This window comes from Lissotriton helveticus, chromosome 8, assembly GCF_964261635.1.
Source record: "Lissotriton helveticus chromosome 8, aLisHel1.1, whole genome shotgun sequence".
NCBI lineage: Eukaryota > Metazoa > Chordata > Amphibia > Caudata > Salamandridae > Lissotriton > Lissotriton helveticus.
In genome coordinates this window covers 1,445,926,249-1,446,070,427 of record NC_136069.1, presented here as the reverse complement: position 1 = coordinate 1,446,070,427, position 144,179 = coordinate 1,445,926,249, and the positions used below count along the sequence as shown (strand labels likewise).

At 44.8% G+C, this 144,179-nt stretch overlaps 1 long non-coding RNA gene and 1 other non-coding gene across 3 annotated transcripts; one reads left to right on the top strand and one right to left on the bottom strand.

Annotated features, from left to right (window-relative positions):
- Window positions 1-19,146: 19,146 nt before the first annotated feature.
- On the bottom strand, window positions 19,147-19,265 carry LOC144774397 (5S ribosomal RNA). The gene has a single exon (XR_013600234.1). It is a non-coding gene; the product is annotated as a 5S ribosomal RNA (ribosomal RNA).
- Window positions 19,266-43,467: 24,202 nt separating this feature from the next.
- Window positions 43,468-86,168, top strand: LOC144772001 (uncharacterized). Of its 2 annotated transcripts, XR_013599588.1 has the most exons (8): window positions 43,468-43,585; window positions 44,043-44,148; window positions 44,239-44,323; window positions 50,176-50,328; window positions 82,805-82,896; window positions 83,359-83,478; window positions 83,575-83,597; window positions 84,055-86,168. It is a non-coding gene; the product is annotated as an uncharacterized LOC144772001 (long non-coding RNA). The 2 variants fall into 2 exon arrangements; XR_013599587.1 differs by lacking the exons at window positions 50,176-50,328; window positions 82,805-82,896; window positions 83,359-83,478; window positions 83,575-83,597; window positions 84,055-86,168 and adding an exon at window positions 44,969-45,236.
- The last annotated feature ends 58,011 nt before the right edge of the window (window positions 86,169-144,179 follow it).

Sequence of the window (144,179 nt, the reverse complement as noted above, 5' to 3'; positions counted from 1 at the left end):
GCAGATCGACAAAGGGATTTTTGTAGAATAAATTGTATTGGCTATACTAGGCCAAAAGGGCCGTCTGTTGGGTTCGAATTTTCGATACCATGCATTATTGGCCTAATATATCCAATATAACCTTGCAATTATATAATCGCATAGTTAGAATACATTATGAACTTTTTAGTGACCATAGATTCACTATTTACTTGTTTATCCCTAATGATATTACCAGAACCATTTTGTTTCGTTTCCCTGTATGCTCGTGTGGTTTCCCTGAAATCACATGATCCCCTTTGCTGATCGAAACCATGACGATAGTCAGGCCGCTTATTATAGTTGTTAGCCGGTAGCTCAAGGAAACCCAAGGTCACATCTGACTTTCTTGTGGGATGTGCACATTCTAGCTGAGCCCGTTCCTGTACTCCCTGGGCTACAGATAGACGCGGAGGGACCTTACTGACCTGCCCCCGGAATAGCTTAGGCCTAGGCTACTAGCAATCAATTGTGCCTTATATGGGTATTCCTCTTGGCTTACTGACAAATTGTATCTTTCCTTGTAGGGTGTCATCTCTAACGCATGAAACGTATATATGCTTTGTATTTTGAACATGTAATCATTCTCCTCTGCGCACCTCTGAGGGTCGTGTAGACTGAGGCTCCCCTGCCAGGGCTTGTATTTTCTGAATAAACGATTGAATCTTCTCCATTGCCGACTGAATTCTTATCACTGATAAATGTATATGGGCTATTGGTAAGTATAGTCCGCTAGAAAAAAATTTGGATCCTTCAACCTGAGGTCCCTGGCTTAGCACAATGGCCGCCGTCCAAAACACCCGAATCCAGAAACAAGATGTCAACCTCCGACATAGTAAATGCTTCATGGTCAACGTGTTGACGCTGTTTGTCTCCCTCATCCTGTCTATCCTTGGTTGGCTGTTACTAATCTACCATCCTGTTGCTTCACCAACTCCTACCCCGACTCCTGCAGAACATCAGTATTACACGTTACCAGCCCACAAGTTACCCCGCCAAGCAGAATTCTTTAACAACACCTTCCTCCAAATGTTGCATCATCGCCAGCTGATCATGAACACTTCCAACTGCTGGGGGTGTGGACTGATGCCGAATTCTATGATACACCCTGTCCCATTCTTTCCCTACCCCTTTTCCATCTCTGGGTCCTATCTTGCATGGTGGATGTTGATACAGGAGGCCTACACTGTCAATGGTACTGCCAATTCTGCCCTTGGACAATGTGTGTCCAGACCATCAAGCCTCCACCCTCTAACATTCACAACACCAATATGATGATGATGCTCCAACAAAAAACGGATGGCCTTATGAACATTGACATTTCTTAAAGTATTTGCCAATCAATGGCAAAAGGAGGGTCTGAGGAAAAGTGTTCTTCTGATCGGCATCATTTGTACCGGGACTCCATTGCTTTCTCATTGCCATTCCGCATGACCCACCTAGTCGTTTCTGCTGATGCCTGAGGAAAATCTAATTAACACGACAACAGCCATCTTGCAGCCTGCATTTCTGCCCAGGAACTGTCACACACCCAAACACCCCTGTTCTATGCAGTTCACCAGAAAGCCACGAGACACTCACACCCTGAGTAAATGATTTATTTTCCATCTCGTGCTCCCAGCCTGGTAAACATCCTTGACACCGTGATCAGGTTATCTGGGCAATGGTCTGACTGCTGGACCTTGATCAGGGTGATTAAACAATGACTTGAAAGACTGGGCTTTGATCAAGCAGAGTGAACAATGACCTGAAAGACTAAGCCTTGATCAAAGCCGAGTTAACAATGATTTGTGTACCACGCCTTGACCAGGTCACCATCTACAAACATCGTCTGGATCTGGTTATCAACTGTAAACACTGCCCTGATTAAACAATGAACTAACAGCCAACAGACTGGGATGAAAAAAGTATAAAAGGCTTGTAAGCTGCAGAGTGAAGCAGCAGCCTCCTCTGTCTTGTCTCTGACTAGCTTGGGACTATGTTCCATAGCCCAGGCTATTAAATAAATCTGGGTTCCTCCTGCAGATGAAGGCTCCCTTGTCTCCTTTTACTAAGTATGGAAGGTATGGAAGACTTGGGCGGTTCCCCCATCGACGAGACCCAGTAAGTGGATTATTCCGGTTCTTCACCCCCACCACCACCAATACCACCAATACCTCCACCACCAATACTGCAACCAATACAACCAATACAACCACCAATATCACCACCACCAATACCACAACCAACACCACCACAAATATCACCACCACCACCTCCACCAATACTACCACCACCATCAATACCACCACCTCCACCACCAACAATGCCACCACCACCAATAATATCTCCACCAATACCACCACCAATGCCAACACCACCAATATCACCTTCAATATGACCACCACCAATACCACCACCATCAAAAATACCACCACCAATACCACCACTATTAATACCACCACAACCAATCCAATACCACTACCACTAATACCAATACAACCGCCAATACCACCACCAATACAACCACCAATACCAACACCACCAATACCACCACGACCAATACCACGAATACCACCACCACTAATACCACCACCAACAATACCACCACCACCATCACCAATAACAATACCACCACCACCAATTTCACCACCACCAATACAATCAATACCACCACTAATGCCAAGACCACCACAAATACCACCACTAATACCACCACCAATACAACCAATGCCACCACTTATACAACCACCAATAACACAATAAGTATGGAAGGTATGGAAGACTTGGGCAGTTCCCCTGTCGCTGAGACCCAGTAAGTGGGTTATTCCGGTTCTTCAAACCCACCACCACCAATGCCACCAATACCACCACCAACACCACCACAAATACCACCACCACCAATAATATCTCCACCAATACCACCACCAATGCCAACACCACCAATACCACCTTCAATATGACCACCACCAATACCACCACCATCAAAAATACCACCACCACCAAAAATACTACCACCAATACCACCACCACCAATACTACCACCAATACCACCACTATTAATACCACCACAACCAATCCAATACCACTACCTACATTACGAGCCTCCTGGACAATTTCCAATCCTTTTGTAATAGCAGGGTCCTCAAGATCAAAACTGATAAAACTAAGTATTTAGTACTGAACCCCCCAGGAAGCTTGGCCGCCCTCCTTCTTTAAACCGTGTGCCCCTGGAAAGGGTGAAAGAATTTGATTATCTGGGCATCCGCCTATCCGATTCAATGCAGTGGGGCCCTTACCTCTAAAAAATGTTGCTGGGTCACAAAAGGGTTGTAGGGACACTGATCAAAGAGCAACGCTCAACCTCATCTAGGCCTATTGCCCCAGTCCTAGACATTTACAAAGCAAGGGGAGTTAGTGCAGCGCTCTATGGGGCTGAACTCTGGGGACTAGGTACTACTGACCATCTTTAAAAATCCGAAAATAAATTTTTAAAGGACCTAATGTCCCTTCCCCACAGCATCCCCATGCTTCCATTGCTGTTGGATATGGGTTGTCGTTCGATAGGCCACCAGGCCAAACTGCGCCCGCTTTTATTGTGGGCACGTTTATGGAGAACTCCCGAACTCGCTAGCTATGCAGAAGGGTTAATGGAAATATTGTCAATGCCCAGCTGGTCAAAAATTGGGTGGCTTACCAATGTTAAAACACTGCTTGACAATTTGGGTCTTGGAGATGCTTGGGCATCCAGGAGTACTCCCCCTAAACAAGTTCTCAAATCCATGTACCGGCAGTGGGTAGCTAACAAACTAAACTCAAGCCCCAAGCTCAGTAGGACATCCACTGAGTCCCTAAGGATCAAGGATGTCCTTCTATGCGAACCCTACATGGACTTGATCTCCAAACCCCTCGGCCGAGAGTTGTATTTTAAATTCAGGGAGGGTTTACTTCCTCTGAGAGAATTGACTGCCCGCTGGAACATTCCTGTTCAATCTTCTTCCTTTTGCATATTTTTTACCCTCAGAGTGGAGTCTGTGGCCCACTTTTTATTTGAATGCCCAGCCTACAAATCTCCTAGGTCTTTGTGGCTAAAACCCGTATGCAGGGAGCTGGGTACCAGACACCATACTGTCGCATTGCGAATTTTGAGGTCGGACACCCGGCCACTGTATGTTTGTGGTATGGCCAAATACCTAGGCTGGGCTTGGTCAATCAGATGCAAAAGGTTAAAAATTATTGTTTAATCGCGGTCATGTACTGGACCTTCTTATATAATTTATTGGAAAGTGTATAGTTTTTATTTGATAGTCATTGGATTTTAAGTAACATGGTTTTACTTTGTTGTTTTTATGTAATGCTTTTATGATACTTTTACTACCGAAATAAAGCTGATTGACTGAATACCACTACCACTAATACCAATACAACCGCCAATACCACCACCAATACCACCACCAATACCAACACCATCAATACCACCATGACCAATACCACGAATACCACCACCACTAATACCACCACCACCAATACCACCATCACCAATACCACCACCACCAATATCACCACCACCAATACAACCAATACCACCACTAATGCCACGACCACCGCAAATACCACCACTAATACCACCACCAATACCTCCACCACCACCAATACCACCAACACCACCACTTCTACCACCACCAATAACAATACCACCACCACCAATACACCCACCACCACCAATACCACCACCACTAATACCGCCACCACCATGCCTCAAGTAGCTCTCCACAGACCTGCATCCATTCAGTCATGTGGGCTGGTGTTGTGTGTATAATACCTTCCAGCCTCTTAGGTTGTATCTCTAAGGCTGCAATATCGTCATTTAATTGGCACTAGACTCCATTTGTAGCTCTCATGCATAACCCTCTAAGGACCACCTTCATGGCCTCCCAATCCATTGATCTATTGGTAGCTGACCCCCAATCGTCCTTGAAATAGTGTTGTAGGGCCTCTGCCACTGTGTGTGCATATGGAGAATCAGTGAGTGCCTCAACTCTAAGTTGCCAGAGTGGAATGGCCAATTGACAAGGTCCGCTCTTCAGAGTTAGTAGCAGGGGTGCATGATCAGAGAGATATTGAGGCAGGTACGATATTCCCTCCATAATAGTGGAGAGACCAGGTGTAAGACAGCAATGATCAATTCGACTGAATGTATTAGCAGCTGGGGTATAACAGGAGAACTCCCACTTCGTAGAGTTCTGAGCCCTCCACTCGTCCCTAAGTTGCATGCACTGCATTATGTTATTGAGTGACCTCAACATGCGAGGCTTGGTGTTATCTCTGGGGGCTCCCTGTCCAATGCCGCATCTAAGATAGGGTTTAAATCCCCAAAAAGGATAAGGTCTAGAAATTGGGGCAGTCTAAGTTAGGAGCATACATGTTAACAATACAAAGCTCTTTATCCTCCCATTTCCCATGCATGATTACATATCTCCCTTCCGATCGAGAACATGGTGCAAATGGTGGAAAGGGACCCCAGGGGCCACCCACACCAGAGCTCCCCGTGCAAAGCCTGAGTACGAGGTGGCATATAACTGCCCTCTCCACCTTTCTTGTATACTTGAGATGGTGCTCCCCCAAATATATGTTTCCTGATGCCCAGCTTTTTTTTTATATCTTTTTAAGAATGCATGCACCCTATGACGTTTTTCTACGCCTGCCAGCCCACGAATATTCCAGTTAAATATTTTCAAGGTTTGTACAGATATGGTTGTTTCATTCCTTTTTGTGCTTCGTCACTACATCCTTTCTCCATGCATATCTGGCTTTTGTCCCGGTTGCCTGTACGACAGAAATGCCACTTTCCCACAACCTTGAGATTTCCCCAACAACTGAAGAACATTTGTAACTGAACAATTCCAACTCCCTACCCCTTGGGCAGATGAGTGAATTCTGATGTTTGCGTTGCCACTAAGTATGGGCGAAATTTGCGAAATATGTTCTCTCAATGTTTCAAACTTTATTACAAATGTCACGAAAAAGTTGTAAATATTTCACTTCTGTTCTTGGATTTTCGTCACAATAAAATACACTGAACATAATCTTCACAAAAGTTATTTACAAAAGTTTAAGCTATTGCCATTATAAATTAAAATCACTTTATTTAAGTATTAATTATTTTAAAAAATTAAAAGTCATTGCAATTTGTAATATCAATACAGCTAAGTCACGTAAATACAAAACATGTTGCATTACAAATGCTATAGGTGTCACATTTGCGAAAGTTATAACTATTGGCATTGTAAATGACAAAGCTATTAATTTAACTATTTTCAAAACCAACACATAAATAAAAAAAATTGTCATTTACAAGACCAATAGCTCAAACTTTCCTAATGTGATACCTATTGCATTGCAAATGCTTGTTTTTATATCTGTCAGAACTTCCTGTTGAGGTTTAATTTTCGAGACAGGCGCCTCATTGCCTACTTGTAAGTATTCTCTGACGCTGCTTCAAGGGTCAGAGCAGGGTCAGAGAATAGTTGCAAGTAGGCAACGAGGCGCCAGGAATCACTTACAGGCTTACAGCAGCAGGTGCCCAAGTTGAAGTTAATTTCTTTGTAACCCTTTTGTTAAAAGGTTACAAAAAATTAGCTTCAACTTTTGCACCTGCTGCTGTAACCCTATAAGTGCTTGGCTGAAAATTCGTCCCCGCTGATTTGCGGATTTTACTGCGATTTCGCGAGATTCGTGGATCACGAAATCGCGGAAAATCCACAAATTCCGCGAGTGGAATGAATTTTTAGCCCATGCTTAATTGCCACCATCACCCCAGATCTTTTGACTGGGGTGAATGTGTGACATTGATCCAAATTCTGTCCATCATTGTTGTGTTTGCAGTTACCGCTCTAAGTGTACTGGGGATGCTCAGACGTGAGTCCCAGACACTCCACACCACTGGAATCAAGCTAGCCGGGCTGATGAGAGGTGTTACCTCGAAACCGGGCCGGTCCTCGGATGCTTGTTTCCGTTCTGGGAAGGACATGGCTTTTGTAGTTCGGACTGGACTGTTCCCATGGGGCACTGGGTCAGCGCTGATTTGCATATCGCCATTGTCTAACCCAGGGTGGTGTGGAGTGGAAAAACAATGGATTTGGGCCCAGGTCTTTTGACTGGGGTGAATGTGTGACATTGATCCACATTCTGTCCATCATTGTTGTGTTTGCAGTTACCGCTCTAAGTGTACTGGGGATGCTCAGACGTGAGTCCCAGACACTCCACACCACTGGAATCAAGCTAGCCGGGCTGATGAGAGGTGTTACCTCGAAACCGGGCCGGTCCTCCGATGCTTGTTTCCGTTCTGGGAAGGACATGGCTTTTGTAGTTCGGACTGGACTGTTCCCATGGGGCACAGGGTCAGCGCTGATTTGCATATCGCCATTGTCTAACCCAGGGTGGTGTGGAGTGGAAAAACAATGGATTTGGGCCCAGATCTTTTGACTGGGGTGAATGTGTGACATTGATCCACATTCTGTCCATCATTGTTGTGTTTGCAGTTACCGCTCTAAGTGTACTGGGGATGCTCAGACGTGAGTCCCAGACACTCCACACCACTGGAATCAAGCTAGCCGGGCTGATGAGAGGGTTTACCTCGAAACCGGGCCGGTCCTCGGATGCTTGTTTCCGTTCTGGGAAGGACATGGCTTTTGTAGTTCGGACTGGACTGTTCCCATGGGGCACAGGGTCAGCGCTGAATTGCATATCGCCATTGTCTAACCCAGGGTGGTGTGGAGTGGAAAAACGATGGATTTGGGCCCAGATCTTTTGACTGGGGTGAATGTGTGACATTGATCCACATTCTGTCCATCATTGTTGTGTTTGCAGTTACCGCTCTAAGTGTACTGGGGATGCTCAAACGTGAGTCCCAGACACTCCACACCACTGGAATCAAGCTAGCCGGGCTGATGAGAGGGTTTACCTCGAAACCGGGCCGGTCCTCCGATGCTTGTTTCCGTTCTGGGAAGGACATGGCTTTTGTAGTTCGGACTGGACTGTTCCCATGGGGCACAGGGTCAGCGCTGATTTGCATATCGCCATTGTCTAACCCAGGGTGGTGTGGAGTGGAAAAACGATAGATTTGGGCCCAGATCTTTTGACTGGGGTGAATGTGTGACATTGATCCACATTCTGTCCATCATTGTTGTGTTTGCAGTTACCGCTCTAAGTGTACTGGGGATGCTCAGACGTGAGTCCCAGACACTCCACACCACTGGAATCAAGCTAGCCGGGCTGATGAGAGGTGTTACCTCGAAACCGGGCCGGTCCTCGGATGCTTGTTTCCGTTCTGGGAAGGACATGGCTTTTGTAGTTCGGACTGGACTGTTCCCATGGGGCACAGGGTCAGCGCTGATTTGCATATCGCCATTGTCTAACCCAGGGTGGTGTGGAGTGGAAAAACGATGGATTTGGGCCCAGATCTTTTGACTGGGGTGAATGTGTGACATTGATCCACATTCTGTCCATCATTGTTGTGTTTGCAGTTACCATTACAAAAAGCAGCACAGTCTGCCCCACTCCTTTCCCCTTCCCACCGATATGCAAGTTTTGAGTCTTTAGCTTAAGTGTCCGAGTTCTAGAAACAAGTTTGACCACGGTTAGTAATGTATCAGGGTTACTGTAGTGTATCGAGTGCTGTGCAAGAGAAGCAACTTCGCCTGGGTGCGAGATTACTCTCTAGCGTCCCAGACGGACCTGAACTCTGGTGAGGGACGTCACTGCCCCCTCGACTGCAGTGCCCCTACTACGATTATTTATCAACTTAATGATCAACATGTGGTAATAATCAGCCCATGTCATCAATAATTACACGTCTATCGGGGTCCACATTGGGACGGGATCAATAACGGGGCACTTATCTGTATAATTGTCTCTCAGGTTCTCGGCTTTCAGTGTTCATTCATGCCCGCTGCCTGGATCAGCAGTGCCCACCTCCGGGTCCGGTGTCATGTCAACCGACTCCGGCACTGTCTCAGTATCAGAGGCTTGCAGCGTGCCATCCCGGAGGACCTTAATGCAGCCGGAGCTCATCGCCCTTCTAGCTTGAGACTGATGATTAGACTGCTGACATCGCTGTGTGATTGGCTTTGCCATTGTCTGCCAGTGGAAGCCAGTACCAGTCATCTCCCCCACGGTCCCTTGGTATCCAGCCAGTCATTTGCTTCACTTGCCGAGAAGAAGAATAGTGTGCGGCCTTCATTTTCCACTCAGAACTCAGCAGGGAACATAAGGCTATATTTTAAGTTCAGGTCTCACAGTCTCCGTTTGACCACCATGAAGGTTTTCCTCTGTTCTTGCACTATTTGAGTATAATCAGGGTACAGCGAGATAGTGTGTCCCTCGTAGAAAAAACGCCTTCCACTACGGAATAGTTGAAGGAGGTGATCTCTGTCTCTAAAATTGAAAAGTTGTTCAATAATGGAAGGGGGGCAGGTCTGTGTGGCGACACCAGGGCCCTGCTCACTATCAATACTGAAGAAATTGGAAAGTCGTGCGGGAGACATCTCCTGTGTTATCCAATCTTCAAGGAACAATAACGCCGAGGGACCCTCCCCTTTTTCAGGAAAGTCAACAAATCATAGGTTGCCTCTCCTCGACCTTCCCTCAGCGTCTTCTGCTCTATCAGCCAGATCTATCACCTGCTGTTTAAATTCCACTATCGTAGCGCTGGGATTTTTCACCTCTGTCTGCAACATGCCTACATCTTTCTCGGTGAAAGTTACTCTATCTGCAACCTTCCGCAAGTCGCACCTCAACAGGTTGACGTCGATGGCCACTGCATCTATTTTTTGGACCATGTCATCTCTAGTCGATTGAATGGCTTGGATGACATCTGTTAATGTTAGAGAGTCCTCAGCATTCCGTTCAGTTGGCACCTTTCCTTCTGCCGCCGCTTCATCTCAAGTCTCAGAGCCGTGGAGTAAAGGCTGAGCATAATTCGAGATTTTGTTAGTCTGTTCTTTAGCCATCTTGTCTTTCTCCATGGTCACTGGTGGGTTCGCTCCACCCTTTTTTTGTTTAGTTACAACCAGGTGTTAGGACTGCTTGTGCCATTGCTCCCAGAGTCTTCAGCCCAGGCCTCCATCCTCTAATCCAAAAGCATCAGGCTAGGCACTAGTCTACTTTTTCCTATGGCCTGTCGTGAGGTCGTTGCCACTGGGTCAGTTGCATTATAGTGTACGTGTTGTTTGTTTAACTTCAGGGCCCCTGCTCCACCCCTGATGCAGTATGTCGCCACTGGCAGGGATCCCCTGGCTCCATCGCACTCAGCCAAGGTACGGTTCAATCTGGAGTCTTGGGATAGTTGTGTTCTCTAAGCAGCTATAGGGTGCAAAAAGCAACCCAAGTTCCTGGTTTCGAATTAGGGTAGTCAGCTCACGGCAACGGTGCGCGTTGCCCTCTAGAATGCCTTCCAAACTCACGGCCGGGGCCTTCTCGCCCTGAGTCGTCTGTGGAGGCAGAGGCAAATTTCTGTCATGCATCAGCCCTAGGCACCTTTCCTCCCCTGCAAGATAGCAAACGGAGTCCCTCACCCATGAAGTGCAGGGAAGGGTGCGATCTCTATTGTCCGCGCCCACCAGAGTTTAGGGCTCACCTCATCAGATGTCAGCACCTGGATATGGCCCTTTCTCATGGCGCCTCCTCTCGGGGCCTATCTCGCAAGATTTTCCGGCTTCGGTATGGGGCTGCTCGTCACATTGCGCCAACTTCCGCGGTCGTGTTTCAGCCTCCGATGTCCGCTTTACCGCAGGTCTCCTGCCGGGACTCCTGTGCGTCCTTTCCCACGTGGAGACTCTCAGATGGGCCGCAAGATTCCTCTGCTGCAATTCGCTTTGGTGCTCTGACTGTCTAAAATTATTCCACACCCTCCGTAAACCGCAATGTGTCCCATCAGTTCTGGGAATCGGCACAGGATTACGATGTCACTGAGTGTTAATGTACGGTCCTGCAACACTTCAGAGGTTGTTTGGGCTTAGGTTGGGCCAGGATGGTGCAGGAATACCCCATAAGTATTGGGCCGCCGCAAGGAGCTCCACTGCAACACGTCTAGGTGGCCATGATGGTAAGCCTACCACCACCACCAATACCACCAATACCACCAACACCACAACTACTACCACCAATACCACCACCAACAATTCCACCAATACCACCACCACCAATACCACCCCCACGGATACCACCAACACTATTACCACCACCACCATTTCCACCAGTACCACAACTAATGCCACCAACACCACCAATACCAAAACCACCACCACTAATAACACAACCACCAATGCCACCTATATCATCATCACCGATACCACCACCACCGATACCACCACCACCAATACCACCACCACCAATAATACCACCACCACCAGTACCGCCACCATCAATACCACCAATACCACCAGCACCAATACCCCCACCCCTTGTACTACCACCAATACCACCACCCCACCAATACCACCAGCACCAACTCTACCAGTACCACCACCCCTAATACCACCACCACCACCAATACCACCACCACTAATACCACCACCACCACCAATAATAACACCACCACCAATACCACCGATACATCATCAGCAATACCACCACCACCAATACCACCACCACCAATAATAAAACCACTGCCAATACCACCAATACCATCATCATCAATACCACCACCACCACCACCAATACCAGCACCACAAACAATACCACACCATCACTAATAACACCACCATCAATACCACCCATACCATCATCACCAAAACCACCACCACCAATACAACCAATACCAACAATACCACCACCACCAACAATACCACCGCAAATACCAATACCACCACCACCACCAATACCACCACCAATACCACCGCAAATACCAATACCACCACCACCACCAATACCACCAGCATCAATACTACCACCACCACTTTACTACTTCCAGTACCACCACCCCACCAATACCACCACCACCAATGCCACCAATACTATTACTACCAATACCATTACCACCAATACCACCACCACCACCAATATCACCACCACCACCAACACCACCACCACCGCCAATACCAATACCACCACCAATACCACCACCACCACCAATCCCACCACCACCAATCCCACCACAACCACCAATACCACCAATACCACTACCACCAATATGACCACTGCCACCAATACCACCACAACCATCAATAACACCAAAACCACCACAATTACCACCACCAATACCAATACGTCCACCAATACCACCACCACCAATACCAGTGCCCCACCATCAAAACCAATACCACCACCACCAATAACAATACCACTACCACCACCACCAATAGTAATACCACCACTGCCACCACCAATACCAGTACCACCACCACCAATACCAATACCACCATCCCCTCCAATATGACCGCCACCACAATACCACCACCAATACAACCAACACCAGCACCACCAATACCACCAATACCGCCAATAAAACCACCACCAATACCAATACCACCACCACCAATACCAATACCACCACCTCAGCGCCTCATTGGTAATAGCAGGGGCACTGTACAAGGCTTGAGCTGCAGCTGATACCATCCCCCCCTTCCTCTATGCCGGCATAAAGAACAGCCCGCCCTGCAACAGGAGGTGAAGCCAGGGCCCTACTACAGCTGGAAGTGTTTTTTATTAGGCCAAAAATCGCAATGACATTACGCAATGCCACACTGCACACTCAAATCACAGAGAGGGCAGGAAATAGCCCCCCCTCTCGCTCTTCCTCTTTAGCCGCAACAGTGTAATCATAGAGCGAAATGTGTTGGTGCGCTTTGTTAGTGTTTATAGCTTGGATCGTACGTAACTCTCATTTCGTACTTTGTGTCTGTGTAAGCTACAACACGAACACTTCTTCTTCACTGCACTATTTATCACTACATTGAAGACGTCACAGGCCGGTCCCTTCCTCTGATATTTACAATCTAACAAACGGTCAAGAAGGCCCTTTATTGCAATGCAATAGGTCTCACATTTGCGAGAGTTTAAGCTATAAGTATTGTAAATGACAATGCCTTGTATTTATGTCTTAAAACCCAAAACATAAATAAAAGGCATTGTCATTTACAATGCCAATAGCTCAAACTGGCATGAATGCGAGACCTATTGCATTGCAAATGCTTGTTTGATTCACCTGCTGCTCCACATTTAGCTAAAATCGATAAATCCACTGTGCAGGGAATCCAGAGACACAGGGTAATTTCTAGCACAAACAATCAAATCATTCTCGAACTGCCCGAAACTGCAAGTGCCACAAACAGGTCATTTCCAGCTTTTTGTGTCCTGCTGTGAAATTTCTGTCTTCAGTTTGCCTTTATGTATTGTCTGCTGTACATGTATGCTGTCAGTGAAATATGCAAAGTCCACCCGTGATTCGAAGCCAGGTACAAAGGGCAAGCAAATAATCTTCAAGCTGTTGTGTCCTATAGACCAGTAATATACAGCCTTATTCATCAACGGGCCGTTTTGCGGGCCCCTAATAGCGATTCATAGCGAATCGCTATTAAGGACTCGCAAAACGGTATTCATGTAGGAATTGCTAAATAAATAGCGATTCCTACACATTCCTTATTTGCGAGTAGCAAATTGCTAATCGCAAATAAGGAATACTCCCCATTCATTCCTATGGGCCAAAAGGCCCATAGGAATGAATGGGGAGTATTCCTTATTTGCGATTAGCAATTAGCTAATCGCAAATAAGACAGCGATTTAAAGGGTGCCAGGGGTGTCCAAAGGACACCCTATAGCACCCCTTAAATGCAAATTGAAACAGGTGTTGCGCACACACATGTCCAAAGGACATGTGTGTGTGCAACATGCAACTTAGAAAAATGCTTTTAAAAGCATTTTTCTAAGTTTTTGCTATTTACCGAGAGGTCTGACCTCTCGGTAAATAGCGGCCCGAAATTGCGAATTAGCAATTTAAAAATGGTTGATGAATTGCATTTAAGGAATCTCAAATAGAGATTCCTTAAATGTAATTCCTCGCAATTTAGCAAATTAGCAATTACCGATTTTTGCATTTGGGATGATGAATCCCAAATGCAAAAATTGCGCTCGCAAAGGGCCAGATTCTCAGATTCTGGCCCTTTGCGAGCGCAATTCGGCTTGATGAATAAGGCTGATAGTGCATTGAGGTGCAACTGCGAGAAATCGATAGCCCATCCAGGGAACAGCATCATGCAGATGAACTGTGATATCTGTAATTTTCAGGAGGTTTTGATCCGCTTGAACTGCAATCTGGTTAAACTAAAGACATGGGGGAGGCAATGACTGGAGAAGTAATTGAATACAGTAGGGTACACATCTGACTTTGCAGTTAATGTGATCTAATGGCATTAGCAGTTTCTCCAGGGAAAACAGTTTCTCCATCACATTGGACCGTTCTCCTAATTCACAGGAAGAAGACTTTGTAATGTACACATCCACATCAGTGTGAAGAACTGTTTGTATCCTCATATGTGTAGCACACAAATTATGCATGTGCAAGTTCTGCCTATGGGTTGATAAAAGTCAAAATGACATATGTCACTGCCCACCTATGTTGCGACTTGAGAACATAAAGTGCACAGAGTGGTATACAGTATGCAGCATATGCACAAAGGTACTTATATGGGAGCCTATTCACAAAGGTAAATTTACACAGGTAAACTTGCTCTCCCATAAACCTACTACTGCACCTAGTCGTAATTATAAACTTAAGTGCAATCTTATGGTCACCTGGCCTTCCCAGGATCCCTAGATGTCTTTTTTTTAACCAAGCCCAAGCCAATGCGTAAAAATCAGTACTGTTTGCTCCTAGAGCCGCCAGGAAATTAAGGCTGAGATAGGAGCTTGGTCTTGAGAGGCCAGCCCTGATTTGCCAGGGGGACCATATAAAGTTATACCTAAGGACCCTGAGTGCCCCAGCTGACTCCTTAAGATATCAACTGAGAACCGTCTTTGAGGAGGTAGGGGCCATCTGGAATATTAAACTGGGCCTCGGTATCAATACTCTGAAGATAGAGGCAGCTAGTCTGTGACTCCGGGAAATTCCGAAACATGCTTTGCACAAGACATCAAAACCCTCTGCTCTAGCCCAAACATAGAGCCATTGAACAAATATTACCTGCCGGGGAAAGCCCAACTCTATCTTAGTGAGGCCCTGACACTGCAAGTCCGGAGTAAAATCCTTTTTATGGGATAATAACGCTATGTTACTGACTTCAATCCAACATGGGCACTTAAGGTGGAAAACATAGACTGCAGACTGTGCTCCTTTAGGAATGCCCCGGTTACTTACCGGTAATCATCATTACTCCGAGTATAGTCTTCCTCGCCACATGACTTACATAGTGAGCTTCAGCTCCACACCAGAACCCTCCAAAGCAAAAAAGTTAGCCTCCCATGCCTCCCATCCCTTCCCAAGATGGCCGACCCATTACCACCTGACCTCTATAAGAGGCGGGCCGGCCCAACCCATCAGCCTGAAACAACCAAGCACAAACATGAAGCCGATAGCCAGACAGGGAGGGAGGGATGGGAAGTCATGTGGCGAGGAAGACTATACTCGGAGTAATGAAGATTACCGGTAAGTAACCGGGGCATTACCTCCTCGTTAGTCTTCCTCGCCACATGACTTACATAGTGAGCACATACCAAAGCCAAGCGGCTTCATGGAAAACTCACAAGAAACCAACAGACCAGGACGAGTGGAAGGACCACCCAGGAGAGAGGCAACCAAGAGTAGGAGAACCAACCCGGGACCGAAGACACCGGAAAGGCCGAAAAACAAACCAAACCCCAGAGACACCAAGTGCCGCCAGGAAAACCGCCCCAACCGAAGGAAGGCAGAGAGAGGCACGGGACTGGACCGCACGGAGCCAAAAAGGGCAACAGCAACCAGGGCCAGAACAGAAAAGTGCAGGCCCGACCAACACACCAGGGCAGCCCAACAGGCAGCACCAAGCGAGAGGGGAGCAAAAGTCCAAAGAGAAGAACCGAACGAACAGAGGACATCCCCACCACAGCGACCCAACCGTCCAACACAGCAATACCACAAGGGCGACCACAACCCGCGAGAGAGCCGAACCAGAAAAACTGGGAAGCGGCACCAGAGCCATCCAACAGACAGGCAAGAGCCGGAAAAATGGAAAAGGGCGCCGAAAAGAAGCAGAAGGGGGACAAACCCCCGTCACACAAAGGACCCCCGGAAGGGACCGCGACTCCAAGGAGAGAACCCAGGCAGGCACCAGGGAAAACGAACCCGGGCAGGAACCGGAAACAACACCGAAGAGACCCGGAGGAGAACCAACCGGGCTGAAGAGGCAGAAATAGCCAACCGGCCAGGTACGGAAACACCCCGCACAGCGACCAAGCAAACCGGCCCAGGAAGAAACACAAGAAGGGAGCGAGCAGCCGAAGAGAGCACCCAGGCGGCCAAACAGACAGCCAGCACACAACCAGGCCCAGCCCAGCGAGACAAGAAGAGCCGACTGGCACAGGAGCGCGGCAGCAACACACCAAAGGCGTGAAGAACAGAAGGGCAGGGCGAAGACGAGTCCGAGCCATGACAAGAAACCCAGGAAGCCACCAGAGCCAACAGGACCCGGGACCCCAAACCAGACACAAAAACCAGCAAGGGAAAGAGAAGGCAGGGGCAGGACACAAAATCCGCGCCCCAAGAGGCAAAACAAGGACCAAGAGCAGCAGTGTCCAAGCCAACCACCGCCGAAGCAGATGGAGACGCACACAGGGGAGCACCGCCAATCGGACAAAAATAATCCAGGCCAGGCCAACAAGCCCAGAAAACCAGGAGACAAAAAAGGGACCCCAGGAAGCGCAAAGCCGGGAGCCCGGACGAGAAGGCCGAAGAGCCAAAACCTGAGACCCAAAGGAAGCAGACAGGAGAAGACGGACCCAGGCGTCTCCCGAACCAGGCACCAAAACTGGCCCGACCCGACGAGAACAAGAGCGTAAAGGGCCAGAAAGGCCGGAGCCAAAAAACGACCCAGACAAGGACAGCACCAAAGCGCCAAAAGTCAACAGGGGCGAACCCCGCACACACCCCGGAGCACGAGGCAGGGGACAAACCTACCAGAAAGGCAACCAACAAGCCCCAGCAAGGCAGGGGAAAACCCCAGAGAAGCCAAGGACCGGCAAACAGAAGCCAGATGTGAAAAACGCCCACCGACCCAGTACAGACCGGGAACCCAAGCATGCCCCCAGGAAGGCAACACCAACACACGGGAAGGAGAAACTCAGCCGTACCAGGAAACAGAGCGGGAAGGGCCGGGGGCAAAAAGAACGAAGGAAGGGCTAGAACAAACCACGACCCGAGGAAGGCCCCACCAAGGCAGTCCGACACAGAAGGTCCAGCGAGACCGTCAAAAAAACCACCCCGCAACAAAACAGGGAAGAATGCACACCCTACCAGAGAGGGGCGCCGAATCCCCGCACCATTCATAAGAACAGGCACCGAGGCGAGAATCAACAGGCCCGTGGGAACTCGAGCCCAAGATCCGCCGAGGCGGGGAATGGAACCCTGGTCCCGGGCTAGACACCTGCATTAGGGTCTGCCGCTCCAAACTTTGAGCCATACCTCACACAGCAGAGCAACTGAAGAACCACAGCCCCATGGACAGGAGCCGGGGAGCCCAAGAACCGACCATCGGAGCAGGCAGGCAGAGGGCAGGAGCAAAGGAACCGAGCCACCCAGGATGAGAGGGGAGGCGAACACAACAAACCCAGACCCCAGGAGGCGAGAAGCATGGGACAGCAGAAAACCAACTGAACAGGGGTGCAGGAGTCGCCCAACCAGCCAGTGAGCCAGCCAGGAGCAAAAGAGCCAGAAAAAAACACACCAGGAGTACCACCGAAGTAGCCCAGAGACGGGCGAACAGGTGCCAACCGCAGCCAGCACCAGACACGTGCCAGCCCACAGCCCCAGGAGCCCCCCACCAGGGAACCTAACAGGACAGCACAACAGCGGGAACAGGAGTCCCGGAGGCCCAAAAACCCAAAGGGGAGGAAGGAGCCAGGGACAAAACAGCAACAAGAAGCCAAGGCCCCGCAACCCAACGCAACATGCGCCAACACGCAAACAGCGCAAACACCGGAGCAGCAACAACCCCAGAAAACACAAACCAAAAAAATAATTTGGGGGGGCCAGACGAGGAAGCGAAATGCGCACGTGCACCACCACGGGCATCCAGGCACAGAACAACAGACGAAAGATGCGACACCACACAAGGGGACCCTACCAACCCAAGACGGAAGAAGGGCAGAGTGAACACGCAGGGAGTAAAACCCACGGCCCAGGCGGACCAAGTCAACAGAGGCCCAAGGCACCCCACTGAGCCACAGCACCATGGAAGCGAACAGCACCAGGCACACCCAGGCAGTCACCATCCAGGCACCAAACAGGTCCAACCACCGAAAAGCACGCAAACACCCCAGCAACGAGGCAACAGGGCCGCTGAAACAACAGACGAAGAACGCAAACCAATGAAATGGAACAAAAGCGTACTGACCCCAAAGGAAGAAAGGCCGAGCGGACCCGCCGGGATTGAACCCCCGTAAGTATCAGGACCCTGGAATAATGAGCCCAAGACCCGCCGAGGCAGGGAATCGAACCCTGGTCCCGGGCAAGACCCCAGCACCAGTGACTGCCGCTCAAACCATTGAGCCACACTGAGAAAATACAACAAATGCACATTACGAACACCCATCACCTCAGGACATTCAGAAAGAATCGGCAGGAATAGACCCCTCAACCCGTGGAAGCAGCAGTCGGAAAAGGACACAGAAACCACCGCGGGAGGAATGCTCAGGGCGCCCGTGTGCGGGCAAAGCAAAACAAAAAGTGAGCATACAAATACCACGGAACACCAGGCAAAGACACCCAACCCAGAGAGCAAGACAGCAAGACCGCAACCTGCCACAGAGTGGCCACACACCGCCCCGGGCCAAAACGGCCCCAAACGCAGAAGCCAAACGGCACCCCATAGGGACAAACAAAAAATGTGTATCAGGAAAGCACACATTACTCAAGGGCCACCAGGCACTGCCTAAAACAGAGCGACCGACCTGCAGACACGTAGCCAACAGCACCTGGTATACCCAGGCGGTCTCCCATCCAGGTACTAACCAGGCCCGACCCTGCTTAACTTCTGAGAGCAGACGAGATCAGGTGCTTTCAGGGTGGTATGGCCGTAGGCTCCAATGAAAGCAAGCACGAAAATGTAACACACAGGATACATTGACAGGATTCCAAACCCTATCGACAGAGAGCCTGTGACACCCCGGGACTCGAACCCGCGACCAAGAGGCCGAACCACAGGAACACACAGTGGACACAATAGCCCACCAACAGAATACATGTAGAAACATGCCTGAACACGCTCACGGGGCACCAGGATTGAACCAAGGGAGAGGGAAACCCGAACAGAACCACCGGAAGAGGAGCGCAGATAAACCAGACCAAAAGACTGGGAGGAAACCGGGATCAGAAATCAAACCGTCGGGCACCCCAGGGCCAGATGAACCACCGAAGTGAAGCCGGAGGCGCCCGGTCCCACCCCCCGGACCGAGGCGAGGAGCCCAAACAAGGAGGCCCACAGCAAAAACAGCCTGGACCCGCACAGAGGCCCGGCGGGAATGAAAAAATAAACGGCACCCGGCAGCGCCCCTGACCCCGTCACCAAACATACGCAGGAAAGACCGGGGGCAGCCAACCCCCGTAGTGTTGGAAATCCCACGCATCGCCGAGGACGGCCCAAGGTAAGCCCGCGAAAGCGGGACCAAGCGGGGAGGGGGGTGAGGACCTGGTACAAAGAAAAAAGGAACAGAGCCGACCAGGGAGGAAAACTCGGCCGCAACAAGTATGTGCCAGCCACACAGGGCCGAATACAAAGGCCGGAGTGCACACGGGGTCGAGGCCGCAGAAAACCGGCCGCCCTTTGATGCAGACCAACCCCGCAGCAGCGCAGGGAGCCCGATAAAAACGGCATCACGCTGCACACTCCTGGGGCCAGAGCAGGGTAGTAGAACCAATCTAGCCCCCCGGAGGTCCCCATCACCACTGACAGCGAAGCGAGACAAAGACAGCCCGGATGCACCGCCCAGAAAACAAACGCACATACTTGTTAGTGCGAGGCGAGGGACAGAAGGGCGCATAAACAGCAGAGCCCCAGACCCTGCCGGCCCCCCACAGACCCCTGGCTCGCTAAAGCAGAGCCTAACCGGGCCCAAAAGAGACCCGGGGGAAGGAAGGGGGGAGATCCAAAAGCCCCAGAGTCCGCTAGCGCAGGACCGCCAGCCAAGGACCCATGCTCCTGCTACAGCAGGAGCCACTTACCTGAAGACGCATCTGGAGAGCAATGACGCGCAGAACAAAAAAAACAGGCTGATGGGTTGGGCCGGCCCGCCTCTTATAGAGGTCAGGTGGTAATGGGTCGGCCATCTTGGGAAGGGATGGGAGGCATGGGAGGCTAACTTTTTTGCTTTGGAGGGTTCTGGTGTGGAGCTGAAGCTCACTATGTAAGTCATGTGGCGAGGAAGTCTAACGAGGAGGTAATTAATCCTGGTTGCATCTCCTGTGCTGTTGCCCCAAACTAAACAACGAACGCAGGCACCTTCTCCACCTGATTTGTATTGTCAATGGGGAAAAGACCTGCAAAGAGGCCTCGGTCATATGCTTCTCCAAATCAACGACAATGAACTTAGCGAGAATGGGGAAATGTACGTACCTGATTAGGATCGCCTTAAAGGAATCACAAGTTTGCAACTTTGTTCCTGCAACGGACATGCCGAATCATGCTGAAGCTACTAGGGCGGCCCTCAAGAGGCACTAAGGGGTACCACCAAGCTGCCCAGAACTTTTGAGTCCACCCATTTTAACGGTTTTATGAATGGTTTTAAGCATAAATGAAATATGAATAACATTGGGGTTTGCACTTTTCACCCAAAGCTCTACTGCTTTTTTCTTTAATGATTTTAATGAATCGCTCAGTTAATGTAGCCTTATAGCCCCCTGTAGTGGGCTATACCAGCTATTAAAGGCCCGCTCCCGCGTTAAAGTCCTGAGCCGAAGCCAGTCTGAGAAAGGAGTCCACGCTCTAGTGATTGACTGGGCACGAAAAGAGTGAAAGGACAGATAATTTTGGACTGCCTATGTCCACCACTGTGTAATTGGAGGCCCAGTAGAAAGCAGAAGTCAAAATGCGTCAGCCTGGGACATGAATTTGACTTGTATAATCTTGCGAAATTATACTGATTGAAACAAAAAAATAAAGAAGAAGTAAAGCGGTGAAAGAAAACTTGCAAAGAACGGCGTCTGAGGAGTTTGTGTTCTGCTGTATGATGAATTGCGGAAGGTGAGGACATTGGATGTGAAGTACATATACTTGCATAAAAGCAGAGAAATTCAGCTGCTATATGTAGTGAGCTAACTATAACTTGCGCCCCCGCAATGCACTGCTTATGACCTCACATGTGATTCAGTGTTTTTAAAAAGATTGAGTGCTAAATTATATACCAAGGTGTATTGGTGAATCAGTGGGTGTATGAGGCTCTGATTCGAGGATTCAGTGGGTGTGTGACTAACTGTATAAGTGAGTGATTAAGTGTCTCAGTGAATGTATGGATAAGTTACTGGTTGTGTGAATGACTATACCTATCTGTCAGTTGGTGTCTAAGTGGCTGTTTTGGGGAGGAAGTGGGTATATGAGTTTCTGTATGGTTGAGTGATTGGTTGTCTGAACACCTCTATGGGTGTCTGAGTGTCTGTGTGGGTGGGTGATGAGTGATTGGGTGAGTCAGTGACTGTATGGGTTAATGAGTGCGTGTGTGGGGCTTTATGGGTGAGTGACTGTGTGTATGGCAGTGTCATTTAGTGCGTGCATGTGCCAGTGGTATATGGGTGAGTAACTGGGTATGTAAAAAGCAGTATAGGTGAGTGATGGGGTATATGAGTAAATGTACAGGTGGATGAATGAATATGAATGGCTATATGGGTGAGAGTGTGCTTGCGTCAGTGACTGTATAGATGAGTGAGTACACATTAGTATCTGCATGAGTAAGTGAGTATGTGTGTTTTGTTAACTGTATGGGTGAGTAAGTAGTTGTGTGATTGACTGTATAGGTGAGTGTATAGGTGTGTGATTAGCTCTATGTTTAAGTGGCTGTATGAGTGGATATGTCAGTGGCTGTATCAGTAAGTGAGTAGGTGTATGGGTGGCTGTATGGTTGAATGAGTAGATATGTGTGTCAATCTATGAATCAGTGAGTGGCTGTGTAAGTGCTGGTATCTGTGTGTGAATGGGTTTGAGAAAGGTAGTGTGATAGTTGGAGTGGGTGTATGAAAGGTTATTTGGGGGTGGGAGTGAGTGCATCAGAGATTCTGTGGATAATGTCATCAGTGATGTCACTGACCATTTCATGAGTGATGTAATATGTGAGGTCATAAGCAGTGCATTGTAGGGGCTCACTAACTATAACGGCGGAATTTCTCGTGTTTGTACGAGTGACACCTGAGCCTAACTATAACATTTCTGTAACCTTTGATTTTTTTCAGTGAATTTCTAAGGTTTTTTTACTAGTAGTCGTGCTTGCAGAGTGGTGGAGAAAGGGGGATCGGCCTCCCACCAGCTCTGAGGAATCCTGCTGTGTAGGACATACAAGAGGTACCAAGAGGGCTTCTTGGCCCTCAAGGTCCCACAGGCTAAAGTGAACTGCATCTCCCAACCTGTAGTGCACCTTGAGGTATTTTTGCAGAGTGGTAGAAAAAGGGGGTGTGTCCTCTGAAGACCTCTTAGCAATCCGCTGTGTGGGACTAATTGGAGATAACAGGAGGGGTAATTGGCCCCCGAGGACGTCCTTGGGGGACAACTACTCCTCCTGTTACCTCCAGTAAAATCCCACACAGCAGGATTGCTGAGGCCTGGTAGGAGGCCACGTCCCCTTGCTCTACCACTCTTCAAATGTTCCTCCTGGTGCACTCCTAGTAGGGTGATGAAGTCCCCTTGGCTCTTGAGCAACCTTGGAGGCCAACTATCCCTCCTGTTACCCCCAGTAAGGCCCACACAGCTGGATTGCACAGAGGTCATCAGAGGCCCCACCCTGTTTCTTCAGCATTCACCTAACGTGCCTCCTGGTGCACTGCTGCTTGGGGGATAAAGTCCACTTTAGTCCTGAGGCCCTCAGGAGGCATGGGGACACCATCCCCCACCAGCAGTATGCCGAGTGGTGGAAATAGGGGGCATGGCCTCTAACCACCTCTTAGCAATCCCACTGTGTGGGGCTTACTGGAGGTAACACAAATACCCCACCTTCTGCAGAAGGTGGGGTGCTGGTAGGGACCATGGGAGCCTTCAGGCTCCCCCCACAGTCCCCATAGAGACTACATGCTGAAATCATTGCAGGAAGGGGGGCCGCGTGGCCACCTACCCTAATAAAGAAAACAAAAGGCTGGCCCCAGGAGAAGTTGCCAGAGGCCCCGTCCTCTTTCTCAACCACTCTGCAAAGGCACCTCTTGGTGCATAAGAAGTTGGTCAATGAAGTCCCTTTGGCTGGTGATGGTCCTTGGGGGCCAACAACCACTCATGTTACCTCCATTAAGTTCCACAAAGTGGGTTTGCTGAGAGGTGATCCAAGGCCCCTCCCTCTTTCTCAACACTCTGCAAATGCACCTTCTGGTACACCATTGTTTGTGCAATGAAATCCCCTTTTAAGCTGAGGGTCCTTGGGAGTCAAGAACCACTCCCATTACCTCCAATAAGCCCCACACAGTGGGATTGATGAGAAGTGAACCAAGGCTCCTCCCCCTTTCTCCAACACTTTACAAATGCATCACCTGGCACATTATTGTTTGGGGGATGATATCCCCTTGTATGCTGAGGGTCCTTGGGAGTCAAGAACCCCTCCTGTTATGTTGTGATGTATTCTTATAGGTTCTGTATCGATCCCCCTATTCCTGACCCTGTTCTGGTTAACAAGTTAACTAGCAGCCATCCCATGATGCAGAAACCGTTATCTGATTCAACCACACTACGGCACAGGAACGTGTTATCTGATTAGGTCATAACGCTTGCCATCTAATTAGACAAGCGATATTCCTCCAGCCCCTGATAAGGCATACGGAGTTCTCAAAACAAATCAAACCTATGACAACCTGGGAAAAACCCTGCGGCCATTGTTTTGATTTCATCGAGAACTTCAGCAAAAGAATGTGCTAACGACCAGCTCGTATGACATCCTTATTGACGTATCTATGTCCATCCTTACGTCAATCTCGGCACCTTACAGGTATAAATATTACCGGTATTGCCTTAAGCAAACACACGCGGTGGTGACGAGATCGGAGCAGCCAGACTTGCCGAAGCCCAGAGCAGAGCAGACCCCGCTGGCGCAGCCCCGCCTTCCTGACGCGCTGAGAACGAGACGCTGCTTTCTCCTGCCGAGAAATCCAGCTCCGGCGCTTCCGGGTAGCCCTCGCAGGCAGCCTGGAATATCGAGACCAGAGACAAGAGATACCATCCCTCATTCATCCTAGATTCAAGGTACAGAACTGAATAACCCCTTGCAGAGAATTCTTGAGTCAGTCACTTGGCAAAACAAACTTAACTTAAACTGCTACTTTCTATTCCCGCCCACGTATTAGGCTTAGGTCAGGTACACTGGGGTAGGCGTAGTTAGAAACACCAGTTGAGTACGATTAGTCAAATGTATATGTGTATGTATCTATTTTATTCATTTTAAACCACCTTATGGCTTAGAAACCATATAAATGTTTTTACAGTATTATTTTATACTTCTGCTTTTATTGTATGCACTTTACTTAACCATAAGTATTGCGATAATATCGATCCATTTCTCTTGTATGAGAAAAGAGACTGATCAATAAATAACATCTTTTATTGAACACGCCCGTCTCTTCCTTTTCTCTACAATCTGGTGAGACTAAGAATGCACGTACTGACTGAGTAAAATAAGTTGTCTTTTGTTTTCACACGACTCTAGAGATACACTCTTGATTAGGGGAGAGCAAAGTTGTCATGTTCTATGGTTGTCAGAAACGAAATCCCTTCTTGTCTATCCAGGGAGGTTCAACTCCTCCTTGCCTATTCGAGAAAGTTTCTAGTGAACTCTGAGCTAGCTGGCAAACCCAAAACTTTAAGTCTAATATCGACAGTAGAAGACCTAGTTAACGTCTGGTCTAGGTCTATACTATTGGAGGTATTATTCCAATGCGCAGAGCCTATTGGGATAATAGGAACTACACTACAATGTCCAGTAGGTCCTACACAGTGGGACTGCTGAGAGGTGATTTAAGGCCCCTCCCCCTTTCTCCAACACACTACAAATGTACCTCTTGGTAAATTATTGTTTGGGGGATGAAGTCCCCTTGGATGCTGAGGGTCCTTGGGAGTCAAGAACCCCTCCTGTTACCTCCAGTAGGCCCCATACAGCGGGATTGCTGAGAGCTGATAGGAGGCCCGCCCCTTTCTCAACCACTCTGCAAACACGCCAAGTAGTTACAAAACTATATAATTAGGAAATAGAATTTTTAAAAAGCTTTGAAATTCACTGAAAAACACAAAGGTTATAGGGATGTTATAGTTAGGTTCAGATTTCACTCGTACAAAACCATAAAAATTCAATAGTTATAGTTACCTGAGTGGGAGCTGCTCGTTGATCTGCAAAAGGTGCATTGCCAGTCGGCCTGATTTCATGGCAGCTCCCACTATGTTCTTCTCTTCAGCTTCAAATCCTTTTCAGTGGTCCTAATCCAAAGGTTTCTGACCTCCCGAAATTGTCTTTGGCCACAGCCTCCTGCCTTGTCACACTGGACATTTTGGACTTCCAAAAATGTGACTAAGTCTAACCGTAGTAATCTTGATCACAACTTCATCCAGAATCTCCCTCCTCAGACACTGCCAGCAGCCTTCCCCACTGAACATTACCTTTGCAGAATATATTTCTTGAAAATTCTTCCAAGTCCCAAGGTAAGCACTGACTGGGACCAATCCGAGTCTCGAGCAACCATATGTCCGCTTTGATGTTTTATGCACTAATTTTTACTAGAAATTGTAAAAATTCAAAACTCTGGTTCTACTGATTGGATTTTTGAACTTTTTGGTGTAAAAAATGTGGTGGTGTGGGATTTTTTGTTTTACTTTACTACTGTTAGGGTGTACTGCATAAATACTTTACACATTGCCTCTAAGTTAATCCTGACTGCTTTTTGTGCCAAGCTACCCAGGTTTGAACATGGGATAATTTAGTGACCAGGGGCATAGCTTAGTCAGTGAGATTCTGCAGGTGTGACTCTTAAATGTTCCACCCACTAAACTCTACACTGCTCCACTGTACCCCACTTCACTGTACGCTATTCCACTCAATGCCACTACATTGTACCCCTCTCCAGTCTACGCCACTCTACACCATGCCACTCCATGCCACTCTATTGTATACTGGTACACTAAACATACTACACTCTATGTCACTCCACTCTATACTACTCCAGTGTACCCCACCCCACTGTGTGGCGAGAAGCAGGAGCGTTGGGAAAGGAGTGAGAGGCGAGGTGAGCCAGCTCCTGAGAAAAAATAGCACAGTAACATGAGGAAACAACACAAAACTATAACTTACAGCCTCACGATACCCTGCTTATGATATTACATCACACATGACCTGTTAATTTACAACATTGATGACCTCATTGATGACTTCTCAAATGACAGAGTTGATGACATCACTGGTGCCATCATCCAATGAACCTGACAGTGTGCTATTAGCTTTTTGGACTGAACCTGATTGAACAAGCTACAACTTCAGCAAGTTTTCCACTACTGAACCGGTAATGGACATGCAGGACACTAAGCATGTCTGTCAAGTCACCCATATTTAGTCTATGTTATCATCTATATAAATTGTATCTGATGTCTAAGAAACAAATGACTCTATAAACATTAGCCTCTGAAAAGTGTATGTTCTTTATTTTCCTGACTGTGACCAGCCTGTTCAGCACCTCATCTGACCCACAATTGTAAGTGCTTCACATACATGCATTAGCCATGGATGAAGCATATACCGTAAATCCCTATGGAGAACCATCTGCAGTCTCTAAAATACACTACATACATTTCTAATTAAGCAGAATGACATACAACCATGCTGAGTTAAACTGTCTCTAAGTTGGGCAACCACACATAATACATTCTTCAAGAATGTATAATGTCTCAAAATGGTTAGGGAAATTCTGGAATTAGAGTTAGTTTTTGCTGATACTGGCATTGTAAGCATGGCTCTAAGGTTGTATACTATTGTGGCCATATCGGGAATGTGTGTAACATATTTTACCAAGCTATTGAGTAATGCTCATAGGGTATAGTAGAACATGTCTTTGAAGTGGCTTTTAAGTGGCAAATTAATGCTTGTCTTGAATTTGCGGGTCATGTAAAGTCTTTAAGAGAGCCTTTAGGTGAGTAGTCCCATTAAGGTGAATAGAAAATGTGTTACATGTGTAGCATGATGATTTACTTCAAGTCCACAAACCTATATGACACTGTAAAAATACTTTCATGTTGTCATAAGTGATGTAGTCAATGATGGCATTTGAGATATCAACAGTGATGTCATAAATAATGCCATTAACTAGTTGTGAGTGATGTAACACGTGAGGTTGTAAGCAGTTTATGACAGGGACAGAAGTTACAGTTTTCTCAGTACACTATAACTGGTACATTTTAATGGTTTTCTGTTTTTAAACATTAGTTTTTATCTCATTTCAATACCTAACTGTAGACTCCTGTAAAGTTTGCACTATTCAGTGTTCACTGCTTTTTGTTATTTGGTGATTTGGTATAAATCTGTTCAGTAGTTTTGGAGAGCTTAGCATTCAAAATGTATAGATATCTGGATTGTTACGTTTGCAGGAGCTCACATTCTAATTGGCTGGCATCAGCCAGGCTAGCCCGAGGATGCTTGTTTCCAGTCCAGAGAGGACCTGGCCTGGCAGTTTGGGCTGGAATGTTCCCATTGGGCACAGGTACAAAAGGGGGTGGTGATGGACGGAGCATCCGAATCAATCAAACACTCACATCCAGTCAAAAGATCTGGATTTCATCCATCACCGTTCTTTAGCCCACTCTGCCACCCCAGTTCAGACATGGCTATATGCAAATCAGTCTGACCCTGTGCCTCATGGGAACAGTCCAGCCCGAACTGCCAAGCCATGTCTTCCCTTGACCGGAAACAAGCTTCCGAGGACCGGTTTCTGGCATTCCAGCCGTCTTCAGCCCGGCTTGCTTGAATCCAGTGGCAAAGTGAGCAAGGAACTCACGTCTGAGCATACCCTGCCACACTTATGGCGGCCAAAAGCGGTACAAAAGGGGGTGGTGATGGACGGAGCATCCGAATCAATCAAACACTCACATCCAGTCAAAAGATCTGGGTTTCATCCATCACCGTTCTTTAGCCCACTCTGCCACCCCAGTTCAGACATGGCTATATGCAAATCAGTCTGATCCTGTGCCTCATAGGAACAGTCCAGCCCGAACTGCCAAGCCATGTCTTCCCTGGACCGGAAACAAGCTTCCGAGGACCGGTTTCTGGCATTCCAGCCGTCTTCAGCCCGGCTTGCTTGAATCCAGTGGCAAAGTGAGCAAGGGACTCACGTCTGAGGATACCCTGCCACACTTATGGCGGCCAAAAGCGGTACAAAAGGGGGTGGTGATGGACGGAGCATCCGAACCAATCAAACACTCACATCCAGTCAAAAGATCTGGGTTTCATCCATCACCGTTCTTTAGCCCACTCTGCCACCCCAGTTCAGACATGGCTGTATGCAAATCAGTCTGACCATGTTCATCATGGGAACAGTCCAGCCCGAACTGCCAAGCCATGTCTTCCCTGGACCGGAAACAAGCTTCCGAGGACCGGTTTCTGGCATTCCAGCCGTCTTCAGCCCGGCTTGCTTGAATCCAGTGGCAAAGTGAGCAAGGGACTCACGTCTGAGCATACCCTGCCACACTTATGGCGGCCAAAAGCGGTACAAAAGGGGGTGGTGATGGACGGAGCATCCGAATCAATCAAACACTCACATCCAGTCAAAAGATCTGGGTTTCATCCATCACCGTTCTTTAGCCCACTCTGCCACCCCAGTTCAGACATGGCTATATGCAAATCAGTCTGACCCTGTGCCTCATGGGAACAGTCCAGCCCAAACTGCCAAGCCATATCTTCCATGGACCGGAAACAAGCTTCCGAGGACCGGTTTCTGGCATTCCAGCCGTCTTCAGCCCGGCTTGCTTGAATCCAGTGGCAAAGTGAGCAAGGGACTCACGTCTGAGCATACCCTGCCACACTTATGGTGGCCAAAAGCGGTACAAAAGGGGGAGGTGATGGACGGAGCATCCGAATCAATCAAACACTCACATCCAGTCAAAAGATCTGGGTTTCATCCATCACCGTTCTTTAGCCCACTCTGCCACCCCAGTTCAGACATGGCTATATGCAAATCAGTCTGACCCTGTGCCTCATGGGAACAGTCCAGCCCGAACTGCCAAGCCATGTCTTCCCTGGACCGGAAACAAGCTTCCGAGGACCGGTTTCTGGCATTCCAGCCGTCTTCAGCCCGGCTTGCTTGAATCCAGTGGCAAAGTGAGCAAGGGACTCACGTCTGAGCATACCCTGCCACACTTATGGTGGCCAAAAGCGGTACAAAAGGGGGTGGTGATGGACGGAGCATCCGAATCAATCAAACACTCACATCCAGTCAAAAGATCTGGGTTTCATCCATCACCGTTCTTTAGCCCACTCTGCCACCCCAGTTCAGACATGGCTATATGCAAATCAGTCTGACCCTGTGCCTCATGGGAACAGTCCAGCCCGAACTGCCAAGCCATGTCTTCCCTGGACCGGAAACAAGCTTCCGAGGACCGGTTTCTGGCATTCCAGCCGTCTTCAGCCCGGCTTGCTTGAATCCAGTGGCAAATTGAGCAAGGGACTCACGTCTGAGCATACCCTGCCACACTTATGGCGGCCAAAAGCGGTACAAAAGGGGGTGGTGATGGACGGAGCATCCGAATGAATCAAACACTCACATCCAGTCAAAAGATCTGGGTTTCATCCATCACCGTTCTTTAGCCCACTCTGCCACCCCAGTTCAGACATGGCTATATGCAAATCAGTCTGACCCTGTGCCTCATGGGAACAGTCCAGCCCGAACTGCCAAGCCATGTCTTCCCTGGACCGGAAACAAGCTTCCGAGGACCGGTTTCTGGCATTCCAGCCGTCTTCCGCCCGGCTTGCTTGAATCCAGTGGCAAAGTGAGCAAGGGACTCACGTCTGAGCATACCCTGCCACACTTATGGCGGCCAAAAGCTGTACAAAAGGGGGTGGTGATGGTCGGAGCATCCGAATCAATCAAACACTCACATCCAGTCAAAATATCTGGGTTTCATCCATCACCGTTCTTTAGCCCACTCTGCCACCCCAGTTCAGACATGGCTATATGCAAATCAGTCTGACCCTGTGCCTCATGGGAACAGTCCAGCCCGAACTGCCAAGCCATGTCTTCCCTGGACCGGAAACAAGCTTCCGAGGACCGGTTTCTGGCATTCCAGCCGTCTTCAGCCCGGCTTGCTTGAATCCAGTGGCAAAGTGAGCAAGGGACTCACGTCTGAGCATACCCTGCCACACTTATGGCGGCCAAAAGCGGTACAAAAGGGGTTGGTGATGGACGGAGCATCCGAATCAATCAAACACTCACATCCAGTCCTGCCATTGGGCGCAGGGTCAAGAATGATTTGCATATAGCTGGGTCCAAACTGGACTGACACGATGAGCAAGACAAATGATGGATTTAGGCCCAGATCTCTGTACTGGGGTGAATGTTTGACATTGTGCAGCATTCTGACCATCAATTATTCTTTTTGCATTTGTTTCCCCGAGTGGGATAGGTATGACCATACGTGGGTCCGATGCTCTCTCTCCCACTAGAGTCAAGCTAGCCTGGCTGATGAGGGGTAATGCCCCAAAACCAGTCCCAGGATGCTTATTTCCAGACAGGGGAGGACCTGGCTTGGCAGTTCTTGCTGGAACAGGGTCAAGGCTGATTTGCATTTGGCTGGGTCTGAACTGTAAAAGGCACGGGGAGCAGAAACATTAGGGATTTAGGCCCAGCTCTCTCTACTGAGTTGACTGTTTGACATTGTGCAGTATTCTGTAAATCAAATGCTCTTTTTGCATATGTCACCCCGAGTGGGACAGGCATGCCCAGACGTGGGTCCGGTGCACTCCATGCCACTGGAGTCATGCTAGCCGGGCTGCTGAGGGGTGATGCCCCAAAACCGGTCCCAGGATGCTTGTTTCCAGACCGAGGAGGACCTGGCCTGGCAGTTCAGACTGGATGTTTCCCATGGGGAAAGGGTCAAGACTGATTTGCAATTGGCTCTGTCTGAACTGTAAAAGGCATGGGAAGCAGAAAAACAATGGATTTAGGCTCAGATCTCTGTACTGGTGTGACTATTTGACATGTGCAGTATTCTGTCCATCAATTGTTCTTTTTGCATATGTCACCCCGAGTGGGACGGGCATGCCGAGACGTGGGTCCGGTGCTCTCCATGCCACTGGAGTCAAGCTCGCTTGGCTGATGAGGGCTGAGATCCCAAAACCGGTCCCAGGATGCTTGTTTTAAGACCTGGGAGGATCTGGCCTGGCAGTTCGGGATGGACTGTTCCCATGGGGAACAGGTTTAAGACTGATTTGCATATGGCTGGGTCTGAACTGGAAAGCCATGGGGTGTAAAAAAGTGATGGATTTAGGCCCAGATCTCTGTACTGGGTTGAATGTTTGACATTGTGCAGTATTCTGTCCATCAATTTTTCTTTTTGCATATGTCACCCCGAGTGGGATGGGCATGCCCAAACATGGGTCCGGTGCTCCCGATGCCACTGGAATCAAGCTAGCCTGGCTGATATGAGATGAGGCCCCAAAACCGGTCCCAGGAAGCATGTTTCCATACCCAGGAGGACCTGGCCTTGCAGTTCGAGCTTGACTGATTCCATGGGGAACAGTTTTAATACTTATTTGCATGTGCAAAAAACAATGGTACTGGCCCAGCTCTCTGTACTGGGGTAACTGTTTGACATTGTGCAGTATTCTGTCCATCAATTGTTCTTTTTGCATATGTCACCCGAGTGGGACAGGTATGCCCAGACGTGGGTCCGGTGCTCTACCCGCCACTGGAGTCAAGCTCACCTGGCTGATGAGGAGTTATGCCCCGAAATTGGTACCAGGATGCTTGTTTTCAGACCAGGGAGGATCTGGCCTGGCAGTTCGGGCTCAACTGTTCCCATGGGGAACAGGATCAAGACTGATTTGCATATCGCTGGGCCTGAACTGGGAAGGCTTTGGGAGCCAAACAATGATGGATTTAGGCCCAGATCTCTGTACTGGGGTGAATGTTTGACATTGTGTAGTATTTTGTCCATCAATTGTTCTTTTGGCATTTGCCACCCCGAGTAGGACAGGTATGCCTGATAAGAAGTTGATGCCCCGAAACCGGTCCCAGGATGCTTGTTTCCAGAACAGGGAGGACCTGGCCTAGCAGTTTGGGCTGGACTGTTCCCATGGGGAACAGGTTTAAGACTGATTTACATATGGCTGGGTATGAACTTAAAAGGTATGGGCTGTAAAAAAAACAATGGATTTAGGCCCAGATCTCTCTGTATGGGGTGACTGTTTGACATTGTGCAGTGTTCTGTCCATCAATTGTTCTTTTTGCATATGTCACCCCGAGTGGGACGGGCATGCCCAGACTTGGGTTCGGTGCTCTCCATGCCACTGGAGATAAGCTAGCCTGGCTAATGAGGGGTGATGCCCCGAAACCAGTCCCAGGATGCTTGTTTCCAGACCGGGGAGGACCTGGCCTGGCAGTTCGGTCTGGATGGTTCACATGAGGAACAGGGTCAAGACTGATTTGCAGTTGGCTGGGTCTGAACTGTAAAAGGCATGGGGAGCAGAAAAACGATGGATTTAGGCTCAGATCTCTGTACTGGTGTGACTATTTGACATTGTGCAGTATTCTGTCTATCAATTGTTCTTTTTGCATATGTCACCCCGAGTGGGACAGGCATGCCGAGAGGTGGGTCCGGTGCTCTCCATGCAACTGGAGTCAAGCATGCTTGCTGATGAGGGGATATGCCCTGGAATTGGTCCCAGGATGCATGTTTCCCGACCAGGGAGGACCTGGCCTACCAGTTCGGGCTGGACTGTTCCCATGGGGAACAGGTTTAAGACTGATTTTCCTATGGCTGGGTCTGAACTGAAAAGACATGGGCTGTAAAAAAAAAACAATGGATTTAGGCCCAGATCTCTGTATTGGGCGACTGTGTGACATTGTGCAGCATTCTGTTCATCAATTGTTCTTTTTGCATATGTCACCATGAGTGGGAGGGGCATGCCCAAACATGGGTCCGGTACTTCCCATGCCACTGGAGTCAAGCTAGCCTGGCTGATAATGGGTGAGGTCCCAAAACCGGTCCCAGGATGCTTGTTTCCAGACCTGGGAGGACCTGGCCTGGCATATGCAAAAATGATGGTATAGGCCCAGATCTCTGTACTGGAGTAAATGTTTGACATTGTTCAGCATTCTGTCCATCAATTGTTCTATTTGCATTTGTGACTCAGAGTGGGACAGGTATGCCCAGATATGGGTCCCGTTCTCTCCATGCCACTGGTGTCAAGCTAGCCTGGCTGATGAGGGGTGATGCCCCAAAAGTGGTCTTAGGATGCTTGTTTCCAGACCAGGAGTCGACCTGGCCTGGCAGTTCGGGCTGGAACAGGGTCAAGACTGATTTGCATATGGCTGGGTCTGAACTGGGAAGGCTTTGGGAGCAAAACAATGATGGATGTAGGCCCAGATCTCTGTACTGGGGTGAATGTTGGACATTGTCTAGCATTCTGTCCATAAATTGTTCTTTTGGCATTTGCCACCCCAAGTGGGACAGGTATGCCTGATCAGGAGTAGATGCCCCGAAACCGGTCCCAGGATGCTTGTTTCCAGAACAGGGAGGACCTGGCCTAGCAGTTCGGGCTGGACTGTTCCCATGGGGAACAGGTTTAAGATTTATTTGCCTATTGCTGGGTCTGAACTGAAAAGGCATGGGCTGTAAAAAAAAACAATGGATTTAGGCCTAGATCTCTGTATGGGGTGACTGTTTGACATTGTGCAGCATTCTCTCCATCAATTGTTCTTTTTGCATATGTCACCATGAGTGGGAGGGGCATGCCCAAACATGGGTCCGGTACTCCCCATGCCACTGGAGTCAAGCAAGCCTGGCTGATAAGGTGTGAGGTCCCAAAACCGGTCCCAGGATGTTTGTTTCCAGACCTGGGAGGACCTGGCCTGGCATATGCAAAAAACTATGGTATCGGCCCAGATCTCTGTACTGGGGTAAATGTTTGACATTGTTCAGCATTCAGACCATCAATTGTTCTTTTTGCATTTGTGACTCAGAGTGGGACAGGTATGCCCAGACATGGGTCCCGTTCTCTCCATGCCACTGGTGTCAAGCTAGCCTGGCTGATGAGGGGTGATGCCCCAAAAGTGGTCTTAGGATGCTTGTTTCTAGACCAGGAGATGACCTGGCCTGGCAGTTCAGGCTGGAACAGGGTCAAGACTGATTTGCATATGGCTGGGTCTGAACTGGGAAGGCTTTGGGAGCAAAACAATCATGTGTTAAGGTCCAGATCTCTGTACTGGGGTGAATGTTTGACATTGTGCAGCATTCTGTCCATCAATTGTTCTTTTGGCATTTGCCACCCCGAGTGGTTCAGGTATGCCTGATAAGGAGTAGATGCCCCGAAACCGGTCCCAGGATGCTTGTTTCCTGAACAGGGAGGACCTGGCCTTGCAGTTCTGGCTGTACTGTTCCCATGGAGAACAGGTTTAAGACTGATTTGCATATGGCTGGGTCTGAACTGAAAAGGCATGAGCTGTAAAAAAACAATGGATTTAGTCCCAGCTCTCTGTATGGGGTGACTGTTTGACATTGTGCAGTGTTCTGTCCATCAATTGTTCTTTTTGCATATGTCACCCCGAGTGGGACGGTCATGCCCAGATTTGGGTCCGGTGCTCTCCATGCCACTGAAGATAAGCTAGCCTGGCTAATGAGAGGTGATGCCCCGACACCAGTCCCAGGATACTTGTTTCCAGACCGGGGAGGACCTGGCCTGGCAGTTCGGTCTGGATCGTTCACATGGGGAACAGGGTCAAGACTGATTTGCAGTTGGCTGGGTCTGAACTGTAAAAGGCATGGGGAGCAAAAAAACAATGGATTTAGGCTCAGATCTCTGTACTGGTGTGACTATTTGACATTTTGCAGTATTCTGTCCATCAATTGTTCTTTTTGCATATGTCACCCAGAGTGGGACAGGCATACCGAGATGTGGGTCCGGTGCTCTCCATGCAACTGGAGTCAAGCATGCTTGGCTGATGAGGGGCTATGCCCCGGAATATATCCCAGGATGCATGTTTCCCGACCAGGGAGGACCTGGCCTAGCAGTTCGGGCTGGACTGTTCCCATGGGGAACAGGTTTGAGACTGATTTGCATATGGCTGGGTCTGTAGTGAAAAGGCATGGGCTGTAAAAAAAACAATGGATTTAGGCCCAGATCTCTGTATGGGGTGACTGTTTGACATTGTGCAGTGTTCTGTCCATCAATTGTTCTTTTTGCATATGTCACCCCGAGTGAGACAGGCATGCCGAGACGTGGGTCCGGTGCTCTCCATGCAACTGGAGTCAAGCAAGCTTGGCTGATGAGGGGTTATGCCCCGAAATTGGTCCAAGAATGCATGTTTCCCAACCAGGGAGGACTTGGCCTGGCAGTTCGGTCTGAACTGTTCCCATGGGGAACAGGGTCAAGATTGATTTGCATATGGCTGGGTCTGAACTGCAAAGGCATGGGGTGTAAAAAAACGATGGATTTAGGCCCAGATCTCTCTACTGGTGTGGCTATTTGACATTGTGCAATATTCTGTCCATCAATTGATCTTTTTGCATATGTCACCCCGAGTGGGACAGGCATGCCCAAACATGGGTCCAGTACTCCCCATGCCACTGGAGTAAAGCTAGCCTGGCTGATATGGGGTGAGGCCCCAAAACCGGTCCCAGGATGCTTGTTTCCAGACCCGGGAGGACTTGGCCTTGCAGTTCGGGCTTGACTGTTCCCATGGGGAACAATTTTAATATTTATTTGCATATGGCTGCGTCTGAACTGGAAATGCACGGGGAGCAAAAAAACGGTGGTATAAGTCCAGATCTCTGTACTGGGTTAAATGTTTGACATTGTTCAGGATTCTGTCCATCAATTTTTCTTTTTGAATTTGTGACTCCGAGTGGGACAGGTATGCCCAGACATGGGTCCTATGCTCTCCATGCCACTGGAGTCAAGCTACACTGGCTGATGAGGGGTGATGCCCCGAAAGTGGTCCTAGGATGCTTGTTTTCAGACCAGGGAGGACCTGACATGGCAGGTCGGACTGGGCTGTTCCCATGGGGAACAGCGATAAGACTGATTTGCATATGGCTGGGTCTGAAATGGAAAGGCATGGGGAGCAAAACAACGATGGATTTAGGCCGCGATCTCTGTACTGGGGTGAATGTTTGACATTGTGCAGCATTCTGTCCATCAATTGTTCTTTTACATTTGTCACCACGAGTGGGACAGGTATGATTAGATGTGGGTCTAGTGCTTTTCATGCCACTGGAGTTAAGCTAGATATGAACAAGGGAACCCAATATACCCTTGTAGGCTTGGGCATCAGACGTTTGAGGTCAATGTGTGCTACAAGGGACTTGATTGAAAACAACAGTAGATTACAATTGGGAGTAGTACAAATGTATCGTCCTCCAGTGAATCAAATTTGATCTCACACTAGCAAGCTAGAACATATCAAGCAAAAAATTGGAAGGAAAAGAAGCACAGAAGTGTCAAAACATCTTATGGGGAGATACACAAAAAGTAAATCAAGCAAGAAGAGTTATGAACAGAGATACGGATTACATCAACTCATTAGTTCACAACAGAAACATCAACTCCTGGTAGATATCACAGACAACCAAATTATATAATTAATAATGGTCGGATGTTGGTGCCAGCGCAACGCTTCTGGAGATGATGGAAGTGTCGACATTTCAGTCTATTGTGCAGTCGTCAAGAAGACCATCATCAGGACAATAATAGTTCATTGCTGGGACAACCCCCTAATTTAAAACAATAGATTGATATTACTAACAAAACATATTACAAACTTAATAAACATAAAAATAATCCATATTCAGTCTATTAAAAGATATCTTAAAACTCCGTGAAACAGAAAAACCTGTTATTATAAAGTTATACTAAGCATGTCACCCCTTCCTGGTACTGCCTAGTAACTAATTGCACTATTTAAAAAAAATGCAATTGATAGTTGTATTCAAATATCAAAAGATGCAGGTAAAAATCAACACATCACATGACTCAAATAAGATATATGTATACATTGTTGTTCTTATTTGAACAATCTACTGATCACATAAGTCGTTAACATTTTTCAAAAAAGACTTCTGTTGAATTAATGAAACAACATTATCAAAAGCTCCTAAAGAACAACTGTGGTATTGTGACACCTTAAACATGTTTGTCAATTGAAATTGCGGACAGAGCTAGCTTCTTGTGGCGCTAAACTTCCTAGGGTGTACGGCTAGTACTTTACAACCCTAGATTAGATTTAATGAGCAACATGGCTATTAATGAATGTAGGACTAAAGCCATATAACACTCAATCAAATCGAGAATACAGTGTGGTTCTTGGTAATTCGATACGGAAAACGTAGCGTAATCCTATGAAATGGTACGAAGTTCACCTGTAACTGAAGAAATTGAAGGTTTGAGTCGCAGGTTCGTTTCGGGAATGTGGATACCATTTAAAATCGGCTGAATCAGAATAACCTGTGTAGGGTGGTAAATACATATACCTAAGGTTCTTGCTATATATCAACTTAATGTCAAGCTTAAGAAAACACTGATACTGCGATTACCTGTTATTTAACAATTGAGGGTAAAGAGATTGGACTCCTAATTGTAAAAGTCTCCACGTCGTTATGGAACTCTCTAAAGCTCTTCAATTAGATGAGGCAATGTTACCTGCTTGGAAAATAGATCAACACCCTATCAGAATGTTGGGTGGTGCACCATAAAAACACAACTAGCATCAGTTCTATCATAAACACTAGAGTCTATTTTTACTTAAGAAATGTATATCTGTCAACTACCGCAACATACTGATACGTGGCTCAAGCAACTAAAGCAATAAGTCAAATGTTAGAGCATAATAGCCAAAAGACGGTAATGCGCAGTCAGGCACCACCATAGTCTCCAGATAGCGATGGTTGAAACATCATGCTCTAAATAGAACTAACTCTATGAGGAATGTGAATATAAGTTGAGACCGAACGCTACATTTAAACAGTTACTGATGGACAAAAACAATGCCAGGATACAGGTACCCTAAAGTAAGTTACTCAGCAGAACCACAACCCTCCTATCTGCAACTAATTAATAGAGAGTAGCGGAGCCCAGCAGAGCGCAAGCAATAACTTACTTGAAAATCACTGTGAGTAAGGCAGCGTTAAACCATCGGCGAGTACGGTCATTAAATGACTAAAAAATGTTGAACGCTGCATGTGCCTATCTTATTTATAGCCAGCAGTGCCGATAATTGGTGAAAGTAAAGGCGCCATAGGGGAGGGATTCATACCGAAGGCGACATAAAAATGGGACTCACAGAAACAGTAAGACTACAGATATGAATCCGCCATCTTAAGTGAGGAAGCTATCCTAATCCAATAACACTCAAAAATGTAATAAAGGAGGGACTGCTTATCGTGACCAACACTACGGCCGCCATCTTGCGGGTATTTTCGGGACCGAAAAAGATGTACTTGTAAAATAATGAATCAGCATTAACTCTCGAAGCGGAACTGTTACTAAATAGTTGTGGGTGACACTGTGGCTTGGATTATTATTCAGGAAAGATAAAAAACTGTATGTATCAAAAATAATTCAACAGACTATTTATCTGAAAAATTTCAATTGACAAACATGTTGTGGTGTATGGAGCTACATAAAAATTAGCATGTTTAGCATACAGCCTCACACTAAACAAATGAACAAAACTTAATGAGTCTAAACATAGAATAAATAATCAAAGATAAAAAACATGCTAAAGAGTCATCTATGTATGTACTAACTCCATAGTATAGAGAACTAACTTTATCCACTTATTTAAGGCATGCAAAAGCATGCCATTCTGTGCTGGAGTTCAAACCGAATTTAACCGAATCTGCAAGACAGATCCAACGTTGTTCCTTCATTGTTAAAAGATGGTCCACATTGGGTTGTCTGATTGTGGGCTTAACCACCTCTACTACCCGGATCACTGACATTATATCGACCACAAAAATATCGAGATACATTAATATCGAGGATAAAACATCGAGGGACAAAATATCGACTGCCTATCTTCAAACAGGTAAGTACTAAAATATCGACTCTAAAATATCTAGTTACAAAAATATAGACTGTCAAAATATCGTTTTTTTAAAAATGTCTTTAAATTAACTTAAAACTAATATAATAATAAATATATTTAATATAAACTTAGTTAAAATTATTAAATAAATGTAATATTAATAAATAATTATTGTAAATAAAAAAATATATAACATAAATAATACATATACATATATATATATATATATATATATATATATATATATATATATATATATATAAACATATTATTAAACAAACATATATAATATTTTTACCGTAGCATAGCAAAATGGTTAAAATGTATTGTAACAACTCTAGTGAGTTCAACAGTAGCAAAAGCGTTGGATAGTGTAGGGGTAAAATGTACTATTCCCACTCCAGTGGGTGCAACAGTAGGGAAAGCGTTGGATAGCGTAGGGGTAAAAATTACTATTCCAACTCCAAAGAGTGCAACAGTAGGGAAAGCGTTGGATAGCGTAGGGGTAACAATTACTATTCCCACTCCAGTGGGAGCAACAGTAGGGAAAGCGTTGGATAGCGTAGGGGTAAAAATTACTATTCCCACTCCAGTGGGTGCAACAGTAGGGAAAGCGCTGCATAGCGTAGGGGTAAAAATTACTATTCCCACTCCAGTGGGTGCAACAGTAGGGAAAGCGTTGGATAGCGTAGGGATTAAAATTACTATTCCCACTCCAGTGGGTGCAACAGTAGGGAAAGCGTTGGATAGCATAGGGGTTAAAATTACTATTCCCACTCCAGTGGGTGCAACAGTAGGGAAAGCGCTGGATAACGTAGGGGTTAAAATTACTATTCCCACTCCAGTGGGTGCAACAGTAGGGAAAGCGCTGGATAGCGTAGGGGTTAAAATTACTATTCCCACTCCAGTGGGTGCAACAGTAGGGAAAGCGTTGGATAGCGCTGGGGTTAAAATTACTATTCCCACTCCAGTGGGTGCAACAGTAGGGAAAGCGCTGGGTAGCGTAGGGGTTAAAATTACTATTCCCACTCCAGTGGGTGCAACAGTAGGGAAAGCGCTGGATAGCGTAGGGGTTAAAATTACTATTCCCACTCCAGTGGGTGCAACAGTAGGGAAAGCGCTGGATAGCGTAGGGGTAAAGATTACTATTCCCACTCCAGTGGGTGCAACAGTAGGGAAAGCGCTGGATAGCGTAGGGGTTAAATTACTATTCCCACTCCAGTGGGTGCAACAGTAGGGAAAGCACTGGATAGCGTAGGGGTAAAGATTACTATTCCCACTCCAGTGGGTGCAACAGTAGGGAAAATGCTGGATAGCGTAGGGGTTAAAATTACTATCCCCACTCCAGTGGGTGCAACAGTAGAGAAAGCGCTGGATAGCGTAGGGGTAAAAATTACTATTCCCACTCCAGTGGGTGCAACAGTAGGGAAAGCGCTGGATAGCGTAGGGATTAAAATTACTATTCCCACTCCAGTGGGAGCAACAGTAGAGAAAGCGTTGGATAGCATAGGGGTAAAAATTACTATTCCCACTCCAGTGGGTGCAACAGTAGGGAAAGCGCTGGATAGCGTAGGGGTAAAGATTACTATCCCACTCCAGTGGGTGCAACAGTAGGGAAAACGATGGATAGCATAGGGGTAAAAATTACTATTCCCACTCCAGTGAGTGCAACACTAGCAAAAGTAACAAATTCATAAATAAATATAATTAATAGAAATATTATTACCAATTAAATTTAATTTCCAATACCAATTACTTTTATTTACCAATTAAATTTTATTTAATGTACAATTATTAATTAATTAACAATTTAAATTAATTAACATACTTAATTAATTATTATTAAATTACTTCCCACCCTATCCCCCTATAAACTCACAACCCACTACAGAAAATAATTTACTAAATAATAATTATTTATCAAGTAAATATTTTTAATTAATTACCAATTATATTTTAATTAATAATTACAAATTAGTAATTAATTAACAATTATTATTAATTTACATAATTCATTAATTATAATTAAATTACTTCCCACCCTATTCCCCTACAAACCCACAACCCGCTACAAAAAATAATTTAGTAGAAAATAATGATTTATCAATTATTCAATTATAATTAATTACCAATTAAGTTTTAATTATTTACCAATTAATAATTAATTAACAATTATAATTATTTTACATAATTAATTAATTATATTTAAATTACTTCCCACCCTATTCCCCTATAAACCCACAACCCGCTACAGAAAATATTTTACGAAAAATGTATTATTGATCAATTATTATTAATTACCAATTATATTTTAATTAATTAACAATTAATAATTAATTAACAATTACAATTATATTACAGATTTAATTAATTATAATTAAATTACTTCCCACCCTATTCCCCTATAAACCCACAACCCGCTACAGATTTATATTACACAATTATTACAAATTATTAAAAACTTACCTTATTTTCGATATTTTTGTTGTCTATATTCTATCTAGTCGATATTATGTCTAGTCTATATTTTTGATTCGATATTTTGGCTATTAATATCGATAGTACTCGATATTTTTGTAGTCTATATTATGTCTGGTCGATATTTTGTCTAGTCTATATTTTTACCTCGATATTATGTCCAGTCGATATTTTTGCATCGATATTATGTCTGTTTACCCTACTACCCACCAATGCATTTCATTTTCACTGTGGTTTTTGGCGGAGTAGTGGTCCACGAGTGGGGCATTTTCAGTATTGCAACGGATCCTGGACTGATGTTAAAGGATTCGTTTCTTTATAGGTTGTGTGGTTTTCCCAAAATATTTCAGGCCACACGGACATTCAATGCAATACACAACGTTGGTTGTGTTGCAATTGGGGAAAGTTTTAAGGCTAACTGTTTGTTATTCAAAATGAATTGCTTTATATTGCTAGTAGTGGTACAAGCTGTGCAATGGTTGCATTTGTAGTGACCATATAGTGGGCTCAGTTGTCTCATTGTCCACGAGGTTGGTTTCTTTATTTCTGTATGCGTGTACCAATCTATCTCTCAGGTTCCTACCTCTTCTGAAGGCGAACAAACGTTTGTCAACTAATTCGGGAAGATCTGAGAGAAGGGACCATTTTTTAGAGATTAGATTTTTGATGGAATTACTGAAGGTACCAAAAGCTGGTTTGTGTGTAACAATGAAGGAACAACGTTGGATCTGTCTTGCAGATTCGGTTAAATTCGGTTTGAACTCCAGCACAGAATGGCATGCTCTTGCATGCCTTAAATAAGTGGATAAAATTAGTTCTCTATACTATGGAGTTAGTAGATACATAGATGACTCTTTATCATGTTTGTTATCTCTGATTTTTTATTCTATGTTTAGACTCATTAAGTTTTGTTCATTTGTTTAGTATGAGGCTGTATGCTAAACATGCAAATGTTTTATGTAGCTCCATACACCACAACATGTTTGTCAATTGAAATTTTTCAGATAAATAGTCTGTTGAATTATTTTTGATACATACGGTTTTTTATCTTTCCTGAATAATAAGCCACAGTGTCACCCACAACTATTTAGTAACAGTTCCGCTTCGAGAGTTAATGCTGATTCATTATTTTACAAGTACATCTTTTTCGGTCCCGAAAATACCCGCAAGATGGCGGCCGTAGTGTTGGTCACGATAAGCAGTCCCTCCTTTATTACATTTTTGAGTGTTATTGGATTAGGATAGCTTCCTCACTTAAGATGGCGGACTCATATCTGTAGTCTTACTGTTTCTGTGAGTCCCATTTTTATGTCGCCTTCGGTATGAATCCCTCCCCTATGGCGCCTTTACTTTCACCAATTATCGGCACTGCTGGCTATAAATAAGATAGGCACATGCAGCGTTCAACATTTTTTAGTCATTTAATGACCGTACTCGCCGATGGTTTAACGCTGCCTTATTCACGGTGATTTTCAAGTAAGTTATTGCTTGCGCTCTGCTGGGCTCCGCTACTCTCTATTAATTGGTTGCAGATAGGAGGGTTGTGGTTCTGCTGAGTAACTTACTTTAGGGTACCTGTATCCTGGCATTGTTTTTGTCCATCAGTAACTGTTTAAATGTAGCGTTCGGTCTCAACTTATATTCACATTCCTCATAGAGTTAGTTCTATTTAGAGCATGATGTTTCAACCATCGCTATCTGGAGACTATGGTGGTGCCTGACTGCGCATTACCGTCTTTTGGCTATTATGCTCTGACATTTGACTTATTGCTTTAGTTGCTTGAGCCACGTATCAGTATGTTGCGGTAGTTGACAGATATACATTTCTTAAGTAACAATAGACTCTAGTGTTTATGATAGAACTGATGCTAGTTGTGTTTTTATGGTGCACCACCCAACATTCTGATAGGGTGTTGATCTATTTTCCATGCAGGTAACATTGCCTCATCTAATTGAAGCGCTTTAAAGAGTCCCATAACGACGTGGAGAATTTTACAATTAGGAGTCCAATCTCTTTACCCTCAATTGATAAATAACAGGTAATCGCAGTATCAGTGTTTTTCTTAAGCTTGGCATTAAGTTGATATATAGCAAGAACCTTAGGTATATGTATTTACCACCCTACACAGGTTATTCTGATTCAGCCAATTTTAAACGGTATCCACATTCCTGAAACGAACCTGCGACTCAAACCTTCAATTTCTTCAGTTACAGGTGAACTTCGTACCATTTCATAGGATTACGCTACGTTTTCTGTATCAAATAACCAAGAACCACACTGTATTCTCGATTTGATTGAGTGTTATATGGCTTTAGTCCTACATTCATTAATAACCATGTTGCTCATTAAATCTAATCTAGGGTTGTAAAGTACTAGCCCTACACCCTAGGAAGTTTAGCGCCACAAGAAGCTAGCTCTGTCCGCGATTTCAAATGACAAACATGTTTAAGGTGTCACAATACCACAGTTGTTCTTTAGGAGCTTTTGATAATGTTGTTTCATTAATTCAACAGAAGTCTTTTTTGAAAAATGTTAACGACTTATGTGATCAGTAGATTGTTCAGATAAGAACAACAATGTATACATATATCTCATTTGAGTCATGTGATGTTTTGAGTTTTACCTGCATCCTTTGATATTTGAATACAACTATCAATTGAATTTTTTTTAAATAGTGCAATTAGTTACTAGGCAGTACCAGGAAGGGGTGACATGCTTAGTATAACTTTATAATAACAGATTTTTCTGTTACACTGAGTTTTAAGATATCTTTTAATAGACTGAATATGGATTCTTTTTATGTTTATTAAGTTTGTAATATGTTTTGTTAGTAATGTCAATCTATTGTTTTAAATTAGGGGGTTGTCCCAGCAACAAACTATTATTGTCCTGATGATGGTCTTCTTGACGACTGCACAATAGACTGAAACGTCGACACTTCCATCATCTCCAGAAGCGTTGCGCTTGCACCAACATACGACCATTATTAATTATATAATTTGATTGTCTGTGATATCTACCAGGAGTTGATGTTTCTGTTGTGAACTAATGAGTTGATGTAATCTGTATCTCTGTTCATAACTCTTCTTGCTTAATTTACTTTTTGTGTATCTCCCCATAAGATGTTTTGACACTCAACATAAAATAATTTTTTGCATTTAATTTACTTCTTCCGTGCTTCTTTTCCTTCCATTTTTTGCTTGATATGTTCTAGCTTGCTAGTGTGAGATCAAATTTGATTCACTGGAGGACGATACATTTGTACTACTCCCAATTGTAATCTACTGTTGTTTTCAATTAAGTCCCTTGCAGCACACACTGGAGTTAAGCTAGCATGTCTGATGAGGGGTGATGCCCCAAAATCGGTCACAGGATGCTTGTTTCCAGACCAGGGAGGACCTGGCCTGGCAGTTCGGGCTGGACTGTTCCTATGTGGAACAGGGTCAAGATTGATTTGCATATGGCTGGGTCTGAACTGGGAAGGCATTGGAAGCAAAACAACGATGGATTTAGGCCGCGATCTCTGTACTGGGGTGAATGTTTGACATTGTGCAGCATTCTGTCCATCAATTGTTCTTTTACATTTGTCACCTCGAGTGGGACAGGTATGCCCAGACGTGGGTGTTGTGCTCTCCATGCCAGGGGAGCCAAGCTAGCCTGACTGATAAGGGGTGAGGCCCCGAAACCGGTCCCAGCATCTTGTTTCCAGACCTGGAGGACCTGGCCTGACAGTTTGGGCTGGACTGTTCCCATGGGGAACAGGTTTAGGACTGATTTGCATATGGCTCGGTCTGAACTGGAAAGGCATGGGGTGTAATAAAAACGATGGTATAGGGCAAGATCTCTGTACTGAGGTAAATGTTTGACATTGTTTAGCATTCTGTCCATCAATTGTTCTTTTTGCATTTGTCACCCCGAGTGGGACATTTATGCCTGATAAGGAGTGATGCCCCGAAACTGGTCCTAGTTTGCTTGTTTCCAGACCCAGGAGAACCTGGTCTGGCAGTTTGGGCTTGACTGTTCCCATGGGGAACAGTTTTAATACTTATTTGCATACGGCTGGGTCCGAATTGGAAAGGCATGGGGAGTTAAAAAACAATGGTATAGGCCCGGATCTCTGTACTGAGGTAAATGTTTGACATTGTTCAACATTATGTCAATCAATTGTTCATTTTGCATTTGTGACTCTGAGTGGGACAGGTATGCCCAACATGGGTCCCGTGTGCTCCATGCCACTGGAGTCAAGCTAGCCGGGCTGATGTCCCAAAAGTGGTCCCAGTATGCTTGTTTCCAGACCAGGGAAGACCTGGCCTGGCAGGTCGGGCTGGACTGTTCACATGAGGAACACGGTCAAGACTGATTTGCATATGGCTGGGTCTGAACTGGAAAGGCATGGGGAGCAATGAAAATTATGGATTTATGCCCAGATCTCTGTATTGAGGTGAATGTTTGACATTGTTGCTGTATACTCCCCATCAATTATTCTTTTTGCATTGGTCACCCCGAGTGGGACAGGTATGACCAGACGTGGGTACGGTGCTCTCCATGCCACTGGAGTCAAGCTAGCCTGGCTGATGAGCGGTGATGCCCCGAAACAGGTCCCAGGATGCTTGTTTCCAGACCGGGGAGGACCTGGCCTGGCAGTTTGGGCTGGACTGTTCCCATGGGGAACAGGGTCAAGAATGATTTGCATTTGGCTGGGTCTGAATTGTAAATGGAATGTGAAGCAGACAAACAATGGATTTAGGCCCAGATCTCTGTACTGGGGTGACTGTTTAACATTGTGCAGTATTCTGCCCATCAATTGTTATTTTTGCATATGTAACCCCGAGTGGGACGGGCATGCCGAGACTTGGGTCCGGTGCTCTCCATGCAACTGGAGTCAAGCTAGCCTGGCTGATGAGGGGTTATGCCCCGAAATTGGTCCCAGGATGTGCTTGTTGCCAGATCAGAGAGCACCTGGACTGGCAGTTCGGGCTGGACTGTTCCCATGGGGAACAGGGTCGAGACTGATTTGCATGTGGCTGGGTCTGAACTGGGAAGGCATTGGGTGTTAAACAACGATGGATTTAGGCCCAGAACTCTGTACTGGTGTGAATGTTTGACATTGTGCAGTATTCTGTCCATCAATTGTTCTTTTTGCATATGTCACCCCGAGTGGGACGGGCATGCCCAGACATGGGTCCATGCCACTGGAGTCAAGCTAGCCTGGCTGATATGGGGTGATGCCCCGAAACCAGTCCCAGGAAGCTTGTTTCCATACCAGGGAGGACCTAGCCTGGCAGTTTTGGCTGGACTATTCCCATGGGGAACATTTTGAATACTTATTTGCATATGGATGGGTCTGAACTGGCATGGGGCATGGGGAACAAAAAACTATGAAGTTAGGCCCGGATCTCTATACTGGGGGGAATGCTTGACATTGTGCAGCATTCTGTCCATCTATTGTTTTATTTGCAGAGACTACCCCAACAGCTGGTCCCAGGTTGCTTGTTTCCAGACCGGGGAGGACCTGCCCTGGCATTCTTTCTAGCAATTGTTCTTTTTGCATATGTCACCCCGAGTGGGACGGTATGCCCAGACGTGGGTCTGGTGCTCTTCATGCCACTAGAAACAAGCTAGCCTGGCTGATGAGTGGGGGTGCCCCGAAACCGGTCCCAGGATGCTTGTTTCCAGACCAGGAAGGACCTGGCCTGGCAGTTCAGGCTGGACTGTTCCCATGGGTAACATGGTCAAGACTGATTTACATATGACTGGGTCTGATCTGGAAAGACATGGGGAACAAAAAAACTATGTTAGGCCCAGATCCCTGTACTAGGGTGAATGTTTGATATTGTGTAGCATTCTGTCCAGCAATTTGTCTTTTTGCAGAGACTACCCCAACAGCCAGTAGAAAGTCTATCATGTTCAAAGCGAAACCAACATGATGATGATGCTGAGTCCTACTAGGCTCTGCAGACTAAATAGAGGTGCATTGATTTGGTAAATGATGCTGAGTGTGTTTGTGCTGGCTCAAATGTGAAACTCCTCTTATGTCGTTGTGGTTGAGGGACACTGTTGCTTGTGAGGCAGACTTGTGTTGTGATGCCACATCATCTTCATCATCACGTGATTAGAGCTGGGTGTCAAACTCCACTCCACCAGCAGAGTTTTGGGAGTTTTGCAAACTCCGCGTTCAGTTGAGAACACGAAGTTCAGGCAAAAAACATTGATTCTGCGGCAGAGCGGCGGTAGACCCTGAACTCACACCCAATAAAGAGTAGAAAATAAAGACTTACCTGCTCTGGCATTTCCAGGCTGTCCTTGCTGGTCACAAACCATAGTTTGTATGACTTGGGAGGATGGCAGATGGCGAGGAGACCACAGCAAGGAGGAGGCAGTCCGGAGTCATCAGAGAAGGTAAGCCTTTATTTCCAACTTTTTAAATTTGTATTGTAGGTGGAGGGGGGCAGAGCAGAGGGGAGCGGAGTTCCTAAGAGGTTTTTTTCAACTCCGTGGAACTCCACATAGTGACACTCCACCAACTCTGCCCACCCTTCCATGTGATGCATGCACTGGATTAATTGTTATGCGGACAGTAGTGAGGTTGATCAGCTCGACCGTGCAGCTACCTCTCTGTGATTGGTTGTAAATTGGTCTAACTTCTCAGTCAATTGATCTGCCATGAGTGATAAAATGAATGATTGCAGCAGACTATGCTCTTGCTTTGCTTCTGAGTCTTGGTAGGTGGTACACTCCTCATGAAGCTTACCTGTTGCCCTTCTCCATGACTCTACAATATCAATTTTAATATACAATTTGCAGGCCTCTTCTACTCCTGCACAAAAGGTGAAAGATCCATACAATTCCTGCTTACCTTACCGAACGGGTTCAGACAGCCACCCAAGATGGACATCCCAAAAAGAATGCAGATGCACTGCCCAATTTGGCAAAACAATACCATTTTTCTTTTAAAAATTGTAATTTGTAAACCTGTGTGGGTTCCCTATTTACAGAGGGAGCCGAACTGCACAAAATCTGGTCAGGTCTGTTCAGTAAACATTAGTAGGGGCATTGACCTACCCTTTGACACCGTTTTTTTTCTTTCAGTAGAATCCCCATCTAAATTACCCCTTGAGTATTCCCTCCTGGGATCCCAACTTTGGTAGTGCAACAACCCATTTTCAAGACGTCGAGTAACCAAACCAACACCCTTCCTATCTCTCCTCTATTTGTATTCTTTCAGTTATCCAGATGTTTTTGTCAATGTTCAGTCTCAAGTGGACGGTTGGATGCACATTGCTCTTGTACACACTATCCAGGTACTTACCACTCCGTACAGACACTCAGCACACTCTGACTGCACTTCTTATGTTTTCCCTACTGCGTAACTTGTATTTTTGAAACATAGGTACAGAGCATTTAGATATATTAACAATTGGTTTCTCTTGGGCTGAAGAACTGTTTGCAAGCATTTTATTGAACTGTCTTACTATTTTTTCTTTTTCTTCCACAATGGATTGTTATGATGTGCTGCTCATTGACCTCATGAATATGAGATTGTTTTGTATTGTTTGAATTTGTCACACCTTTCTCCAAATCCCCTTTCCCATCCATCCCTAACCCTCTTCCCCCGGCTGTGTGATTTATTGAAGTGTGACTTCAATACACCATAAATGGATCACACACTTGTTGGGGCGGATTTGGTGAAAATGACACTAACTCACTGCATTTCTTCTATTAGCTGAGCAATAGCCTACACCCACACAAAAAATTGATTTGATTAGAAATAGAGAACATCATTAGTCAACATCATTGTTTAGACCTTGTGTTGCGTAAACACGCAACCTAGTAAAATCCACTGCTGTCTCCGAGTCCACCTCTCCTCTTGACTTAAGGATGTTGTAACTTTAGTGTCGAATGAAATACTAGCTCCCCATTGCTCTGAAGAAGTTACTATTGCAAGGGTCTGTTATTATGTCAGGTATTATTTTCTTTATTGTGTCATGGTAGTAGCAGCTTTTTCTCACTCTTTGTAAAACTATGATGATATATAACCACAAACTCTGTTTTTCTTTCAATTTAGTTGCATGTGATGGATAATCCTTTTGATTACACCTACAGTTGGAGGTCACCTAGGTGGCAGTCAGTCCTCGCTTGCTTTGATTCCTTTCCTGTTAGCACACTATCCTGCTACTTCTACCACACCATTAAGAAGGCACCTTGGAAAACAATTCAGGTGAGAGGACTGTGAAGTGATGTGAACTAGTTTAGTTAGTAAGTAATAACTTCTACTGCAGATAGTACTAGTTTGACTTTCCTTGTTTATCTAGGTTGTTGTAGCAATATAGGCAATAACAGCTTACCCTACCCCCTAATGTTCAATGAAGAATGCAGTTACAGAGGGTAGCAGGACATGACTATAGCTAACTATAATACCTAGTATACTATACACTAGAGCTGCGTGGTAAACTCCCCTCTGCTGGAGAGGTTTGCAAAGTTTTGGCACCCTGCTTGGATCATGGAGCAGAGTTTACTGGTGCATGTCGGTGTAATGTAATGTAATGTAATGTAATGTAATGTATGTATACTTGTAAAGCGCACTGTTACCTCGTTACGTGGTGTCCTGGCGCTGTATACCGCTGGGGAACCCGTCCTGGCTTTCCCTGTGAGAGGGCACCCCCAAGGTGAAGCCAGGCATCCCGGCGCTGCTAGGGCCACCATTGTGGAGATTAAGCAAGCTATTGCCCAGAGTTGCAGAGTGGGACCCATGGTTAGCGAAGGCACCTAGGCGAGAATTATCGAGTCCGCGGACATTGACCCAAGACCCTGCCGCGTCGGGAATTGAACCCTGGTCCCGGGCCGACCTCTGCTTCAGGGTCTGCCGCTTCTAACCAGTGAGCCACACTTCACCCCATTAATTTGTTTTACTTTGTTTCTGATTTGCATTCCAGTCAATCACCTCGGTTAAGCCACCACTGGGCAAGCAACTCCACACTGTCACCAAGGAGCACACCTAGTGTCATGCGCTGTGCTGGTTCGACGTCAGGGCTCACCACTGTCCTTGCTGGTGACTTCGTGCTTCCTGGCATGAGGCGGACACAGGTTTTCTGGGCACCAACAGCAAGCCAGGACGACATTGCTTTCGGTAGCCTCTCGCTGCTTTCTCGCGCTGTGCCCGATTTTGCTTTACATTGGCATCTTACATTTTTGTACTTTATTTCCACCTGGTTCTTTTTATTTTACTTTTCTTTGACTTTGGGTCAAACCCCGGCCTCTGGACCAGTATCTGAGTATTAGAATAAAGTTGTTTCAGATGTACTGATGATGTCCAGGATTCTTTTTATGAGTGGAGAACCCCCCCCCCCCCAACATCATGAGGTATTGTCTCTATAATTGGGAGAAGATAACATTGGACCAGCCATATAAATGACTGTTCCCAGGACAACTGTCAAATGAAGGTGCCATAACATATGGGAAACTTTGGTTACAGATGTCTGTTTCAAAGTTTCTTTTTATGAGAGATGAACCCCCCAACCTCATGAGGTATTGTCTCTATAATTGGGAGAAGATAACGTTGGACCAGCCATAAAAAACTGTTCTCAAGACAATTGTCAACTTAAGGTGCTATAACATGTAGAGAACATTGGTTACAGTGAGGTTCTGTAAATTATGAATTCGTTCGTGCTCAGCCTCCATTTTGCAGTCGCCGCCATTTTTGTTGCCCTCACTCAGGCAGCGCGGCGAACGCGATGTTTTTGTCGTTTCTGCATTTACGTGTCAGGTGGCTTCTTTGCCTGTGTTTACTAACAAGTGTCAGGGTCTGGCCGAGTACACTAATTCCTGTCTGAGCTGATTAATCCCCGTCCGGACTATTTAGTTGGTTCACACCATTCTTTCCTCCAAGTTATCTTATCTGCTGTCTTTCGCAACATGTCTCATGCATTCTCCTGTTTCACGACCGTCCTTCCACAACATGCAGCTGTGTTTTCTCTACTTGTAAATTGAATTGTGTAGATTCCCTTGTAATTTACTCAAGGGGTCGAGTGACAAACATAACCGGTAAACTTGAGTTGTTTTAGACTTAAAGCATTGTTTATAACGTTTGCCCATGTCTCATGCTCTTGTGTGATTGCATTTTGCATTGTATTGTACCGTATATAAACCTGTGCGCCACAGAGTTAAGTGGCAGTCTCTTTTGAACCTCATTTTACCAACGACTTCTAAGACCACTGTACTAGCTGCAGCTAATAAATACTATCTTCTACGTCAGATGAAGAGTCCGTGTCTCTGTTTCTGACAAGGCAGGTGAATCCAGGGGATTTCAGGCGTACCCTGTGCCGCCGAGCCTTAAGGCTACGGTTCTCCAACTGGCGCCCAACGCGGGGCGACTTCAATGGTAGCAGTTGAGCCCGAGGGTCGTGAGGAGCCCCGCAAGAAAATTCCGGAGGAAGCGCACCACGTGATCGACCCCTGTATGTTGGAAGTGGACCGAAGGTCTTTTACAGCACGTCTACTCCTCTCCGATGGCTGCTGACGACTGCTGCCCTGACTGTCGCCCTGCCTTGGACCCTTCTGATGATGTTTGGTAAAGCGAGACGATAGTCGGACCTTCGCTGGTGTAGGACGATCCTTAGTTAAGTATTTGGTGGGTCGCTCCCACAAAACTTTGTTTTTTTTGGTTTTTGGGTTTTTATTCAGGTATTGCAATACCCGAAGCCAACGGGTAAGTACGTTTGTACTGTTTCAATGATTTACACCCCTTGTTGTTTGTGAGCAGTCTAGAAAAGTAACGATGCCTGGACTGAGTACGTTCAAAAGAATTTGTTGTTTAGGTTGTACGAGGGATTCCCAGTTGGAGGAATCATGTCCGATCCCTCCAGGTGGAACTCCCACTTATGAGATCTATTCGAAACATGGTATTGGTCCCATTACCTTTAACGAGACATGAGTCCGATACACGAAAAATAGTGGAGTTTTGAGATGGCCCCAAAATGGTAGTTTTGATCCCGCCATACTAGATAATTTGGAAACGATTCTGTTTAGAAGAAAAGCCCGGCCGGCAATGTTTGACTCTTTTCGCCTTTGGCGTAAGGAAGTCAAACAGAAGGAAATTAAGCAAGCAAAAAAGGATAAGAAAGCGCAAAACATGTCAATTATAGAGGCTGCTCAGTAGTTTAAAAATAATGAAGTAGACGGTGCGAATGAGATACTAGAGAGACAACATCGCATGGCGATAGATAGATGCTATCCGATGCACTCTACTTCCTCGTCAGATAAAAGTAAGGAATTGGGAGAAGATTCCCTAATGTCTTGTTTATTGAATTCACCTCCGCCCTATGCCCAAAATCCTACTGCATCTCTGTTACCCCCTCCTATTGCTCAACCAATGGTTGCTCAATTGCCGATTGTTCAGCAACCGGCTCAGCCTATTAATGCTTCCTTGCCTGCCTCTGCTATGTCTTTACAGCCTGTAATTCAGCCCCCACCTCCTCTCCAATCCCCCGCTCTTGTTCCTCAGTCGGCTACGTTCCAGTCCCCGTTGCCTTCTATGTCTGTAAGGCCTCCTGTTCTCTCAAGGGATTCCCCTACCTCACACAGGAGACTAGCGGACGCTGTTTCGAATTTCTTTTCTCCTCTTCTTGGGTCTTTGAACCTGTCTCCAGCTTTCTCTAGACAACAATCTCGTTGTCAACTTCCTCTCACGGATGAGAAAGTAGTTTTAGGTTCCCTAGCTCGTAAATGGATTGAGAATGGACTAGAATATAGTACTGGGGACATTATGAGTTCCTTTCATCAATGGGCAGAGCCCACACAAAGATATGTTTTTAATGTCATGTGTCAGACTCTTATCAAAGGTTGGGAAGATATGGAGTTGGATACAGTTCCTTCGGAGTTACTGAAATTACAAGCTGATTTTGATAAAGGTTTTATTGTAGGACCACGAGTTGAAGAGGCGGTGAATAAACTCATTGCGTTCCGAACCATGTTTTTGTCCTTGTCCTTTTCCGAGACTGATCCTGCCAAAAACAAAGGCATTAAGAGTTATCCGATGCGTGAAGTTCCTCCAGAATGGAGGGAAGCGGTGAATGGTCCGCCTCCTGTCCCTGCTCATTTCCTGTGTATATGGGTTCACGAAACCTGGAAAAGGTCTGAAGTATTGGCGCTTAATCAAACTCTTCCGGACCCTCGTAAAAATCCGGCTGGATATTACAAGGAATTGTCTCAAACAGTTGAGGCCTGTAGTATTAATTTGGCCGATATTGATATGTTATTTGGAAATGTTGTTCCGCAAGCATTATGGGCACGGATTCGTAGGGAGAATCATGTTGGTGAATTAGGTGGTGATTGGGCTGCTATTAGAGCCGCTGACGCAAATCAAGTGGGTGGTGCGAAGCCTGAGGATATGATTATGGCCCTACCAGGCAGAATAATCGAATTGATGAAAACTATGATGCCCGCGGTGCAAGTTAATTGGGATAAGCTGGCTGCATGCAAGCAAAAGAAAGACGAAAGCGTCTCGGATTTCTTCACTCGTTTTGAAGAGACGTTTATTGATCATAGTGGTCAGGATTTGAGTGTAGAGGGTGGTCAGCGGTTGTTTGTGGATAAGTTTGTATACAACTTGCTTCCCGAATTGTCAATTAAACTAAAGAGTTCTGTAAGTGCATGGGCTGTCTCTTCCCCTGCTAAAATACTGGCTACTGCACAGTATTATAAGAATAGAGATAAGGAGGAGAAGGAGAAACAAGAGAAGAAAAATAAAGATTTGAAAACGAAGGTTCTTTTACAGCAAGCTTATCCTCCGCGTTCTGCACAACCTCAGTTTTCTCAACCCCCACAGTTTCAGAAAGTGCTCCAGAAACCTGAGTACTTCGCACCACATCTTTCGTTGGGTCCTAATCAATGTGCATATTGTAGGGAAGAGGGACATTTCAAGAATAGTTGTCTGGTTTTATACAGCGTAATAATGGGATGTCTGCTCCACGGGGTCGTGGTACTTTACAGACAGGATCTAGAGGTAGAGGACGAGGTGTGTCCTCTCAGGAGCAGCGTTCTTTTCCTCCATCTTCTACGAATTACTTTGATCAGCAGAGAGTTCAGCCTACGCAGTATTATAATGACGATTATTGTGAAGAAAGGGCTTACGATTTTCAGATCGAATAGGACAGCCATGGACGAAGTGAGGGAGTTGTGTCGATTCCAGTAGATCAAAATGGGCCATATGTCACTATCAATACTGTGGGTGTTTCAGAACCGTTTCTTTTGGATACTGGTGCGATGAGAAGTTATATTATGCATACTAAACTCCCTGGGGCACCTTTGTCAGGCTTAATAAATACTTCGGTAGGATTTTCTGGCGCCCCAGTCCATAATCCGGTTTCTTGTCCCTTGCCCGTTTCGATTGGTCCCTATCATTTGAATGCTCCACTTATTCTGACAACTGGTTGCGGCGAGAACCTGCTGGGTCTGAATTTATTGAAAAGACTACATGCAACATTGTATTGTTCCCCTTCTGGTGTGCATCTTACATTGGGGAAGAAACTGACGTTTTCCATGTATTTGTCTCGAGACCAGTTCCCACCTGAGTTTCTTTCTCTTCCTGAAAGTCTTTGGGCTACAGGCCCGAATGACGTGGGTTGTCTTGCGATCCCAACGTATGTTGTCACAGTTAAAGAGAATGTGAGAATGCCACGCATTCCCCAATGCCGTATCTCTACTGATGGAGAGTGAGCACTGTTGGCTATTGTCGATGATTTTATTCAGAAGGGTGTGGTTGAAGAAACGAGAGGCAATGTTTGTAACAGCCCTGTTCTTCCGATCCTTAAGAGAACGCATCCTTCACAGCCTCATGTTTATCGATTTGTTATTGACCTTAGAGAGGTCAACAAAATTGTTGTGCCACAGTTTCCTGTTGTTCCGGACATTACAGCTTTGTTGACGATGATTACTCCTTCGGCAACTTGGTTTTCAGTCATAGACCTTAAGAACGCTTTCTTCAGCATTCCTATTGCTGAAGAAAGTAGGGACATCTTTGGTTTTTCTTTAGGTGACTGAAGTTTTAGATTTAAAAGAGCACCTCAAGGCTATTGTGAAAGTCCCTCTATTTATAGCAAGGCTCTTAAGTCACAACTTGATGCATTCTCTTTGCCTCCCGGTGCTACGCTTATTCAGTATGTGGATGATTTGCTGGTGGCTGCTGATACGGAAGATGTGTGTAAGAATGTGACTGTTGCGTTGTTGCATCATTTGTCTGCTCTACATCATAAGCTGCAATATGCCCGCCAAAAGGTTACCTATTTAGGTCATCTCTTGTTTTATTTATTTATTTAGGAGATTTATAAAGCGCACCTATCACCTTACAGGCATCCTGGCGCTGAAGCTCCACAAAGGTGGCGACCAGAGGATGTGACAGAAAGGTCCCAACAGGATTAAACCTTCGGAAACAGCCAGGTTTTAACACGTTTCCTAAAGAGAAGTTCCTCCGTTTGACGAATCTCCAAGGGCAGACTGTTCCAGAGTTTGGCGGCAGCGACTCCAAAAGATCTACCCCCAGCCCTAGCTTTCTTAAATCTGGGTACTCTCACCAAACTTGCAGTTGCTGAGCGAAGTGCTCTAGTTGGGGTGTACCAAACAAATTTTGCTTGCAGAGAGCTAGGCCCGAGCCCATGAAGGGCTTTGAAAACCAGGCAAAGGGATTTAAAGGAGATTCTCTGCCTAAGCGGGAGCCAATGGAGTTGAGCCAACGCCGCTGAGGCAGAGGATCTTCTAGGCCAGCCAAGAGCCAGCTTGGCGGCAGCGGACTGGATTATTTGAAATCTGTCTAACAACAGACTCGGTGACTCAAGCAGGAGGGCATTACAATAGTCGAGTCTGCTCAAAAGGGTGGACATGACTACCAAAGCCCGGGCCTGTAAGGGAAGTAGCGGTAGGATCTTTCGAAGGGACCTAATGAGGGCAAAACAGCAGGACACTGTTTTTGCCACCTGAGCTTCCATGCTCAACTTATTGTCCAGCATAACGCCCAAATTGCGAACAGTAGGGACCAGTTGAGTTTTTATGGATGTTTCTGGAGTCCAGAAATTATCCGGAAAAGGGCGAGGAATCCGATTTCCAGCACAGAACAGCACCTCAGTCTTGCTAGCGTTGAACTGCAGTGAGTTGTTATGTAGCCAGCCAGCCCTGTCTCGCAGGCAATCATGAAATGTCTCCAGCGGGATCGAACCCTCACCCTCCCAAGATAGAATAATTTGGGTATCATCTGCGTAACAATAGCATTGATCCGATGAGACTTTATCAATGCAATCAGGGGTTTCAGATAAATATTAAACAAGATCGGACTAACTGCCGAACCCTGAGGCACCCCATGTGGCACCGGGGAGAATGCAGATTGAAAAGGGGGGAGAGACACCGCCTGCTCTCTGTTTAGCAGGAAGGAGCGAAACCATCGCAGGACACCACCACCCACCCAGGCCTCACTCAGTCTTTTCAGGAGGATCTCATGATTTACCGTATCAAATGCGGCAGACAGGTCAAGCAGAATCAAAGCTGCTGCTTGACCTCTGTCTGCACGCATTCGAAGATCATCCATGGCAGTGAGCAGAGCCGTTTCGGTTCCATGGGCTGGGCGAAAGCCAAATTGTATATCATCCAGAAATTGGTGTTGCTCCAGATGTTTAGAAAGGAGCGAGCTCACCCAACGTTCAACGATTTTTGCAGGGAACGGTAACAAGGAGATTGGTCTATAATTCTTTAGACATTCCGGGTCCAGGGAAGGTTTTTTTAAAAGCGGGGATACCAGGGCCTGTTTCCAGGATGCAGGAACAGTGCCACTAGCCAACGATTGATTACAGATCCTACAGAGGGTAGGAAATAATTCATCTCCATAGTCTTTCCAAATTTTATGAGGAATAGGGTCCAGAGGTGATCCCAATTAAATACCCCGAGCCAGCCTGCCGAGGTCCTCCTCCATAATGGGGGGAAACTCCGAGAGTATATCAGCAGGCTGCCAACCAGGGCACCCATCCCTGTCCTCTTCACCCCCATCCCCTTGACTAATGGAGCTGGTCGGGTCGGAAGTGGTACTAAGATCATAAATAATGGCATCAATTTTTTCCTTGAAAAACAAAGCCAGGTTATCACAAAGAGCCTGCGTAGGGGGAGTCGACTTTTTAGAACATTCAGGACTAGTTAGACCGTTCAGAATCTGAAAAATGCTCTTAGAGCTATTTGCCGCAGTACAAATCGTGGAGCAGAAGTAGTCGGCTTTGGATTTGTGAATCAGGGCTTTATATTCGGCAAGTTTAGCTTTCCAGAGCAGTCTGCTAGAATCTGTATAGCCTTGCCTCCATTTCCTTTCGGCCTGTTTACAGGCTAGTTTTAAAACCCTTAAGGAATCATTAAACCAAGGAGCCGAGGCTCTACCCATGTACCTGCGTTTTTTTAGCGGGGCAAGAGAGTCTACCCTCGTGGTAATCCTAAAACACAATGAAGCGTAGTTCTCATCAACCTGATAATCTGGGGAAAAACTGTCTCCAACCTTAAATACTGCATCAGTAGTTCTAAACCGCCCAAGGGCTTTCCAGTCCCTACACATAAATTCAGTGGTAGCACCTTGTACCTGTGTTCGGGCCCCACTGTTATTAACATAAAATTTGAGAAGGAAATGATCAGTCCAATCCATGGGCAGAATTTCACTCAGATACGCTAGCTGGGGGACCGAGAAGATCAAATCAAGCCGATGTCCTGCCCTGTGAGTGGCTCCCATAACATATTGGTGGAGACCAATACTTTCACAGGAGTGGAGAAGGTTGAGCAGCCCCGCATCCAAGGAGCCATTCAACCACAAGTTAAAAACTCCTAGGACTATCAGTTTATTGTGGGAGGCAGCCATATTGGTAATGGTGGTAAGCAACAACTGTTGTTGCTGGATACTAAAGTTCCCGGGTGGTCTATAACAGATGATCCCCGTGAAATAGCCCCAGAGTGACTATTAATAGATAGGCCAAGTAACTCAGCACCAATAACCGGGTCCATGTCAATGGTCTCAATATGCCAGGAAGTCCTGTCGAAGGAGGGAAGGCGATTGACCCCAGAACGCATTCATGCTATTTCACAGATGTCTGTACCCACCAGGCAGAGAGAAGTGCGTGCCTTTTTGGGTATCACTTCCTACTGTAGACAATGGATTCCCAATTTTTCACTTTTGGCTAAACCACTGTTGGTACTAACGTTGAAAGATACGCCACATCCGCTCCCTTGGACGGATGAATGTCAGAAAAGCTTTGTTGACCTACTGTGTTCTGCTCCAGTGTTGGGTACCCCAGATTATAGCAAGTCCTTTACACTGTACGTTCACGAGAGAGAGGGTTGCACATTGTCAGTTTTGACACAGCAATTTGTAGATAAGCAGAGGCCATGTGCCTATTTCTCCGCTACACTAGACCCAGTAGCTAAAGCTTTGCCCAGTTGTCTCAGAGCTACGGCAGCTGCGGCGATTTCTATTAGACAGTCTGCCGGATTAGTGTTGGATAACACACTCATTGTTATGGTTCCACATGCAGTGGATACCCTGTTGAATAGGACAAGAACACAGCACCTTACGAGTGCTCGTTTGTCTGGATATGAGCTGACACTTCTAGCGAGTCATGTACATATCAAAAGATGTAATACGTTAAATCCAGCTACACTGTTGCCACTCCCAGAGGAGAAAGACGCTCAGGAAAAACATGATTGTTTTCTTCGAACGGAAGAAGAAACGAAGGGTAGGATTGATTTAAAGGACACTCCGCTCAAGGACCCAGATGGGATCCTATCGGTGGACGGTTCTTGTATCAAGCTTCCAAACGGGGGGACTACTTCTGCTTATGCTGTTACCACCTTATGCACAATTGTTGAGACGGCACGTATTGGACATAATTCAGCCCAAGCAGCTGAATTGATAGCCTTGACTAGAGCGTGTGTGTTGTCGAAGGGAAAGAGAGTGAATGTGTACACAGATAGTCAATATGCTTTTGGCGTTGCACATAGTTTTGGTAAGTTATGTAGGGAGAGATGATTCTTTACCTCTCACGGGCCAAAGATCCAGCATGGTCAGTTAGTGACTGATCTTCTTGAGTCACTTACCTTACCTGCACAAATAGCGATCATAAAGTGCAGCGCACATAAGAAAGTCACAGATGATGTGGGTCGTGGAAATGCATTTGCAGAAGAGGTAGCAAGAACTACAGCTAGAGACACCGCTAGTCGAATGTATGTGGCAGGTCCTGCAAACTGGGTTAGGGAAATTGGAATGTGTGAAGACACGATTGAGAGTGTGAAAACGATTCAGGGAAAGGCTACTGAGAAGGAATTGAGAACGTGGAAAGAAAGTACGGGAATGTTAGACTCGACGGGTTGTTGGACGGAATTGTCGGAACATCAGCGATGGTTATTACCAGACGCTTAAGTGCTGCCGGTTGTAACTATGGCTCATGGTCCAGCTCACTTTAGTGCGAAAGGCATTTGTAAGCTTTTGGCTCCTGTGTTGCAGAATGAAGGAATTCCGAAATGTGCAGAGAATGTGGTTAAGCATTGTATTGTTTGTCTAATGCATAACCCAGGAAAGGGTACCCCCAACTCCGGCAGGTCATTTTTCTCCCCCGTCATATCCTTTTGAGGTGTTGCAGATCGATTACATTCATATGGATCGATGCAACAACCTTAAGTATGTTCTGGTGGTGGTATGCGCATTTTCCCGCTGGATAGAGGCATACCCCTTGAAAGATAACACTGCTCTGTCAACTGCTAAAGTGTTGCTTAAAGAGTTCTTCCCCAGGTTTGGTTTGCCGCGAATTGTCTGGAGTGACAATGGAAGTGAATTTGTGGGTCAAATTATGCAGAAAGTGTGTTCTGGTTTTGGTCTTAGACAGAAGTTCCATGCGGCAAACCATCCACAGTCAGTGGGTTTGGTTGAGTGTTATAATGGTACACTCAAGCTTAAACTAGCTAAGATTCAAGCCAATACGGGTCTTGCTTGGCCAGACGCCTTGCCCCTAGCTCTTTTGTCAACCATAACTACTGTGCACTCTCGTATAGTACTTAGCTCATATGAAGTGGTATTCGGACACCCAGCTAATATTTGGGGTGTCCCTCGTCCCAAGAAATACTCCGACATACCATATCCTCTGTTAATTGATTATTTGCATGACTTGACTACTAAATTAAGTATTATTCGTCAACAGGTACAAAGTGCTTTGCCAGAGGCCTCCACAGACCCAGGTCACACCATTTTGCCCGGTGACTGGGTCTGCGTCAAAAGTTTTCAATGGACTAAGAATCTGGAGCCTCGTTGGTCCACGCCTACGCAAGTTTTGCTCGCCACCCGCACAGCTGTGAAGGTGGTCGGCAAGCCAAACTGGGCGCATGGCGTGCACTGTAAGAAAGTGCCATTGCCATTACCCTTCGACCAGTGGATTCGCAGTGGTGTAAGGGAATCGGACACTGCAGCGGTTCCTTGTTTTGTGCCTTTCAGTGATGCTCAAATTTATGGAACTCAGTCTGAGAAAGCAGATGACGATATTCTTCAAGCCGCTGTGCCTGCGCATCTTCGAATAGACACTACAAATCCAAAAACTCTGTTTAAGGACCAGACAGTGCCGAGCAAAACCCGCTACAATCTGAGGCCGAGAGCTGGCCAAAGGAACTGAACACTTTGAACACTTTTTTTCTTATTGATCAGAGATTTTTTTTTTGTTTGTATGATATTTACTATTAGATGTGCCATCTGTCTCCGTCGCAGGGTCACGGTAGGAGACTCAGACTGTAACCTGTTTTTTTTGTTCTTTTAGTAAGTGGCTAGTGCCTCAGGATATACAGAAGTACTTAGCTGAGTGATTGAGGAAGATTGCCGTGAGCGACATTTTTTTTGGATAAAGATGGATGGTACCACAACCATAGGTAGGAAAAATAGGAAGCAGGAAATGAGATTGAAATATTGTAAATTATTGCGTAGTCCATTTGGCATAACTTTGTGTATTTTCATGTTTTTGTGTATTTTATTAGCCTGCATAGGTTGAATTGTACATGTTCTACACCCGAGAAATGTGGCTAACTCTACAACTTCTTTGCCCTCTCGTCTTTCTGTCTTTTCACATAAAATGCATGCTCTACCCCCTCATGAACAGATAAGGAGAGCTGAATATATGAATAATACGTTTATCCAATTGTTACACCAACACCAGTTGGCTATTAATATGACTGACTGTTGGGTGTGCGGTCTTATGCCACACAATACACGAAAGGGGATGCCATATTTGGTTCTTCCCTTCTCATATGAAGGTTCAGCTTGGGCTTACCTGACTATGTTTTCGGCCGCATACCACAACAGACTTCGAAGCCCTGTAAAAACTTCTGGGAATGGATTGGATTTCAGCCACAGCTCTTTGATAAAAGGTATAGTGGCGATGGCTAAGATTGTAGAGAAGAGCAAGATTCCGTTAGATGAGAAGAAAGCTTATGAAGGATGTTTTTAGCCTTGGTGACAAAACTAGAAAGGGTGAGTCTTCTCCTGTATGGACTGTACCCCATCAAGGTAATTTTTGTCTCCAAGTCAGCAGTAAGAAAACTGACATCAAGCAGACTTGTTTGCACAACTACATTTTCTCGTCCCCTGATTTCCCTCCGTTGGTTCCGTCTCAAGGAACCTATTTTGTTTGTAAAGATAGAGCTTACACATGGCTCCCTTGCAACTTTTCTGGAACCTGTTATATAGCTTTCCTTCTTCCCCCTACATATACGTCTCCGTCAGACCACCACAGAGTTAGATATCGCCGAGGTATATTTGATGCCAAGGACCAGGCAGAACAAGAGGGAGGATACTTCCTTAAAGGATTCCTTCCCTTTTGGGGCCCGATGGTCAACAGCAGAAACATCAGGCAATTGGTGCGTGTGGTTGAGACCACTATTAATGTTACTGCAGGTGCAATAGGTAACATTACAGCAGAGCATCCCGCTGACCGTCTTATGACGTTGCAAAATCGAATTGCGCTAGATGTGATCCTAGCAGACCGAGGAGGCGTCTGGAGATTGATCGGGTCTAGCTGCTGCATTTATATTCCAGACGATGCTCCGGCAGTATACCAAGCCATTTCCAAATTGCTTACCATCTCCGAGTCGATTCATCAAGACGAAGGGGATTGGTCCTTTATGGGATGGTTTTGGGGAATATTGTCAACTTGGGTATGGAAGATTTTAACGTTCCTTTGAGCAATTTTGGCCATCATATTCTCTTGTTGTCTGTGTGTTCAATGTGGTCCCGCAGTGTGTGGCCGGCTGGCTACTTTATGCGTTCCACGTCCTGCAACTCAGAGGACAGAAAATATTAGGATGATGGTACAGCAGCAGCTTGAGGATTTTATGAACATCGATGCTGATTCTGACTCAGATTAGCATGAGTTGGTTTGTTTTTGCCTGAGTAATGGCAAAAGGAGGGTCAGAGGTTCTGTAAATTACTAATTCGTTCGTGCTCAGCCTCCATTTTGTAGTCGCCGCCATTTTTGTTGCCCTCACTCAGGCAGCGCAGCGAACGCGATGTTTTTGTCGTTTCTGCATTTACGTGTCAGGTGGCTTCTTTGCCTGTGTTTACTAACAAGTGTCAGGGTCTGGCCGAGTACACTAATTCCTGTCTGAGCTGATTAATCCCTGTCCGGACTATTGGTGGGTTCATACCATTCTTTCCTCCAAGTTATCTTATCTGCTGTCTTTCGCAACATGTCTCATGCATTCTCCTGTTTCACGACTGTCCTTCCACAACATGCAGCTGTGTTTTCTCTACTTGTAAATCGAATTGTGTGGATTCACTTGTAATTTACTCAAGGGGTCGAGTGACAAACATAACCGGGAAACTTGAGTTGCTTTAGACTTAAAGCATTGTTTATAACGTTTGCCCATGTCTAATGCTCTTGTGTGATTGCATTTTGCATTGTATTGTACCGTATATAAACCTGTGCGCCACGGAGTTAAGTGGCAGTCTCTTTTGAACCTCGTTTTACCAACGACTTCTAAGACCACTGTACTAGCTGCAGCTAATAAATACTATCTTCTACGCCAGATGAAGAGTCTGTGTCTCTGTTTCTGACAAGGCAGGTGAATCCAGGGGATTTCAGGCGTACCCTGCGCCGCCGAGCCTTAAGGCTATGGTTCTCCAACAGTTGTCTGTTTTAAAGTTTATTATCCAACATGGAAAGGTAGCACACCTCTCGTGGCATTTCACAGTTGGTTTCTGTCGAGATATCAAAACAGCCAATGCCCACGAATAGCAATAGAAACATCAGCGTTAAGCATTCTGACATGAATATATTAACCCAAAATCAAGTTATGATCACAGATATATGACTGGCTGAAAATTATAGCATTAAAATGAACAAGGAGAAGGTTGCAATATTCTAAGTCACATCATAATAAAATATGTCTCTTCTCATAACAGATCACGCTCCAAGTGCTATAATTGTCAGGTGTTACCCAGTATTCCAAAAGTCACTCTAACTTGTGACCTGAATTTTGCAACAGATGCACACAATACTTAAACTCAATGAGCCATATGACTTGTTAAAGCAACTATTGGCCCACACAGCACAATTCACAGAGAATTGAAAGTAGCAGATGTATTTATATTCTTCAGTAGTGCCAGAATAAAAAAAAATGTATGGTGCCTTCCTGCTCCCAGACCACCTCGTAGTGGTTTAACTAACAGCAAGCAATTCATTCAGGATGCAGACTCAGGCCCAGGCCAGTAGGTGGGCCTACTGTGCCTGCGAGTCACATGGATGAAGGACTTCCAGCCTCCATTTGTGCACTATGATGAAATAATAAAATAACAATGAGGCAGAAAGTAACAAGAACAGTAAGAATTCATACGTTACAGTGGTCACACAGATAAGTGAATACCCATTTAGTGGCTTAAAGTGCTCAGCAAACGCTCACTGCTGATGTCTGCTGTGATCCACAGTTGACGAGGTCCAGTCCAGACCATGGCCGTCCCTGTCTGTAATTCTTCAGACATCGATACAATGGGTACACTTGATAACAGCAACATATTACTTACAGCGCACAGAAAGTGTAGATCTTTGGCTTTAAGCATTATATAAAAAGATTTGTTGTATTCACACATTTTGTATATGTTCTCGTTGCAATAATCATACACACAAAACGGAATTATTTTAAACTAAAAAAAGTGTTTGTAAAGCATTTTATATATTCCATGTGTTTTCTATTTGCCAGCTACTATTTGCATATTTAGATGCACTTGTTTTACCTGGAGATTGACCAGTAAGGTTACTGTACCAGGCAGAGCACTGGTACCCAGCGGCACAAAGGAAGGGAGGAGCGTTTTTTAAAATTGTTTGTCTCCAAAGATAAATCCTGAAAGGTTTCTTGGGAGCAATCTGTTCTTGTTGTGCTAAATTATTGAAGACATGCTACCTGGCATGTCGGTAGTCAGTACTTTGCTACTCTCTGTAGTCTGCAGCTGCGGCAGCTGTAATGGACAATTATCTTACTTTAATTCCAATCACCCTGCTCTTCTCCAAAATGCCTTTCAATTTTACCCTGACTACGAGGAGGCAGATGAATAATAATGATACAAAGTCACAAACATTATGTATAAAATGTGAATATTCTGTCTGCTGTAAGTAGACAGTGGAAAAAATGATGCACTGGGAAAGGATTAAGGAACAGGATATATAGATTTGTCAAGAATATTCCATCTGCAAAACTGAGGCACATAGTCCTACTTTACTCCTTGGACTCACACTCTACCACAATTTATAATTATTTCTAACAAATACATTTGCTCGACAGTAAGGAAAGGAACCTTAACTTACTCTACTGCAGGGTAATTTAGAGCGATTAGGGCAGATAAGTAGATGTTTTACTACAGAATAGTGGGGTGTCACTGATCATCATGTGGCTATGCTTTGTCTTAGTCAGTCACCTTAGTTGACAAATGTTGAAAGGGAAACATTTTAGCAGATGTAAATCCGTTATGGAAGCCATGACATATATAAATTGCTTGGCTAGAAAAATGTGGCACTTGCCAAGAATGGAATTTTCAATTTTAAACTCAGGAAAGCATTAAGGATTGAAATACTAAGAGTTGACTGAGTGGACACTGGGAGGGAAGGTAAACACACCTTGTTTTCACTTTGCCATGCATTGAAAACATTGCAGATGCTGCATTAACTGAAGGAGTTGCACATTGCACAGCCCACACTGCAGTGCCGAATTGAACAATGCAGCAGTTAGGTCCTGGGTAGCACTGGCGAAATACCATGGGTAGGGAGATGGTGATTGATGATGGGTGGGACACAAATCTGTCTTGCTTAACAAATACAGTGAGTCAAGGAAGTAGACAGAAATACCCCCCACTTTGATTGAAAGGTTTGATGAAACCTTTCCAATCAAGTGAAGTACGTGAGAACACCCCTCTCCAGAAGAACTTCCTTGTTTCTTTATCCAAGCAATTATCTTTTCATCCTTTCATTGTTCTAGTATTCTTCACCCTTTGATACCTACCATTTAAGCTATACATACTCACATCCATGCTTTCACCATTGAAATCCATTCATCCATCCATATATATCCATCCATCAATTCATTAACCTATCCACACCTCTCACCATCCTTTCACCAATCCATTCATTTAGCCACTGACACATCCTTTCACCCATTTACCCTTTAACCCACCTGAGCATTTCAATTACCCATCAACCATTTCACAAACCCTCACAGGCATTCTTTCGGCCATAAAACCTTTCATCCATCATTACCCACCCATGCATCCTATATCCCACCTACAGATCCTTTCACCCACCCACACATCCTTTCACTCATACACCATTTCACCCATCTTTTCCCCTTCCATCCTCTCTTGCCTTTCCCATCAACCCATCATTTTTAGAGTTCATTAAGATCTTTTGTATGCTTAGTTGCAGAAAGAAGAGGCCATTAAGAAGTCAACCCCCGCTGTAGCTGCTAAAGCAGCTGATTCACAACACCCTTGCTGTGAGTATACTAGTAATTGTTAATAAGCAAGCAATGTGACTTTCCCAGACTTGCTGCCTCTGGAACTCACCTTTCAAATGCCGCTGCGTCTGCTCCACTGGTGCTGCCGCTGACCCCAGCACTGGTGGTCTGTGAGGCTAGACTAAATATTACATATTTTAGATGCCAGATGCCCCTCTGCTTAATATTTTCTTTTAACAAAATGCAACCAAAATACATCACTACATTCAGCTGTAGTATCTTCTATCAAAAATATCACTTTGGGCATTTTTTGGGCTGGCAATGTTGGAAAACCCAGGTAGTCAGCCAACTAAAAAACTAAAAAAGTTTTGTAATGAATAGGCAGAGCTATGATGACTCTGAGTCATTGAAGCACAATGAAGGGTGGAATCATTGGTCAATGAAGGACACATGGTCTTGGTTGGCAAATGCAATGGGACTGTCCTCATATTAGTTTCCACACATGCTGCACTGTCATTGAACCTGCTGGTATTTTACTGTATAAATGAATGCTAATATATACACAACATTAGGTGGGTCCACCCATGGCCACTCTCTAGTTTTACTGTTTGAGCATGAGCAAGAGCAAAAACTCCTTCTCAGCAAACTTGTATAGGGTATTCAGAGAAAATATTGAGTCAGAAATATCCAGGCACGCATATATCAAGTTTTTAATATAATGAAACAGAAATATTGTGAAGCAGGAATATCGTTGAAAGGAATATTGATTTTCTAAGGTAAGTACAATAAATTGATATTAAAAATATCAATGGGGCTCATTATGCCCAACACCGTTGCAGTCTGGAACTGCCCGACTATAGGCCGGCCGTTCCGATCTCACAATTTGGATGTGACCGCAAACATTCATTTGTCAATGCAGCTTGTGAGGTGGTGGAAAAAGGCCTGCAGCTGGCATGTGAAACATCACTGCACCGTGTGGTAGGCACCATGCGATGCCTGCCCCATGGTGCTGGGATGTTTAGGAGGGCGTCATAGGTGCCCCCAGGCACCATAACGGAGGCCGCAGAGGAACAGAGCCCTGCTAGCGGCCCCCAATGACACTTTCCCACAGCCTTCCCATGCCAACATGGTAAGGCTGTCAGAAATTGGCATCATAATCCCGACGCAGAGCCGATGCTGGCTCCACGATCATTAAGGGATTGAAAAGGCTTTCTGATGCAACGACCGGCTCATTTAGCCCACCGGAAGTGCATTGGAATCCCCAGCGGATTTCGCTCTGGCCACCGGCATCGTAATATGGCAGTCGGAGGGAAACCCACGATGTCGGGCAGAGAGACAGTGAGCAGCTGCGGCCCATGCAGGTAAGAGCAGTGGGGTGGGGGGAATGCGACAAACAACGCCGAGGGAAAATTAAATATTTATTTCATTTTACCTCATGGCTGTCTGTCGAATACCCCCCCAACCGGCCTCACCGCTCTTACCAGCATGGGCCGCATGGGATCATCATCTACCTAAACAAGCTGGGCTTCGGCCACTGTACCTTCACTGAGTCTTCGCTCCTAGCCACCTTACCACCACAGATCTCTGTGCATAACACCACTTAGGGGATACCATTAGTAATCCTGACCGCCAATGCCCTGAAGATTATACTGGGGTAATCCAACGTCCTGGCTTCCTACCTGACACCACATCAGCTGGTTGTTGCTGACCCCCATGTACAGTGCAGCTATGGCTGGCACTTGCTGTCATTCTCTTCCTTCTCCTTGCATGATGGGCTGTGTTCCTTACAGCCATCTGTGTTCCCGCCCCCTCCATGTCCCACGTTATTGAGATATTTATCAGGACTGTGACATAACTTTGCAGATGGTGCTCCACTGCTTCTCTTGAGTAGCGCTCACAATATGGAGTTACAAATATCTAGCACTATGTACCCTTACAATCAACGGCATAAGGCTGTAGGGTTGAGCTCAAAAGAGAAATTGAATCTGTTTAATTATGGAGACAGGGGCCACTCCTTTCCCATTTCATAATTTCACCTAGATTATCAACCTCGAGGATCTGTAGGGCTAAAGGCATCATTTGTATTACAGGTTTTGTTTACATACAACACATGCCATGAACGTTTTAGAATATTATTTATTGTCCTCCTGTGGAAATCGTGCTGCTTCTGCTGTAATCTCACCCCTGACTATTCCTGCATTGGCAGAAATAAATATTCCCTTCTATAATAAAGAGTAATAGAAAAGTTACAAACAACTGGAATTTCCAACCATAGCAGGGCTGCCTACCCATTTAAATGGCTAATTGCAAATGAATGTTATGAGCATCAGATTCAACCATTTCCTGGTGAGGTTTGCAGCAAGGTTATGAAGAACTCATTAATAGAGAATTCTACAGAATGAATGTACTTTCATTTTGTCAATCAGTATTTCACAGCGTGATCTATGTTTGTTCTTTGAGAGAAGGAATCTTGTACCGTAGGCAGAATGGTACCGTTTTGGTTAGAGAGAGATGCCTAAAATGCTACCAATGAGGTCTGACTATTCTGCAAGGAATGGAACATTGCAGTTCTACTGCTTGGCAAAAAACACCCTTAACAAGGCTGACAGTGCTTAATTTGAGCCGGTGGTTTCCAGTGCTTGACACTTTATTAGAAACACAGACACCTGGTGGTGCTGTCTGTCTAATTTTGGAACAACAGTTTTATAATTCAGTATACAATAAAAATGGCTAATAGCTGCCGCCCAAGTCATTCTAATAGCTTTGGGTGGCCTGGAACAGCCTGAATTGTTTGTAGGAGTGGGATGGTCAGGACTTGTGTTGGAGCTGTTATTGGCAGGGACAAGGAGTGGAGCAAACTGCAATGGCCTCCTGAGAAGGGCCGTGGCACTTACTTTTCTACATATGAAGAGCTGCCAAGGCCACCCCTCTTAATTATGTGTACTCCCTCACCGGACACATTCTGGCATCTTTTTTGGCTCTGCACGCCTCTCTTGGGCCATGAGCTGTTCTCTTTCAAACCCTATGCTGCTCAGTGCTCACCCCGATACAAATGTTATCAAAATTACAAAAGGGTAATAAAGAATTACATGTGCAGTATTATATACTTATTTGTTCTAGGACTCAAAATGCTCAAAGAGGCATTGCTTCACAAGTAGTCTGACTAGATTTGCTGAAACAGCATGAAAGGTTCAGATCTTGACCTTTCAATGACAGAGTCTTTAATGAGTGCTTCACATACCTCTACAACATGTTTCTGATTAAAACAATAACATTTTGAAATATTTGCTAAAACTTTATCGTTTAAAGAAAAGACGAAAAGCAATCACATAAGAAATGCAATGCTTAAACTGAAAAGTTGACCTTTTAACAAATTTGTCTTATTTTCAAAGGAAAAATGCTGTGCTAATATTTTTTTCATTACAACAGATGTTTCGATTTTGCATAGCTCATTGTTAAAGCTGACATACACTTTGTCTTATTAGAAGGTTAGAGCTGTAGTCATATTCGTGGGAAAGAAGGCTTGTAATCCAAAAGACCCCATATGTAGTTAGAGTAACAATAAAATTGCACACTCACTGATAACTATCTGTAGTGCATCTCCTGGAGGCTACCCACTGTATACCTCCTGGCTCTTGGTGGTGGTGGTGGTGGTGGTGGTAGTGTGACCTCAGCAGGTGACAGGGCCTCCTCATCCTGGGTGTTGGGCTCCCTGGGTGCCTCTCCTGTCTTCCCTTCTGCAACTTGGCGCACTGGGTCGCCTGTGGATACAGAATGTCCATTTACTCACTTGTCTAGCAGCATTAGCATTTCAATACATTTCATGACTGCCAATCAGACTGTCCCCCGCTTGATAATTTACTGATGTGTGTTACATGCATTTGGGTTCAGTAGACTAACTCTTTTACTATGTGTTAATTAGGACTACATTTTCCATGAGACATTGCTGGTTTTTGGCAAATCATGGTCTGAAGTGGGATTCATACTGGGTCATTGGGGATAGGGGCTAGGGAGGGGGGGCACAGCATGCTGTGCATGCATCTTACGTTGTCTGTTGGCTCCTCTGGCAGAGCTGTCCGTGTCTCCGATGCCAGTGACGCTCCTCGGCTGGAGGGTGGACTTTACCATTTGCTCTAAGTGATTTGGTACAGGCGCAGTAGATGTCCCGCCACTTGTCTGGTTGGCTTGTTTGAGCCGGTCAGCCACCATCTCCTTGGCACGTTTGCGAAGGGCGTACCATCGCTTCTTGAGTTTGTCTATCGAGCGCTGGGTGACGCCGATGGCATTGATTTTTTCCTAAATCACTAGCCAAATTTTTCTTTTCTGTGATTCAGGCACATGCAGAGATTTTTTTACCGAAGAGCTGGTCATGATCCTTCACCACCTCCTCAATTAGTCACTACAACTCCCTCTCACTAAATGTGTGTTTTCTCTTCCTCTCACCAGCCTCCTTTCCCTTCTCCTGTGTGTCAGGATTATTTTGGGGGTCTGCAAGGTGGTTGCTGTGCAGCTCCTGGGTGTCTGGTTCTGCTCCCTGCCTCTCCCACAGCTTCAGGCTCAGTGTAACAGCATGTAGCAGCCCACTTCCTGGTTGTGAGGTCATCAGGATGCACCGGATGGCTGATTGACAAATTACCAATTTTTTGAAATAGCGGATTCGCTAATACCAATTCGGTAATGCACAATCAGTATTTATTTTTAGCGATTTTTACTGAATTGCTATCTTTTAGCAATTTTGTATCTACATCGGACTTTGCGAGTTCTTAATAGCGATTTAGTAAAAATCGCTATTAAGAACTTGCAATTTGAGTTTTACCTACATATGGCCCTAGGTTCTGTCACATTATTGACATGTAACTTAAAAAAAACAATCATGAGCAGAGATTGGACCTCTGTGAAATGGTAAACCGCTTTAATTTAAACTGATTCTCAGTCCCGGGCCACTTTTAACTCTTTTGTGATCTCCCCCTGGTGCCACTTTAAGGATAACACATCCAATGCAGTGAAATTCCTATGTTATCTTAGCTGTGTGTGGCTTTTCTATCCACCAGCAGTTGGGAACACCGCACTTCAGATTTTGCTTTCGGGTAAACTCTGGATTCATTTAAAGATCTTCTGTGTGCCTCATCATGACAAACTCCATGCTGCTTTCCCAAGACCCTAACCATAATCCACAGGCTCACATTGTGATCCCTCCCTGCACATTTCACATCTCCTCCAGTAGAACTTGCACTGCTCTACTTTACCATATGCAGCTCCCTTCAGACCTATACCCCTCCCGCCCCCGATTCTGTGCTGTTACCCCCTTGAAACGTGTTCTGCTTATCCAGACCCTACAGTCTCCTTTGTCATATCGTACTCTGTCGGCCCCATGAACCACACAGTTCCCTACCCATTACATTCTACACTGCTCATTACCCACATACATCTGTGCATCTCCCCATACATTTCACTTTCGGTGCTTCCCACTCCTTCACAATACCTCCCTACACATTTTAATCCTGCACTCTCCTCCACCCAGGATACTCGGAATCTGCACTGTTCCTCCCCCTTGGCTCCAAACTGACCCTGCATTGCTCAGTGCCCCTGACGCATTGAGCCCTGTGATGCCCCCTTCCAGTTAAACTAATCATTTTGGCTTCTGTCTGTTGAAAAATTATATACCAAGCTTCACTGTCATGCAAGCCATGAACAGATGGTTGCTGCAGGCATGCTGTGTGCTTCCTACACACCACTGATAATCCTGGGATTTCTGGCATTTGGGATGTCGGAATACAGTAAGCCCTTGGCTGCAGAGTGGCTTGCTGATAGCTTTGTTTGGCAATGCATCTATTTCAGCTGCAAATCAAGCCCCTTTACATCTTTATTTGACACTTTGCACCTTGAAAAGTTGACAAATGTATTTTTCAAAATGTGCAAGCTTGAGATATCCTTGAGTCCTATTGAAAAAGGTCTTTATGACCCTTGTGCTCATGACAAATGGAATAGGGGTTTCCTGGTAGTTAAGCTAATTAATCTTTTGACCCATGCATTTATTTTTATAGCTCAACAATTTGCATAGGATGGGAAGAAGGACTTGTTTGTTCACTGTAATCAAACATGCACAGTAAAAAGTACATGACTTCAAAACTGCAAATATCTCTAAGAGCTCACATGTTCAGGTGGGCATCTGTTAGTCCGAAGTGTAAATGTTATTCTAGACAGAATAAACTTGAGTCTTGCTTATTTGTAGAGGTAATCTTATTTAGGAAACCTATAATCATTGGCATGGCTTAAGTTTGCATTAGTAGGGCATGATGTTGATATAAAGCCAGCCATAATGTTAAGCTGACGTGCATGGCTACTTAAAGAAGAAAAATGAGTCACTGTGTGAAGGTTGTACTAGACTTTCGACTACTATGTCACTGCAGAGCATGGGAAAACACAGAAAATACTACACAGTGTCAACTCAGCTGCCACAGAAAACACACGAAGAGGTATATTTACAAAGAAATGGCGCAGCGCGGAGCTGCAACCAATTTAGTTGTGCTGCACTGCGTCATTAAAAAGACGCAGGTATGCACCGTATTTACAAGAATACGGCACACCCTTGTGTTTTCCCTTGTACTGGCATTAATAAAAGCTACCTAGCACCAACGCAGACATACTTGCGCCATGAGTGCAGGGATGATTCCCTGCAAATCAGACACCCTTGCACCAAGGGACACCTTCCTGCATATTAACAATCGTTTAATACGTTTTGCTCCTTGCACACATAGAAAGAGGAAAAACGAGGAAAAATGCAACTATTTCTCCTCGCTGTGCCAATCTAACAACTGCAATTCAGTGGCTTTCGTTTTTGGCGCTGCCTCAGATTTTCAGATCCTTGTAAATATGGGACACCATCAAAAAGCAATGGGTGTTGCAGTGGAACACCCACAGCAACACCCATTACATGTCCCCTTTCATGCAGATACTTGCGTGAAAGGGTATGATATTTACAAAGGGGTGTTAAAGCCACATAATGTGGCTTTACGTCGCTTTGTAAATATGGAGCAGGGCATTGCGCCACCGGAGCACCCTAAAAAAAGATGCTCTGGTGATGCAATGCCCTTGTAAATATGCCCCAAAGAGTCTTAGTTTAGCTGTTATAAATTGCAATTATAATGATTTTCAATACTCCCTATGAAATGATGGACAACAATGTGCATGTAGTAGCAACACATTCATTTTTTACTACCTCACTGGGACAGCCTTAGCTGTCCCGCTGAGCCGGGTCTGAGCCGGGTCTGGTGGCTAAGTGGACTAAAGCAGCCACTGCAGGGGCCTGTGTTCGACCTCAAGGTCACAGGTTCAAATTCCAGCGGGTCCACTCAGCCTTTCATCCATTTGAGGTCGATAAAATGAGTACCATTGAGTTGGGTAACAATAAACATGTGTTATTCAGCGCCAGGACACCTTCGGGTAATCGTGCGCTTTACAAATACACCTGTTATGTCGCAAATAGGCCTGGGTCAAATTTCAATTACGTCGGAGTAATTAGAGTAATTTTTGGCAATTGCGCATTACTCGTTGATGCGCAATTAGCGATAATTACGCAATTATGCCCGCTCATCTAATTAAAAGTAAGTTGGGGGAAATGGACAAAGCAGCTTTTCGTTCTGCAGTTCATGTTGCTTTACACTTAGAATTATTTTTGTAGTCAAAAAGGAATCCATGCATAAATTTTGGACCCAAGGGTGCACTTTGCTTTAAGAAAATAGTAGTAAAAGCCAGGAGTAAGTTGGGGGAGAAATCTGACTACAAGAGCTCAATAAGCGAGTGCGAGCAGCTGCTATTACTTCTATTCATGCTCTTGCTACATTTAGCGCTATTTCCTAGCGCAAAATGCCCCCTCATGTCCAAAATAGGTGAGAGCAGGCATTTTTGTGCAAAGAAAATAGTGCTACATGCCAAATTACTCTTTTTGTACAATTATCGGGTATCTCACAGAATTTTTCACGAATTATACTACAGATAAATTACACAGGTTACGCCATCCCTAATTCCTAACAGCATTGTTACTAGCACTTTAAGATATCCTTAGAATGGGTTTTGGATCTGCCCCTTTTTGTGTCTGGCTTGACAGTGCAGCTGTCGTCAGACAATAACGTAAGAATCACCAGAAGAAGGATTTTGGCTCCGACCAGCTGTTGGGAGCCAGGAGCACATGTTTTGATTGGTCAGAAGTTGTGAGCTTCCACAAAAAGTACTTGCCCTCCACTAGCTTTCATCGTTTTGTCTACTTATCCAGATTTCTGAGTTTGAACTTTCAGAGGCACACATGTGATATTGCAATGCTATTAAAGTGTGTAAGATACCTTGACAATTTATAGAATTTTTCTCATAAATGGAAGAAGGGCAGTCATTAACCCACATGAATTTTTAGGTCTGGCTTGACAGTGCATCTCTCATCTGTCCTTAAATGAGCAACACAAAATAGGTTTCAGAGTCCTACGGAGAGTGTGCCTTAGGGTCTACCCATGTGTTGGCCTCCCTGAGTATAGAATTTGATTGGACCAATTTGGTGCGTTTCCACTAAAGAGCTTGCTTGCATTGCACTTTTTGGCTTCTTTATAATAATGCAGCAGGACAGAGTTGGTTATTGTGGCAAGTCAGGGATAATATAGGCCTGAATTGTTTATTATAAAATGTTATGATAAAGGCCCTAGACTTGACGTTATTATTGTGAAAATCATAGAGGTGATTGGCATTTAGGTGCGGATTGTTATTACTGTATGTTACAGCCCATAAATATGTATTATTCTGTATTGAAGCAAGCAAGAGTTTTGACGTTGGGCAACTCTGACAAACTCTGGGGGAGCTCACTGCAATCATTCTTGTTAGGCTCTGATGAGGGGGGGTTCTATATTTTCTACATATATGTAATGTTATAACTGTATCCATGATGGCTGCCTGTTTATGTGCACTTGAGCCAGTGTTGGGTACATTGTAAAACCATTTTTAAAGGGGAAAAGCTTCATCAGTTCATTGGGAAAAGCATGACAGATTACATAGGTTTGATCTGTTTATTATGAAAGGTTATGACAAATCCAATGGGCCTGATATCGTGAAAAACATGCATTAAAGATAATAAGCTTTTAGGGAAGGATTCTTATTACACTTTACTAAAGCCTGTAGGCAGGTACTTTGATACATGGAAATTCACAAATTACTGTAGTAGGTTTTGTGTTGGTGAATTAGCTGAACAAACTGTGGGGATAGTCAAGTCAAGTCAAGTCAAAAATCACTTTATTCGATTTAGTTAAAAATCATAAAAGCATGCTACAATCAAAAGGGCATTTCAATTTCATAAAAATTCATACAGTAAAATATCATGATTTATACAAAGATTTAAAAAAACATATAAATAATCACAAAAGAAAATTGTCATCTCTAAAAAGCAGTTGTCGCCCATCACAGACCCCAATGCTACGTTTTCATTCTCCTGCTCCTGATCCTGACAGCTGCAACAAGGTAATTTCCACACTAAACATAACCAAGGGTGATTCCAGCATTTGAAGATACAAGAGAGCAGGTTTTGCCTGTAAAAAAGCTTTACCTTTAAGCAAAGGGACCAAATACTTCATTCTTGGGACATTATAGAAAGGACAAAACATCATAAGGTGCATGCTATCTTGTAAAGAAAAGTTGTCACATTTGCACACAGGTGCATCCTCAGGCTTATACCAGCCATAGCTATCCCAAAGGACCGTATAGATTTGGTTAAATCGAAATTGAACCAAAAGCCACCTGTGAAAAGGGATGTTTACCACAGCAAGGTACGGTTAAATAGCTAAGCAGGTAATCGTCATGTAATGGGCTCTGACCGAGGGCTTGATTAGTTGGTTTGCCTCCCGATCTAAACTGTGGAGATAGAAAATATGCACTACAATAATCCTCATTAGGTTTTCTTAGGAGTAATAGCATTTTGATTTGCCAACTGGAAGTTTATATACATTTGTTGAGATCAATAAGTACAATAGCAATGTACACCTGAAGAATGCATGCACAGCAGCAGCAGTACCAATAAATGCAATATGGATATACCCAGTAATCTATGAGTGCAACATGATGTCAAAAGCAGTAAATCTACACCGTAACTTATGCCTGCATAAAGTCGTCAATATCAGCGCGTGCAATACAGGTGTATGATGTAACAACGGTTCGTATAATAATGAGAACATTGGTAAACATGATATCAATAACCACCATGTTACACATACACACACACTCACAAACTCCTATCATTGCTGTCAGATTCATCCGAGATGACCCCTCCATCAACCTCAAGTCAGAGATATGTGGTCAGACAGGCCCTTTGACCCAAACCCAAGCTACCTCTTGACAGGTCACAGGTGGGCTTACACTAACATCAAAGACAAATGCGTACCCAGGGAAAACCCTGATCGACCCCACAGATAGATATTCACATCGCAAGCAGGACCAAGGAGATTGGCCCCAATAAAACAAGTTTGGCCAATGGTGCACATTCCCAAAATACTACAAAGTTAAATGACGCATGTAGTTAGGAACATAACATATGAGGTGATCATGCAGTCATTTTTTCTTGTTATTTATGACTATGGTGCCTTTCAAAGAATGCCAAAGTGTTTTATTGTACCCACATAATGTACATATATGCGGCCAAAACTTCTGTACTCTGAGATTGTCTTCAGATGCGTCTCTGTCGATAATCTCCTGGGCGATACGTTTAATTAAACAAACGTATTCCTGTTTTGCCAAACTCCTCGTCTCATTTTATTTGTTTAAGGTAAAATCATATTTGAAGTTATGACGGATCCCTTTGCTCTCCGCTGTGCTGGTGCATAATTTGCTGACATGCACCGACGCAGGCACCCTTGCACCATGGTGCAAGGTATTCCGTCCTGCATATAAACAATCTGAAATTATGTTTTTCAAATTCTATTGCCAAATATCATTTTTTTAACGATTGTTTATATGCAGGAAGAAACACCTCCCTGCAGATAACCAATCACAAAGGTGATTTCCTCGTTCTATGTATGCTGCAGAATTCAGCGCGCATAGAAAGAGGGACAAAACTTATGAGTACATTTCTACTCGTAGGACCTCCCTACACCTCGCCCTAGGGAGGCATAGTATTCAGACGCATTTCAAGATTTGTGATTTCTCGTAAATCTGGAATATGTCAAGTTCCATAGCTGCGTGGGAACACCCATAGAACTCCCCTTTCACTCAAAGTGCTACAGGTAAAGGGGCTGTATTTACAAGGACAGGAAAAGTCACAAAGGGGCAGCAAAATGCACCGCCAGTGCATCACTAAAAGGGGCAAGGGTCTTGTAAATAAACGCCTATGTGTCTGATTGCTTATTATCATTATCATCGGGCAGGTGCTTCTCATCAGGCCAGCACTAAAATGCCCTACTGGTTCCCCGAAGGGTCACTTCAGCGGAGATCTTTTGTTTGGGTTGCTGTCAGATGAGTGCGAGGGTGTCCAAAGTGAGGTGAGAAGTGGAGTGTGATGGTAGTGGGTCAAAATTGGCTAGGAGATGTCAGATTCATCTTTATTCCGTAGACTCACCTGTCAGATTAAAAAACAACAAATGTTAGTGCTACTTATAAGGTCAATATTGTACCCAAGTAGCTAGTTGATTGAATGTGGATCGACATGTTTCGTGCCTCTCTGGTCTCTATAAGATCTGCAACGCTTCTTCAGGACCAAAGGCAAGGGTGGATTAAGTACCCCACTTTAAGTTAACATGCTAGGCCCCCCTTTAGAGGGTGGTACCTATTTGATGTTATAAACGAGATCCTCCCACCAATAAGGAAAAGAAAAAATGAGAGAGGAGATGGTAAAAATCATAATCAGTGTATATCATTTCTAGCATTTTATTTCAGGCATAGGCGTTCTGTATACCAAAAGGGCCCCGCAAGGATGGACTCATATGAGTGCTCAGGGTTTCTCCCGGGCGGTATTATATCCAGCATCCATATATCTAACACATTAATAGTATTTCAGTCATGATTGTCAGCATTGATTGCATTTTAATGATAAAAGATTTATAATAAAAATTGTGATAAAAAAGCCACATACCATCAATTGTGTTTTAAAGTCACTCATTAGGTTCTTACAAATGTCAACCGGTCAGTGCCGTAGTCCGCGCTTACTGCTCAATATGATCGTGACATAGCGCATGCATCTAATGATATCTACGGCATGCACTTGTGCTCATCAAAGTACCCCCTTGTAACCCAAATTGCAAAGCCTTAACGGAAAAGTGGACAGCCATGCCCTATTGGTCCGGACAGGGGACGTGCACTGAATGCGGGCTGCATATAAGGACATTGGGAAGGAAGAATGGAGAGGTTAGCGGCTTCTGCTGTCTTTACATGATCCATCTGGATCTAGCACTCACATGTTTCGAGTGCTCGTTCTTAGGCACACAAACCTGTCCCTCTGCTCGCCCGGGTCAAGGGTGAGTGTTGGGGGCATGTGATATTTGTAGACCTGTGGTATTTGTAGACATGTGGTATTTGTAGGCGTGTCCTTGCTTTTCGGGAAAAAGATCACTACGCATGTCTGGTGGTCATATTGTAGTGATGTGTCTAATAGTAACTCTGTGACTTTCTCACAGAGTTGGATGGTAGTGGTAAATATATAGTTTGTATTTGTTGTCCTCACTTTATTGACAGTATTTCTTTCATGATATATTGATAATTGATCCAAACTTATTAAGGCACATAGCCACATTTATCAATTAGAGGGAAATCAACACGTAAGTCAAAATGTATGTCAGTCATGGTATTATGATCCTGTCATTATAGATAAGCTGTCCAGCTCATCAGTACAAGTACATATTTCTCATCATAGTCACAGTTGTTCTTGCATTTAGAGGGAATATTTCGAGATGATGTGCGTGGGGTTGACCAAGCGAAATAGGGTCAGTGTTGGGCTATTATAATAAGGTCATCTGTGGTGCCCAATAAAAGTGACTGCAAAGGTATTCTCTGAGATGTGTCATTTGTTTTTAGGAGTGCATTGTCAAAGTGTGGTCCAGGTTATCACTCATTTTAGCCTTGTATATGCGTACGGAGGTGGAACACCCAGTGTTTTTCTCTTTTCTACAGCGATGTTGCATTCAATGATAGATTGGCTTTCAGGACTGTCCACTTGAGATCATCTGATGTCTATTTCAACTTGATAAAATGATTGCACATCCTGGTTGTGCTGTGTGCACAGTGAATAGTACTTCTGTGATCCCCAATCCTGGTCTTGATGGCTCATTTGTAATCCCTAAATAAGGGAGATTGTAAGGGCTGGTGATGAGGTGCACACAGTTTTTAGTGTTACAGTTGGTGTGTTGTCTCTGCGTCCATATGAAGTCATTGGCCAGGTGCAGTTCTTTTGAGTGTGTGGTGATGAGACAGACACTCCAGAATCCACAAGGATATTGTCCCAAGCGGTGGATTGCATTGGGTCTCTTTTGGATTTTGGTCTGGTGTGTTCCAGTTGGTCTTGCAGATTCTGTGTTCATTTGAATGCGAATCGTGAGTGTGCCAATTTCAAATAGTGTGTATGAGAAATATTCCAGTTTCGTAATGATGATTTTTATTTTGTTAGATAGGGGTGTGAAAGTGGTCACAAACATGATGAATCTTCCATGACTCTGATTGTGTTTTCTAGCGGGGCTTTGTGGTTATTGTTGCAGGACCTTTTCTTTCTTGATTTGACCGAGAAGTCTACTGAATAAAGATGAATCTGACACCTCGTAGGCAGTTTTAACCCTCTACCATCCCACTCCACTTATCACCCCACTTTGGACAACCTCACACTGATCTGATGGCAATTGAATCAAAAGATTTCTGCTAAAGAGACCCTTCGGGGACCCTTAGGGCATTGCAGCACCTACACCTCAATATTAGGAACAGAGCCCCCCCGGCCTTCAGTTGACAAGCCAATGATAACAGCTATAGGCACAATTGGTGTGCAGAGACATATATTATGACCGATGCCATAGGTGTGGCTTATTTCTTATGAAAAGTTATTACAAAGGCAGTAGGCCTGGCTTATTTAGGAAGAAAAGCATATGGTCAAACCTGTAGGCCTCTAACAGTAGATTGTTGTCGCATTAGGTTTAGGACGTACAAAGGCATTTGATTACATGGAATCTCATATATTGCCATTATGGGCAAGGCTTTTGATGTTGGTCACCTACAATGACAATCCCTGGGAGAAGAATTTCATTGTGATGATTCTTGTTAGGCCCAATTGAGGGAGTCTGTATATTGTATATTGCTTTACCAACTGTATGTTTGTTCATATTTGTAATTTTATAAATGTATGCCTGGTGGGTGCCAGCTTATGTGCACTACTAAAGGCCTGCATTGTATGTAGTTTCAAGCCATTGGCAAAGAGCTATTATCCATTCACTGGAATAAGGTATGTCAGATTCCTTAACTGTGATCTGTTTATAATGAAAAGCTATGACAACGCAAATAGGCTCAGAAAAATCCTAAGCCCGAGTTACCCCACAATGCCCCGTAGTGTTAACTGGATAACAGAACACGACAAGGGTTTTCACAGTTGCAACCAATGCACAGCGTGCAAATGGGCAACCCCCAAAAAAACACATTTCACAGTCCCAATGGCAGGAAATATGAAATAAGGACCAATATCAATTGCCTCTCCAAATTCGTTGTATATGCTATTGAGTGCAGATGCAAGAAAATATACATAGGTAGCACAATTAGAGCACTGCGAGAAAGGATATGTGAGCATATGAGGGCGGTCAAACTAGGGAATATGAGGTACCCCCTAGCCGCGTACATGACAATATGTCATTACAAACCACAAACAAGCGCTTTGAATATTTTGGAATAGACTAGACACCCAGACACCCAAGAAGGGGTAATAGAGAACTTATGCTGCGTAAGAAAGAAGCATTGTGGATACTGAAAATGCGTAGCACTGAGTGGGGCCTTAACATCGATTAGGAATTACATTACTTCCTGGGTGACGATAGATAATAATTATCCTGCATGATTACGAGTATGCCTGAACATATTACTGTGTGCAGTCATTCACTGTGATATGTGAAAGGAAGTATTCCTTATGTCAATATGCTACTCACACTGTATTGTGAATATTAATATTGTAACAGTAACTCTGCAATTTATGGCATTTATCTCTCAACTTAGGTGGTTTTTACGGTTTACTGATTTTTAACTCAATCTTGAAAAAATGCTGCTGCTTTACTGTATTAGAGACAAGGTGTGATGGAGAGTTCATGGTTTTTGCATATTTCCCTTATTCAACTATAGAGTTACATCACTTCTTAACTCACCCTAGAACAATTTTAATCTTAGTGATATAATGATAGATGTTACATACATACCACTAGTGAAATGAGGCGAACTATATTATCTACCATTTTATTTTGCAATTTTATTTTATTTTCTTAACTGGTTTTAGCTATTGTCTAAAAATTTGGGAATCACGATATAAATTGTTGTTTCAACTCCATGACACACAAGAGAGCTGCGTTATAAACTTAAGATTGATATGTGGCCTTTGAGGAATCTTGGGGGTTACTTTCAATACGTCTTCCTTTAGACAACAATTCGATAGTCCGTTATCTATTTTCTTATTTACGTAACTGGAAAGAGCATCCAATAGAAAGTAAGGTTAGTAAACGACTATTTATACTCGAAAGGCGCCGAACGCCGGGAACGTGCACACGGAACACGGAACACGGAAGAAGCAGAAAGCAACAACGGTTTTGCAGTACTCTGTTTAGCGTTGTAGGTAAGAGAAAATTACGATTCTAAATGTATCATACTAATAACGCTTGTGTGAGATTTGGAGTGAGCGAGGGATTGTCTAAGTTAATAACGCTATTATGAGATTTGGAGCTAGCGGGGGATTTCGCACCTATTACTATACGAAAACTTGGTGCGACACTATGCCGAAGATCAAAACTTTACTATGTAATAACTATTATGTTGCACGGTTCTTTTTCTAACGTTTACGGTACTAATGTGAACTAGCCAAAATATCAATATTGCCAACTAGGAGGTGATTAATGTATGGGCTGTTCTTGTAACAAACCTAGAACTACTCAGCTGATTACGGGGTTAATCGTTGTCATTATAGCATATGGGCTTACATGACTGATTCATTTGATCTTCAGATGTTATCGTACTCAATATGCCTATGTAAGTTTTTTCGAATACATAGCTTTCTGATAAAATGATTTTGAATTTTTAGAAAGAAAGGATTTAAAGAGATGATTAACTTCGACTAGATATACTAAGGATTGGCGCATATTTAGCGACTTCCACTTTCATCAGAACCCCTGTGTGGGTTGGAAGTATCACCGCACTTACAGTAGGTTGATCTCATATATATACTTAACTACCATTAAGTAGTGAGTACGTTGAGGTACGTATATTATACTTACGGGTTTTCTCATTTTCTCCACAGAGGATTTACTCTGGATTGCATAGGTATTGTTACTTGATCTTAAACATCACCTAATCTCAATAAGTGGCTTATTTTCCCACTTTCCTGCACAACTTTGATATACATTTCTAAGACACTATGGGCAATGCTGCATGTGTCTCAGCGCAGGTGTGAGTCTCTATATATTGAGCACGTTTTCCAATGCCTTTTTTACTCTTTGGGCGATAAGGTTTGAAATAAGGGGAACCAGTGGGAGCTTTGAGTTTCTGTTCTCTCCATCGTATAGCCTATTTGGAATCTTATGTTACAATATGTTATTATATGTTTTGGAACCAAATGATGTTTTAAACTTAACAATAAGGAACATTGTAAGATGTGCCCTTTGCTGTTTGTTTGTTGAGCATAATACACACTAAAATTCTATACTCTGTATTTATGCTGATTGACAAAGTGGATGGTACGAGTAAATACAACACAATCTTGTATGTTTGTTTTATACAGCCTTGAGAAAGTCGCAGGATTACAACCTGTTGCGACGAAACGCGTTGGCTGTTGCTGGCTGTTTTGGAAAAGATCAGAATAAAACGAGACAAAGAATTAAATTGGAAACAATACTGCTGATTTGTATCATCATATCTCTATATATGTCTAGCTTATAGAAGGGGAAACCTTGTCTGAATTCGAACGTGTGCTTGGGAGTTAAGATTGTGTCTCAAGAGTTTTCTCTTGCCTTGTGGAGTTTAGTGGTTCTCCATTCCTTTGAGCACCGTAAAATAAATTCTAGAATTAACACACATCTAGTGCAAATCTAACCTTAGGCGCCAAATACCTATGTGAATAACCACGCCGCGATTACCCTGTACATCTTTCACCTAGCTCAAGCTGGGTCACTATAACCTCCTTTGTGGAAGATCAGTACAGTTTCTTCTTGACAGCTTTAAAGTGAACAAAACATCAGCACGTTGGTGGCATCCTGTGAATTCCCACACTTAGATATATTCTGCACTTCCTGGAATTCCAAAACCTTAAGCGCTCGTTCACTTAAATTTGTAAATATATGGAATGTCCTTTTAAATGTAGTCCTGTTCTGTCACAAGAACTCTGGCAGAACAAACAATCCTGGTCTCTAGATTTCAAATCCCGGTTTTTAGATTTGGAATAAATGTGCTAATAGCCCAAAGTTTGTTTTCACATCACACACATCTTCTGGGTACTTTTCTGAGAGTAATAATTGTCCAATGTCCAGGAAACTAAAGGCCTTGATGTGGGAAAATCGTCATTCACATAGCAAGATTTGGCAGCATCATCATTGTAGCATACATTTTCTTAGCAAGGAATCCTAGCACCATGATGGAATTCCCCGAAGATCCTCAATGGCTGCCATCTTTCGAGACACTAGAGTCGGGACAACTTAGAAACATAATTCACTGCTGACGCTCAATGGTGCAAAGTGTTCCCACCACAAGCGTGGCTGCACTCTGTACTGATAGCAAGAATTTCCTCTGCTAGAATGCCCTCAGCATAAATAATTTCATGGAACTTAAAGAAATTACCACAAATTTGGAAAAAATGACTTGCTCACCTTTCTAGAATTGCACTTAAAATGGTTTAAATGTTGTAGAAATGTTTATGTAAGAAATGACTCAGAAAAATAAATGCATAATGTTTAAAACACTTGTAAATTAAACTGTGAAAATATATTAACTAAATATATGTATATTAATGCAGAGAAATCTTTTTGTTTTGGACATAAGCAACCATTTCTTAACATGAATATTAACAAAGCCCAAAAGTCTTCTACCTCAACTCTTGACATGAATGAGATATGCAGAAAACTGGTTAACATTAATGACATCTTTCAGAATGTGCTGACTGTAACAGTGTTCATCGAGCTCCTCACCTCATGTTAAATCGTAAGTTGAAATACAATGAGCCTTTAAACCAATTATGTAAAATAGTAACATTGATAGATGCGTTCATAATACTGACTAGCTATTGCTCATGTATTCTTAGCTCATAGAGCATTCTTAGCTCAGGTGAGATGGTTCTCATTTGAACCTTCCTTCATGTAATAAATATTAAATAATTTGTATCAACTAATGGCAATGAGGGTACAGACTATGAGAATCGGAAGAAGAAGCATTGTATGACTGACAACACCACTTCTTGAACTATTTTTACTGGATATCGACAGAGGACACCTACTGAAATGTTACAAAAGTATGGCTCTATAATAATGAATGTTCCTATTTAGTTAGGCAGAGATTCTCGGATTTCTCTAAATTAGACTCAGAATCCTATTCCAGTGGTCTTGCTGCTGAACCTATCCTTATTCTGACACTCTTCTTTATGGAGAGTTGATTTCCTTGGCTGTTCCTTTCAGGTGACTACACCTGGATTCCTGGTGATCGATGCTACTGCAAAGATCACCATCTTATTTAATGTTGTGATTGTAGCTGTAGGGAACTCGGCTGATTTTCCAGAACTACTCTTTATGAAGAGTTCATTTCTGATTAGTTCTTCTCCAGATAATCTCTTCATGGGTTCTAGTTAGAATAGATCCTTTAGTTATTTTACGGGGATTTCTTTATGAAACACTATGTATAATTTTCTATTGCTGACTCTTCCCAAATTTGATTTTATATTTCTGTAAACGTACTAATCTGAATAAAGAGATATAGATACTCTAACCTTAAGATAAATAAAGGTTTTGAAACTTTCACAGTCCTCTCATCATTGACTGATTGCAAATTCTGAATGTCATTGATGTTTGAATTGAGTGACAAGCTTTAATTTAATTTAATTTAAAAAAACATTTGTAAAGCGCGGCGTTCACCCTACGGTTTCTTGGCGCTATAGTAGTAGGTCCAGCAACTAAGGGCGGAGTGAACCTGGTGCAGGGAAAGGAAGGACAAGTTACAAGGAAAAGGCCTGTTTAAACAGAAACGTTTTTAGATCTTTGCGGAAGGAGGAGTATTGTGTGGCAGATCGTAAATGGTCGGGGAGGGAGTTCCAAAAGGTGGGGGCCAAAGTTGAAAAGTTGGCTCCCCCCCACTTTTTACGTTTAAAGCGCAGGATTTGCAGGAAGGATTTAGCGGAAGAACGAAGCTCTCTGACCGGGACATATTCATTAATCACAGAGGAGATGAAGGCCGGGGCAGTGCCCTGGCGGGCCTGAAAGACCATACAGCCAGTTTTAAAAAGGGAGCGTTCCTTGACAGGCAGCCAATGGAGCTCCTTAAGGAGGGGTGTAGAGTGGTGAAAACGTGGGAGACCATATACCAACCGAGCCGCTTGGTTCTGGACCATCTGGAGCTTGCGCAGGCTGTATGCTGGAATGCCGTTGTACAGGGCGTTGGCATAGTCCAGCCGCGAGATCACCAGCGCGGACATGATCAGCTTAAGTGCCTGGGGGGAAAAAAAACGGGAGACAGCGCGAATAGTTCGGAGGGTGAGGAAACAGGAAGAAACCACAGAGCTGATTTGTGAGTGTAAGGTGAGTTGGTTATTTATTTTAACACCCAGGGTTTTAACTGTGGAGGAAGGAGTGGGGGAGGGACCAAAACAAGAGGGCCAGAAGAGAGAGTTCCAGGGACTGGAAGAACCACCTGTGAGAACCAACTCGGTTTTGTCCGGGTTCAGCTTGATATGGTTGTGGTTCATCCAGTCCCTGATGAAAATCATAGTGGACTGGAAATTTGAGATAGGGAGGGGAGAAGAGGAGAGGTCAAAGATGAGCTGGAGGTCATCCGCGTAATTATAAACGGTGACCTCCAGCTGCTGAAGTGCCAGGATTAGAGGAAAGATGTAAAGATTGAATAATAAGGGAGAAAGAGAGGAACCCTGGGGGACACCGCAGGTGACTTGAAGTGGGGTGGTCGTGAAGTCCCCCAACCGAACCGCCTGGGTGCGGTCCCTCAGGAAGGAGGATAGCCAGACCAGGGCTGAGCCCTCAATTCCCGCCGCCCTGACACGTGAACGTAAGATGGTAAGGTCCACCGTGTCAAAGGCGGCGGAGAGGTCGAGGAGCACCAGAGCCTATTGTTTGTTGCAATCCATGCCCTTCCTGAGGTTGTCCAAGACTGACACCACGACAGATTTGGTAGAATGCCTGGGGCGGAAGCCGGCCTGACGAGATGCCAGACCCCCATTTGCTTCTACGTGGGTGCTGAGTACAGAGGTGACATGGCGCTCAAGCACCTTGCCCAAATATGGCAGCAGGGAGATGGGGCGGTAATTAGCTGAGATGGATGGGTCAGCGCCGGGCTTCTTTAAAATGGGCACTATTGTAGCTGATTTAAGAGCGGGGATCACCACTCCCTGAGTAAGGGAGCTATTAAGGAAAGTAATGGGAGGCTGGGAACAAGTAGAGTAGATCTGTTGTAGGATTCGTGCCGGACAGATGTCTGCCGGGGAGCCAGATTTGACTTTAGGAAGTATCTTTAAGAATGCTTCCTCAGTAAGGAGGGGAATTGAGGTAAGGTGGCACTGAACAGGGGGAGGGGAAGGGTCAACAAAAGTAGAGGAAGGGAGGGGAATGTTAGCCTTAATGGTTGCAATCTTGTCCAGAAAGTAGGAGTTTAGTTGATCACACAGGGGCTGGGTAGGAGGGATTTGAGGTGAGGCTCTATCGGAATAGGCTAGGTCATTAACTATACCGAAAATCTCCCTAGATTTATTTTCCGCTGTCATTATTTTTGTGGAGAAGTAGGAGGTTTTGGCAACTAAAATAGCTTTCTTATACTCAGTTAGTAGCATTGAGTAATGGGTTTTTAATAAAGGGCAGTAGTTTCTTCTACACTGTCTCTCTGCTTGCCGTAAGGTCAGTTTTAGTTCCTTTAAGTTGTCATTGAACCACCTATTGGAGTCCTTGGGCCGTCGGGTGGAGATACGACGGAGTGGGGCAACCGAGTCGCAGCCTCCAGCCAGCCAGGTATTGATAGCGATGGCTTGGGAATTGGATGAAAGACCAATAAGGGTCGGGGATGAGTTCTGAAGCAGGAAGGTCAGGGAGGGAAGATCAACTCGGTTCCAATTCCGCGCCCAGGTGTTTCTGGCATGTGGGACCTTAGAAATAGGTTTGAGGAGGATGGAAAAAGAGATGAGGGCATGGTCAGACCAGGAACAGGGAGATACAGACACCGGGGAGACAGGAAGGTTGAGAGACCAAACCTGGTCAAGTATGTGACCACGAGAATGTGTAGGGACAGATATGTGAGGGACAAAGTTCAGGGAAAGAAGAGATTCAGTGAATTCTTTAGATGCGGTGCACTCGGAAGGATCTGAGGGCCAGTTGTTGAAATCGCCTAGCACCAAGACCGAGGCATAATTGACCGCTAAAGTGGCCAATAGGTCTTGAAATGCTGGCAGAAACAGAGACGAAGGCTGGGGTGGACGGTACATCAAGAGGCACGTAATTGGAGGGGAAGAGGATAGGGAGCGGGCAACAAGGAATTCAGATGGGGCAATAGGGGGAGAGGGAAGAAGTTGAAAATTAAAATCGGACCGGGCAATTAAGGCCACGCCACCACCCATCCTGCCCGCGGGGCGATCGACGCGCAGTGCAGCGTAGGAAGGGGGGAGGGCGACCAAGAGTGCAGGTAGGGAAGAATCACAAAACCAGGTTTCAGTCAGGAGCAGTAAGTCAGGCCTCTCGGAATCAAGCAGGACAAACAGCTCATGGTGGTGTTTGACCGCTGACCTGGTGTTCAGCAAAAGAACAGATAATGAAGGGGTAGGAAGAAGGGGGTCAAGCAGGGAAGAGCACAGCGGTGAAGAGGCCGGCAAAGGCAGCGTCGGTGTTGGCAAAGATGGAGGGGCAAGCCCTAGTAAAGCAATATGGCTGCGAACAGATTCTGAAAGTGGCCAATGGCCCTGGAGGGTAGTGAGCTCCTCAGCAGAGTACGATGTTAATTTGGCATAGGGACATGCCCCTCGCCCCGTCCGGCCGCGGACGGGCGCAGACGGGCTTGCCTTAGGCGCGCCTTCGGCGCGCAAACGGCGCGCCCGCTGCGCACGTCCGCTGCGCGTTCTGGGGTTGCATATTGAAATAGAGGTCCTTAGGGGCGGGAGGGGGCGTGGCCTACAAGTGGGCGTGGCCAGCGGCGATGGGAGCCGGTAGAGGGGGGCACGTGACAGCGCTAGATCCGCTGCACGGCGCCCTCAGGTGCAAAGTGCTTAGGGTTAAAAACAAAATATTAAACACAGTAAAACAATGAAATGCTGCTTCTCCCGGCTTTCCGCCTCAGGAGACTGGAACCAACAGAGCGCTCGAATTCAGCGCTTAAGAAAGGCGGGAGGGGGCGTGGCCTACAAGTGGGCGTGGCCAGCGGCGATGGGAGCCGGTAGAGGGGGGGCACGTGACAGCGCTAGATCCGCTGCACGGCGCCCTCAGGTGCAAAGTGCTTAGGGTTAAAAACAAAGTATTAAACACAGTAAAACAATGAAATGCTGCTTCTCCCGGCTTTCCGCCTCAGGAGACTGGAACTAACAGAGCGCTCGAATTCAGCGCTTAAGAAAGGCGGGAGGGGGCGTGGCCTACAAGTGGGCGAGGCAAGCGGCGATGGGAGCCGTTAGAGGGGGGGCACGTGACAGCGCTAGATCCGCTGCACGGCGCCCTCAGGTGCAAAGTGCTTAGGGTTAAAAACAAAGTATTAAACACAGTAAAACAATGAAATGCTGCTTCTCCCGGCTTTCCGCCTCAGGAGACTGGAACCAACAGAGCGCTCGAATTCAGCGCTTAAGAAAGGCGGGAGGGGGCGTGGCCTACAAGTGGGCGTGGCCAGCGGCGATGGGAGCCGGTAGAGGGGGGGCACGTGACAGCACTAGATCCGCTGCACGGCGCCCTCAGGTGCAAAGTGCTTAGGGTTAAAAACAAAGTATTAAACACAGTAAAACAATGAAATGCTGCTTCTCCCGGCTTTCCGCCTCAGGAGACTGGAACCAACAGAGCGCTCGAATTCAGCGCTTAAGAAAGGCGGGAGGGGGCGTGGCCTACAAGTGGGCGTGGCCAGCGGCGATGGGAGCCGGTAGAGGGGGGGCACGTGACAGCGCTAGATCCGCTGCACGGCGCCCTCAGGTGCAAAGTGCTTAGGGTTAAAAACAAAGTATTAAACACAGTAAAACAATGAAATGCTGCTTCTCCCGGCTTTCCGCCTCAGGAGACTGGAACCACTTTAATTCATCCACGGTGGAAAAGGTCAGTTGACCTCTCCGTAACCCAAAGGATTCTTCATGGCTAGAGTTGTAAGTGGGTGTATATTAGGATAGAAACCATTCTGGTGAGTTCTTAGTCTCCCGCAGTACTGCTACCTCTCACATGAACCCAACATGATGGTAATCAACATTTCCAGCCCCACATGTTCACATGATTTATCAAATAACTGTATTTTGTATGGAAGGATGCTCCTATCAAAAATTACTTAGCACATTATTTGCTGATGACACAGTCTTCATGTTAATTACTGCAGAGGGAGTATCTAATCTACCTAACCAAATTTTCTGACTTTTGCGATGACAACATCGTGATTATTTATACATCCAAAAACAAATATATAGCATTTACTGCACACATGTCTTTTTAGAAGAACATCTTCTTAGACAAAATTCCTTTAAAACTTTTTTCCTACTTTGATTACCTTGCCATACAATTTAGTAAATATACAAAATGGACCAAGAGCTCCATCATACGTATACTTAAAAGGGACAGTAGGATGGAAACAGTGGGGATTGATGACCCAGATTGAATGACATGACGTTTGGTGCCTCAATAGGATTTTTTACGTTTTTATATTCATGGGTAAGTTTTATACCTCAACAATGTTGATGTTCTGGATTGCGTTCATATCTGGCTGTCATTTGTATACTCCTCTAATTCCTGTAAACAAATTTAATGACAACAAGCACATACCTTGTCACAAAATGTTTTTTATAAGATTTTTTTAGGACGAGGCGAGGTCCACTGAGCTAAATGGCACAATAACAAAATTACATTGCTTTAAGATAAATTGTGAATGTTGTATTGCATTAATTTTCTTAATGTTTTGTATCATACTATTGTAAGCAAATGGTGCAAAACGTATCCAATGTTTAAAATGCATTTTATTGAAGAAGATATTAAAACATTAACTCTGATCCAAGCAGAAAGTTGGGATACAAATTCATGTTATTTACCACACCCAAAATTTCAAGAACAAACTTTATACCACAAAAGGATCATCTTAAATTATAGACAAGTGTATTCATAACAGTTATGTATTCCTTTCATATTATGTGGAGAGTTGAAAGACGGATGGTTCAGGCTTTGTCAGCCTTCAGATGCCTGCATTATTGGATCAAATACGCATTGTATGCAAGCTTTTCAAGTGAGGAAAGTGTACTGCATTTCTTAGTGATTTCCTAAGGTGAGTTCTGCTGTTACTGATATTCATTCAAGTTGCTTATATGATAATCAGCAGGCCTGGTATCTTACAGTATGGTCCTTCCTCATTTGTAGGAGTACTGGTGGGCAATATTTTTACACTTACTGTAAGGGTTTACCTGGTGACCCTGCGTGGGTGAAAGAGTTCTGGTCACGTTGGCTGAAGTAGGTGACTTTCCGGGGTTGTGCAGTGCTGCAACAGTGCTAGAGGCATGGAGAAACAGTCAGCCTTGAGATCACAGTAAATGGTAATGATCAAATTGAGTCATATGGTTTTACTTCCAAGCTCGGGGGACAGAGCCCAGAGGAACAGAGGTTGAAACCCCTGGGCTGCCCGCAGAAATCCTGGGTGTGGCGGTTTGGCTTCACTGCCAAGCTAGTTTGGCTTTCATCAAGGAGGAACTTGAGGAAAAGAAGTGCTGGGTCCTGGCACGAATGGAGAGAAAGCCAGTACAAAGGATCCCCAAATGGTGGGAAAAAACAGAAACTAAAGAAAGAATAAACCCAGTTTGATTTCGCCCAATAGCATATAAGCATTTCTGGGCTAAGAATGTTTTAGCCATTTGGATTAAAGAGAAAGTAACAAGGTGGGGGTCCAATAGCATGTAAGCATTTCGAATTCATGAACGACGTGTTAGCTGATTTGAATAAAGTGAATGTAACAAGGGGTATGGGCAGATTTAGAAAGTCCTCTGTGCAGAATACCACAAGCGGAAGGAGAGTTTGAACCCATGTTATTTTGCGTCAGGCAGGTGGGATGGGAAAGGAAGGGGAACATAAGGAAAGAACAGAAGTTCGAAAAGGGAAGGTAGGCTTGAACCTATGCTATTATATTCCAGTGTATGTCTGGCCACTTTCAGGATGTAGATTGATGATAGTTATAAGGATTTTACACAATCCATTCTGGAGTTTGCCAATGGAGACTCTATATAAATGAATGTAAAGTAAAATATCTCTATGTAAAAGAGGGAACAAAGTAATTCAACTGCAAAGTGACTTTGTTGTAAAAAGTATTTAATGACACTTACCTAGGCTTCAGAAATGGGTTCCACCTCATTTAAAACCTCTAGATTTTTAACAGTATGGACCACCTGATTTATGAACTTCTGCAGTGAGACTTACTCACTGCAACATCTGTCTTAATGGAGTGGAAGTGCAAACACCAGTGTCTGCCTTTTAAGATAAGGTATTCTGCTGTGCAGCTAAGGTAAGCTGATCTAGGCCAGTTGCACATGAACATGTGAAGCATTTGTGTACATATGTGTGCAGGTTGAGCGTGTGAGACAACAGTCTCACTCAGCCCTGTATATACACACAGGTACCTTGTAACAGGCGTGACCCTTCAGGGATATGTAATGGCTTGCACAGACGTTAAAATGTGAGTGGGCATAGTGTGAGTATGTATTTCTGCAGTGATTACTGTCATGTGTATTTGCTTCTCTGTATTGCGTAGTATGTGTCACATCAGCACCCAAAATAATGTTGCCACACTTAGGCCTAGATATTCGGTTGACACACCAATATTACGGTAAATCATGAAGCTACATGCAGATGTGACATCAATATCCACATATCTGCACGCCATGTGGCACCTCTAAATGTATCTTTATTCTATGATTCAGCTTTTAAATTGATTCCAGAATGTTCCCCTGGATAGGCCAAATAGATTACTATATTGGGCAGCTGAAGGCCCCGCCCACAGAGTATGGCATTTTTCCAAGAGCATGGGCCTGTTCCTTGGAAAGAAAATGGTGGGGACAGATTCTACATGTTAACAACTTTTCACACTGCACATTACCTGGGAAGGCTCAACCCCACAGAAAAAAAGAAGGTTAGCAAGACCTTTGGAGCCACATATAAGAGGGGCTGCCCTTTGAAGTATTGGAGGGAAGTGCCCAGTCAGCCTTGGCAGTTAGGGGTAAGACTTACGCTCTCAGATATGGTCTGTCAACAAATCACTTGACCATCCCATCTTGGAAATTCCCAAATTACTATGCAGGAGGGCTGGGGAAAGGGTGGAGTGATGAAGAGTCAACCTAGGATTAGCCAAGGGTGCTGCCCCCTCTTAAAAGCTGCTCTATAAGGGAGAGCCTTTTGACAACAGCCTTGACCTGGATGAAGCAATACCACAGAAATGGGCAGATGAAAAAGGGAAGATACCTGACTTCTCCTGTGTAAATTGACTCAAGAACTTATGTTTCTGTTGGCATCTGGGGACTAGAGCGTTTCGCTCGAGGGCCAGTAGGACTCTCTCCAGTGCAACCTCTCGGGTACAGACGAGAGCTAGACCTGTTTGAAGTGGGGGATACTCGGTGAGTTCTCCTGGATTTTTGTGGACTGGTCTTGCAGGAGTGTGACCTCCAGTAGGAGGAGGGACTGGCGTCTCCTGACCTAGGTGCTCTGCAAATGGCTAAAGAGGTTGTGAGACCTGAACAGTGCAGGTAGGAATGGCACTCTGCCTTCATATTCTGGGGGTCTTGCTAGTGAAGTCCCCAGGCACAGGAGAAGTGCCAAGAACCCAGACAGAAGACCAGTTCTTTGTGAGGAGGGAGGACGGTAACAACCAGGTTCACAAAGAATGCCAAGACGAAGAGGCCTGCAAACCATAATCAACCACTCCTGGTGGCTGGAGTTCCCCAACAGGAGCAAAATGCAACTTTCCCCATGTAGTGAATCATTAAAGATATTACTGAATGTCATTGCAAGACAGTGCCATTCCTGGTGAGTTTAATGGGCTGCATTAGCTTATGGTGACTTATTTCTGCTTTAACCCCTTCCATGCTCATGACGGAATGGTTCCGTCATTATCATCGGTGCTCCTGTGCTGATGATGGAACCATTCTGTCATGATGCCAGGGGCACTAAATCCCTCTGCTGCAGACAGCAGAGGCATTTCCTTTTCACCCCTCTGAACTTGGGAGCTGGGGAAGAGCTTCCCCAACTCCTGGGGCCCCCTCCCTGGTTTCTGTTCAATGACGATCAGCGCGCACGTCGCGCTGTCGTCATTGAACACAAACCGAAACTAAAATGAGCCTTTAGGCTCATTTCAGTTTCACTTTCTACATGCTCAGTGGGCTATCTCAGCCCCCAGGAGGGCGATCCCCAAGCAGGGATCCACCCACTAGACACAAGGGAGCGGGGAGCGGCCCCTTGGGCAAGGGCCTTCACTCCCCCCATAAATAAATGTATAGTATTTAGTCTTTCTGCCCCCCAATCTGCCCCTCGGGGGGGTAGAAAGCCCACTATACACCAGGGAATTTTTTTGGTGGCACTTTTTTTAGGGTGGGGGCTGCCCGAAATGGGCGCGCCAATGCCCCCACCCCCTAGGCACCATTGCAGCCTTTCTGACCCCCCCTGGGGGGCAAATGGGAGCAGCAGCCCCCAATTTGCCCCCCCCCGGGGGGGCAGAAAACCCACTATGCATCAGGGATTTTATTTTGTGCACTTTTTTTTAGGGCGGGGTCTGCCCGAAACTGGCACGCCAATGCCCCCACGCCCCATCACCATTACAGACTTTCTGCCCCCCCCTGCGGGACAGATGGAGGCGGTAGCCCCCAATCTGCCCCCCGCCCGGGGAGCAGAAAGCCCACTATGTACCAGGGATTTTTTTGTGTGCACTAATTTTTTAGGGTGGGGGCTGCCCGAAACGGGCATGCCAATGCCCCCACCCCCGCCACCATTACAGACTTTCTACCCCCCCCCCCCTGGGGGACAGATGGGGGCAGTAGCCCCCAATTTGCCCCCCCGGGGGGGCAGAAAGCCCACTAGACGCCAGGGATTTTTTTGCGGGCAAATTTGAATTTGGATGGGCTGCCCAAAACGGGCATGCCTATGCCCCCACCCCCTCCCCCACAAAAATAACAGCCTTCCTGCCCCCCCTGGGGGATGATGGGGCAGTAGCCTCTACTTTGCCCCCCCTGGGGGGGCAAAAAGCCCACTAGACACCGGGGATTTTTTTAGGCAAATTTTTATTAGGGTGGGGGCATTGGCATGCTCGTCATAGGCAGACCCCACCCTAATCAAAATTTGCCCCAAAAACTCCCTGGCGTCTAGTGGACTTTCTGCCCGCCGTGGGGGGCAGTTGGGGGCATTAGCCCCCAATATGCCCCGCCAGGGGGGGCAAAATGCCCACTAGACACCAGGGATTTTTTTGAGGGGGCAAATATGAAATAGTGTGTGGCTGCCCAAAACAGGCATGCCCATTCCCCCACTCCTTCCCCGCAACAATTACAGCCTTCCTGCCCCCCCCCCTGGGGGGCAGATGGGGCATTAGCCCCCAATCTGCCCCCACAGGGGGGCAAAAAGTCCACTAGACACCAGGGGGTTTTTTAGGCAAATTTTTATTAGGGTGGGGGCATTGGCATGCCCGTCTTGGGCAGACACCTTCCTAATTAAAATTTACCCAAAAAACTCCCTGGCGTCTAGTGGTCTTTCTGACCCCCCTGGGGGGCATATGGGGGCATTACCCCCCAATCTGCCCCGCCGGGGGGGGGGGCAAAAAGCCCACTAGATGCCAGGGATTTGTTTGCGGGCAAATTTGGATTTGGATGAGCTTCCCAAAACGGGCATGCCTATGCCCCACCCTCTCCCCCACAAAAATACCAGCCTTCGTGCCCCCCCTGGGAGCTGATAGGGCAGTAGCCTCCAATCTTCCCCCCCTGGGGGGGCAAAAAGCCCACTAGACACCAGGGATATTTTTAGGCACATTTTTTTTATGGTGGGGGCATTGGCATGCCCATCTTGGGCAGACCCCACCCTAATCAAAATTTGCCCCAAAAATTCCCTGGCATCTAGTGGACTTTCTGACCCCCCTGGGGGTAGATGGGGGCATTACCCCCCAATCTGCCCTGCCGGGGGGGCAAAAAGCCCACTAGACGCCAGGGATTTTTTTGGGGGGCAAATTTGAAATAGGGTTGGGCTGCCCAAAAATGGCATGCCCATGCCCACCCCCTCCCCCGCTAAAATTACAGACTTCCTGCCCCTCCCGGGGACAGATGGGGCAGTAACCCCAATCTCCCCCCCCCTGGGGGGGGCAAAAAACCCACCAGACGCACTGGATTTTTGGGCACATTTGTCTTAGGTTGCCCCCACCCCCCACCCACAACAATGACAGCCTTTCTACCCCCCTGGAGGGAGGATGGGGGCAGTAGCCCACTTGACGCCAACGATTACGCTGGCTTTTTTATGTGTGGGGGTGGGGGCTGCCCAGAATGGGCATACCAATGCCCCCTCCCCCCCAGAAATATAGCCACAATGTTTCTGCCCCCCTTGGGGGCATATCGGGGCAACCCCAGCCCCGAAATCTTCCCCCAGGGCAGCAGAAAGCCGACTAGGCACGGATTTGTTTTTAGCAATATGCCTACCAGCGGATTTTGGGCCCTAGCGCAGCTGCCACATAGGGAAACCTAGCAAACCTGTACATTTTTTAAAGCTAGACACCAAGGGGAATTCAGGATGGGGGTCACACGACTGCCTCCCACCAGGTTCTGTTACCCAGAATCCCTTGCAAACCTTAAAAATTGACCAAAAAAACGCATTTTCCTCACATTTCTGTGGTGGAAAGTTCTGGAATCTGCGGGGATCTACAAATTTCCACCCACCCCGCGTTCCCCCAGGTCTCCCGGAAAAAATGGTACCTCACTTGCGTGGGTAGGCATAGTGGCTGCAACAGGAAAAGGCCCAAATCTTACGGTGGAGAATTTAAAATAACCTAGAGCAAAACTACCTTCTTTTTTTGGGGGGGCACCTGAGTTTTTGGCCCGGGGCTCGGCGGCAAACTTGTGAAACTACCCGACTCAAATAGTTCTGAAAACTAGACACCCGGGGGGAGTCCAGGGAGGTATGGCATGCGTGGGTCCCCCAATGTTTTCCTACCCAGAAATCCCTGCAAACCTTAAATTTAGGTTAAAAAATACACTTTCCCATACATTTTTGTGTGGGATCTCCGTGCCGGGACAAATGTCCTGCCACCCAGCGTTCCCCTTGATCTCCTGAGTAAAATGATACCTCACTTGTGTGGGTGGGCCAAAGGCCTGTGAATAAGGTGAGGTGCTTAATTTGTCAATCCTAAATACTACAATTTCTAAAAATTCATTTTTAGCCTGTTCTGGTTTGGGGCACCCACAGAAGTGAGGTATTATTTTACTCTGGAGAACAAGGGGAACGCTGGGTGGTAGGACATTTTTGCCGGCACGGACATCCCACGCAAAAAAGTTTGTAAAAGTTATTTTTTTACCTAATTTTAAGGTTTACAAGGAATTTTGGGTAGGAAGACATTGGGGGACTCATGCATGCCATACCTCCCTGGACTTCCCCGGGTTTCTAATTTTCAGAACTGTTTGGGTTTGGTAGTTTCCAAAGATGGCCGCCAAGCCCCGGGCCAAAAACTCAGGTGCCCCCCCCAAAAAACAAGGTAGTTTTGCTATAGGTTATTTTAAATTCTCCACCGTACGATTTGGACCTTTTCCTGTTGCAGCCAGTAAGCCTACCAACGCAAGTGAGGTACCATTTTTTTCGGGAGACCTGGGGGAACGTTGGGGGGGGTGGAAATTTGTTGATCCACGCAGATTCCAGAACTTTCCACCACAGAAATATGAGGAAAATGCGTTTTGTTTTGTCAATTTCTTAGCTTTGCAAGGGATTCTGGGTAACAGAACCTGGTGGTAGGCAGTCGAGTCACCCCATCCTGAATTCCCCTGGGTGTCTAGTTTTCAAAAATATATAGGCTTGCTAGGTTTTTCTAGGTGCCGGCAGAGCTAGGGTTAAAAAACGAAAGGTAGTCTATTTGCCAAAAAAGTGCACATTTTCACTGCGAAATTGAGGTGCGACCACGTTGCGTTTTGCGCTGTCTCCTGTCGCAGGCACAAGGCAGACCCAGGCAAGTGAGGTACCATTTTTTTGGGGAGACATGGAGGAACGCTGGGTGGGTGGAAATTTGTTGATCCACGCAGATTCCGTAACTTTCCACCACAGAAATGTGAGGGAAATGCGTTTTTTTGTCAATTTTTTAGCTTTGCAAGGGATTCTGGGTAACAGAACCTGGTGGTAGGCAGTCGAGTCACCCCATCCCGAATTCCCCTGGGTGTCTAGTTTTCAAAAATGTATAGGTTTGCTTGGTTTCCCTAGGTGCCGGCAGAGCTAGGGTTCAAAAACAAAAGGTAGTCTCTTTGCCCAAAAAAGGGCACGATTTCACTGCAAAATTGAGGTGCGACCACGTTGCATTTTGTGCTGTTTCCTGTCGCAGGCACTAGGCAGACGCAGGCAAGTGAGGTACCATTTTTTTCAGGAGACCCGGGGGAACGCTGGGTGGGTGGAAATTTGTTGATCCACGCAGATTCCAGAACTTTCCACCACAGAAATGTGAGGAAAATGCGTTTTTTTTTGTCAATTTTTTAGCTTTGCAAGGGATTCTGGGTAACAGAACCTGGTGGGAGGCAGTCGACTCACCCCATCCTGAATTCCCCTGGGAGTGTAGGTTTCAAAAATGTATAGGTTTACTAGGTTTCCCTAGGTGCCGGCAGAGCTAGGGTGCAAAAACTACAGCTAGGCACTTTGCCATAAAAGGGTCATTTTTTAACTGCAAAATTGAGGTGCGACCACATTGCATTTTGCGCCGTTTCCTGTCGCAGGCACAAGGCCGACCCATACAAGTGAGGTACCGTTTTTATCGGGAGACTTAGGGTAATTCAGATTTGAGTTTTCATGCATTTCTCCCTTCCCAATGAAAGACATTGCGTAAAAAAAAATCTTTTTGAAAAATGACCAATAATTCTCATGCTAGTATGAGTATTCCCAATTTTGAAAATGTGCAAATATATACTGTTTCTAAACTCTATAATTTGTACCCAATTCAGAAATTCTAGGTTCATCGGGTTCTTGGTGAAACTACAAGTCCTATATATCCCCACAACCAGGAAGGTCTAACGGATGTAACGGTGTATTGATTTCCAAGAGCTGTCAAAATTACAAGAAGTTATAGGTGAAAACGTTGAGACAAAAGGCTGTTTTTTTCAACAAATGTTCAATTATTCCAATATTTAACTGTTAGTTTCTATAAAGAAACCTTCATGGATTTAGACAAATGACCCTTTTCTGAATTCAGAATTTGGTCTACTTTTCGTAAATGTATAGCTTTCCAGGATCCATTATTGTTTTTAAACTCATTTCTACCATTAACTGGAAGGAGGTTGAAAGCTCTAAAAATAGCAAAAATAGGTTGTGTCCCAGAAAAATGCCAAAACTGTGTAAAAAATGTTGGTTTTCTGACAAAAGACTGTCATTCCCTAAAAGCTGAGGAAATGGAGATTTCAGCACCACAAACACTTTTTTGATAACATTTGCAGGGAAAAACCCAGAGGCTTTCATTTGCAGCCCGTTTTTCGCATTTTTCTGAAAAAAACGAAAACTTCACTGTATTTAGTTTAATTTCTGGGACCCCTCCAAGGGAATCCACAAACCCTGGGCACCTTTAGAATCCACATGAGGTTGGAAGAAAAAGGGCACACATTTGGAGTGGATACCTTATGTGGTCAAAAAGTTACAGGGGCCTAAGCACGCACTACCCCAAATCGCCAAAAAAAGGCTTAGCACAGGAGGGGAAAAGGCCTAGCAGCGAAGGGGCTAATCTATGCTGTGAAAGCCTGAAAAAAACAACGGGCCTGCCTTTTGATAACTGCACCCCATTCTACTGTGTCTAATGTATGTGCGGGGTAGGGTGGTGAACTGTGTCACAATAGTTATTTCCACCTGCCATCATGTATGTATTTGTAAATAATGCATAATATTGAGTAGTGTGTGCAGAATAAAGTACTTTTACTTATAAGCAATAGCACTGACCGGACAGTGACTTATTGGATGTTTTTTGTTGTGAGCTTTTGGACTGAATACCAGCCCACATCACCTCCCTGAGTAGGCTTTTGACTCACTAGCCTAAGAGAGGTACTTGGTTCCGAGTAAACAGAAGGTGCAGACTTATACCTGTGAACGACCATTAATATTCACAACAAATAACCCAATTGCTTCCAGTAATTCATTTGGCAATGAATTAGGATTCAATGAAAAACCAACCCTGTTGACATTAACTGAGCATTCTGAAATTCCCTCCTCATGAGCCTGCAAAATGTTGCTTGTTGTTTTATTGATTAGCCATTTAATAACCATGTTCGAATGGAATTTAATTATTGCCCCCTTTAAAAAAATAAAAGTTTACTGTTCTTAATAGCTACTTGATTTCACAAAAAATAAGGCTTATTTAGCAATATAATAATAACGCTGCTCAGAATTAATCTGGTGGGCGAGTTGTTTAGAAAGGAAATATCCTTGTATTTATAGTACTATTCGTATTGAATATGCTCAGATTCTTTATTTCAAGTATTTAGTCTACTATATGTAAACATTATTTTGACATGTAAATTAATCCTTTTAATTCCATGTAAGAAAGCAAAATTGAAAAACAAATCCTGATGATCCCAATGCCATTGCTTGCAACTCAATAATCGAATATTGTTCGAATTCCACAAAAATAAATTGAGAGTCCATTTTCAAATAGATGTCAACACCAATGAGGCAAACAAAGGGGCCTGAGTATACGTGTGGTAATGACAATCCTCATATTTCTTTAGCAACGTCCGGATGCAGAAGAAGGTCAAGAGAAGATGGCTTTGAAACTTTCTCAATGCTACTTTCTCTATTGCGGAGGAATTGCGGAGGAATGTTGGGGCTGATTCGCAGAACTAACTTAAGACAAAATCCTAAACTTACTACTTTTGGTATTCACAGAGGGCATTTAGTAGTAGTAACGTTAGGATTTTGTCTTAAGTTTGACAAACTTAAAACAGACTTAAGACAGACTTAAGGCAGACTTAAGACAAACTTAAGACAGACTTAAGACAGACTTAAGACAGACTTAAGATAGACAGACTTAAGACAAACTTAAGACAAAATCCTAACTTAAGTCTGTCTTAAGTTTGTCTTAAGTCAAACTTAAGACAAAATCTTAACTTTACTACTACTAAATGCCTTCTGTGAATACCAAAAGTAGTAAGTTTAGGATTTTCTCATAAGTTAGTTCTGTGAATCAGGTCCCCGACCCATGAGTTTTCTTACAAATTTAGCACTTTCTCCTGAAATTGCAGATTTTTTTCCCAAAACACCCAACTCCGAATCAGATCCAGGGTTCTTTTGCCCCTGAGGCCATTTTTGTCCAAAAATGATGTTCCTCAAATATTTAATAAATATACAGGACTGATACCTTGAAGATGCCCGTGGCACTCCAAAATTTTGAGATACTGCTATCAATATCCTTCATTCTTTCTGCCAGTTTTCTTAAATTAAGTGGATTTATTTCTCTACCATCATCTGGAATGCTAATAATCCTAGCATTGGCCTTCAAATCTCAGACTTCTGAGGTCATACAATGTTCAGATGAAAACATCAACGGGCTCTAATTTGCAAGTTAAATGTTCTGATGTTAAAGGAGGTTTGATGTGAAAATAATTACTATTAAAGTGTAGTACTATACTTGTGACATATTTTTCCTACATAATGGGGCCAGATTTATGAAAAGATTGTGTTACACTTGTGTCACGTAAGGTGGCACAATGGCTACACAAGCCTTACCTGAGATTTACTATGCTACACAGAGCCACCTTGCTTGGCTCTGCGTGACATAGTAAATCTGGAGTAATGCAACACAGGGCAAGTCACTACCCTGCTTTACTCTGCCCTGGGAAGGCGCTCCATGGGTGGAGCATAGGTATTCCCATGCATCCACCCATGGACTGTGTGGCACTCTCCAGATTTACTAGCAGTAGTAAATCCTTGTTGCGTATTAACTTTAGTTCTCCTTGTTTATTCCTCTTGCTATGTGTGCTGCCCTCTGCAGCACACATATAAGGAGGAAAACGCCTCTAAGGATGTTTTTTTTGTGCAGGGAGTTAACTTTTCCTGCACAAAAATAATCGTGCCTGCAACATAGACACCCATACATCATGGTCAAAGGGTGCTTGCATTGGTGTCAGGCCTTACTGTGTGCTCCAGCACAGGAGAGAGCAGGGATGCTGCATTACTGCCCTCTCTGTGTGACACAGCACATCAAGTTGTCTTGCTGTGTCACATCATCAATAATCTGGCCCAAAGTGTTTACTGTAACTGCAATTGTGTTACTACTGTACCACAACCACTGTGCCCTTAAGCAGCATCAAAACATGATAGTAAATCATATTGCAGAAAAAACACTGGAGACTTCCGTTTTGGCATTTGAATGCAATTTAAAGCTAAATTGTTGGTGCAGTAGCTCAATTACTGACGGAAGCTATTACTGCTAATAATCTAACATTCTATTTAGGGATCAAATGTTAGTTCTCACTCCGAGATCCAGTCCTCTATGCCTAAAAGCCCCTAAAATTATTCTGGAAAAGTGTCGGGGAAAGTAAAACAGATTTGGTCTAGTTAATCCCTTACTTAGGGCCTGATTACAATGGCGGTTGGACCACCATTGGCAGGCTGTCGGTGGCAATTCAACCGCCAACAGCCCTTTGGTCCAGCCGCTGGATTACAATTCCGGTGACCAGACTCACAGCTGTCAGAGAGAAGACCCCCTCCTCTGCCAGGATCAGAGATCCTGAGGGGCGTTGGTTGGAGTCGTATCCCTGAATGGTGACGGTGCTGAGGTACACACCTCTGTCTGGATTACAATATTCCTTTTCAATAGCCTTTTCATGGCGGGACGACTACCATGAAAAGGTTATCAGAAAGGGATATGGGTACCCCAAACAGGGCCTCCATCCATCGCGGGCCACTGTAAAGTGGCCCTGGGGGAACATGTAGTGCCCACACTCACCTCCAAGCACCATGTGCCATGCACAACATGGTGCATGGTACATGGATCATGGATGTGCAGGAGGTGCTCCGTACCACAGCGGCATGCGTTGCAGTCTTTTTCCTTGGCCGCAGCAAATGCCGCTGTGATATGGAGCACTTTGCAACCAACAGCACAGCAGTCATATCGAAATGCGGTGGTCGGACCGCTGGCTGCTTGTTTAGCGGACTCCTGACGCTGTAATATCAGGCTGCGGTAAGACCAAACACAGTTGTAATCAGGCCCTTAATGTCTATAAAAACAAAAAAGTTATTTTAAGGAAAGCAGCATTGGCAACTGCTGTAGGGAATAAGATTAGTATAACACAAATTTACTCTAAGGTATAAGTTGTAAACAGAACCTTTAAAGAAAAAAGAGAAATACTTGGGCAGTATAGGTAGGGTTGGTGGAGAAAATTAGTTGGAAAGTGGATCAATTGGAACTTACTAGTTCATTGACAAAGCAGAATTTGGGAAAGAAACCCACTATTATCCACTGGGTAGACATACTTGGAAAACGTGTGAAATTCTGCCAGAACAGGGAAAACTTCAATATTTTGGACTTCCCCTGCCTACCTGAACGCATAAGGCAATCCCGGATGGTGAGGCCTGCTCACGGGTGTGGTGGTTGGCTGTAAATCATAACGAAATGGTGGTCAGCTTCTCAACCAATCAAAATAAGTCCCTATTGTATCAACATTGTGCCGATTGCCTGCTGGCATCCAAATATGACAGCCTCTTCATGAGTCTCGCAAAAAATCTTGACCGTGCACAGCTAACCCTTACCACCTGCATTTCAAACTGACTTTTACCCCATTTTACACAGATTTTCAGCATAGTTGACATCTGTAAACTGTAGATTAGCCCACACTTAAATTGAGAAGGCAGATAAACTGTGGGTCCTCAAGAGCAAGGCCATGCTCATTTTAAGGTACATACTCTAGATGGCTGGGCCTACTACGAAGAAAAATGAATACAGGTCTTTGGAAGCATGCCGACATAACTCAAAAAAATACTGACAAAACCATGTGTTTATTTGTTTTCCTGCATTCTGTACATACTGGCTTAGATAGTCCTATACTTACATCTCATTACTGCTTCATCCCCGCAGAGATCCCCTACAAGAGAGACCTCATCCCTGGCGCTCCAAACATTAAAAGCAATATCACATTGTGCCTTTAGTTAGGTTCATAAAGTTGAGTAATAGCTGATACATCACTATTAATGACGTAAAATCTTACTTATGTTCGTGACCAAGTCATGGACTCCAGCATAGAATTATGGTTACCTGTCAGTAGAAAAGCAGAACACAGCGAACTCAAAGACAGCATGTTCCTTAAGTGTATATCATTTTTAATGCATTTGTTTCGATGTTGTTTATTGGCACTGAAAGTTTCGAATGCATTTTTCTTATATACAAAGAGGATAAGAACATAGGCGTAAAGATGCAATGGAAAAAACAAATCTAACATGACACGAGTGGCAAATGTTTTGCAGTTTACAAAGTCAACACTGTGATTCCTTCCCAATCTTAAGGAAAAGGGAGAGAGCAGAGGAATTCTCTCCGATTCCCCATGGCAGGAAAATATATCGATGGTTGGTGATTGCAAGCATTGAAATACCAGTGATTTTCAGTGGCAGTCCGTAGCCATGTGTTCAGTTGAACTGTCTATTAGAGTCTCAGGGAAGCAGGCACAGGCTCGGAACTCATTTTTCAATATCTTTTGCAACGGTTTGAATTGGTTTATTTTTAAGGTTTTCCTCTCGCATCTCTCATTATTCGTTTTCTTGGTCACTTGCCCCCATTCTTATTCTTATAGGGATGGGAACTAGTGAAGTAGAAGACTATTAAGTTGTGAAATGGGTCACTGAATGGTTCATTGTTTGGGGCATCATGGGTCAAGGTGGGCTGGTTGGAGTTAATCTGATGTGGTGAAGTGTGAGTGTTGTAATCTCAGATTTTCATATGTAATATTACACATAGTTGGTACCTTCCGTTCCCCCCCACCTTTCTCCCATGTCATGGTTTCCCCCGCATAGAATGTTGTGTGTGTAGCTCACCCTGGAATGTTGGTGACAGGGAGTTCACAGCTGGTGCTTGAGGACTGGAGATAATAAACATCTATTCTACTTCTACTTGATTCTGCTGTCTATTACTTAACAGTGAGCAATCCGTCCTGTAAGAGATGAGTAAGGGCACCATGGAAGTTAGATTGTAGATTTAGACGCAAATCTACTTATGCTGGGCTTGTCTTCGTTCTGTAGGAACAAATACTACGAGAGGCATTGTATATACTCCTCTCTCCAATCATCTATGGACATTTAGGCTTCTTGGCAAATGTACTTAAAGTACATCCTTCAGACGACCTGGCCCTTTTACTCACCTACCAGCGATAAGGTCAAACTTGTTGGGAATGTGGCCAAAAATAAGATATTAGTAGCTGGAAATATGCCTTAGCTTCATACCAAAGAGCTCCATCATAAGGTGATCCTTAAGTTTCTTAGTTAAATCCGTGCATCAAACAAATCGAAAAGCGACATTTTGCACTAGACTTAACATTCCAATATATATATATTTGTACTTCAACCTCGCAGGCTACCAAGGTGATAGACGTTTAGTTGATTCCCTAAATAGTCAACAAACAATCTAAAACTTTCACTCTAAGCATGATTTAATAAGTGATACGTAGATGATGTGCTCAAGCCCACTGATACGTGGTTCTCGAAATATACAACCCCCTCATCCAGTATCCTTCTGGGAACTTTGATTGTGCTCATGGCCTCCCCCCCCCCCCCCCCCCCCAAAATACCATCAATACTGACACAGCACTGGACAGAGTTGCAAGGAATTGAGGGTAACTGAAGGATCTTAAGGCTGCTCTAAGGAGGCTGAGGAACCAAGATCTCTGAGACATTTTTTGTGGACTTATTGTCCTCGAACTAGGAGATGAATAGCTCTCCATCAAAGCTCAAATTGTCTCCTCAACCAAGGTGTGTCCTCCTTTTTGGACCTTTGTAAAACCAACCCTCCTCACTGTGCCTAATCCCTCTTAAGGGTACACTGGGCATGAAAGATTACGGGTGAGTTCTGCAGGCACACAAGGCTTGGCTACAGATGTCCAAGTTACCGTCACACTACTTGACTCTACTCTATACCAGGCACTAGTCTGGATTGGCTATCAAACATTTGTTAATGTCCCTTGTAGGTCACACCTGCAACAGCACATGTGCTGCATGCGTTCTCAATACAAAATGTATTTATACAACAAGGGGCTTGATGGCCGCCCACTGCTACCATTTGTTAGCTTCATTGTCACTCTTATTTTCTGTCTCCTAATTGGCCAGCACTTGACATCTTCACAGCCTCTTCTTTGCTTAGAGCATGGACCAAGTACAGACTGATTATCTTAGATTTATATCCTCCAATTGCTGCTTGTGCTGGAATTGAGGTGCTTTTTTATCATTACCTCCTTCATGTACGACCCTCCAGTGTGGCTCTTTGTTGACTGCTCTTCTACCTGTTGTGCTCACCTTGGTGCTTCTCTCCAACCCCACCCTTCATTATTTTACCTTTTTTCAATTTTGTATATCGTGAACTCAACTTGAATGTATTGGAACATTTTACACTAGCACTAGTTACTTTACACAAGGTCACTTTCATTTTTTTTGGAATGGCAATGTGCCCAGAATCACAGCTGACGACGAGACTTAAACCTGTTTCCCCAGTTCGAAAGTCAGCAGCTCTAGACATACCACCACATCCTCTCCACAATGTTGCTTTCCTGTTCATCCCCACACCGTCTCTCCTATTGCTTCAGCGTTCTCTCCCGTCCCTCCGTTACTTCCTTCCAAGATTACGTACCTCCATTTCCATTATCTGCCTCCAGCCTCATTCCTGCAGGAACACTGTATTGCTGTCAGAAAAAAACATTGTACGTAATAGAAGGAAATGCTGCTGCTAAATTGTCATTTATGTTCCTGAAAACATGTATGTGACCTCCAAACAAGATGCATGTATGTTTTAACTTTATTTCTCTTAAGGTCTAAGGAGATAGTCGGCCCCAACCGCATTCCCAGTTTTGCTACATTCTGACTGGCTTGTTTCTTTGTCTGTGTCTCCAGCTCCATACTGCTGGTGGCTCTCGGGTATGCACTGTAGGCTGTGCAAATTCCAACATACAGCAAGAAGCACTTACTGCAGCTTACGAATCTAGTCAGTCACTTGAAATGCAACAGCGGTAGTACAATTTAGATGGGAGAGAGAATGGGCAACAGAGATGTGTGTGCACGACACACAATTCCGCTCAAGGCCACACAAGGCCACAACATTCCATTCCATGCCACACAATTACACTCCAGGACACCCATTTCCACTCCACTCAACACAATGCCACACAATTCCACTCCACACTAAGCAATGGCACACAATTCCAATCCAAACAATGCCACAAAGTTACATTCCACTTCACACAACACAATGCTACACAATTCCACTCCACACATTGACACAGAATTCCATTCCAATCAATGGCACACAAGTTCACTACACAGCAAAACCAAAGGAAATTATGGACGGAGCGTTGACAATACAAGCACTCTCCCCCAGTCAACTGATCTGGGTTTAATCCATCACCATTCTTTAGCCCACTCTGCCACCCCAGTTCAGACATGGCCATATGCAAATCAGTCTGACCCTGTGCCTCATGGGAACAGTCCAGGACGAACTGCCAAGCCATGCCTTCCCTGGACCGGATACAAGCTTCCCAGGACCGGTTTCTGGCATTGCAGCCGTCTTCAGCCGGGCTTGCTTGAATCCAGTGGCACAGTGAGCAAGGGACTCACGTCTGAGCATACCCTGCCAACTTATGGCGAACAAAGCAAAACCAAAGGAAATAAGTGACGGAGCATTGACAATACAAGCACTCACCACCAGTCAACTGATCTGGGTTTAATCCATCACCATTCTTTAGCCCACTCTGCCACCCCAGTTCAAACATGGCCATATGCAAATCAGTCTGACCCTGTGCCTCATGGGAACAGTCCAGCCCGAACTGCCAAGCCATGCCTTCCCTGGATCGGACACAAGCTTCCCAGGACCGGTTTCTGGCATTGCAGCCGTCTTCAGCCGGGCTTGCTTGAATCCACTGGCAAAGTGAGCAAGGGACTCACGTCTGAGCATACCCTGCCAAGTTATGGCGAACAAAGCAAAACCAAAGGAAATGATGGACGGAGCGTTGACAATACAAGCACTCACCCCCAGTCAACTGATCTGGGTTTAATCCATCACACAAGTTGACTACACACCAGTCCTCACAGCGCCATTCCACTCCCAAACAAATTCACAATTCCACTCCATGCTAACCAATTCCACTCCAAGCTACACAATGCCATATAATTCTATTCCACTACATGTCACACAGTGCCTCACAATTCCAATGCATTTCACTGTGCTCCATACCACTCAAAGCCACACAATTCTACTGCACACAATGCCACACAATTCCATTCCACTCCACATATTTTCACACAATTCCATTGCACATTCAATGCAGCACAATGCCACACAATTCCACTCCACACAATGCCACTCTACTGCAACCTACACAATACCACTCCACATAATGTCCCACAATTCCACTCCACACAATTCCACTCTATGCAGAGTTGTCTTAAGGATATTTGGGGCTCTGGCACGATATGTATTTTGCCTCCCTCTCATAATTTTAATGAACATTTTCTACTAATTCAAGCCCGTGTGATGTCAAATACACTTTCAAAAAGTAGGATCACATGTTTTGGGACCCTTGGAAGATGGGGGCCCTGCCACAATAAACAAAAAAAGAGAGGTTATGTGAGCTTCATAGGCCACAGAGAAGGAGCAATGCCACTGGGGAATCACACACCCGCTTTGGGTGGTTTAGAAAGCCCTCACACACCGACCTGGTCAGTGTCATGCTTCATCATCGGGCCCCACCAAAGAGGCCGAGTGCCTCTTTGGTGTGCTACGACGCCAGGAGACTGCGGAGCTGGTTGTGTGAGAAGGGCGTGCTGTGAGGTATATATTAAAAGTGCCAAAGGGTATCTAAAAAATTATTTTAATGTGTGATCACTAAGACACAAATAAAAAGAAAAATGAACTATGTGTCTGAATAGGTTGCCAAAGGTAATGGTTTGGTTAATTCAGAGTTCTTTAAATTAGTCAGTCAACATGTTTCTGCCTTTACAGTGGTTTTAATTTACCTAGGCATTCGTCAGGACTAGATAAACCCCGGCGGTATGGACTCTCTAATCGTCCACCCTAACCTGGGGACGTGAAAGTGAAAATTCAAAAAGATGATGAAGCATGACACTGACCAGGTCGGTGTGTGAGGGCTTTCTAAACCACCCAAAGCGGGTGTGTGATTCCCCAGTGGCATTGCTCCTTCTCTGTGGCCTATGAAGCTCACATAACCTCTCTTTTTTTGTTGATTTGTACTGAACCGGGGACTAAAAGAGAGTTCCTTTAATCTACCTGCCTCTCCTATTGTTATTTCGGCCCTGCCACAATGCCACACAATTCCACTTAACACAATGCCACACAATTCCACTCCCAAAAATGCCACAAAATACCACTCCACACAATTCCACTCCATGCCTCCCTATGTTACACAATTCCACCCTATTCCATTCAATTCCACTTCACTCCACACAATTCCACTCCATTCTACATAATGTCACACAATCCCACTCCACTCCACCAATGCCACACATTTCCAAACCATGCCAACAACTCCACTCCACACAATGCCACAAAGTTACACTCCACTCCACACCACACAATGACCCACAATTCCACTCCACTTCACACAGTGCTACACAATTGCACTCCAATCAATGCCACACAATTTCACTCCAAATAATGCAGCATAATTCCACTCAAAATCTCACAGTGCCAATCCACTCGGCCAAATAGCACACAATTCTACACCACACCACACAATTCCACTCAAAGTCACACAATGGCATACAATTATATTCCACTACATGTCACACAGTGCTTTGCAATTCCATTCTACTTCACTGTGCTCCATACCAGACAATTCCACTCCACACAATTCCACACAATTCCATTCCACCCCTCATAATACCACACAATCCAGACAATTATACTCCAGACAATGCCACTCCACTTCAAGCCACACAATTCCACTTCACACAATGCCACAAAAATCCACTCCACTCTATGCCACAGGGTGCCACTCTAATCCACAGAATACCACACAATTCCAATCCACTTCACAAAATGCACACTAATTCCACTCCATGACACAGCTACATGGTTCCACTCCTCTTCACTCCACACAATGCCACACAATTTCACTCAACACAATGCCAGACACTTCCACTAAAATTCATTCCACACCATACCACTACAGCCAAGAGATCTCACATAGACGAGAACTATTGGCCATGCAAATGCTTGTTGTTATTGAAGAGAGGAGGAGAGAGGAATGGTGACAGAGCAGCAAAGCCATCGTGCATATTGGGCCTATTTTCTATTCATATACATTGTATAGGTTGTGTGTTCTGCTTCAATGTGGTACAGAACAGACATTTATTATTATCAGACTTTTAGTTTTGCCTTTTCCTCACTTTGTTACCAGCTTCTTGGAATAATTCTCTTAACTCAAAGAAGAGGGGAAAAACAGTAGCAGTCTGAGATCTTAGAGATTGCTAAGCTATGTGAAATCGAGCATTCTGCTCTAAATTCATAGCTCTTCGATTTAGGTGCCTCAAGCATTGATCTGTCGCTCTCCCAGTGCTCCTCTGATGTAGCTGTTCAGTAGTTGGAATCTTGCCTGTCATTGACACCTCCCTTACTCCATTCTGTCTCGCCTGATATACATCCTGAGGCCACTCTCTGGAAACAGTGGATGAGCGACAGACTTGGATCTAAGAGTGGAAGAGGTTGTTCATCAATGGATCTGGAAAATGTACCATACCAGCTTTTATATCTCGGCATCAGCATCCTCACCAGTGTTGGATGGTCTTCTTCTAATGCAAAAGACTCTTTAAATAATGTTTGAGACCTTAGTGCTCAATATTGACAGTTTGATGTTCCATGCAGGAAGTCACAGCGACTGAAGTAAAGGAAATTATTAGAACTGGTCAAAGATATCCCACTAAACGATTGAATATATACCTCACATGTCCATGTCGACAGCATGCCCAGAATCTTCTATCTATATAACGCGTAGAGTGAAGTGGGGTAAAAAACAAGGGGCCTCATTTATGAAAAGTGACGCATCGCTGCGTGAAAACAGCGATGCGTCACTTTTTGCTGCGCCCTCCTTGCGACACCAATGATGCGTCATATTTACAGTATGACTCATCATGGCGCAAGGAGTTACAGATACGTCAGTATCGTATCTGTATGGCGCAAAAGTGACGCATTGCTGTCGTGTGTCACAAAAGTGACACAACTCCAGCAATGTGTTCTTTCACAATGGGCAAGCCCCGTGTGAAAGTGCCTGCGTCAGTCTTACGCCTGCTGTGAGGCAGGCGTAAGAAATTGATGCCTTGGTGTCCTAGAAGTGGATTTCAATGCGTCACTTCTATGACCCTTTCTTGCATCAAAACGCCCCCCTTGCATACATTATACCTGGCGCAGGTATAATGTGGTGCAGGGGTTTACAAAGTGACGCATCTACCTAGATGCATCACTTTGTAAATATGGCGCAACAAGGCACATTTTTTACACCACTCACAAAAAGTGATGCACCGGCGGCGTAAAAGTGACGCACAGCCTCATAAATGAGGCCCAAGGAGATTATCCAATCTAAGCCAGACACAAATGGGGTGAATAGGGGAAAAAGGAAAATCAACAATCTAGTAAGCCTTCACAAGTGAAGAGCTTGAGAATGTGACCAGCGGTTGCAGTGTAAAAAATAGTCAGATACTTGAAACCAGATAGACAGCAAGCAGATGTAGCTAACATAAAAATACAAATAACCAATTAAATAGGACACTGCACCAAATAAAGAGATCTAATGATAAGTAAAAGGAGCAGAAGAAAAGCTCAACAGAAGGACTCGTTGCTCCAAAAGCTCTTCTTAAAGGCTCTCTTAAATCTAATAATTGGAATTAGGGGCACAAAAGAAAAGGAAATCCTTACTAGCCAAATGCAGTTGTCAAAGAAGGATTTAAGTGGAAAGAGAAAAAACACAAACCTTCATAGTGCAAAGGCGAAAAATTACGGCCTAGGATACAACCACTGATTGTAAATAAATACTGCTTAACAAGGGAAAATAAGTAAGCAACTAAAACCTCTGAATAGTTCCTGTTTACTTCAGGTTTTCATCATACTGCTGATTCAAATGTTATCTCTACAGAGGATGTGAAACAGTCGGGATTTGTAAGGAGTCTGAAAGGCAGAGAAACGATAAATATCTTGATGTTTTTCATCTTGATTAAGGAATTAATATTGAAATCACAACAGCAAATCTATGCACATGGGATGATCATAGTAGTACCGGAAGAACATTTGCAATCTACAAGTAAGCCTGCCAATTTCCTTTTGTCTAATCACATCCCTTATTTGATGGGATTTCCACTATTTGAAGAGCTTATTAAAACAAAAAAGCCAATTTATTTCGATGACTAAAACGATATTATTTGTTAACAAGAGGCATGGTTGATGTTGGAGACTGAAATGTGTAAAGGATTTACAGTAATAAATGAGCATGAGAAAGCCAACAACATCCTTCAGGAACCAAATGTAGGAGTTTTCTGTATTAATAGAACTGTTTATTATTAACAATGTGCAGAATAGTAATCAGAATCTATTTGTGTTCTTCTATATGATGCCTTGGCATTTGAAACAATTTTAATATGACCTGTTAAAGTGCATTTTCTTGTTTCAAGGTAACTAGTCCTCAGCTAGTCTTTGATGCCATCTTGTTCAAAATGAATATCTCACCCTGCGCATTCACTGTTTATTATTTCTTCTGCATGTGTTTGTTTATTCCAGAATTACATTGTTCTCAAAGAAGACTTTCTATAATGGGCACATTAATGTAACTCTCCTCAAGGTTTCTTCCGCTTGCTCGCAGTATTATATCCATTCACATTGGTTCACTGTTGTTTTTTAACTAGTTTGTTCTGAGATCTCTGGTTGACATTAGCATAAAAGGGGCTGAGCTAATATTCTGTAGTAGTTTAGTGCTTTCAGCCTTACCACTGTATGACACTCTTCACTCAATGCAGTGATTTCTTAGAGTTGTATTGTCTTTGTTCACAACAAAATGAGTTCAGTTCCAGATGATGAACCACACCTTCAACACCCTACACAAGCAAGGACCAGCATACATTAACCACTGCCTGAACTTTCACCCACCCTCCAGACACCTGTGCTCTACCTCCCTCTCCCTCACTCACACCTCCACACCTGCTGCAGCAGCAGTAGTGGACACTCTTTCTCCTACCTTGCCGTGAACAACCTCCTATTTCACCTTCGGACCTCATCCTCTCCATTGGAATTCAGGAAGGGGCGCTTGACCGGGTTGTTCAATGGAACCCTCCCCTGCAGTAGGGCTCTTAGCACCGGGATAGCCTCACAGGTAATAAGCTGCGCTCTATAAGTGCTGCTTGAATTAATTTAATTGTAATCTGCAGTTCCAATATTAGTTCATTGGGCGATTTCATATATAACACATCGAATTTGAAGGTGAGCCAAGATTTCTGGGAGCTTCTGGAGATGCTGTCCAATTTCTTACTGATTTTGCTGTACAATTGTAACTTAGAATATTTTTTCATGTACCTGTTGTTCTGAATTGCCCTTTTGCTGAGTGCCTTCATGGCAAATACTTTATGCATATACACTATACAATTCCTATACTGTTCTCTTTGAATTTTTGGAATAAATCTTTCTAAAGTTTTGAATTCCACCCTAGAACTGATTTAATGAGTCTATTCTTAAATATTGGCTGTAATGTGGATATGCTGTTTTGCACCTTTTCTTGGCACACATTGCCCCATGAAATCAAGGTTTAAAACTGTCCCCAATCGATCCACCCATGGTTGTGCTATTGAAGTGTCATTTGAGGTGTAAGATTTTAGAAGTTCCCAGTACCCACATAAATGAATATTAATTTCTACAAAAGTCACAAAAAAGTGTATGTGATATAATCAATACATGTTATTGATTGTTAGGTTACATAATAAAAAAATACATGCATACTACTTTACAATTTGTAGATACACTAGCAGTATTAAATGCACATATTAACATGTCATATAAAGCATCCTTCAGGAAACAACAGATGAATTGCATCAGAGACTTGTCAAATGTAACTTCAAAACTTCCCAAGCAAGCAATATTTATGATGGATGAATTTAATCTTCACCTAGACCCTTGGAAAGGTGATCAAAAACATGATGACTTACTGTTTGCATGCACTATACAACCAGTAGTATGTCAAGACAGAGTTAACTCTAAATAATAAAGGCTCTATCCTCCTGGGTTTTGGAATGTTTAAATGGACATTTCTGTTCAGATACATCTGCTGCCTAAATGTTCTGTAATGGTACACAGAGATGCCCAATAGATTGCATTGTCACACAGACATGACAATGTGAGCAAGTTAACCACTTCCATGCCTTAAAGCCTGATGGCAGTGATCATCATCCATTAAGAATCACCCTAAATCCTGTTGAGGCAGTTGCTCGATGTTAGAAAGGCGACCCCGGGGGAGGCAGAAGATGTCTGACTGACCACCCCTAGGTCCACCTCTCCTTCGAGAAGTAGCCGAGCGTTACCGAGAGGCCTCCTGAATGAGGGCCCTCTCCTAGGATCGTACAGCAGAATAATCACAACACCACAAACGGACACCACACAGGAGGGCAAGTTCTCAAGCTTTATACATAATGAAAGGGTGCGGGTTCTTGGCAGTATATACAGCTGGATCGAGGGATCCGTAAAGTCTCGGACAAAAGGGGGGTAGGTAGCGGGACAGTCTAGTTCCGGACGGAGGAAGGGGTACCCTACGCACAGCTCTCAATCCTCGAGCTGGGGGGTACCGTGATGTCGAGCCGCGGCAGCGCCAGCAGGCTCTCAGATGGTGCAGCAAGGTAGGCCGCGGCAGCGCCAGCAGGCTCTCAGATGGTTCAGCAAGGTAGGCCGCGGCAGCGCCAGCAGGCTCTCAGATGGTGCAGCAAGGTAGGCCGCGGCAGCGCCAGCAGGCTCTCAGATGGTTCCGCAAGGTAGGCCGCGGCAGCGCCAGCAGGCTCTCAGATGGTTCAGCAAGGTAGGCCGCGGCAGCGCCAGCAGGCTCTCAGATGATTCCGCAAGGTAGGCCGCGGCAGCGCCAGCAGGCTCTCAGATGGTTCAGCAAGGTAGGCCGCGGCAGCGCCAGCAGGCTCTCAGATGGTTCAGGTTACAGGAAGGGTGAGTCCGTCTGGTGTCGGCCGTGACAGCGTCAGCAGGGCTTCCAGTCCAGGATACAACTGGCGTCCTACTCCGGGGCTGGCCCAGATATAGGACTGGAGTCCTTTGATGTCCGGACCCTCGCGCCTGGGGGCCGGAGGGGCCGGGAAGATGGTGTCCAGACACCCAGCAGGGGGGTGGAGCCAGCGCTCAGGGAGGCCGGAGGGTGATCGATACCAGGCGTCCGGGGGCGGCTGGAGGGCCATCGAAACTCCTCTCCCTCCGGGATCTGTCGAGTGGCCACTCGACCACCTGGGTGGATCTTGGTGCCTCGAGGTCTAGGCTTCGCTGGGGCCGAGGCTGGGGCCGAGGCCACGTGGTCGTGACGTGGTGGGCCCAAGATGGAGTCGGGCACGGCCTCGTGCTTAGGTTGTGAGGGGCCTAGGCTGGAGCCAGGCCGGTGATGGGGATCCGGGATGGTAGCCGGATCTGTGGCGTTGGGGTGTGCCGGGTCGGGCCGAAGGGACCGCCCGAGGTCCGGAGGAGGGCTGATGTCATCCTGGGCCCACCATGCGGGAGGGGTAGGACCACGCCATGAGGCCGGGTCCAACACTCGACAAAAAATAAAACTCTACAGCAGTCAATGTCATATAATCCCTCTTAGATTGGCAACATAACTAATGCAAGATCATTGTCACATAAACCCAATCGAGCATCCACCTATAAACTTCTTACATGCCACTGTCCATGAGGCTCCTCAACCTGCTTCATAAACAACCTTCTTGATCTCATAGGAAAATTCTGAACCAACTATTGCAACATATTTAAAGCTGGTAACCTCAGTTTTGAAATGTAAGACACAAATATTCCCTACTCCAAATAGAGTCATCGGCTCTGTGACAACATATCATGAAAGTAAATATCTGTTCTCCCTTACATATCTTGGAATACTGCCTGACACCAACATCCAACATGACGTCCATGCATACTACATGTTCAATATACATATTACATTGATGGACAACAAATAGTCTACTTCACAGCTGGATCATTCTACTCCCCCAAACAACAGCCAATCAGAAGATCACTTCCCTCATCCACACAAACAAATAATTATCCCTTTTAATTTCAAGGACACCACCAAAAAAGCTTCTTGATATATCTTCTCATTGTCTATCCCAAAACACCTGTTCTGCTTACAAAAAGCAAAGTTCTCTGCAGAAGGTAGCTACTATGACTGGAAAGTCTTTGAAGCCATAACCAGCCTACAGACATTTTCTAGGTACTTCGCTGTTTTATCGCATCTGAAAACAAAAACATCTCTATTGCACAGCATTTTCATGCAGCCTATTCACCTTCTTCATACAGTATGGAAAGGTTCATCATAACCATTTCTCACTGCAATGCAGAGAGAAGTACCACACCTCCAAAGTCAACATTCTCAATATAGCCCAGAGTTACAAATTTTCTTTCAGCACTTACTAACTGAACCCACAGGAATGATACATACCAGTCAGTGAGGTCCTTATCTTATATCTGCTAGAGAGATTAAGACCTTGTAAACACAAATAGAGGTGAATTCCTAATTACATTATCATATTGAAGCACACTACATCTTGGAAATATATTACTATAGATGCTGTATTTTTCACAGAAAATAAATATTATGAAATATATTACTATAGATGCTGTTTTTATCACAGTAAAGAAATGGCATTTATAATGGTTTGGGACAACATGCCTGAGATAGCAGGCAAATGCTACCTTGTCAAGCTCATATTAATCTGACTCCCGGCTGTGCACAGTGGACCAGGGGATTCTCATTCATTGGTTCAGAGTCAATATCCTAGTGTGTGAATATTCTCCAGTTAGTTTTGTTCCTTCCTAATAGATAGATATGCATTAGAACAAGAATATCCCTCTATCTTTAACTCATTCAAAACCATCAACTCAACATTTATTCTAAAGAAACGCAAATGTATCTACATGTCTCTGGCAACAGTGACCATTCATACATGGTCACTGAATTACTAAATGGCCCTGAATCACAGAAGGGACAGTAAGTATTTGTTCCACAATAGAAAGATGTCATCAGTGAGGTCACTGACCATGTAATGAGTGATGATGTGGTGAGGTCATAAGCAGTGCATTGCGAGGCGTAAGTTATAGTTAGCTCAGGTAACTATAACTGCAGAACTTCACTGGTTTTGTACTAGTGAAACACGGGCCTAACCAAAATGTATATACACACACATAACAGAAATCTGAGAGGCAATATAAAGTCCTTGAACTGCAAATAATTCGTAGAGATGTCTTTTGATTGTCACAGATGAATGTCCAATTTGAAATGATTCTTCATACAAAATAATACAGGACAACAATAAGACTTCATTGCTGAGTCATTGATAACAGCGAAATCTTGTTTCACGAATAATCACTCGTTCAGAGCACAAATATTAATTTCTGAAATAATCATGCACACTGCTCAATAATTTGATCTTCCAATTGAATATTTCTAGAATAAAATTAAACATTTAGTCACTTATGAATGCAACTAGAACAATTTTGAGGGACTTTTTTCATTATATGCATCCCACTTGATAAGGGTATCTCGCTATTCAAAGTTTTACATCCTGATGAGACCAATTGATTTCACCATACTCTTCAAGGACTTTATTTTATTATCTTGTCTCTGGGATGTACATACATGCACTGGGGAGGGGTCGGTTTCCAGGGCTGCAGAGGTACAGGGTGGCCTACCCGCCTTTTTATGCTTCAGTGCCCCAGTGAGGTTGTGGTTTCCGGGGTTACAGTGCCAGGCAGGCCTGCAGCATTGGTGTAATTGGGTGCCCAGGCAAGGTGGTAGTACCAGGGGCTTTTGAAAAGGCCAGAAGGTACCCCACGAGCTGCCCTCCTTGATTGTAATATGCCCTCAGTATTTGGCCCATCCAGGAGATTCATAAAAAACGCATGCAGTCTTTCTTTGAAAAAATGCTGCGGTTCCACCCACAAATTTGTACTAATATAAAAAAAAACGGTAGAGTCCCTGTGGGACCCCTCCACCATACCTGGGGGTTCAGGGTATTTCTACCCTGACCCCTTTTCAGTATGTTTTACTTTTTTGCTGAAACTTGGCTGCAAGCTGAGTCCCAATACGGCTGCCAACACTTCCTGGTTAAATATTTGGCAGCTAATCAAATTTTAGTAGGTTCTGTGAGTCCACTGCAAGGACTCGCTTCCCCAGATATCTATAATTTTTTATTTTAATATCTATGAAACTACTGAACACACTTCGGGCTGTAGTCATGATCAAAAAATGAAAAATCCCCATAGACATAACATGGTGAAAACGTGTTTTGGGACCTTCCTTTTTTCTCAGCCTTCTCTTGACAGATCCCCTGAAACATTCAACACAGCAGCTGAACCAGAAAGGGGAAGTTTTTTAAAATTCCGTGAAGTTTTATCAAGCGGCACCAAAGTTATTTGCAAAACCAAAAATACTTTTCTTATGGAAGAATTGATCCTAGCTTTAACTACCTACTGGCGACTGCCAATAGGTAATACATATATATATATATATATTTTAACTCTGTATAAATATCATGTTTGTGTGTTTCTATATGTGATTTTATATGGAATTTGTGTGATTCACTAGTATTTTTTGGTTTTATTTCAGGGAATGTGTTTTTCGATACAACACTGATACAATACCGCTGCATTGCCAAATTGAATATTCGGGAGATTGAAAATAACACTGAAAGTTCATGCCCACTTGGGCAAAATTGGGTGCTGATTACTACAAACAAACAAAAAGTTTGGATGTTTATTCAGTCGTATATTCATTTATACGATGTGTTCCTTTAAAAACTAGATATGAACAAAAAGCGCTTTAGCCCACTTGGGCAGTACGTGGAAATCTATGATTGTATTTGTAGATTGTATATAAGATAAGCGGTTTCCAACTCACTAGGGCACAAATATATCTTAAAAGAAAATGCTGAATAACTTTATTGACACCATTACTATGAACACAGAGTGTTCAAGCTGGAACATCGACCGCATTTAATTTGTTTTGAAAACCAGGTAGAATTAAGTGGTTTAAATCTCACCGCAGAAATTAAGTACGATATCATTGCACAAAATGAAATTGTATAGACACATTCTGACTACTCGGCGCAATGTTAACCAGAACGGTAGTCTGTTGTTTATGTTATTCAATCACATGTTTTGTTTATTTCAACCAATGGAATGCACACAACTTGACTCGTGAGCAAGGGAGGTTTCCCGAAATGCGTCGAGTTATTTCTTTGTTGCCTTTGAAGTTCGCCTAATAAATTCATTTGATGCATTGTGAGTTCGTGCTTTTCATACTGGCCTTGCGACACAAGGAAGCGAGTGTGGATTCTGATTTTGATTTAAGGGCTCGCCACCCAGCACGAACCGCTGTCGTAAAGTGGAGGAGTCATGGCACCGTTCAGCGTCTGCAGAACCTGGTGATTTTATATATATATATATATATATATATTTATATATATTCACAGAAAAAACCATAGGTTATAGACCATATATAGTTAGGAATTAGCATTTACAAAACCTTGAAAATTCACTGAAAAAACCATAGGTTATAGACCATATATAGTTAGGAATTAGCATTTAGAAAACCTTATTTTACTCACACAAAACCATTGAAATTCCATATATAGTTAGTTGCACTAACTATATATCGCGCACCTGCAATCCACTGCTGATGATGTCACATATTACATCATTCATGACATGGTCAGTGACATCACTGATGACATCACTGATGACATCTCAAATGACATCACTGATGACATCACTGATGACATCTCATTTGACATTACTGATCACATCACTGATGACATCATTCATGTGATGATACAATGAACCTCTTCAGACTCTAATATAACCTTAGATACACTCAGTGTAAACAGACACTCACAGACTGTCACTCATCCATGGAGTTACTCACACACCTAGTCAGTCTTGCAAAGAATCAATCACACCTCGATTTCCTCAACTATATAGTTATACACACCTTACTTATTGGAACATATAATAACACATATTTACTCTGTTATACAATCCCTGATACAAGTTCACAATAATCCATACAGCCACTCACACATTCACTGGCTCTTATGCACAGTTATTTATATATGTCAACTATCACATGTACTGTGTTTTACATATGTACTTACTTTGACATGTAGCACTGAGATATCCATTCACTCACCAATACACTCATGCACACAGTCAACCGCCCATACAGATGTTTCCACATGCACTTTTGAACCCATACATCTAGTGAATCAACTGCTCACACATCTATGCACAGAGTCATACACCTCCCAGACACCCACACACACACTCAGTCTCCCATACAAATACTTGGGCAACTAATCAATAACCCATATAGTTAGTCATATAGCTAATGATCAACACATGCATCAGATTACAAAACAACAGACACAATGATGCACAATTTAAAACAGTTTAGTCACTAACCCATGCACTCAGTGAGACACATTTAATCACTCACTTATACAGTCAGTCATGCACCTACTAAATCCTTCATCCAGACACTTATACATCCACTCATTCTTCAATATGTAAGACATATTTTAACTTTACAGAAGCATACAGTCACTGGATGTTGTCATCAGTGATGTCATCAGTGATGTCATTTGAGATGTCATCAGTGATGTCATCAGTGATGTCACTGACCATGTCATGAATGATGTAATATGTGACATCATCAGCAGTGGATTGCAGGTGCGCGATATATAGTTAGTGCAACTAACTATATATGGAATTTCAATGGTTTTGTGTGAGTAAAATAAGGTTTTCTAAATGCTAATTCCTAACTATATATGGTCTATAACCTATGGTTTTTTCAGTGAATTTTAAAGGTTTTGTAAATGCTAATTCCTAACTATATATGGTCTATAACCTATGGTTTTTTCTGTGAATTTCATTGGTTTTTTAACAGCTAATATCTGTAGCTGTAAAATGTATTCTTCTTTAAATCCAAAAATATATTTTATATGTTTATGAATAATTTTTTTTTAAAATATTTTTTTTTCTTCGTTCCCGCTTCGCGAATCGGGGAGCTTCCCGTTAGCTGACCTTGATGCCGCGAAATAGACCGCGAGCCGGTAAACGTTTCTTTACCGCAAGTGCCGCGTTAGAAAACAACATCGTGACGCCTCCCGTCCGCATGACGTTCCACGTTGTCGCGTGATACGTCATATGACGTGCTACGTTAGCGAACTGGTACGCGAAGCGAGTGCCAAAGCGCAGGTTTCTGGAAGCAAACCGGGAGGCCCTGCAAAACGCTTAACGTAAACACAGCAAGTCATGTGACTTGGTAATAACACTTTTCATTGGTTCATTTCACTTTTGGTTTCCTAATGATGTAAGACTAGGTCATATAATCTAAAATGAACACTTTTGATTGGTTGAGAACTCTTGTTTTTCCCAAATGATGAAAATCCCTCCTTCTTTCCTCACTCTGACTTTCATCATTGTGAGAGAAAGACCCTTTGTGATCACTGAGCAATGGCTTCTTTAGTAGCTTCAGCTGGTGCTTCCCCACCACCTCCACCACATCCAAGGAAGAGTGGACCACCTGCTCAAGTTGTAATTCAACAAGAAGAAGAAGAAGAGGAACAGGAGGACGAGCACGAAGAGAGGCAGTTTTTGCCTGAGCAGCCCAAGACGTCTCACCGGAAAGAAAACTTCATTTGGCAATTTTTTTAAATTCCCAAAGGTCAGAAAAAAGTAAATGCAAGATACGTAACTTGCCTTATATGTCAAGATAGACTGTCCAGAGGGACCGACAAAAAATACAGTTTCGGAAACTACACAATGCATCGCCATATGACTAGGTGGCATCCTAACAACTACAGTGCTGCACAGTTTCGGAACGACCTAGATAATCTCCCTATTATGGCCAGAAGATCTGTTGTACCGGAAGTAACGGGACCAGAGGGCAGGGAGATGGTGCCAAATATACAAATGAGATTTGGTGAAGTAAAACACACCTGCGTATTTTGCGATGGATTCATTTCCTACGGAGAAAGAAGCATCACTCTGATCAACAGAGCTATTGACTATCATATGCAAGTTTGTCCGAAACGCCCAAAATAATAAATACTTCTTTTTTTTGTTTTGTTGCTCCTGTTGAGCCCTTTACAATGAATCGTTTTCATTGCCCCCTCCAAGAAAAACCCAAAAAAATATAAAACTGTTCCGAAAAATTCAAAAACAGTAAAAAAATGTTCAGAAAAATAAAAAAAAAGTTCTTTTCAGAACTACCTCCCCGTTATTAAAAAATTGGTACAATATTTGGAACTGTGCCAACCTCTATTTCTCTTAGTTCGCTTCCTAGTTCGCTCGCTGGTACGCGAACTGGAAGCGAACCAAAAACAGTAAGTATAAGGGAAGGAAACACACACTTATGTTAAAAGAAAGACAGCTATAGGGGAGTAAACTAGAGATACTATTACCCATAATCCACTACTGATGATGTCACATATTACATCATTCATGACATGCTCAGTGACATCATCAGCAGAGGATTGCGGGTTTTTTGGCAACATGCCTTATCCACGGTTTAATAACGCTGCCTTTTGCTTTATATAAGTTTTCAAATTGTATGAAATATATACCAATAGGTCTTTATGAACCTTTAGGTAGTGCTTTTGTTCATGAGGTCTGGTCGCTTCCATACACATACAGATGTTTCAAAGATGATCAAGAAGTTTATCTGAATGGAGAGGAATGCACTGAGACGCCAGATCATTCACTAATGTGTAGGCACATACAGTTACACGATTCATGCAACAAACACCGACCAAATATGGCTTGCGTGTTGCAAGGCACGCCAGTTTCTGCTATCATCCCCACGTTCAAGTTGTTGGAAAATGGTAGTTATTTGATGCTCAATAATGAAGATTGTTCTGAGTTAATTAAAAGTATTCCTTTTATCGTAACAGTAAGTGAACGGGTTATTTGCTGCAGAAATGTTCTATTTCCTCCCACACATGAACATAGGGAGTTTTCAATCTGGCCACAAATACCAACCTTGGGACACGTTTCAACGGCATGACAAGAATAAGAGCTCTTTTGTCTCAGAGAGAGGTGGCCTTGAGTTCGGCCCGTGAAACTTTCGTACTTCACATAGCGAACACCCGTACACAGGTTTGCCTTTCAATTTCAGCAACATGTTTCCGACTATCTTTAACGCATCCTCCACAAAATCCCTGGCACACTTTTTTAAAGTTGTTACCAGTGGTCTCGTGACTTCATTTGAGAAAATCTTTGGAGTCATCCCTGCTCCCTTTCATTGTATTTTCTGCACTCTGGTTCGTGGATTGGCATTTTTACTTGCATTACCAGCGGACGCTCTTGTGCTTTTTTACATTTTTAAATATGGATGTCCCTCCTATGCAACCTCCGACCCTGCAGCTGCTGACACTGTTCCGCAATCGCATGCTAGAATATTATGGCACAATGCCGTTGGCGATATTAAGCACGGCATATGGATTATCTTTTCGGTTCTCCTACTTCACCTGTGTCCAGCCTGTATTTCACTGCCTGACCTGTGATTTCGATTGGGCCATTGATTTGTGTCTCTGCGGACCGGTTTCTCCTGACGTCGACTTTAATCAGCTGATGACTCCTATCATTACTCACGAGTTGATTTGTCCTGGCGAAAGGATTATGGCTGTGGCATTGATGCATGGACTACTTGGTCCCTGGAATTTACTGGCGGCAGCACAGTCTTTCTTGGAACACAGCTTTCTTGAAAACCCACCGAGCTGTCCTCTGATGGTGATAGAGGATCCGGTGCTGGGAGAGCACGTATGTTCTTTTCCGCTTTTAAATTGGATGGCTGAACTGTTTTCGGATGAAGACGGTGACTTCCTATTGGAGGCTGTTGCAGCTTATTTTGCATACACAGTTATGTCATAGACCTTTTTCATGTTTGATATGCTGAGTACTAGCATTTCATTAACAATTCATTGACTTATTTGTCAAGTTTTTATTATTTACCTTGCCTATTGGCTTAAGACTCGATAAAGTACTTGGCTGTTTTATTTTTCTTTAGCATTGAATTTTCCTAGTTTTTAATGCTTTACCTTGCGGACCGTCCACATATAAACTTGCAATCTGCTCTCATGAGATGGCACTTCTATTATCTTATTCAGTTCGTTTCCGGATCATGAGGAGGTGTCATCTAGGTCCTGGATATCTTTACACCGTGTTAAGTTAGCATGGGCTCATTACCGGTTTAAACGCCATTTTTCCTTTTTTGCAACTTCTGCACACGACACTTAGTTGTTGCTTTAGCTTTCCACCTAGTAGTTCATCGTGGTTTACATGAGAATAATATGTTATTGGTCTACTATCTGCTTTACTTGTTAAACTATATCTGTACAGCGAGTGCTAAAGTTTCAAGAACAACACGATACAGAATTGTTATGAGGTCTGATCTCCACGACTTCATACTCATAACATAAGTGCAACTTCTGCCAATTCTGGGCATGAGGCGGGTTTTATATTGCTTTGCCGAACACACATACACAACAGTTGATGCGGTTCACATGAAGAGAGAGCTGGTGTATGCTGATGTGATTCCTTCAAATCTAAGACACTAAAGTATGGACACGCCCTAAACCAACACAAAGAGACCTTCTTAGCAAATAATATAATATGTGTATTAGGGAGGGTGAGATATAAGCAGCCGCGGGCCGTGGAGGGAGTTACGATGGGGCAGGGAGGCGGGGAGGGGGAGAAGCAGGGTGGAGCCCTCTATACCTTGCCCCTCCCCCTCCCCGCCTCCCTGCCCCACCGTAACTCCCTCCACGGCCCGCGGCTGCTTATAAGTGTTGCTAACTCTTATTCATTTACAGCATGTTAACATACTGTCACCATTCGCTTTTTATGTACTAGTAACTATGCTGGTAATTTTGCTACTGATAATATGTGTACTTGTATTCTCCACCCTGCTTCTCCCCCTCCCCGCCTCCCTGCCTCACCGTAACTCCCTCCACGGCCCGCGGCTGCTTATAAGTGTTGCTAACTCTTATTCATTTACAGCATGTTAACATACTATCACCATTCACTTTTTATGTACTAGTAACTATGCTGGTAATTTTGCTACTGATAATATGTGTACTTTTATTATCTAAGGTACTACGCCTGAGAAGACGGCATTAGTAAATAAACATTTCAAATACACATGTGTTCTTCTTAACTCCATGTTCTGGTTTCTAAGAAATATATAACGACCGACTGTTCATGAGTTCCACGTATCCTGAGGTACTATAAGTTCATATTCTGGATTGTCTAAACATTGAGAGTTTGTTATATCCAATGTGACACTGTACCTAGCTTGCTAAATAGTTTTTGATTACTAACGTGAGTTTTGGGACACCCTAATTCGCCGAGGTTCCAATCCTCTGTCCATAGTTCTGTGTGAGAACAGAAACCCTGCGACAGGGGCACCCCCGACCCTTGCTGGAGCTTCATCACACTTGCGATACAACTCCAGCAATGCGCCACCTTTACGGCACAGATACATCACGCATCTGTGCTGTTTTTGCCCCATGATGCGCCGCATTGTAAATGCAGCACACCATAGGTGACGGAACAGCGGCACAGAATGACTAACACATCCCTGGTGATGCGCCAGTCATCATAAATCTATCCCTATGCTTCTTATCTTGTTAGAGATGAACCGCCATATGTATCATCAAAGTTATTTGCATTTCCTAAATAGCGAACTTTAAGGAATAAATAGCGATTCTTTACCATTCCTAGTTTGCGATGAGCTATTTGCTAATTAGCCGAATGTAGCCCAATGAAGCCCAATGTAGCCCAATGTAGCCCAAAGATGGCCGCCAGACACACAAAAAAACAAATGTAGCCCAAATATCAGCCAGATGTAGCCCAACTATAGCCCAGTGACAGAATGACCAATCAGCTTCGCAAACCTCCGTTACGCGAAGCGGAGCGCTGTTACAGATATATATCTTTTTTTGAACGTTAATTTCTCAAAATCCACTGGAGCACATATATTGAGACCTAGCAAAGGCACATCGGGCTACCAGTCCCTAATATTTTGCCAAGTTTCGTGCAAATCCATTCAGCCGTTCAATTATTATTTTTATTTTTATTTTTTGCCCCGCGGGGCCCTTTTAAAACCTCCACATCAAACCTAGGGGGTCAGCGAGGATCTACTATGCCCCCTTATAGTTATTTCCCCCTTTGTTTTGACCTCCTCTTGTCTCTCGATCCTACCGAGAGACAAGATGGCGGCCGCTACGGACTGTTTGGAATGTTGACAGACGCCGGAGAACCAATCAGCTTCGCTTCACAAAGCTCCGTTGCGCGAAAAGTCCGCGAACCAGAGCGCTAACCGGTCCGCTGTTACAGATATATATCTTTTTTTAAACGTTAATTTCTCAAAATCCACTGGAGCACATATATTGAGACCTACAAAAGGCACATCGGGCTACCAGTCCCTACAATTTTGCCAAGTTTCGTGCAAATCCATTCAGCCGTTCGGGCTAAAAGTGAGGCCAACCGCCCTATGGAAAACTCAATGTTAAAAACACGTTTTGGGACCCCCCTTTTTTCTCGGCCCCCACTGGACGAACCCCCCCCAAATTTTCAAGGGCTGCTCAGAAACAAAATGTGCCATTTTCCTGAAAATTTCCAGCCAATTCCGTCCACAAACGCCAAAGTTATTAGACATAGAATTTTCAAAAAACCCATAGAGAAAAAATCCTAACTATATATACCTACTGGCGACCGCCAGTAGGTAATATATAGATATATATATATATATATATATATATATATATATATATATATACATATATATATATATATATATATATATATATATTCACTGAAAAAACCATAGGTTATAGCCATATATAGTTAGGAATTAGCATTATCAAAACCTTATTTTACTCACACAAAACCATTGAAATTCGCATATATAGTTAGTTGCACTAACTATATATCGCGCACCCGCAATCCACTGCTGATGATGTCACATATTACATCATTCATGACATGGTCAGTGACATCACTGATGACATCTCAAATGACATCACTGATGACATCACTGATGACATCATCCAGTGACTGTGTGTTTCTGTAAAGTTTAAATATGTTTTACATATTGAAGAATGAGTGGATGTATAAGTGTCTGAATGAAGGTTTTAGTAGGTGCGTGGTTGACTGTATGAGTGAGTGATTAAATGCGTCTTACTGAATGCATGGGTTAGTGACTAAACTGTCTGAAAGTGTGCATCAGTATGTCTGTTGTTGTGCAAGCTGCTGCATGTGTTGATCAGTAGCTATATGAGGGCTATATGGGTTATTGATTGGTTGCCCAAGTATTTGTATGGGAGACTGAGTGTGTGTGTGGCTGGCTCGGAGGTGTTTGACTCTGTGCAGATCAATGTGTACTTGTATCAGTGATTGTATAAGAGAGTAAGTATGTGTTAGTATATGTTTGAAAATGTAAGGTGTTCTATGTTTAACTGTATAGATGAGAAAATGGAAGTGTGATTGATTCTTTACAGGACTGACTAGGTGTGTGAGTAACTCCATGGATGAGTGGCAGAGTGTGAGTGTCTGTATAGGTGTATGAGTGCATATGATAGTGTTGTAAAGATGAGTGATTGTATGTATGAATGATTGTATGGGTGAATGAGTGAATGTGTGTGTAGACGTAGGAATCAGTGAGTGTGTATGTAGTAACTAGTATTGGTGTGTCAATGTTTTAAAAAAATATACTCTGTATTTAACACTGGGTGTAACAGAGGTTATATTAGAGTGTGAGGAGATGCATTGTATTATCACATGAATGATATCATCAGTGATGTGATCATTGATGTCAAATGAGATGTCATCAGTGATGTCATCAGTGATGTCATTTGAGATGTCATCAGTGATGTCATCAGTGATGTCACTGACCATGTCATGAATGATGTAATATGTGACATCATCAGCAGTGGATTGCGGGTGCGCGATATATAGTTAGTGCAACTAACTATATATGCGAATTTCAATGGTTTTGTGTGAGTAAAATAAGGTTTTGATAATGCTAATTCCTAACTATATATGGTCTATAACCTATGGTTTTTTCAGTGAATTTTCTAGGTTTTGTAAATGCTAATTCCTAACTATATATAGTGTATAACCTATGGTTTTTTCAGTGAATTCCAATGGTTTATTAATAGCAAACATCAAATGGTGTAAAATATTTTCTTCTTTTATATGTATCTAATTTAATTTTTTTATGTCTTTAATTTTTTTAAATTTTTTTTTTTGTTTCGCTACCGGTCCACGCACCGGGAAGCTTCCCGTTAGCTCAATTTGGTGCCGCGACCCGATCCGCGCACCGGGAAACGTTCCGTTAGCGCAACTCCCGCGATCGAACACAACATCTCAGAGCTATCCTAACTATGATCACTCTAAACAAATTTTAAATGTAACTTTTTTTTTACTAATTTTCACGATTTACGCTTTCCGGAGCGCTACCCGGTTCGCGCACCGGACGCTAACCGCGCGAATTTTTTTTCGCACATATGGGCCTCCTCAGCCACCCTCAGAAAACCTAGGGGGTCAGGATACGTCTCCCGTGCCCCCTTATACCCATTTCCCACATTGTTTTTCCTCCATCTTGTGATTAAATTCGACCGAAACACAAGATGGCGGACTCCCGTTACGCTACCGGTTAGCTACCCGGTTCGCGTACCAGGTAGCGCTTCTTCCGCGAAAAAACAGAATTTTTTATTTTTTTTATTTTTTGCCCCGCGGGACCCTTTAATAGCCCCCTCATCAATCCTAGGGGTCAGGAGGGGTCTACCTTGCCCCCTTTCATTAATTTCCCACTTCGTTTTTCTTCACCTCTTGTCTCTCGATCCTACCGAGAGACAAGATGGCGGCCGCTCAGGACTGTTTAGAATGTTGACAGACACCGGAGAGCCAATCAGCTTCGCTTCGCGAAGTTCCGTTACGCGTCAGGTACGCGAACCGGGGCGCTAACCGGAGCGCTGTTACAGATATATATATATTTGTTTGAACGTTAATTTATCAAAATCCACTGGAGCACATATATTGAGACCTAGCAAAGGCACATCAGGCAAACAATATCTACAATTTTGCCAAGTTTCGTGGAAATCCATTCAGCCGTTCGAGCTAAAAGTGAGTCCAGCCGCCCTATGGAAAATTGCATGGGAAAAACGCGTTTTGGGACCCCCCTTTTTTCTCGGCCCCCCCTTGACGAAACCCCCCCACATTTTTTAGTGGCTGCTCAGAAACAAAATGTTCCATTTTCCTGAAAATTTCAGCCAATTCCGTCCTCAAACGCCAAAGTTATTCGACATAGAATTTTCAAAAATCCCATAGGAAAAAAATCCTAACTATATATACCTACTGGCGACCGCCACTAGGTAATATATATATTCACTGAAAATCAAAATGTGCCCTAATTTTTCTTTCTTCAGCACTAATCATAATTTCTATGGCAAAATGAACCCCCTCATTTTGTTCCTTTGCAAATTAAATGTTTTAAGTGTTAACACTTTATTCCAATCAAGATGACTTCAGGTGTGCCATACCTTTGTCATAAGTAAGACTGTTAGCGCTCTAGTTGTTCTTTAGAACACTCTGGGCCATTCTGTCATTGGGCTATAGTTAGGCTACATCTGGCTGATATTTGGGCTACATTTGTTTTTTTTGGTCTCTGGTGGCCATCTTTGGGCTACATTGGGCTGTATTGGGCTACATTGGGCTACATTTGGGCTCTAACATATATATAGCCCAATGTAGCCCAATATATATTTTTCAAAGTTAATTTTTGTAAAAACCAATGGAGCATATATCTTGAGACATAGCACAGGCACATCGTGGAACCAGTCCCTACAATTTTGCCAAGTTTGGTTGAAATCCATTCAGCCGTTCGGGCTAAAAGTGAGTCCAACCGCCCTATGGAAATTAACATGGGGAAAACACGTTTTGGGACCCCCCTTTTTTCTCGGCCCCCACTTGACGAAACCCCCCCCAAATTTTCAGGGGCTGCTCAGAAACAAAATGTTCCATTTTCCTGACAATTTCAGCCAATTCCGTCCTCAAACGCCAAAGTTATTCGACATAGAATTTTCAAAAATCCCATAGGAAAAAAATCCTAACTATATATACCTACTGGCGACCGCCAGTAGGTAATATATATATATATATATATATAAATATCCACTATGAGATTACTCGAAAATTACGTGAATAACCATCCGGCACTCCAGGTAAAGTTTAAGACACTTTTTTGGGCTTTATTCAAAACCAGGGTAACATCTACACGTTTCAACAGCCACTGCTGCCTTGTTCACGATATATATGATGCACTGAAAAAACCTTAGGTTTCAGGGGCGTTATAGTTAGTTGGACATTTCACTCGTACAAAACAAAAGAAATTCCCCCGTTATAGTTAGTTCAGCTACCTATAACTTGCGCCCCCGCAATGCACTGCTGATGACGTAACATATTACATCAGTCATGACATGGTCAGTGACATCACTGATGACATCTCAAATGACATCACTGATGACATCATCCAGTGCCGGTATGTTTCTGTAAAGTTTCAATATGTTTAATATTTATAGGGAATGGCGTATTGAAGAATGAGTGGGTGTATAAGTGTCTGAATGGATGATTTAGTAGGTGCGTGACTGAGTCTATAAGTGAGTGATTAAATGTATCTTATTAAATGCATGGGTTAGCGACTAAACTGTGTGAATGTCTGTATCCGTCTGTCTGTTGGTGTGTAAGTGACTGCATTGGTTTGTGAATAGCTACATGAGTGTCTATATGGGTTATTGATTGCTTGTCTGAGTATCTGTATGGGTGCCTGAGAGTTTGTGTGGGTGGGGTGTGTGTGACTCTGTGCATAGATGTGTGAGTGGGTGATTCACTGGGTGCATGGTTTCAAGAGTGCATCTATGATGGACTGTATGGGTGTGTTATTGAGTGAATGTATATCTTATTGGTACATGTGTGAGTAACTACACATGTGAAAGGCAGTATATATGTGTGTTAGAGTATATAAATGGCTATAAGTGAGAGTGTGTGATTCTGAGAGTGGCCCGAGGCCATGCCCCATTTTACACCTCTCTGCAATCCAACTCTGTGGCACTTACTGGACATACCTGGGGTGTTAGTTGGCCCCTATGGACCCTCAGGATTCAAGGGGATTTAATTCCCCAACTTAAAACACGCCGCAGGGCATGTTTTCATACTTGTGACATCAAGCCACGCCCCCTCCCTGCACCACTGCACAAACGCACCCCCTGGTGTGTTGTAAATTGGGGGATTAAGTCCCCTTGAGTCCTGAGGGTCCCTGGAGGCCAACTAGCCCACCACTTACCTCAAATAAGCGCCACAGAGCTGCTTTGCAGAGTGGTGTAAAAAGGGGCATGGCCTCTGAACACCTCTCTGCAACGCAGCTCCCTGGCACATACTGGAGGTGCCTTTTGGGCTAGTTGGCCCCCAGGGACCCTCAGTATTCAACGGGAATTAATTCCCCAACTTAAAACACGCCACAGGGCGTGTTTGCACACGTCACCTCAGGCCCCGCCCCCTCCTTTCACCACTGTGCAAACGTACCCATTGGCGCATTTTAAGTTGGTGTAATTTGGTTTCAAATTTGGTGTAATTCCGTTCAGCAGTTCGGGCTGTAGCCGTGTCTAAAGTTTCCTATGGAAATTAACATGGAGAAAACACGTTTTAGGACCCCCTTTTTTGTCAAATCACCCCGAAACTTTCACGATACGAACGGACCGGAACGCCTCACGAGTTTTGAAAATTTCGCGAAGATTCGTCAACCGACGCCAAATTTATTGGGAATAGAATGTTACGAATTTCCTATGGTTAATAGGTCCTAACTATACCTACCTTCTGGCGACCGCCAGTAGGTAATATATATATGTGTATATATATCACAGGTACTCCACTATTATTCCGTGTGGTTTCACAAGCAGACAACGGATACGGACCACAATTTTGGTGCAAAGTTTATTACGTGCAAGAGGTCGCCATGACGCATTTCAGCCCTTACCACGGGCCTTGATCACATGACACAGTGCAAACACATACATTGGTTTAAATAATGCAAATATGCGGACGTCATCATTGGTGCCTGAGGCATACACAGTCAGTTGAAATAAAAGATAGACTTTCTTCGAATTACGAGTCTATTTTCATTTTTCATCATTACGTTTGAAGTTTGGATGTGCAAGATTTGCATTGAAGCCTCTATTGTTGAAACTTTTTTTGCAATTTGTTAAAAAAAGAGAATACAGTGTTCAATCTCATTACTGCACCACGAATAGTGTATTCACTATAAGTACGTCTCCACAATTATTCCAATGTAAAACAAGTGAAATTGTGCAAAATGTGCAAAAATAGTGCAAAAGTGAATTTAAAATGTATTCAGAGACTTTACTCCACCAAGACCTGAGGAATGCAGTGGAGCGAATCACCGGGGCAGAGACCCGCATCTCTGAGGTGGAAGACGACGTGTCCGTGTTAAAAAAGAAGGTCGCGGCTATGGAAAACATTCAAAAGGGCCTAGCCATGAGGGTCGAGGACGCGGAAGGGCCGGCTCGGCGGAACAACCTACGCTTCGTGGGATTCCCGGAGGGCTGCGAGGGAGACAATGTGGAGCGCATCCTGGCCCAGTGGTTGGAGAGCTGGCTTCCCGAGGATGCTTTTTCTCGCTGTTTTGTGGTTGAGTGGGCCCACCGGGCTCTTATGCAGAAGCCAGCGGTTGGGGCACGCCCACGGCCGATCATCGCCAAATTCCTAAATTATTCTGATCGGGGCACCATTCTGCGGCAGGTGAGGGTACAGGCCTCTCTCACATATAACAACACGGCCATCCTCATCTTCCTGGACTACACACAGTTGGTGCAGCAGCAGCGCCAATCCTTTTTGGCAGCCAAGGCCCGCCTTTGTGGCCTCAAGCTCCAGTATGCCTTACTTTATCTGGCACAGTTGCGAGTCATCTATAAATCCCGCACACTGTTCTTCGACACCCCAGAGGAAGTATTCCAATGGACGGATGAAACGGTGAAGATTCGAGTCAACGTGGCCCAGAGTGGAGAGTCGGATTCCTCCTCGAGTGGAGTGGCCCGGGAGTCAGCGGCGCCACCGCAGGAGATCGAAATCTGGACACACATCGCGCTCTTGCTCGGCATCTCGCCGGGTTGATCCGACACCGGAACAGCAGTCAGAAGTGGCATTAATGCCTGGGACTCCAGTATGGAACTGTATGTATGATATTCATGGATGCTTAGATGCGCAATCTGTTAGGGCTGGGAGCCTGCCCCAGCAGATATGGGTGGGAGGGAGTGAAGCCTCGTTCTGATGGGTTGTCACACGTGGATTCATTGGAGGGGGTGGTTCTTGTTCCCTCGTTGGGGACTAGGCTACGATCCGACCGCGGCAGGTGCTTCCATGTTGGGGAGGTACGGAGTGGGGGGTTGTGTTTGGGGTTGGGGTTGGGGGGACTGTTTGCGCATGTTTCGCTGCCTTATGTTTGCCATGTATCCTGCATGCTGAGCCACGGGGACACCCGTAGTCTTTACAATGATACTGTCTTATGTCCACTGCTGAGGGAGGAGGGAGGGTAGGCCCTGGCTCTTTACGCATCTTGAGGTGGAATGTGCGGGGTTGTTAGACAAGGTGAAACGGGGGGCTGTCTTCCAATATGCTAAGAGGGCTGGGGTAGATATCTTGTTACTTCAGGAGACTCACTTACTCGGCACGAAGGTGCTCTGTCTCCAGCGATCTGGGTTCACCCACGTGTACCACTCGGGATTCACGAGAGGCTCTAGAGGGGTTGCTATCCTTATACACTGTAGAGTTACCTATGTACATAATAAACTCTGGACAGACTCGCAGGGCAGATATGTTTTTTTGCAGGGCAGGGTAGGGGGGTACAGGGTGACCTTTGGCTGTGTTTATGCCCCATCTCCACTTCAGTGGCCATTGGTGGAGAAGCTCGTGTCCCTTTGGGGTGCATTACCTGATACCCTATCCATTGTAGGGTGGACTGGAACGACGTAATGGACCTGGGTAGCGATAGGTGGCGGAGTGGACCCACCAACAAACTACATGCCATGGTTGCTGGCCTTGACTGGACGGACGCCTGGAGATACAAACATGGTTCGTGTAGGTACTACACATACTTTTCTACGGTGCATGACTCATTTACCAGACTGGACTATATTTTCGTGCCACGGGGGTTGGCCCATAGAATTTTGACGGCAGACATTTTGCCAAGAGCCCTGTCGGATCACTCACCGGTGGCCCTCACCTTTAGCGTAGGCCCAGCCAGGCAACCGTTTAGGTGGCGCATGTCCGCTTGGCATCTGCTGCGGGACGGATACAGGGAGCACATGACCAAAGAAATTGACCACTACCTGACCACTAATGTAGGCTCTGTAGACTCCCCGACTATCCTGTGGGAGGCCCTAAAGCCCACCTTGCGGGGCGTTGATATTTCCTGGTGCGCGGCGGCCTGTACGGAGCGGCAGAGGGACTTAGTGCAGCGCGAGGCGAATCTGGAAGCGTTAGAGTGCAGAAGTCGGGAGATGGGAGGTGGACCAGCCAGACGGCAGTAAGTCTTGGCTCAACAGCAGTACACTGCAGTTTTGATGGAGGAGGCGCGGCAGGCCTGGCTGGCCACGCATAGTCGTGTGTACCAGTGGGGGGACAAATCATGCAAGATGCTACACCATCTGTGTCAGGGCACTTTGCATGCCCAACCACTGCCTCAAATTGTAGACCCTGAGGGGGTTCCCATACTTGAGACCCCAGCAATTGCGGAGAGCTTCGCTGCTTACTATGAGGGGCTGTACGCTTCTCAGGAATGATTGGGGGCGGATGTAATCCAGCGCTTAATCGATGACCTCCCCCCGCGCGCGGTCTTGGATGAGGTGCGGGATCTCCTGGACAGGCCTCTGTCGGATGATGAGTTGGGCACGGCCCTAGGTGAACTGAATCCCGGTAAGGCACCGGGCCCGAACGGCTTCCCATGCGAATTCTTCCGGCGGTTTAGTGTACAGCTGGGCCCGCGCCTCCGTCCGGTTGCGGGGGAGGCACGTGAGGGCGGTGTGCTCCCACCGGATTGGCGACACGCTAAGGTGGTGGTCTTTTTGAAGCCGGATAGACCCCTGGGGAGCCATGCATCTTACTGCCCGATTTCACTACTCAATACGGAAGCCAAGGTCCTGGCTAAGGCCTTGGCCACTAGGCTCAAACCCCACATTGCCGACCTGGTCCACCTGGATCAGGCGGGTTTTATGCCTCAGAGGGCTACTCGCCACAATATTCGGCGGGCCCAGATATCGATATCGGCCTGGAGGAGCTTGGGGGAGCGGGCAGCACTGTTTTTAGCGGATATGGACCGAGCATTCGACTCCCTGAGCTGGACGTATTTGTTTGCTTTATTGCGCCTCCTTAATTTTGGCCCGCGCTTCCTGGCGTATATACAACTGTTATACACTGATCTTACGGCTTCGGTGCGTGTTGGGGGTGCGGTTTCTCGTTCCTTTTTGGTTCAGCGGGGGACGCAGCAGGGCTGTCCCCTCTCCCCTTACCTATTCACGATCGCCATGGAGCCCCTTGCGACGTGGGTGCGCATTGACACCCAACTAAAAGGCTTTCGTGGTCAGCGGGCCTGGCTGATAAAATTGCTTTATACGCCGATGACGTCTTATTTTTCCTCACAGACTTAGATCGCTCGGGCCGTGGTTGCTGCGCATTTTACAGATCTTTGGCGAAACCTCTGGCCTTTATATGAATCCGGGCAAGTCAACCTTGTGTGTACTTGGCGATAAGCAACGGGTCGGGGAGTGGGTGTCAGGACTTCAATTGGCGTTGGGAGGGGTAAAATACTTGGGGGTGTATCTTTCGGAGGAAGCGGCTGTCTCTTGGGATCGCAACCTCACCCCGGTGTGGGATCGCACGCGCGAGGATATGAAGATGTGGTCCGAATGCCATTGACTATCTATGGCAGATCTGCTATCTTTAAGATGGTGGCGCTCCCTCGCCTGTTATACCAATTGCAAAACCACCCGCATCGGATTTCGCCCCGCTGTTCCAACAAATCAACTCGGCACTGAGTGGGTTTCTGTGGGAGGGGGGTTCGCGCGCGTGGCACTGCGGATGTGTTTTTTGTCTTCATATACGGGGGATTAGCCACATCGGACGTTCTATCGTACTATCAAGCAGCCCATCTATTGGTCTTAAATGACTAGTGGTACGGGGATAGGGGTGATCCGGCCTAAGCGGTCGAGCGATTTCTTATGGGTTCGGCATCCGTGCATGCGCTGCTGTACTCGGCAGCGCTACGGAGGCACCTTCCCTCTGCTACGCAGGTAGTTTTCAACGTCTGGAGGCAGGCGCTGTGCAGAATGGGATGGTGGAACGTGCTCACTCAGGAAACCTGCCTTTGGAGAAATGGTCGCCTGCCCCAAATGGACGCGCAGCTGGGCTTCCGGGGGTGGGATGCAATAGGAATCTCCACTATAGGCGATGTGATGTCGGGTTGCTCACTGAAGTCTTTTCAGAACCTACAAGATGAATTTGGAATGCCCCGCTCCCAGTTTTTTAAATATCTCCAGTTTTGCCATGCTCTGACGCCATATTTGACGGGTCTGGAGCAACTTCCTGAATTTAGCCCGTTAGAGGCCAAGTTGTTTATGGGGGCATTGCCAGACAAGAAAATCTCACGCATATACCAGACACTAGTTCATCATTGTTCCTCCGACTTACACCGACTGAAGTCTGCATGGGAGAAGGATGTAGGGGGTTTGGAGGACGAAGATTGGGCAGAAGCCCTGGCGAGCCGGAGGGGAGCAGCAATCTCCACTCGCCTGCGGCGGATACAATTTAAGTACCTACACTGCACTTACTTTACCCGACAGCGCTTATGGAGGGCGGGCATGGTTGGTTTCCCTGACTGTCTCCGGTGCGGTTCGGAGGTGGGCACACTTCTACACACCACATGGGGGTGCTCAGCGCTACATAGATTCTGGAATGGGGTGTTTCGATGTCTATCTGAGGTGTTGGCCTGGGAGCTTCCCCGCGATCCAAAATTGTCCTTGCTGCATGTCATGGAAGGGGTGGGGGGCAACAGGTACAAGCGCCATCTATTACTCCTGGGCCTTACATTAGCCAAACAAGACATTGCTAAGGCTTGGAAGGCGCCCCTAGCCCCGCCACTGGCTGCCTGGCAAAATGGCATGGACTTTTGCATGGGACTGGAGCAACCCATATTCATGGCCAGGGGCTGCCCCCGTAAGCACTTTAAAATCTGGAAGAGGTGGGATGATTACCGTGGGTTGGACCTGGACCCTCTGCCTGAGGAGGCCGCCCTCCCGACACTTTGATGGTTGGACAGTTGGCAACTTCGTGAAGTGTCTTGATGGACTTGACATGTTTTGATGTAGATACTTTATTCATTGGCAGCTGCGCAATGGGGGGAGGGATTTGGGGAGGGGGGTGTTATTGTTCCATGTAAAAGTCTGCTGATGCTATTATTGCTTTACTGGTGGTTGCAGTAGACTCCGGATGTCGGAGCTGTGCATGATAAGTGAGATCAGACAATAAAATATGTTTTTTAAAAAAAATGTATTCAGAGAGTTTTCCTAACAGATAGTAACACCATCAAGGAGATTCATTTAGGCAATGTAGCGCTGTTGATAACTGTATAAATACATTAAGTTGCTACTGTCAAAATTTCATGAGCAATAATAAAGGTGCGTGGATCCCTGGAGCCCCAGTGATCCTTATTTCCAAACCCAATTAGCTCACGAGTGACAATAAAGTCATGTATATATTCACAGAAAAAAAAAAAGTTTACAGGGATGTTCTAGTTAGGCTCAGATTTCACTCATGCAAAACCAGTGAAATTCAGTAGTTATAGTTACCTGAGATAACTAAAACTCACACCACCACAATGCGCTGCTTATGACCTTACATATTACAGCACTCATGGCATGGTCAGTTACATCACTGATGACATCTCAAATTACATCAATGATGTCATTACTGATGGGTGAGTGAGTGAGTCTCTGAGAGGGTCTGTGAGTGGGCGTGTGAATATGAATGGGTCTGTAAGTGGTTGTGTGTGTTTGTGTGGTCTGTGAGTGAATTTGTGAGTGGGTAAATGGGTCTGTGAGTGAGTGTGTGAGTTGCCAGGCTACATTTGAATGGGGGTGAGGAGCCACTCAGCACACCTCCCCAGTCTGATTTTTGCCCTGGGGACCCCATTCCTTGGGGCCATAATTAAAGGGGGAGGGTGAGCTGGGCGGCTTCTCTCCCCGGTCTGATTGTAGCCCCAGGGACCCCATCCCCTAGGGCCTGGCCTTTTAAATATTTATTTAAAATAGGGGAGGGGGCTGCCGATTTCAGCCTTGGGGACCCCTTTCCCCAGGGCCTGGCCTTTTAAAACTTTTTATTTTGCTTAGGGGAGGATAGTCATGCGCCTCTCCCTCTCTAGGCCGATTTTGTTCTCGGGATCCCATCCCCCGGAGCTCTGCCATTATACTATGGGGACGCACGTGGCTCCCCTCCCCTGTCTGATTTTGTCTCCAGGGATTTAATACCCTGGGGCCCGGCCTTTTAAATTATTAACTTTAAAAAGTGGAGGGAGGCTGCGCAGCCCACCTCCTCAGGCCAATTTTGTCCCCGGGAACCCTGGTCCCCAGGCCTCACTGCTCCCTTCCTTGGCATATTTCAGCACCGGGGACCCCATCCCCTGGGGCCCGCCATGTCACCAGGCTGCCCCCAGGGCACCCAGTGTGCAATGGGACACAGGGGGACCTCAAGGCCCCCGTGGTCCCAGATGGCTACCCTCCTCCTGTGGGACCCGGCATTGATTTGATAGACATGGGGCTGCTGAAAGGCAGCTCCCTGTCTGTCAGAGCAAATGTTTTCATCTATTTCTCTGCATGCATATTTAAGTGCAGAGAAACAGATAAAAACTCTGCCTATCTGCAAGCCGAAGCTGTATGACAGCTCTGGCTTGAGAAAGCAGAGTTATGTTTGCTATGTCAGCTCCAACCAAGCAAAAGCAAACAGCTACCTCCCAATGGCAGGCACCATGGGAGTTACCAGGAGCTATCCCTGTATGGTGGTGGTCCCCGGGGGCATCCATGGCTCCAGAAAGAGGGCCTTTCGGCCCCCTTATTGCAGTAGTTAGCCCTGGGGAGGTGGTGGTGTGTGGGGCTGTGGCTGTGGGGTGGCCATGTTACCCCCCATAATTTCAATGACTTAACCCAGGGAGGTGGTGGTCCCTGGGGCTGTGGAAGGGGGGGGGCACATGGTCCCTTCGTATAAATGTTATCTTTAGGCTCGGGAGGTGGTGATCTTGGGGCTGCGTGGGAGGCCATACGGACCCTACATTCATTTTAGTGTATCCAAGGGAGGTGGCGGTTCCCGGGGCTGCGGAGGTGAAGTTTGGAACCCCCGGAATTGATTTGATCTTTAGCTTTGTAGAGGTGGTGGGCCCTGGGGCTGCGGGAGGCTGCACGGGCCCCCTGCATTTATTCAACATTTGCCCTAGGGAAGTGGTGGTCCCCAGGGCTTTCATTAGCCATAGGAGTGGGTCCCATGTGCCCCCTCCTGCATATATTTACTGATACCCAGGGACCTGGTGCACCCTGGGGCTAAATATTATTTATTTTTTATTTTGTATAAAGAACTACGGATCCAGCAGAGATCCTGCTGAAAATGTGAAAAAATAGGGTTTTTCGCAATGACAGGGGCCCTATGGAACACCACCATCACATCTAGGGGGTCAGGGTGTTCCTACCCTGCCCCCTTTTCTTTGAAATAAAACATTAGATGGGGCTCGGATGAAGCTGAGTCCCAAGGTGGCTGCCATCACTTCCTGGCTAAAGTGTTGGCAGCCAATCACATTTGAGCATGGGGCCTTTTAAATCCTTGGTGGATTTGTGTCCCTTGATATACAATTTTTTTTTTATTTCTCCAAAACTATTAAACAGATTTACACCATCTAACAAATAGCACTCTTTCTAAAGTAAGAGCTAGCTTTCTACAATTCAGGCTGTAACCGTATTCAACATTTGCAATGGAAATTAACATTGGAAAAGCACTTTTTTTGACCCCCTCCCCTTTTCTCAGTCCCCGCTTGAATGATCACCCCGAAACATTTCATGCACAACAAGAATCACCGGGACATATTTTAAAAAAAGTTTGAATAAGATATATTATTTGCCTATGGAAGCATAGTCCCAACTATAACTACCTAAAGGCAACAGCCACAGGTGATCTCTATCTGACTGAATTGATGTGTAAAGACAATTGTGCATTGGTTATTATTGAGAAAAGTGCAAAAATCATTCAATAAAGTCTCACCCCCTGTCCAAATCATTAGAACATCATCAATGTAATAATCCCAGTAAACAACACTGTTAATCAAGTCCTTCGGGCAATTAGTCCAAATGTAAACCTAGCCTAGCCAACCCATGAAAATGTTGGCAAGGAAAGAAAAAAATGTTGATCCCATTACCACACACTGGCATTGGCAAAACCACGTACCATTGTGCAAAAATACACTGTTGCCAAGAAGTAATGTGATCATTTTGGTCACCATGCGTGTTTGTCCCAAAAGGGAAGCATCTCTTGATGATAGAAAATATTGAATAGCCCTAATGCCCTAATCGTTTGGAATAGATGTACAGAGTGAACAGATATACAGAGTCACAAACCAGCTTGTTTGGACCTATTAGTCAACCAATTTCTTCAACAAATCCTTAGTATCACATACAAATGATGGAAGATTACACACCATTTGTTGCAAAATAAAATTTCAATATATTCCGAGATATGCTCGACAGGTGATCCAATCCCAGATATGATGGGTCTACCCTGTGGAAATTTGCCTGGTTTATGTATTTTGAGAAAAACATAGATGCATGGTGCCCTGGGGTAAAATGTAACCATGTATCAATTTTCTAGATCATTAATAAGTACTGGTCATGCCAGATCTTATTTCTTTTCTAATGTCGCAGTGATAGCTTTCAGGGGATTGGTGCTCAATTTTTCATATGCTGTAGTGCCAGACTGCCTATCTATTTCTTGAATAAAGTCTTCCATATTCATTAGGAACAAGTTTCCTCCCTTATCTGCTTCTTGGATGGTAACTTCTGGAAGTGTTGTCAATTTGATTAGTGCATGCCTCTCCCTCTCATCTAGATTGTCCCTTACAATGTGTGCATGATGTTTAGTATTGTCCTCCCATGTGTACAGTTCCTTAGTGACCAGTTGGTAAAAAATGAGAATGGCATTGTCAGTCAGTATCATTGCAAGGAAGGTAGATTTAAGTTTCAAACCAATGCCAATAGTGATGTCAGCCAAAATAACCAGATCAGAAAGAATTTGTGTCAAAGAAGGCGAAGTTAACTCCTATAGGTATAATGATAATAACTTCTGTATGTCCGCAATACCGAAAGTTGTTTTCTTACAAGGTGTAATTGTTGTTACATCTATATTCATGGAGCCTTTGGGGTTGAGTGCAAAAATGTTTTAGGTTGCAATTTATGTATAAACTTAAATTAATCGATGTTCATTTGTCTAAAATCTGGTATGGAAGCAAGACAGAAACTGAGCTCTTTGGAAAGAAGCTTTATTTGTGCAGAATCGAATACATGGCGAGAGAGATTAACAACCGAAATAGCATCATATAGCGCATTATTGTAGATATTAGTCCCAACAGCATCGTAAGCAGCCACCCTCCCTGTGTAAAGATTTCAATTCTTCTAGGCCTTTGAGTTTGACCTGGTGGTTACGCCCTCTTTCCTTATTGCTGGAGCACCGGTTTCTACATTTTCTGGTTTTCTTATTATATTTGTGCATTTGTTGAAATTGGCCTGCATACCTTTTCAATATCTCCCTACATCCCTTAAAAAAGTTGAGGAAGAAGTCTGATTCAGTGGGCCTAATAAATTGGAAATAGTACTGGGACCTTCAATGGTGTCACTTCTAATACCTGAAACATTTGATTTACTATTGGAGGCACCACTTAGTATGTCCCCCATGTTTGCCTTGTCAGTGGGTGGATTAATTAGGATGTTATCAAATTTCAGTCCAAAGGTAAACACCCTGTCGGTTTTGTAGTCATTATAGTCTATTTTAAGTTTACGGGATTTCTTATCCTTCAGATATATTTGCTGTCTACTGAGCACTTCATCAAGGATTTTGTAATTCTTCTGTGTTGCTTCTCTTATGTCTAGTTCCTTAATGTCACCCTCAAGGGTATTAATGTCCCCAAGGATAGATCCTCTTTTCTTTTCTGTATGTTTAATCAAGATAGTCATCATGCTATGGAAGTATGTAGGAAGCTGGGTTTTTGCCAGACTACTTATGCACTTTAACTTGATGTGCCCTGTGTCCCTGCCAATCAGGTTCCTAGGGCCTGTGTTCTTTCCTAAAATTGTACCTTGTACCCCCAATGGGCAGCTCTCTGGCCACATGTCAGTCCCTTGTAAAATGTACCATGGCCAGGGAAGGCATCCAAGGGCTGCAGCACGTATTGTGTTACCCTTAGATGCCATGTACCTTTACACACTTACACTGCCATTGCAGGCTGTGTGCTTTGCTGCAGAACAAAGTGATGAGTGGACATTGCACACATCCCTATGTGCCATGCCTACAACCCTGACCTGGAATAGGTCAGCCACCCCTCTAGCTGGGTGCACTATACCAGTGATGATGGTACAGGAGCATGAGCCCTGTTCCCTTACAGTGTCTAGACCAATTCTTAGACATTGTAAGTGCAGTAATGCCATTTAGAGTATATGGTGCTGGGAG